Consider the following 121896-nt stretch of genomic DNA (forward strand, 5'->3'; position numbering starts at 1 on the left):
AATAAAACAATAAACAGAGAAAAAAAATCCGTTCCCTCCCTGGTGAGCATAAATAATTGCAGATGAAGACCTCGTGTTTGGGCTCCACACCATGTAACGCTCTATGCCGTGATGAGCAGTATCAGAGGCGGCTTTAATGGCAAGGGATCGTTTTTTCTAACTGTTGCGTTTACTCCCTTCAGATTCCAGCCTCATCCTGAAGGCCCTACCTACAAAGTTCCCCGCGAGGGAGTTTGCAGCTCTGGCCTGCAAGCGATGGAAGAAGGACCCTTTCTTTCTGGAAAGAATCCTCAGGGGGGAAACATGAAGCCAAGCCGAAGAGGGCTGGAGCTCCTTCTTTGGCCAGAAGTTAAAAGAAAAAAACACACAGGGTATGGATTCTAGAAAAGGCCGAGCTGCTGGGAAGGAAGGAGCAAGGAAAGGAAATGCAGCTTTTCCTCTGAAAATCTATCATGCCCCTGAAAGGCTAGTGGGACGTGAAACCAGCCCCTTGTGCCAGCCAGATGGGGCTGGAAGCGCCTCCATTTCCCTGCCTCCCCGGCCCGCCACTGCTGCTCGGCCCGCTCTCCCGCTCTCCGACCTCGCCCAGCAAGGACACCGGCAGCTCAGGCATACCCTGCAGTGGTTTCGGCCACCCCGGGATAGGAGAATAGCCTCACGTACAGCTATTAGAATTTCATCACTGACCTATTCTCAAAGCCTTCTAATCTCTCATCCACTTAAGGTTCCTTTTCCCTGCTCAGTAGTGAGCAAGTCTCTGCTTCTGCTGTCTGCCCATCCGGCTCTTTCTCCCAGTTCCCCTGCCCCACCCGCTGTGCAATCTGTGGCTCCCACAGGGTCAGGATGGAGACCAGGGACAAGGGATAAAGGGTCTATTAACTGATGACCTTGTATTCTGTGAAGATGTCTTTTGTGTGTCGGCTGCATAGATGCTGGCTTCTTCTCACATGGCGGGGGGGAGTGTTGCGGGGTTCTTAAGAGACATGATCACCCCCCTTTCTGCTGGCTGCTGCCCTCTGACACCACAGTGTCCCTCCCCTGACCCCAAAGCGCTCTCTCAGGCTGACAGTGAATACACCATATGCACTCTCTTTGCTGGGCTTCCTGTGCCCTGGCAGGAAGTCCTCTAGGGCGATGTCTTTCAGGATGACTCAAGCAGATATTACGCATCCAGGCCATGCCCCTCCCCAACCCAGCCTGGAAGCCTAGAGCCCTGTCACACGGCCCCCTCCATTGGCCCTGCCAACAGAAGCAGATCCAGGCAGTCACCTCCCTTTAGGCTTTTGCAGGCTAGAGTCAGGATCCTATCTCCAGGCCCCCCAATCCTCAAAGGACTCACAACAAGATCTCAGAAGAATTCTGAGTCAGGGTCTCTGGAATGTCATTCCAAGAGTCATGGCTGTGCCTCTCTGAATGAACAGCGAGTCCAAGGCACCAACACGCCCTCCAGGATGAAAACCATCCTTCCTTTCCATACACCCCGGATGGCAAGTGGCTCTAGCTAGGATTACAGATCACGTTTCTGAGAATATATCTCAGCTTTTCGACTTAACCAAATATTTTAAGCATAATATCCTTCTATGTTATCATTCTAGTCAACTTACAGAGATAAATGTGACCTCATAGCTATAACACATGACGTATGGATTTTTAGATTAATTAGGATATATAATTCCAAGATACAAAAGTTCATATTCATAAACAGTGTTTCCACAATACTCAGGTCAAGGATGGTCTCATGCTTGTACTGAAGTTCATCTCTGCTCAATTAAAGTTAATCCTGAAACCCTTGTCAAACATACAAAATATCAGGTACTTAATTCTTTCAGAAGTCCTTATGAAAGGGATGAATAGGTGGCTAGATGGAGAGATGAAATCTTTTTAACGCACCAAATCTAGGAAGTCAACATGAAATTAGAGATGGATTTGGTTTCTTATTCTTCAGCATGATATCTGTGACCTTGGGAAATGTCATTTAACCTCCGCACGTCTCAATGTCCTCATCTGTAAATAGATACAAACACGGTCATCACAAAGCCTTGCTCTGAGCATCAGATAAGAGAATCCTGGGAGCTAACAGAAGGATGTTAGTGAGATGGAGGCAGAAGTTCTGCCTCGAACAATATCCATGGTTCTGTGACTCACTTTTACTACCTGCAAAATAGACACTGAAAGGCTTCTCTCCCGCTTTCCCTGCAAGGCAGCACACCCAGGGCGTATAGGAGGCCCTTTGATTTCAGGCCCCAGGAGATCTCACTAGCTGTACAACCACAGACCAGCCACCAAAATCTCTGTGCTACAGTTCTCTCAGCTGTTTAAAAGGATAATGATGACTACCCCAGAGAGCAGGGGTAAGAATCAAACGTCCTAAAGTAGCACAGTGCCTAGAACGTAGCTAATAATACTCAGCCTAGGCAGCTATTAGAATCAACAGTGTCCTGTGAATTTCCAGGGAAGAATACCATGGGGTTGCCTCTCTCTTTATTGCCTAGATTCAGTCGTTTCTGAATAAGCTCTGTTGCTATGGTTACCTTCCAAAGACACCACATTTGAAAACGTGTTGGGAGATAGGGATTGATGGCAGAAGGCTTTAGTAGAGGACACAAAGCAACTTCAGCAACTGAGACATTTTAATACATGTGAAGTCTTTCTCTTGGAAACCAAAGTCACATTTTGCCAAAATGGAAATGAACTCAGGAAGTGGAGTTTCAGAAGTTCTGCATTTGGCCAGCCTCCTTCCCCCAACACCAGGACCTCAAGGACAGGTATATCTGGCCCCAAACCAACTCCTGAGCATCTCGGTTTTCTCCCCCAGGATCTGGCAGTCTGAAGGATGTTGGTTGCCAGACAGAATTCATCAGATTCACTTCCCAGATGCTATCGCTTCTGATGCCGAATAAAAAATAGGTTGGAAAGGACAAGGGTATCTGAGGAATGCACAGTGATACACACAGTACAATAAAGGGCTATTCTTGTGAAAATTCATTAGCATATATATTTGGAATATTCCAGGGATCTTCATATCCCTCCAATCCCACACTTGGTCCCTGCAGGGGCCAGCCCTAACATCCCAGGCTAACCTATCCCCCACAGCAGTGTTATAAATGGTTTTCGATCTGTCAAAATCAGTCACGGCTCCAACAGGGAATGAATAGAAGTTGGCCTGACCACGCTTCCTGTTTCCAACTACAGCAAACTCAGGACCTAATGGGGCCTCACAGGCCAGAGTATTGTACACTCAGTCCTACTAAAAAGACTCTTTCTTCCTGGTCATTTTTTCCCAGATGTCCCAGGGAGCTGTCCTGCTCTTATTTGAAATTCAAACCACAAGGAAGTCACCTCTAAAAACACCAATTTTCCCCCTTGCCTTTTCGCGATGATGCAGCACCACCTAGGGGAGAGTGCCATTCATTTCTTGCTCATGCACTATAAAATTCCTTTTAAAATATTGCAGCCACCCCTCCCTTATCTACATGAGAAAGCCACAGAAGCTTCTCTGCACACATTTTTCTAGATCCATCTACAGATTTATGTCAACTGGAAACCCCAGTGGACTAATTGATTACACGATGATCACTGCGAAGGATTGTGGCTCACATTTACAACTGCCATGGACAATTTGCTTTATTATTATCAGAACGAATAATGATTAAGCACCTACCACATGATAAGGTATATATGTTTGTTTCTAATATATACAGTAGTCTTTCGAATTGGGCATTGCATCCCCATTTTACATATGAAGAAATCAAGGCTCAGCCAGACGAAGAAACTTCCCCAGCACCCCAGACCAGGGCTGTCTTACTCTTTCCACTATAAAATGCAAATGTGAGTGGTGCTGACATGGCTGTGAGGCTGCTCATTTTAATGACTCTACAGCAGAACATTCAAATAAGTCTTGTCTTCCAAAGAAGTCACTTTGAAGCCGCTACTGTCATACCACTGATGAATGCTCCTAACATTTCTTGAGTGTCTGTTTTGGGAACTGCCTGCAGAGCCCTGAGCTGCACAACACAATCTCCTGTTACATTATGTTACATGTTTAACCAAAATATGGTGGAGATACCATGATGTCAAGCAATGTAACTTTTCCAGGCCCATTCTCTGTAGATTTTGATTCAGTGTATCTGGGAAAGAGAGCAGCAATTTGTATTTTCATCAAGTATGCAAGTAAATGTAATCATCAGGAAAGTTCCAGAAATAGCGGCATAATGATACATGCATGTGCCTTGGGGTCAGGAGGACTTGGGTTATGGATCTAGCTCTGTCTATTTATTTGTTTGTTTGTTTGTTTGTTTAATAGAGAGAGCACAAGCAGTGGAAGCAGTAGGCAGAAGGAGAAGAAGCCTCCCTGCTGTGCAAGGAGCCTGATGTGGGACTTGTTCCCAGTAATCATGGGATCATGTCCCATGATCACTGGGATCATGACCTGAGCTGAATGCAGACGCTTAATCGACTGAGCCACCCAGGCATTCCACTCTTTTTTCTAATTGTGCACCCCTAAAAAAGTCATTGAAAGCCCTTGAGTATCAAGCTCTGTTCTATAAAATGATATTAACATGTGTTCATAGCCACCAGACAGGGTTGTGGTATGGACTGGATGAGATTACCAATGAAGGGCTCGCACAGTGAGTGCCCGGCTTATAGGAGTCACCTCGTAAATGGTCATTGCTCTTGCAATGTCATCAGCCTCTCGGTTCATCAAATTTTCCCTATGTGACTTTTTGCTATTTTCAAATATTAAATCCACAGTGAAGGGATATCAGTACACATAAAATGTCCTACTGTAACATGTGCTTAAATAAAAAAAAATAAACAACTAAAGACTCTACGGAGAGGAGATGATAGATAACAAATAGAGACAGAAATACATCATCCATAGAGTAAGAAAATGCTCTGGAAATGAGAAACCGACATTTAAAACAGTTTGACACTCAAGAGAATAACGTGTTTCTGGGGGGGAAAAAACCCACAACACACTGATGCTAGAGATGGAAAGAGCCCGAGTGTCCATGGATAGATGGATGAATTAATACAATGTGGCATATACACACAATAGGGCATTACTCAGCCTTAGAAGAGAAGGAAATGCTCACACCTGCTCTCACAGGGATGGACCCAGGGGACCCTACATTGAGTGAAATAAGCCATTACACAAAAGGACAAATACTGTATGATTCCACTCATATGAGGTACCTACGGTGATCACATTCATACAGATGGAGAAAAAGTGGTGGTTGCCAAGGGCTGGCAGGAAGAGTGATGCGGAGTTACTGTTCAGGGGGTACCAGTGTCCATTCTGCAGGCAGAATAGAATCCAGCAGAGGGAGGGTGGTGATGGCCGTGCCTCAGTGGGAGTGCGCTCAGTGCCACTGAACTGCACCCCTACAAACAGATCCAGAAGATGTGTATTTACAATTGAGAATATTTTAAATGGAAAAAAAAAAAAGCCCATATGGCTCTCAAAATCAAAATGAAATTCGCATCAGACAAGTCTTGGTGGGTTTGTGTTTCTTAAAGCACCTGGTGAGAAATGCAGAGAGTCTGTCCTTTTCCAAAAGTGAGCACGTCCATTTACAAGTACTCTAACATCCACATCCTCAACATCGTGACCAGCACTGTCTCGCTTGCTTCTGGTTTTTGTTTTTTTTGCGGCTGCGTGTTTACCCACGCCAGCCAAGAAATATTTCTGGGCAAGGTAGGAGGCTGTGAGCCCTGTTCTGATCTCCCTGCCCTGGCCTGAGGTGGGGCTTTGAGGAAAATGGCTGTGGAGGCGGATGCTCCCTGAGGAGGACTGGAAGGAGCTAGAGAGCAGAGGAGCCCTCTTACAACCCCAGCCCTGTGGCTGAGGTGGGTCCTGCTGGGGGTGGGGCATGGCTGGGTAGAGAGTGGGCACTTCGAAGGCACAGCTCCGTGGGTTGCACTGTGTGGGCCTCCCTCTTGCCTACAACCTGCAGCGGCTGCAGAGGCACTAGCGGTGGTTGCTAACTTGATGTGAACCGCGAGCTGATGAAGACGCCATTGCCCGGTTTCCTTCATCTTTGATTTTCTTTGAGGCTAGCATTTAATAAGGTAAGACAGGAGATTTTCTGATGAGTCTAAGTGACATCAAAGCACTTCAAAGTTTCTGAAATAGGATAGCATTGGCTTTTTTGTCTAATTTAACTTAAAAGTTATGACAAGATGAAAGTTTTATGTATTTGACAAATTCTACGTCTTCCCCCATTCGTTGCCTTTTTTTTTTTTTTTTTTTTTTTTTTTGCAAAAATAGGAATGGATTTCCTAAAACAATTCGGCAAAAATTAGATGATATTCTCTCCCTCTTCGGGATGATGCAGGTCCTAGAGTACAGAGATTGCCTGAGATGGAACTGACAGATTTCCAGAGTTGAAAACTGGAGAAGTATGGTGAAAACTGGGTGTACAAGTAGAAAATAAAGAGAAGAGGTCTTGCCTTTCATCCGCCAGGGAACATTTATCACTGCCTGGAAGACTCTCCTGAGGGTGAGAACCATGTAGAACGAGCTGGCAGTGTACACGGATAGCCTTAGTGGGTCTTACCAACATGATGGATGTCTCTAATTTTGAGTGGAAGTCTTTAGAGCAAATTTCAGAAAGTGTTTTAAAAAGGTATCCTATTTTCGGCTCCACGATAGATAGATAAACACATAGATAGATAACGTTCTAGTATCTTTACCAAAAACCACTCTATCCAGCTTAAACACGATGTGCTTAGATGTTAACTTCTGGCCATTCAGAGAAGCCTGCCTCCTCCTACAAGGTGACAGGGAGAACTAGAAGAGCACCTCCAGCCTCACTTCCAGGCGTGAGACTCAGACCACCAGCACAAAATGGGCTGTGCAGAAGAGCGCCTATCTCTGCAGACCGCACAGAGGCTGGAAAATCATGAAGATGCTGCCTGGTTCTTAGTTCTGGAGACCCAGCATCTTCGTCACAACTCCCACCAGCAAAAGAGCGCCCCATATCCTGCCGCACCACACCCTGGGACCTCTGCTATTGCTATTCCAGAAAAATCAAATGCTCCTCAGTTGTTGGCAGAAAGAATGGTTTGCTCCTCATCTGGCCTTCTTAATCTCAAGCAGGTACATCTGCTTGGAGGAAGCCAGGTCACATCTGGAACTCAAGGATGTAAGGAACGTTGGGAAATGTATAGACTTCGGTCCCCTGTGTCCATCAGTGAGCCACAGCACACCCATGCACCACAAAGGGGTTAAAAGTGTATCAAGAGATTCTGTCCTCCAAGCCTTTTGGGTAGTCACAAAGGCCTGGGCAGCCAAAGCAACTTTTGGCCACCTCACCTAGCGCTCCCTTGAAGGGGCAGTCTAGACAGAGTGGGACCTGATAGCTCACCCCTCAGTTCCCAAGAATAAAGATGAAAAGCATTGGCTTTCCCTGTTGTGCTGGGATGTATTGCGTGAAGCCAAGAATGTGTCCAGTTACCCAGACAGCTACTTAAGAAGCCTGCTGCTGGCTGAGCTGCTGACCATATGGACCAGGGACACTCCAGCTGCTGGATAGTTTCAATGGTGAGGTGCAGACAGCTGGATTTGGGGACGGCCACATCCTCACAAGAACAGCTCGAGGTATATGCCCTAAAATCTCTTCTGTTGACTTATCTCTGTTTGCTTAGAGACATCCAAACTAGTTGCAGGGTGACTGCTGTAACAACACACACACACACACACACAATCAGAACTTCACTATCGTGGAGCCAAAAATAGGATACCTTTTTATTTATTTTTTAAAGGATTATTTATTTATTTATTTGACAGACAGAGATCACAAGTAGGCAGAGAGGCAGGCAGAGAGAGAGGAGGAAGCAGGCCCTGCTGAGCAGAGAGCCCGATGTGGGCTCCATCCGAGGATCCCGGGATCATGACCTGAGCTGAAGGCAGAGGCTTTAACCCACTGAGCCACCCAGGCACCCCAGGATACCTTTTTAAAACACTTTCTGAATTTTGCTCTAAAGACTTCCACTCAAAATTAGAGACATACATCATGTTAGTAAGACCCACTAAGGCTATCCATGTACACTGCCCCCTGGTTTTACATGTACCTCAAATATTTAGAAATACTTGAGATGAAAAAATTCCATTGCATTTCAAACCCATTTGTATTATCACACAAAAAAATCTACATCGCATTTGTCAATGACAGAACAAGAAGAGCTGTTAGGCCCTAAATGAAATCTTCAATTTTTGAATGGTTTCAAAAATGGTTTAAAATTGTTTCATCAGCTACTTATGTAAACAAAGTTTCTTGTCAATGGTGACGACCAAGAATTCGAAGACCTCATCATTAAAATACCTTGATCGGGAACTGGATATAGCCATTTCAAGCATGCAATTTAATATTTAACAGTTACGTCTAGAAAGCAAGATCAAGTTTCTCATTAAAGTATTTTTAAAATATTTGGGAATTTTACACAATATCAATATTTAAAATCTTCTGTAATACTTTGGGTTTTACTGACTGTCATCCTTATTATAGCATATGAAGACAATATTTTGTTCTACTAAGTGCCAAATAAACACTCAAAATACTCTTTAGTTTAGTGTTATGAAAACACTTCATTTTCTATGTGCACCATGATGTAAAGGTCGGGCTTGGAATGGAGTAGCGAGAGCCACATTATCACATGGAGAACAAGATTTCACAATAAAGTAAATTTATTTACTTACTACATTAACATTCTAAGCAGAGGATAATTTCTTGGCTCCTTTCCCTTTTAAAATTTAGTTCTCAGAATTTATCACATGTACCACCACCGCTGCTGTTCCATCTCATAAAATACCTGCAAGAAATGTTCAGATTATCTATGGTCTCCCTGTGTATGTTACCAAATCATACTCACTCTCCTCTGTACAGTCAGCTCTGAAAACCCAACCCCGTGACCCCTCAGACTTCCTCTTCCCTTTTGCTTGGAGCCTTTTCACATATCAGGTTATCTTTTGGCAAACAATAGTGGCATCTTATCTTGTTAAGCAACTTGAGAGGATCGCTGTCTTAACTTCTTCATATCACCCATGATTCTGGGAATACATTAAGTAAGCTCTTCATGGTTATCACTAATTACTACAATGCTGTTTGGAGAATCAAGCGTTAGGAATGAATTGAGATCAATTAATGATTTGTTTTCTAATTATTCATTTCTGAAAATATTAAAAATGTGGATAAAAATCACAATTCTATTCAGAAACATCACTCTCTCCATCTTTATCCCTTTCTTTCCTGTCGTTTTGTGCACATCTATGCATTAAATAAGCTGTATTTTTTTAAATAAAATTTAAATCCTAGTATATGGAGTTGGTATTTGTTTTTCCATTTAATATAATTGTAGGGTTTTCCCCACATCAAGTACATTATGGCACATCCAGAAATTTTACAAATATTAAAATGATGTCTTAGGACAGTGTTTCTCAGATTTTAATGAGCATACAAATCACCTGGGATTGTTACAGTACAGGTTCTGGTTAAAGGGTCTTGAGATGGGCCCCAAGATTCTACATTTCTAACAACCTCCCGGATGATCTGACACTCCTGGTCTTGGACCGTACTCAGAGTAGCAAAGGCATAGAAAATATATATATTCCAGTAATGATGAACACACGTAATTTTCAATGTCTGGCTCCTATGCAGTGAAATACCCCACCAATGGAGTGATAAGGATCCTTACAATGCAGGAGTAATACAAATATTTATCAAGTATGTACTATGTATGCATATAGGCACAAGATCATTAAAAATCTAATTACTGGTCAATATCAATAGATATCAATATTTCCAAGACTCTGGATGCATACAGCCAAAGAACATTCCAGAGTGACAAAAAAACAGACCAGTGGTTTCCAGGGAACAAAGGGAAAGGCAAAGAGGGAGGTAACTTTTAGGGGTGGTGGGGAGGTTCATTATCTTGATTGTGGGGATGTTTTCATGGATACTTTATATGTAAAATGTTAGAATGTATCAAACTACACTTTAAATATATGCAGTTCATTGTCAGTTATACAATAAAGATTTTTTTTTTAATATGGGGGGAGGGGAGGGGAAAATGTATTCCAGAAAGGTGTTCACGTTCTACCAGCTGCATATGCAAGTGCCTACCTCATTACACCTTCTTCGGCAGTACTGGAATTCTTAAAAGGAAGGGGGAAAAAAAAAACCACTGCTATTTTAAAAGACAAACATATCTCATTTTTTTGAATGTGCATGGTTTTCATTAGTAGTAGACTGAAGTTTGTGTTGATCAGTTCTTTACTCATTTTTCTTTTGTTACATTAGTGTTTCTTATCAACTTACAGGATCTCTTTAAATATTTGTCAAAAATATACCATCTTGGGGCGCCTGAGTGGTTCAGTAGGTTAAGCGTCTGCCTTCAGCTCAGGTTATGATCTCAGGGTCCTGGGATGGAGCCTCACATGACATTAGGCTCCCTGCTCAGTGGGAAGCCTGCTTCTCCCTCTCCCACACCTCCTGCTTGTGTTCCCTCTCTCCCTGTCTCTCTCCTGTGTCAAATGAATAAATATCTTTAAAAAATCTATCTTTCCCCTTGACTTGATGTTTACCTTTATGTATACTTGATGTAATTATAACCTATGTAGACATTTTAAAGAAGTTCAAGACTAAAAAAAAAAAATAATAATCTTAACACTGCTCCACACACACATGACTCAGAACACAGATTTAGACAGAAATGAAGTTGAAGTCTTTTCCCGACACCTAATTTCTTTCACAAGGTGGCTCACTTCTTGCCACAGACCGCATCAGAAGCAAGCTGTGTATCTAAACCCATCAACTTCCATCTTTCACATTCGGTCTCTTCTTTGGTTGATACAGTAAAATGGGCTAGTTTCATCATTTCTACAGCGTGGAGATAGTGGTACTAAGATACCAAGTATGTTGTGACTTGATCAAGAGTTGTCAGAATTTGGATTTACAAACTCCCATTTCATTGATCCTCTCTCACTGAATGAGAAATAGGTCTGAGAAATCAAACTGGGGCTGTGTGCTTGGGTTTGGTTTTGTTTTGTTTAAGTCAATTGAATGAATACCAGAAAAGGAAAATATATGAATAGTCTCCTGGAGGAATAAATTTCTCTATTCTTTTTTTTTTTTTAAAGATTTTATTTACTTATTTGACAGAGAGAAATCACAAGTAGATGGAGAGGCAGGCAGAGAGAGAGGGAAGCAGGTTCCCTGCTGAGCAGAGAGCCTGATGCGGGACTCGATCCCAGGACCCTGAGATCATGACCTGAGCTGAAGGCAGCGGCTTAACCCACTGAGCCACCCAGATGCCCTAAATTTCTCTATTCTGATAAGACATATATTATTAAGCTGTTTCCCTTTGTTGTACCTGGAGTCTCACAATAAAGAATACTGATTCTAGTAATACTAGTGTAAAAGAGGAATGTGTTTTTTTATCTGCCATGCCAACTGATACAAATGCAAAGAAAGTACTTCCCCAAAAGCTAGTTACAAGTCTTCCAGAAACTGTCCAACCTTTTGACCATGAGCCATAATTAGCCACTAGAAGCAGCAGATACATGATATTCAAAGAATGAATCTTCATTTCTTTAATATTTTTAATTCTCATTCTGAAGCTTCTAAGGATTGAATCATTTGACCAAAGACACAAAGCTCAGTGCTGTCCAATACGGAACCAGAATCCAGATTTCCTGAGACCCAAGCCAAAGAGCAGTAGAGGATGGAATGATACGGGCCCCAACCATTTCTAAATGCAGGTTGGATAAACGGGTAAAATCTCTGACAGTTGAATAGTCCTATGCTGGAGGTTTTTTATGACTGACCCAGGGTTCAAGTCTCTCTTAAGCCTGATTCAGCTCGGGTTCACGCTCCAGCCCTGCCCTATTACCTGCATAGTCGTGGCAAATAATTTATCCTATTAGAGATAAGGAAATGAGGCCCCCCAGAGGATCCTACTCGCAGCTACACCTCCATAGTTAATTAAGGTAACAAAGAGAGCACAGGTGAGTACTTGGCTGGGTTTGGCGGACAGCAAAGTGTAGAGGTCTGTGTATTTGGGGTATCTTAGTTCATCTGGGCTGATGTTAACAGAATCCCATCAATTCAGTGGCTTATCAACAATAATTTATTTCTCACAGTTCTGGACTCTGGGAAGTCCAAGATCAAGGCTCTGGCAGACTCAGTGTCTGGTGGGGGCCCTCTTCCTGACTCGCAGGTGGTCATCTCACTGTGTCCTCACATGGTAGAAGCAACAAGGGAGCTCCCTGGGGTCTTTTATAAGAGGAGTACTACATTTCATGAGGGCTCCACCTTCGTGGACTAATCACCTCCCAATGCTCTACCTCAAATACCGTCACCTGGGGCTTAGGTTTCAACATATGAATTCAGAGGTGGGGACATACACATCCCGTCTCTTGCAAGGACGTAAAATCATACCAACTTAATATGGCACTCAGGATTCATAAGCGAAACTCACTGTGTCCACAGTGAGTCAAACGCTAGGTAGACAGCTATACCGCAGATATGAACTAATATTTCAATAAAAGAATTAATAAACAATTGAAAAACAGTCCTCAGGCCTGACTCACAACATAGTTCAGCTATATATTTAATCTAAAAGACTTCATGAAATGGTGGGAAATGGAAAGGGCAAAGGAATGATCTCAGCAATGGCCAAAGTGATGTTAGCAATCCGAAGCCTAATAAAGTTGGACTCCCTGACATCTCTGCACGGTCTCTTCTGTGCATCTCTCAGCGTGGCCCACGAACCACTTCCATCTCAAGTGCCTGTTGCCTATGCAGACGCCTGACCCACACCCATTCTGCACATGCTACTTCCATTTCTTCTTAACACACGCTGCAGTTCAAGCACTTGGCTAAACTGCCCACATGGTCAACACTGAAAAATGTGGTCAATGCCCGAGTCCCAGAACAGCTTATGGTAAGAGTGCAGATGTACAGATTTTGAACACAAGACCCGCCCAAGGTCTTGAACACCTCAGCCGCAGCCCATCACAACTAAGGAACCAGTGTTTAATGCATGAAAGCTAAAAAGCAAAAGTAAAACCTACAGCCCACGAATCTGTCAACTATCTGGGACCTAGAAAGAATAGGTATGATTGGAAAAGTGACCCTTCTGGAGTCACCTTCAAAAATGCCAAGAACATTTCTTCCACTCTTTTTTTTTTTTTTTTTTTTTTTTTTTTTTTTTTTTTTTTCATTTCTTCCACTCTTAAAGCTGATTTTAATGGTGAACTGAAGCATCACATTCTGCTATGTTGAGCAGTCAGGTGAATTCCATTGACAACTGAATTGTAGTCTTTATTAAAATTCTTTTACAAACTTATGTCTGCTAATATGAAAAGGCTGCTTTGACTTTAACACGTGCTTTGCAGATTTACATCAGCAGTAAGAAAAGCTTCAGTTGAGTAGAGTTTGGTCTTCAAAAATGTGATTACATCCTTCTTCTCCAGCCTTTCCACCTCCCAATTATAGACCTTACCAAAGAAAGGGGAAAATCATCAGTTTGCAAGAAGACAATGACATGTAAAATAAAAACTAGTTTTGAGATCCAAGCATATCAAAGTAACATCAAGCCAACTTTAAAAAAAAAAAAAAAACAAGTGTTATCACTACATTTGTATCTTCAGGGTAAATACCCAGTAGTGCAACTGCTGGGTTGTAGAGTAATTCTATTTTCAACTTTTTGAGGAGCCTCCACACTCTTTTCCAGAGTGGCTGCATCAGCCTACTTCCCACCAACAGTATAGGAGGGTTGCCCTTTCTCCTCATCCTCGCCAACGCCTGTCCTTTCCTGACTGATTAATTTTAGCCATTCTGACTGGTGTGAGGTGGTATCTCATTGTGGTTTTGATTTGTATTGCCCCGATGCCGAGTGATGCGGAGCAAATTTTCATGTGTCTGTTGGCCATTTCGATGTTTTTTTTGCAGAAATGTCTGTTCATGTCCTCTGCCCATTTTTTGATTGGATTATTTGTTCTTTGGGTGTTAAATTTGGGTGGTAAGTTCTTTATAGATTTTGGTTACAAGCCCTTTATCGGATATGTTACGTGCACCCGCATGTTTACAGCAGCAATGTCCATGATAGGCAAACTATGGAAAGAGCCTAGATGTCTATCAACACATGAATGGATAAAGAATATGTGGAATATATATAAAATGGAATACTATGCAGCCATCAAAGAAAAATCTAAAATCTTGCCATTTACAATGATGTGAATGGAACTAGAAGATATTATGCTAAACAAAGTAAGTCAATCAGAGAAAGACAATTATCATATGACCTCACTGATATGAGGAATTTAGGAAACAAGACAGGGGATCATAGGGGAAGGGAGGGGAAAATGAAACAAGATGAAACCAGAGAGGGAGACAGACCATAAGAGACTCTCAATCTCGGGAAACAAACTGAGGGTTGCTGGAGGGGAGGGGAGTGGGAGGGTTGGGGTGGTAGACAGCTGGGTGGCTGGATGATGGACACTGGGTGGGGGCATGTGCTATGGTCAGTGCTGTGAAGTGTGTAAGACTGATGATTCACAGACCTGTACCCCTGAAACAAGTAATACATTATATGTTAATTTAAAAAAACAAGTGTCGGGACACCTGGGTAGCTCAGTCAGTTAAGCATCTGCCTTTGGCTCAGGTCATGATTCCAGGGTCCTGGGGTCAAGTCCCTCATCAGGCTCCTTGCTCTGCCGGGGACCTGCTTCTTCCTCTGCCTGCTGCTCTCCCTACTTGTGCTCTCTCTCTCTCCTCCCAACAAACATACAAATAAATTTTTTAAAAATAATAATAAAAAACTTAAAAAACAAGTGTTATCTTATAAATTATTCATATTTTAAAGGTTTAGTATGACTATGTGCTAGGATTGAAGAAAGCTCTACCAGTGAAAATTCTAAAAACTTTAAAGGCCCTCTAATGGGTGCAAAAACTCTTTTCTTGGGATAATCTTCCTGAGAATCCATATAATATCCATTAAGGGAAAAAGTCTTAAATAGTAGCCCATTAAGAGAAACATGCCATCGTAACCTCAATAATCTGCACGTAATCCACGTTTGGATACAGAAGTACCATAATGAAGATGAGAATTTCACACTTCACCTTATGTGCAAGACCAAGTGAGTGGCCTTTAGACAGACACACAGACAGAGAAATAGAAATATATATGTAGATAGATTCATTCAAAGGTTCTTGCTCCACACAGAGACATCTGGAAAGGCTGGCCTAGCAAAGCTGCAGAGCTCAGAATCAAAATGAGGTGTGAGAAGGAGGAGAAAGAACTCTCTTCTCACGCCCATCTAACTTTTTCCAGTGACAACCACCTGACAACAGCCTCACACCAGCCCCTGATCACACAAAGCTTTAATTCACATCTTTACTTCCCTTGCTCAAGAAACTCTGGAAATTGAGTATCATGTCATGGGTCTTAAGTTAAATAAGAAAACAAATTATTTACATTTTCCTCTTAACAAAAAGGAATAAAATTTACCAAACGTTGCACTTATAAAACTCCTAGTAAATAATAGTTATCCGCTGAGCAGGAACCACTCATGCACAGAAATGTTCTTTTCCAAAGAAAAAATAACTAAGGTACTTACTCCAACACTGCCGACAATTCCTCTAGAGTCCTCATAACCAAGCTCAACCACAAAATCCCCAGCAGAATGGACATCAGTAACAGAAAAGTATTTCGTTTGCATTTTTTTCTTACCAAGATTACGTGAAAACCCATTATTTTCAAATGTCGCAATTTCATAGCAAGGAATCCTCTGGGATGGGCTAAATCCAAACAGTAAGCAGATCTAGGAACACACAGTACAGCTACTCTGAAAATGAAAATGCACAAAAGGAGACGCATTACTAATGAGATTACATCTACAATCGAGCTGCATTCCTCTTTGGAGATTTCAAAGTTGAGTTCTCTGCTGACCACAGTTGTCACCGTTCCCTCCTACCCAACTGCCTCCACCTCCTTGTTACTTGGCCTCTGCAAATACTCCAGTATATGAAGGCTACAGAAACCAAAAGCTTTTAATAATGCTTTACATGATTATCTCTCAACCATCTTTAAGAATGGCTATATTCTTGATGAGCAAAATATCCAAATAAGAAAGCATTTTATGGCCTTCCTGTGTAGCGTTAATCACTGATCTAAATATAATTATTTATGCTACTAGAAGTACTGATGTAAATAAACCAAATGGCAAATGCTCTTGTGGTACATATTGTCTCCCCGAGAGAGAAGCATTTAAAAACCAGAAAGGAGAGAGCAAATACAAAGAAGAAAACACTAAGAGAAAGGCGAGACTGTTAAAATGATAAAATCTGTACGTTAACGAAACGTGGAAGGTGTAATTTGTTTTTTCATTGTTCTTGGCCTTTTGGAAAGATTAAGTTGGTCGAAGGGAAAACAAGACCTTTGTATCGCTACTGTCTTCTGTTAGACTTTGGCTGTTATCTGAGAAAGCATAAAAGAAATGTCATTTTTTAAAGGAATGCTCATTATTTCCTCACTTCGCCTCAGTACTTTAGGCCGAGAGCTACTGTACTATTAGGCCCAGTACCTGAAAACGAAAAATAATCTTTCATAGAGGTCTGGGAGAAAGCCTTTCTTTCAGGGGGAGAGGGGTAACGTGCATAGGGAGGGTCACAGTGAAAAAGATGGCCGAGGAACAAGCTAGATGAATTCAAAAAAGGGGTAAAGGTTACAGAGTTGGAAGAGAATGGAAAGGCATGAGCGGACAGAGTGTGAAGCCTTACAGGTTTCCAGCGTTTTCTGCCTCTCTCTACTGTAGTTATGTGCACATCCTACGAAGCAATGAGGACAGAAGTTCCTTGGGGTCACAATCCATGTCTGACTCATCTTTGTGCGCCCCGCAGGGCCTACTAGTGCCTTTCCACAAAGACTGAACACGCGGTGTGTGCAACGGGACCTGAAGCATCCGCACCCATAGTTTCAAGCATGTAAACGTTGTTTTACTGTGGTACTCGGCTTTAAAACCCAATCTGTAAAAACTGCCTAGTTCATTACATGGCTCAACTCCAGTCCACTGTCTTTAAGGAACGTCTGCATTTACACCTATGCAGTAGATTAATGGAGGAGAAGTCTCTTGGTATATCACAAGCTCTACAGAAACAGGTCTTAGTATTGTTACTGCTACTTAATATGAAGTCTTTGAGAATTAAATTCAGAAAGCTCAGCAAATGAATGTATGTCAGCAACCTTTGAATATCTGCAGCAGAAGTTACTGCGTCGGAAAACGGAAGCACTTGACTCCTGTTAATATCCATTCTGACTTCAAAATCTGAAAGAAAACGATTAATTTTTCAAACATTGCTCAAAGTGATATTCAGTTTCAAAATATATACTAACGCTACCAATAATGATAATGGCATCAGACACAACATATGATGAGCTTACGATGTGCCAAACTCCAGCCTGGAGTTTACACGCATCATCTCATTTATTCATCACGGGAACTGTATGAGGTTCCACGACGCTTACTGCCAGTTTATGGACAAGGGAAGGCGGTAAGCACCTCACGAACACATCACTGGCACGTACAGAGCAAGACTCCCAACCTGGCAGTCCAACTCCAGAGCCAACACTCCACTAACCTGCCATGGAAGACTCTTCATCTTTGCCCGAAATAAAGGAAAAGAAGTAAAATACAATAGAGGAAAATCACAGAGACCCCCATACCGATATGATAATTATGTGGCAACTGTATGTCTTTTGAGAAGTATTCTTCTCCCAGAAGGCTACTTAGCGCGTCTGCCACCTTCACATTTTGATATGTCGTGGATGACCGTGGTGGCAGGTCGAAGTCTATGGCCTTCTGACATGGAATATCCAGTTTTAGGCAAGCAGCCAAAATACGAAGCTTGTGAGCATTGCTCTCGTCACCTTAAAAAAAAGGGAGAAAGAAAAATATACAGTTAAGAAGAAATATTAATGTTAAGCTTAAGACATTGCATTAATGTACCTATATTGCTAATGATGATTCTTCTCAGGAGGAACCTGTGTGTCTCCCTAGTCCCCACAGAGCCTACACCGGTGCCCGGTATTTGATAATGCTTTAAAGTTCAGAAGCTCTTTGTAGGTGACTTAGTGTAAACTCTTCACTGAATGATGAGCAATGCCCAGGAAGGTTCAAATGCCTTATGATTAACCAAAGGCCAAGCTGGGACTCAAATCCATGTTTCCTGGGTTTTAGAGCTGTTTCCCCCACTGTCACTGCCTTAAAAAATCAGCACGTGCTATTCCTGCTTCACAAGTTGACTCTGGAATTTCCTAACATTGTTTGTAAAAGAATTTAAACGTCTCTATTCTCAGACCCATTACTGAATTTTGTACATCCAGCCAGATATTGCTTTTCTTTGTAAAGACCCAAAGTCAACAATTAATTTCATTCTAAGAGTAAGTTAAGTTCACTACTGTGGAAACTATCTGAATGCTTGATCTAAAAGCTTGTGTCCTCATTACAGGCCTGGAGTGACAAAGTGATTAGGGCTGCAAAAACTCACTTGAACTCAGCTCCAAAGGTGGTATGTAAGGATTAGGAAATACAAACGCCTCCGATCGAGGCATAAAGAACATGGTGAACACGCGGCCTTTGCACAGGTGCAGACGGTACAAATAAAAGGAACAATGGGGATGTGTTTCTGATCCTTGCCTTCTATACCTAAGAGTCGGTCATTAAAGGAGGCTGCATAGGTTTGCCGGCTTGAAGCACCGACCTCTGACTTCACCATTTTGGGTCCTTTCCTCAGTAGTATCTGCATGTTTTAACTAACTCTGCTCTAACAATGACCCCATTCAGAATCACAAGGAAGCTAGCTAGTGGGACTGCCTTATTTCGGTCACGACCGTATGCTGACATCATACCTGGTATCAGCAGCTCCTTGATGACATCCTTTTGGAGAAGTGGATTAATAAGGGCCATGGGGAAATGGTTCATCAAGCAAAATGAACACACAGCATTCAGTAGATTTTCAGAAGAGATGTTGTGAAGATAACCGGTCAGAGAATTAACCATAACTTCTTGGAACCTTCGAGGGAACAAAGAAAAGTCAGCTTTCAAATATAAATAGAAAACCAGGTTGTGGTAGGGAAAGTGGGGTGTCAGAGAACCCATGGCTTTAAGGAGTCCAAAGAAAGGAAGTGAGAAAATCAGACTGGTAGTATCCGCATGTCCTTGAGGTCAGGTGCCTATCTCACAATAAATATAGGTTCTCAATAAATCTTAGTTGGCTACTGCTACATGTCTTGTACAGAGTAAATACTTCATAGGCTGTGACCCATTTAATTACTATTAACACTTTATGGGTAGGTATTCTTCTCATAATAAAGATGAGTAAACAGGTTCAGAGAGGCTGAGGAACTTGTCCAAGAACAACCAGCAGGAAGAAGCAGAGACAGCATTGGAATGCAAGTTGTCAGGCTCCAGAGCCTTCTAATCATTCTCCTGAATTTTTACCATGAGTATGTCTGTAAGGTCTGGAACACTCCCAGTTTTACCAGCAATTAAAATTCTGTAGCTATCAATATTCTGAGTTAAAAGAACTTCCAGCCTAATCCTACCATGCAGAACTAATGCTCTACAGTATGGCACGGCAGTTAAGCATGGATGAAGAGAGCGAAGATCCAATTACGCGGGGTCTCTTGCTCAGGGTGACATGATAATAAATGGCACAGACAGGCTCTGAGTGATAGATTTTATGCAGAATATATGACAGTAGAGGAAGGATGCTCCAGGACGCTAGCCTGGTGATGTGCGGCTACCTCCAAGCAGTGCTGCCTGGAGGAGGTGGTACCTGAGCTTAGGACATAAGCTATCTACAGTTCTGGAAGAAAAAAAAGAACGACATGCAAAGGACAGTGATGGCACACAGGAAAGGAAGGAGACGGAGCAGCTTTGCGGATAAGGAGAATTTCAGGACGTGGAAAAGATGCAGTGAGCCCTTGTGCACGACGAGGCTGTACAGGAAATGGCCTCAGGTCAGCTGGGAGGTCCCATGGGCAGCAGCGGATGGCTGAGGGACGGAGTGGGAGGCTGTGATAGGCTAGAGCAGGACTGTGGGAGTTACTATGGGAAGAAGGGAACAGGCCCCAGAGACAGCAGTGAGGCCAGAAAGGGTAGGCGGCAGAGGACCGTCTTTGGAGACTGGGGGGGGGTAATCACCTCTCGGATCTTCTCATCCCACTTCTGTATCTCCTGCTTTAGTTAACACTCAACTTTACATCCTTCCCTGCACATGCTCTGCTGTTCTTTGCTCCCTGACTTGAATATGGTGTCGCTTCTGCTCAGAATCTTCTTTCCTGCTTATCTGTCTATGGTTGCCTCCTATCTCCCCACCTTTGAGGATCTGCTCAGGTACCACCTCCTCCAGGCAGCACTGCTTGGAGGTAGCTGCACATCACCACGCTAGCGTCCTGGAGCATCCTTCCTCTACTGTCATATATTCTGCATAAAATCTATCACTCCAATTTTCATGCTGTCTTTAACTACCAAAATCTGTGCCAACCTCACCCATTACACAGAATCCTGGCAAAAAGGACTATGTCATGGGAAGCCTGGCTGGCTCGGTTGGGGGGGCATGTGACTCGTGATCTCGGGGTTGTGAGTTCAAGTTTCATGCTGGGTGTACAGATTACTTAAATATCTTAAAAAAAAAAAAAAAAAAAAGGATTGTGTCTTACTCATCTTCATCCTGAGTACCCAAGTACGTGGTATAGGTTTTCTGGCTAAATAAACCAATTTAGATGAGGAAGACACAAAGGAGAGAATGTCTGTAGAAAAAGATGAAGCAAGAGTAAGGATGTACAACAAGTTGTATCCATTAAATATGTACAGCTTTTTACACGTTAATCATGAGATGAATAAATAAAAGTGGTTTTAAAAATCATTTCGTACAGTTTTTAGTAAATAACTGATGGAGGAAGAGGAGAGGGAAGAGGGCGCAGGAAAAGAGAAAGAAGAAGAAGATCTATGGTGGCCACAAGTAAGCCACAGACGTTCTGGAGTTCAGGAGCACACTGAGGCCCAGAGATGCAAATCTGGGATTATCTACGGGGTGGTAAGTACAGATCATGAAGAAAAAAAGAACTGAAGTAGTGACAGTTGAAAAGCTAAAATGTTTTCTTTCTTGGGTTTCAAACCCAGGAACACACTCTGGATTTAACAGACCCTCTCTCCCAGAAGCCACCACATAAACAAAATTATTAATGTGCCGCCACATGTGGATATACAATGTGCTAAGTAAGCCAAATTTTCTACCACTCTCTGCTAATCAACTTCTCAAATGCTCTGAGTTAGCCTGCTTCTAAAAATCCACCACTGCAGCCGAAGACACCATCATCCTCTCTCTCTCCCCTGAAGTATTCCTTTGGTACCTCCATTTACTGCCTTCCTCTGGAAATCCAAGGCTTGACTCCTTAAGTAGTCTGGAAGAACAAGGAACATGATGCGACAATGTGGACCACGCTGTGTCTTGGGATGGCCACAGTGAGTTGAAAAACTCGTTAACCACCCAGTGTTTGTTCTCCTAATACCATGGAATCCATGTGGCTGTTCCTGGAGTTCTACTTACCACTCAACTTGACACTGTCAAGAAAGTACTAAAGGTACATGGGAGCCAGCCTCAGAAGAAAACCAATCAAGGAGAACAGAAAGTGACGGAATTTGGGGGATACTTGGAAACCTTCAGTAGATGCCTATTCTGTGCCAGGTCTTGTGCTAAGTTCAGAATAACAAGAATCTGGGTCTGACTCTGGAGAGCTTTCCAGCTGAGAAGCAGACACAGGCTTTCTGACAAATAATCCCAGCTCTGTGTCAAGGTTCAACCAGAGATTCATATAAGGTGTGACAAGCACAGGGGCTCTGGAGGCAACAAGCAGGCAAAGCACAGGAAATGCGGCACAAACCAAGTTCTTCAATACAGTGCAGGCTACGGTGGGCAGCTGGAGGCCAGCACTTCTTTGGGTACATACTCCAAAGGGAGGGTGTGGGACCCAAACTCAATCGGATCTCCTCTTTTAGAAATCCAAATCCTGATGGAAACCCCAAGGACAGAATGCAACTGAAGTCAAGTCACTCAACGGAGGACGGAGACGGTCTGTGACTCCTGCCACTGAGACCCTCGGAACTGGTCTAGTTTATTCCTGTCATCCTGTGGCTACCCCGCAACTCTTTTACACAGATTCACCCACTTAATCCTCTTAAAGACTCAATGTGATTAGGAGTAACTCTTATGTCTTCTCCCCATTTTAACAAATGAAGAAACCCAAGCACAGATCAGTGGCTTGCCAAAAGTTAAGTAGCTTATGAATGGCAGAGCCGGGCTTCAAACCTGAGTAATACATCTCCAAGGTCTGCGCTTCTACAAAAATGGCATCTTACATATATTTTCTTTCATTTTTAGTGAACTCAAACTGATCCAGAGAGGTAGAAAAGATGTTCTGGGTGGAAAGCAGAGGTAGGAAAGAGCCCAGCATGTCTGAGGAACTGCTGTATTTAGTAGTAGAAATGCAAGGTTATGGTTAAAAATGAAAATTATAGAAAGCAGTAATTTGGGACCAAATGGATAGTCAAAGTCAAAACTAACTATGAACTTAGGAACTGAGGGAATAAGGTAGGAGAGTTTCAAATGAAGACCTAGGCTGAATTAACAAATAAAACCATAAAGAACAAAGAAACAAGCAAGACGACCAAAAAGAAAAAAAAAAAACAAACAAACAAACAAACAAAAAAAAAACCAGCAAAAACACCTCCACAAATAAAGACTACCAAGCCTTGTTTCTTGATACAGGTGGCAGCCATGGATGTGCTCACTTGTAACAATGTATTAAGCTTATGATAATATGTAACCTTTCCTTGAAGTATGTTATGCAGCAATAAAAAAAAAAATTTTTTAAAGAACAAATACATACTCTGAGGTCTGGCATTTGTAGAAGTGATTGAGAGAAGAATACACATGAAGAATACAGATAATGCTTTTCATGTTTAGAGAGGCAGGATCAGCTATCACTTTCTTCATGAACACGTCCATCAGATCAGTATGTCGAAAGCCAAGGTTTTCAAATAAAATGAGGAGAAAGATAACCTTTAAAAAAGAATGAATTGAGGGAAAACATTTTAATAATTATAGAATGCTACCAGTAATTTTTTTTAGAGCTCAAAAAATTAAAACAGCAATAGAACTGTCTGGATGAAGAGAATATTCCCTAAAAAGAAAAATTCTCTTTTCCTCACAAAATCCATTCCAGCAATTCCTGAATTAGATATTAAGTTAATAAGCAACCCCTTTTTATAAATGAGAACCAGGGCATACAATGGTTTCCATAATTCCATCTCATTTAAAAATAAATCCTTTCTTACAACATCAGATCTAAAAACTACCTTAATATACAATGGAATATTACTCAGCCATCAGAAAGGATGAATACCCAGCTTTTGCATCAACATGGATGGGACTGGAGGAGATTATGCTGAGTGAAATAAGTCAAGCAGAGAAAGTCAATTACCATATGGTTTCACTTATATGTGGAGCATAAGAAATAGCATGGAGGACATTGGGAGAAGGAAGGGGAAAATGAAGGGAGGAAAATCCAAGGGGGGGATGAACCATGACAGACTATGGACTACAAGAAACAAACTGAAGGTTTTAGCAGCGAGGGGCGGGGGATGGGTTAGCCCAGTGGTGGGTATTAAGGAGGGCATGGATTGCAGGGAGCACTGGGTGCTATACACAAACAATGGACCTTGGAACACTACATCAAAAACTAATGATATACTGTATGGTGACTAACATATCATAATTAAAAATACCTTACATATACCTTTTCTAAGGTTTTTCAAAATGACCAACTCAACTTTGAACTATTCTACATTCAAAACATGTAAGAGGTAATTCAAAAATTTCTATATTCAATATTGAGTTGTACAAATGAGAACAGAGATTAAATATACTGTGATTAAATTAAAATTTCCAGTTCACTTCTCATTTCCCTCTTGGAGACTCTCACTATTAGTATTTCTCTTTCCAAAACTGATTTCCATGGTAAACTCAATATGCACCTTACCCTCCAAAGTAAAGTGAACCTAGGGACTGAACACAATTACCACTGTTTCAGTACAAAAAGAAGCTTTTACCAGCTGCTTCATTATATGTTTCTAATACTAATACAGCCCCCAAATTTAAAGGTTCTTACTCTGGAAGAAACAAAACAACTTTCCATAAATAAAAGATAGACATGGTCACTAAGTAATGACATTTTACACTTCAAAATGCATAAGCCTATCACATCATCTGTTTTTAAAAAAAGAAAAATAGAAAGATAGAAATAATCCTAATTATCCAAATTATCATGCTATCTTTTAAAAAACAAACATAAGAACAAACTTTGGACAACATAGTTTCTCTTTCAGAAAGATGGTTAAAAGATTAAATAATATATTAACAGGAAACGCCTAGACAGAAATGATAAGGAGCTATTCTTTCAAAAGTCATTTCAACATTGGAATATTTTGGTCTCTTAACTGCTATAAAGCTGATACAGAAATACCCAGAATGTTAAATGAATTGATCTGCTTCTTGGAAGTTTCTGAGGCTTATTCTAAACTGTTAACAAACTTACTTGCTTTAACTTCCAGATGTCAATAGTCGTAGCCACATAATCTGCTATTCCCTTAAAAAGATCTAAATTATGGTAACGGAGGTCTCTGCAAGACTGCAATATGTTGATGAGTACTTTCAAAGGACACCCATGGATATTACCTTTAAAAATGAGTTAAATAAACAAACAAAAATTACCACACAGCTTTGAATGTAAAATCCAAGATACTCTACACTCAAAATGTTTGTTTCTTTAGAAAAATATAGCACTGCATTTTGTAAAAGACAAACACAAAAAAACTAACGTCAAAATTAAATTTAGATCTAATCATATCATCAGTTATTGTCTGTATAACAGTAAAGTTTTTAAAACAAATACAGTCCAAAACAGTAGGTCAGATGCTAAAAATCATGAAAGAAAAATTCCCCTTACCTAGGACCATCTTACTGCATTCATCCAGGAGAACAACAGAGCGGTGATTCATGGCAGCTAATGCCTCAAACATGTGCTGGCTATTCAAATCAGAAAATTTGTCTAATTCTCTCAAGGCTTTCATCTAAAGAAAAACAAACTTCAATTTATAATCTCTGGCAAAGTAAATTAAACTTTTATTTTTAAGTAAAAAGGATAAAGTTTGAGCAAAGTGAAATATACAATGAAATATACAAAGAAATATACAGGTCAAATATACACATTTATATATACAGGGGCACCTGGGAGGCTCAGTGGGTTAAGCATCCAACTCTTGCTTTCAGGTCAGGTCATGATCTCATGGGTGGTGAGAGTGGGCCTGGTGTTGGGGCTTGACACTCAACGAGGAGTCTGCTTGAAGACTGTCTCCCTCTGCCCTCCTCTTACTCCCACATGTATTCTCTCTGTCTCTCTCTCTCAAATAAAAAAATAAATCTTTAAAAATATGTACCTATTCATATATACAAATAAATACAAATCTACTTCTATTACTTCACTCTAGCAAGATTGAACCTGAAAGCACAACAAAGTCTAGGAACTAAGAGCAGATAATAAGAAAAAAAATTTTTTTTCAAATCTTACCCACTTTAAGAAAATTCAAAATGTGTTTACCTCCAGTTTCCTTTTAAGAGCAATTGGTGCATCTTTTCCAACACATCTTATCAGAGCTTGTAATGTAAAGATACGTTCTATTTTCCAGACTCGCTGATCAGCTAGTATCCTGTAATTAAACACAATAAATACCACAATCCTAAATTCTGAAAACCAGAAGAATTATTTTAGAAGTTATATGGTCGAGCTCCTACCTCTAGGCGAGGAAGATGGACCCTACAAAAATAATCTACCTGCCCAAGGAAATGTTAAGTAGTTAAAGATTGAAGACCAACTATTTCCTCTCACATTATTCTACTATCATGATGAATACTTTAAAAGGACACCCATGGATATTACCTTTAAAAATGAGTTAAATAAACAAACAAAAATTACCACACAGCTTTGAATGTAAAATCCAAGATACTCTACATCAGGAGATTATAGTAAGATATCCCAATGCATCCGCAAAGACAAAGGAAATTAAGTCTTATTCTCACTGACCTATGACATTAGATCAGTTGCATTAATTTTATAAATTATAGAACTCAAGCTCTTTTGGGGCCAGGTCCTTATCATGTAATCCCACAAAGTACCCAAGTAACTGTTATGAGCTGAATACATGTCCATGTGCTCCCAGCCCACATCAGTTATAAGATCAATTTAGAATTCAACACCACTCATACTTTTTTTATGGTGGACCCTAAAAGAAGCATTATTTCTAGTGATCCAGAATCAGGATTTTAAGTTTAATAAGGTATTAAAGACTCTCCCCACCCAAATAAGGCAAGTCAACTTTCATTGTAGTTTTTTATTTGAGATATACACAGAGTAGAGAAAGCCACATGAAGAAAGCACAGGAGAGTGCTTACCACAAACCTGCTCGAAGAACGTCCACATTCTTACATGGCTCCATTGCCTCTAAAATAGCTGACAAGACTGAAAGACATTTCTCATCACACTCATTGATACGTTCCTATTGAAAAAATTACAAAAACACTGCAGATAAGCCTATTGTAGACTACCTCACCTAAGCAAAAGCACTGAAGCTTTCAATTAAATGATTAAGTATCAAACCAATAATTCATAGCCCATAATAAACATCTTTGAGAAAAAAAATTCATATGTAGTGAATTTTCCAAATAACCAATACACACTTTTACCTATCAACACATTTTTTACATTTACCATTACCACTGAATACCCACTTGATATGGACTGCATTCCTCTGCTTCTGAAATAACTTTTATCAAACACAATTTTTACTTCTTCTTAGGACTCAAGCTCAGCATGAAGACAAGGGGTAATTTGTCCATTCCTAAGAACCTTAGACAGCTGTCCTCATAACTTCTCTATATGCTTTCCTGGCATCAAACTGTAACTTCAGTTGTGAATCTTCTGATCCACATCTGCTATCCATTTTACCACCACTATCTGGGTATCAAGGGGAGCCCAGGCTCCGATTTCTTTCGGATCTCTTGGGTTGAGGCACTTATCTAGATTCTAGAAATGGCAAAGGGCATACATAATTCAGAAAGTGAATAGTAATAACACAGCTTACTTAGTGCTCTACAGTTTAATCACAACCAATTCTTACACCTCACAAGAGTAGTTGTCATCACAGGTGGGAAATTTGGGCTGAAAGAGGTATGCTCTTTTGCTAAAATGGCGTGACTAACAAGGCACAAAGTCTCAGGTCAAAATCAGGTACTAAGTAGAAATGGAAAAGGCTGAAAGAAAAAGAAAAGAGGGTTTCCATAGCAATTCACAACATCCCATCAATATCTGCTGTGAAAGAAAGACTGTTTGGCTAAAAGGCAAATTCACTAATGACTTACTGACCTTTCACCTTTAGCTAAAATGTCTTTACAACATTCCAACAGGTCAATGAGACACAATCATACATATATATATATATTCTGATTCCAAATATTCACTCATACCGGACCAATGCAAGATGCTATGCTGATTTGGATACCTGTCCAGGATCTAGTAAAAGCATTATCAACCAGATAGTGACTTATTATAATCACTTCTAAATAACTACATAGGGAATACAGTCTACCAAATAAACATGGATATATTGTGTGGTTTAAACGCACACACATAAAAATTCATTCTTATGAAGGACATATAGAAATCACAGTAACGTAAAAAGCTAAAGTTAAAAACTCATATCCTTAAAAACTTAATTTTATAATAGGACAGGACTATAGGGGTGCCTGGGTGGCTCAGTGGGTTAAAGCCTCTGCCTCCAGCTCAGGTCATGATCTTAGGGTCCTGGGATCGAGCCCCCTATCAGGCTCTCTGCTCACCGGGGAGCCTACTTACCCCTCCCCACCTGCCTCTCTGCCTACCTGTGATCTCTGACTGTAAATAAATAAATAAAATCTTGTGGGAGGGAAACAGGATAGGACTATATATGAGATTATCCTCAAGAAATTTAAAAATTATTTAATTCTGATCACTGAGTCTAGAAATCTGAGATGTCCACCCTTAAAAGGTAAATTATTACTCCAACGGACTATCATTTCTTCATCACATCTGGTGCTTCAGTGAGAACAAAGAGGACACGGACTCCCTTGCTCGAATCTAAAAGTGGCTCTTTTAACCAATTTCACCCTTCCTCCAGTCCATTTCTAAAATATAAAGTTGAACATGTAAACACTTTGCTTAAAATACTTCAATGGATCCCCCAATGCCCATATGATAATTCCAAACTCCTTATGAGGGCATAAAAGGCTCTTTATGATTTAATTCCCCTCCTCCCATTTCGAGCCTCAGATCTTGCTTCTACACCAGGAACTGCTCCTCCCCAGTCAGAATTACACAATTTGTTCCCTACTCCCTCAAACACACAACCCCAGAAGTCTATACTTCAGCACCACTAAACTACTTTCAGCTCCCCAGACCTGCTGAACTTTTCTTCTGGATGGAGAGGCAATCCTCTTCTGCAAATACTACCCCCTTCACTATCCATTTTTCACTCACAAACTGCTGCTCATTCTTTGGATTCAACTTGGATAATTATCTCCTACTGAGCTTAAATCCTTGTTCTACCATGAACTAGGGGTTTGTTAATTCACCCAGCAAATTAAGACCTACAAATATATTAACAGAAAGGTAAACTTGGGCGGGTTGTTTAACCTAAGCCTAAATTTCCTAATCACTAGTAAAATGAAAGCAACTGTTTTAAAAGGTACACTGAGGATTACATGAGGCAATTCTGTTTTCGAACTATGTACATACATCTCTGCCTCAAACTCTAACCCGGTTATACACTTCTACAAGATCGTATTTTCTTTCACTGTGCTAGAAGCTCTCTTGTGGCCATTATATTGTCCATAATTATATTCCCTTGAGCTCAGGTCAGTTCCTATAATCTAGCAAATGTCAGACTTACTAAATGACATTGGTTAGTTTTGCAATTGCCTACAAAATAGGTCTTCTCCTTTATGTTATAAGGACAAGAATCACGTATCCTAAATCTCTCTAGTGACAAGTGTAGTAAATTGATACATAATTGACACGAAATGAATGTTCACCATATAAATAAATGAATTCACTAGCTGTTTGACTTTAGCCAAGTTGCTTAACATCACTAAATCTGTTTCCTTATCTGCAAAACTGAGGTAAACATTGACCTGGCAGGGCTACTGAAAGGATTAAATAAGTAAAAAGCGTAGGTACTCAATAAATACTAGTTCTCCCCTCTTGTCTCTTACCTTCAACTAACCAACCTTTTCTTGTATATTTGATATCTCTCCTCATTGTAGTTTATTACTATTAGTCACCTCTGGCAAAGAAAAATGGTGCAAGCTTTCATAAATTTCCATAGCAAAAGGAAGGAAAGACCTGGTTAACTTATGGTCTCTAAATCATATATATGCAGAAATAAATATAAACTACCTATTCCACTAATAATTTCTTCCAAGGAGGATACATCTCTATTTCCCCCTCATTCTTTTAAGATGTGCCAGCCGTGTAAAGTGATATTTACACCTCTTTTTGATTTTACCTGGACCACCCTCAGCAAAGTCTGTATCAGCAGAGTGTTCTGAGGAATTCCAAGCTTCACCATAGCATGAAGACTGAACAGCAGGTGGTCATAGTGCAGGATCTTGGATTCTCTCATCATTTGTTCACACAGCTGATTAAATGCAGGGTGGTTAAACATTAGTTGCTTTTCAACACGCTTCTGGTCATCAGACATCCGTTTAGCAATTATCCACATTGCTGAAAAATAGTTACTACTGGGAAATGTAGGTTGTTCTGAAAACTTATCTAACACATCACTCAAAGAACTACACTCCTCAGATAGCTTTTTATTGTTGACAGGGGTTGGTTTTGTTTCCTTGGTGAGCACATCTTCACTGGAGGCCTTATGATGAAATGCTGCCTTCTTCAGTGCATTATCAGAGTCAAGAGAGTGTTTTGAGTCAAATGACAGTCTTCTAGGACAAAGCGGTCTGTTGACTGTAAGGACTGTTTCAGTGCCTATCCCCTTCGTTTGAAAATTACCTCCTGATTTAAAAATTAAGGCATCCTGAAACAGATGTCTAGCAGATGACTGCACTCCATTACCAAAGTCACTTAAAAGAAGGTTTCTTGGGTTCCAGTTTGAATAAACAACTTTTGGTCTGGAAAATCCCAAAGGATACAGCCTTATTGTTCTGCTTGTAGGAACTAAAATACTGAATTGTCTGAGGTTCCAAAAAATGGCACCTGCTCTGTTATTCATTGCGCTATCCACTCAAACACTTTCAAATCACTTTAAAGTAGTCTCTGATGCAATATCACTTCAAGGAGGAGTGAAAGAGAAGAAATGCCGTTGTTTTCCTGTAGGGAAAGGAGTTATAAAAGGAATAAAAATTAAAGAGAAATTTTTACTTAATGAAATGAAATGAACTTAATAGACACCGAAGTAGGAACCTATGGAGACTTTAAAAATTAAAACGGTAAAACTACTAAGGGGCACCAGGGTGGCTCAGTCGGTTAAGCACTGCCTTTGGCTCAGGTCATGATTCCAGGCTCCTGCATAGCGTCCTGCATAGGGCTCCCTGCTCAGCAGAGAGCCTGCTTCTCTCTCTCCCTCTGCCTGCCGCTCAGCTTACTTGTGCTCTCTCTGTCAAATAAATAAATAAAATCTTAAAAAACAAACAGACAAAAAATAATAATAATAATAATAACAGTAAAACTACTTTACCAATATGGGCTTCCTCCACTTCTCTGGGAGAAGCCAGGTTACCTTGGAAGTAGTCGTTGTATAAATGAGTTTAAAAAATAAATAAAGTGAAATTACTGGTGAAAAGTGTTCCCACAAAGTTTCTTAAGAAAGGGATTTTATATATATGATCTCTTTGATATGAAGAATTTGAGAGGGGGGTTAGGTTGTGGAGGGTAGGGAAGGGAAATAAATGAAACAAGGTGGGATGGGGAGGGAGAAACACCTTAACAGACTCTTAGTCTCCTGAAACAAACTGAGGGTTGCTGGGGGGTGATGGGGGTAGGGAGAGGGTGGTTGGGTTTGACACCGGGGAGGGTATGTGCTATGGTGAGTGCTGTGAAATGTGTAAGCCTGATGATTCACAGACCTGTACCCCAGAGAAAATAATGCATTTATGTGTTAGTAAAAAATAATTTAAAAAGAAAGAAAGGAATTTTATGTTACCATTGCTTTGGAGATGCCTTCAATGAAAAAGTTTTAACGTTGACGAATCCTTTTTATCATGAAGATTTAGCAACAGCAAACCCGGACTTTAAGAATATGGACTGGGACAAGTGAACCGCTGAAGAGAGGAAGCAACAAACCAAAGTGATGCTTGCACGCGGCCTGCGATTGGGAGGGTGACACAATCGGCCAGTATCGCCAGATCTCCTGAAGTGTTAGGAGATAATACTTCCCAAGGTGGGCCACCCAGTATTAACCCACCTCCCTAAAGTTAAGGCCCAAGCAACTCCTGAGACTCTTCTCCAAAGGCAAGAAGTCTAAGGTGTAGCACAGCAAAGTGCTGCGCCTATTCTCGTTGCCCACTCACCTGAGGTCAGAACCCCGTGGTCTATATAGGCGCAGCCATGACAGCTTTCCTGCGAGAGGGGCGTATCGCGAGATTTTACGGATCCTTTATAGGTCAAAAAGCTTACGTTCGCGGTAGTCGGAGAGGTTTGCTCAGAGAGAAGAGAGTTTACCGAAGAGAGCGACTAGTTTCCTTGGGTTCAGGGATAGGGAAAAGCATGAAGCTTTTAAAGACAATGTATGATCGCGTGCCCCAACACCTAGCCTCTCTGGCAGGGTCCCAGACCCTGCGCTCAGCTTCAGAGTGCGCCTGCGCCACGCCGTGGTTGCCAGGAAACCGCCGAGCCGCGGTTGTTGCCGGTGGGTCGTGGATTTAAAATGGCCAAATTCGTGCTTGCGGGTGAGTGGTCCCCACGTCCGCCCGTGGTTCGCTCAAAACATCGACAACTACTCACCCCCTGTGGTCTCTGGGCAGTGATCTTCTTAACTGCCTTTTGTTTTGCAACTCCAACCTCTATATGGACCACCCCAGGCTTCTTATGCATTTATTTAAAGATGCTTATTGGGCAGGGTCCTGTGCAAAGCACTCCCGGACACTGGGGACACAGTGAGGGGAAGATATACCCGGGCCCTCGAGGAACTTTCAGTCTCACGGAGTACAGAAACATGTAAACAAGTAATTTTGATTTACTGTAATTAACGAAATGAGGCTGATGTGCACAGGGCTCTGGGAGGTGTTTCAGGAGCTGATTTTTGAAGGTTTGGGATGGGGAGACCATTCCAGAGAAAGGCACAGAGGCTATAAGTCTCATAGCCTAATGGAGGAACTAGATATGGAGGAAGTGACTGGATCTAGGGCCAGAATGGGAGAAGCAGGCAGATCCTTGCACTTAAAGTGCACCAAACAAAAGTGTTTCAACTGAAAGCAATGACGAGTCTTAAAAATTCCTTAAGCAAGAGTATATCTTTATTGGGTTTGCATTTTGGAAAGCCCATCTTTGTCAGCAAATGGAGGAAAAGGATGGAAAATGTCACTGGCATCCCGAAAACCACTAAAGGGTTTTAGTAAAAACAACAGGCTATTGTACCTGCCTCCGTTCCTTCTCAGCAAGTTTCCTGAAAGAGTAGACTGCTTTAATATCTTCAAGTACTTCTTCCACTGAATCTGGCTTCTACTTCTGCCTCCTGTCAGAAATGACCTTCACCAGAGCCACCAATGGCTTTTACAGAAGCTGTCCGGTCCTAACTGGAACTTTCTGATGCATTAACGCAATTGACATCTCCCTTCTGCCTAGAAATCTATTTCCTTTGCATCTTTATTCATTCAGAAGAACATTTTTGAGCCCTGACTGACTATATGTTGGGAAGGCAGCGATACAGGCACATACAAAGAATGTTGTATATGGGCCAGTGGCAGAGGTTTCTATAGGAGCAGTAGCAGGGGCCTTTAGTCAGGCAAAGCCTTCCCAGAGGGAGTGGTTTTTTAAGAGTAGATCTTCAAGCAGAGTTACCTACTGGAAAGGAGGTAGGGAAGAAGAGAGTGATTAACGGATACGTGGCAGGGACTGGGGTTGGAATGAGAAAAGCTAGAAAATGGAAATAGATTTAGTAGGATTGTAGCAAAGGGTACAAGAAAGAGAGTATCATAGGCTGAAGCCAGAATTAGATATAGATTCTTATGAGCCATGTTCAGTGTTCCAGACTTTATCCAAGGTACATAGAAGGTGTTTTTGGAAGGAGAGGACATAATCAAATTTGCATTTTATTTGAATGTTGTTCTCTATGGAAAAACAAAGATCAGATGCCAAGACCCCAGTTAGTTGCAATAGTCCAGAAAGGAGATAGTGGTGGCCTGGCCTAGGATGGTAGGCAATGAAAATGGAAGGAATTGAGTGGACTGGAGAGATATTAGGGAGGCTGAATTCATAGAACTAAATGTCTGATTGGCTGGAGGAAGGCAAGGGAAAAGAAAGAATTAAAATTATTTCCAACCAGTGGTTTGGGAAAATGGGCTGATGAGTCATTAAAAAAAAAAAAAAAAAAGTGGAAAAGTAGGCTTAATACTCTGGATATCCCTAATTCTCTTAAATAACTGAACATAAAGAACATAAGAGAAGGAACAAATTTAGTGGGGGAGCTGTGGCAAAATCTACCCTAGATATGCTGAGGGCCTATGAGACATTCAGAGGGAGATAGAAAAATACAGGGAGGTTTAAACATCTAAGTAAGGCGAGAGCTCAAAACTGGGTGTGCAGATTGCCACTTGAACCCAGGAAATGGAGGTCAGCCAGGAAGAAGGCAGAGAGTATGCAGATTCTTTGAGGAATGCTAACCTTTTAGTAGATCGATAAAGGAACAAGAACCTACAAAGTATAGTGAGAATGAGCAGAAAAGTAGGATGAAAACCTGAAGAATGAACCCAACATTGTGGGTGTGTCAGAAAGGTGGAAGAAGGCAAATGCCAACAAGCAAACGTCTGCAAGAAAAGGATCAAAATGGATCCATTGGATGGAGTGACGTGGAGGTCCTCACTGTGGCGAAAGCCAGGTTGCAGGGGGATGGGAGGTAAATGAACATTGAGAACTGGGCATGGCGAGTTTAGAGAAATTTCTCGAGAAGTTTTAATACAAGAAGACAGGTGGAACACAATAGCTAGAGAGGGACACACACTTTTTGTTTCTTAAGACGGGAGAAATATAAATGTCACTTGACTGTATTCAATAGGATGGCAAAGGACCATTAAGAATAGGGATAAGATGGGGGCACCTGGGTGGCTCAGTGGGTTAAGCTTCTGCCTTCGGCTCAGGTCATGATCTCAGGTACTGGAATCAAGCCCCTCATGGGGCTCACTGCTCAGCAGGGAGCCTGCTTCCCCCTCTCTCTCTCTCTCTGCCTGCCTCTCTGCCTACTTGTGATCTCTAGCTCTGTCAAACAAACAAATAAATAAATCTTTAAAAAAAAAAAAAAGGAATAGGGATAAGATGGTAAAAGAGTTGTTGACCAATTAAGCAGAGTTGGCGGCAGTTCTGAGGGAGGAAGAGGGTGGGGTTTAGTGCCTACGTGGTGAGGTTAGAGCTGAACAGGAGGTAGACGCTGCCTTCTAAGAATAGGAGAAGGAAGGAAAGGATGAGTCCAGATGCAGAAAAGCCTTGAAGGTAGGATAGCAGGAGGTTAGGGGATTCCCCAAATGATGACATTTTGTATGACTTGGTTTTGTTTTTAGATCACTCTTTTTTTTCAAGATTTTTATTTATTTATTATGTTAGAGGGAGGAAGAGAGCACACGCCAGGAGAGCAGCGGGCAGGGGAGAAGCAGGCTCCCCACTTAGCAAGGAGCCCAATGCGGGACTTGATCCCAGAACCCTGGTGTCATGACCTAAGCCGAAGGCAGACACTTAAACCACTGAGCCACCCAGGCGTCCCTGATTTGGTTTTGGTTTTATAAAGCAGAAAGCAAGTTTATCTCCTCTGACAGTGTGGGAAAATGGAGAGAAGGAGGAGGTTTGCAAGAAGGGGGCCACGTTTGGAATGGAAATTGTGGAGAACAGAAGAGAGGGCTGATGAGGAAAACAGAAGGCTCTCCAGGCAGAGTTGAAGGCCAGTTGAGGCTGGTGACCATGAATTCATAATGGCACCTCTCTGCTGGCTTCTACCATGTTTCTCCAGGGGTGCCGAGACACAGAAAGGGCAGGTAACTGTGTTCATCTGGGGAGAGAGGCTTTTACCAAGCTGATTTGCCAGAAACATAGTGGGGCAAGATAATTTAAAACATGAGCCAGAGTGTGGTTTGAATTCATGAGCCATGGATTTGAACTAAACAGGGAGGCCAACAGACAGGGAGTGGTTGAGAGGGCTGATGATTTAGAAGTCGCTATGAAGTGGAAGAACTCATGACTGGGAGTAACTGGGGAAGACTGTTGCAGAGGGGTTCTGTCCCCCCGACTCCCATCAGATATCCAATCCATCTGCTCTGGTGGCTTTATCTTCCTGCATGTTGATGGCTGCAAAATATGTCTCTGAGGCCCTTGCATGGGTCCTGTACTTCAGACTGATAGGTACAGCTACCTGCTGAGCATATCCACTTAGATAGACTGCACACACCTCCAGCTGCACTTGTCTGTAATTAAACGTCTTACCTGTGACTTCTGTCCAGTAAGTGCAGGATCATCTACCCAAGCCAGAAATTAGGAATTATCCCAGACCTTTTTCTCTCCCTCAGCTTCTCTTCCCCGGCCCCACTATACCACTCCCCACAACACATATCAAATCTACATGTGATTTAACCACCACTCCTCCCCTCACCCCTTGCCTTTTAGTGGCTACTAATGAGTAGGTCATTATTCGTAGTTCATGCTTAGTTAGTAGCATGGCAGCCCTTTAGAGAATGTGAAGTCTAGCATACTACTGGAGGAGAGTAAATATCCAGTAGCCTTTTCTTCTTTCCACATTTTATTACTTAAGATTTTGACCTCCTATGAGATAATTTTATTTTTACTACTGTTATAAAAACCAGAAGTTTATATGGTGGCAGTTTATACTATAATTCTATGTTATAAAATGTATCATAACTGTATGATTAGTTCTATAATTATTTGACAAATACTTATAACTACATGATGGTTTCTGTGTGATATAAGGAAATGTTGCAAATTTGAACTCTTTTAGGTAGAGCAGATTGCCCATATTATGCTAAAGCAGAACTCCTAGCAGACTACTTACAAAAGAATCTTCCTGATTTTCGGGTACATAAAATTACACAGCATCCTCAGGTTTGGGAGGTAAGAAGCCTTTGTTGTTTGTTAAACTCACACACTCTACAAAAATGTGTTTTGATTTAATGAAATATTAGCCAGTGTATCAGATGGACCTCCAATAATGGATATCATGTTCTACTGATATTTTAACACTAATAAAATTAATTCCTACTTAGCAGTCTCAGAACATTATGTGTTTTTTTTTCCTCACACCTAGTAAAACAAATGAGGCCCTAATCAATCAGTAGAATAAATTTAGCTGTTTTTTTCTCCCAAGAATCCAGGTAACCTATATTAATAGGTTAATATAATTAGTTAATTATATTAATAGGTTAACATTTCATTCTCCATTTGATTTCTTACATGAAGCACTTGCTTATTTGAAATACCCTTCTTTGGGACTGTGTTCCCCCACAAACAGACAGAGATTTTGGGGAAGGAGTTTCCTTTACGGGGGGGGGGGGTACCCTTGGGAACCATGCCGTGGGAAGGAATGAGGGCAGCAGAGCTGTACAGTGGGAGAGGTTGAACCACTGTGGTGCTGTGGCAGAGGGCTCCGCCAGCCCGGACCTCTGAAGCTGGGGTGGCCCTTCAGAGATCCCTCAAATACAGACAAGGGAGCAGAGCTTTTGTACTGACACAACTAACAGTCCTTGGATGCAGGCTGCTTCTGGGCAGGGGACTTAACACTAGGCCAGGGAAGCTCTCTGAGGTCATTTCCTGGAAAGAGACTCAGCACTGAGCCATCGTGTGACCCAGGGAATGAGTGTCTCAGTCATAAAGGGGGAATCTGAATGACATATGACAGGATCTGCTATAGCTCACCAGTTGTTGTGTCTTTTGGATCTACATGCTCCATATAAGTTCACACCATCTGGGAACAGCTCTTCTGGGTTTCTGGTTGGTGTCTTTCGCTGGGGACACTTGACAAGAGGATAGTCAGTGAAAGGAACCAACCATAGTCTCTACTGCATATCATTTTAGGGCTGTAACTGACACTCATCACTGTTCTTATCTATGATCCAGTGTCAATCCCCCTCCCCCTCTTCTGGTCTAGGTATAGGTACCCCTGTATCTTCAGGGGTCTGAGTCCTAGTTTCCCAGGCTGTGATTGGATGTGACTGTAGCAAGTGTACACTTGCTGTCAAAATTGAGCAAGGCAGTACTAAGGATGCCCCAGTGGCTCACCTAGATGCCTGCCCACATGTCCCTGATCAGCAGGGCCAAGTACTCCTTCCAAGATGGTAACTCCCTTTCCTTGACTGTTGTCTCTTGGTGTAGGAGCTCAAAGTGACCAAACGGTAGCCATAGCTTAACGTTTAATGGAAGGAACTCTTCCTGATAGAAATACCCTTGCACCTCTGGAATTTCAAATCTCCAGATCCATAGAAGCTAGAGTTAAGTGGGTTTGGGGAAGCACAAATTCCCCAAGTGGGTCACTGGGAGTAAACAGGATCACTCTTAATTCCATCCCTCAGTTCCTGGATTCATGTGTTTCACCTCGTGGGGAAAGCACTATACTGAATCGAGGTGTATATTGCATCCCGAAAGACAGTGCTTTATCCTTATAAGGCAGCAACCTCTGAGCACCTTCAGTGGACAGTCCTATCCCTCTCTCAGGCCACAGGGTGATGTAAAATATGATAGGGCCAGTGCTTCCCATGGTTACATGCCCAATCCCACACGTGCTTTACTCCAAAGTGGTTCAAAGTGATGTTATACAGAATCCCATGTTGCTAGGTTGAACATTTTATAAGCTCTTGAGCAGGGTGCTAGTCAAACCCTATAAACATAAAAAGTAGGTCTTTGCCCAGAATCTATGTTGATTCCAGTCAAGATGAATCACTGCCCTTTCTAGGATGGAAGGGGTGAAATGCAATCAGCTTGCCACTAAGAGGCTGGTTAGTGTCTTTGAAGGGTAGTGCCATTATCAGGGAGTCAGTGTTGGTCTCTGTTGCCAGCACATTGGGCACTTAACCGCAACAGTGGCTCGATCAGCTTTTGGTGAGTGGTGGCTTGTTCGCTAGGGCTGTGGTATAACCTCTGTCTCTTTTGTGAGCCCATTGTGCCTTAGCAAAGAGATTTTATCTGCTGGATTTTCCCGTGTTTTTTCACAATAGATGTCCTCTGGTGGGCACTGGCCCAGCCTCTTTTATTTCAGCCTCCTTGATTCCGCTGGGGAGTCCATGTTGAGCATGTTCCTCAATAGCTCTGGCCTAGGATAGACAGCAGTCCTTTTAATGTCCTTTTGACCACATTCATCAAAATGAATGTGGTCATTCTTCAGGCTCTTCTGGAGAATGTAATGGACTAGTAGGTTTCTAGTCTTCCATAGTAGCATATCCACTCCAGCATGCCTATTTTTCTAAGCTTTCTGATTCCTTCTCGCACTGTCTTGTGTGGTGGTCTGGCATTTCTGTTTCATTTAACATGAACCATCACTTTGTCCAACCACTTGCATTCCCGGTCTCCTCAGCAAAGAAAGCAACTTTAAGTACCTTTACCTGGTCAACAAATTTGAAGAAGTATTTCGTATTTGATTAATTAGTTATTTCATTCACCACTCATTTCTCTATTTACATTTTATAGTGTAAAGATATCTAAATTTTATTATGTATATTCAGTGGTGGGGGGGGGGGACAAGGTAGTTTGTGTCTGAATTTGCAGTATGGAACCGAATTCTGAGACAGATTCAATGGATGACTTCTCTTGGAATATCATTCAATAGGAGTGGTTAAAAGATCTGTGTGAAAAGAATAAGTGGAATCACAAAAAGTCCCCCATCATTTGGAGAGAGCTGTTGGATCGTGGAGGAAAGGGGTTGCTTTTGGGAGGATATAATGAATTCCTGGAATATGCCCAGGTATATGGATTAATTTTGTTTGTCTGCTCAAAACTTTACCATCCTCTCATGTCTTCCTCAAATGTCTTGCTTTCCAAAGTATTCTCTCTGTTCTCTTCTCTTTTTTTTCATATTTTTAATTAACATATAATGTATTATTTGCTTCAGGGGTACAGGTCTGTGAATCATCTCTCTTACACCCTTCACAGCACTCACCATAGCACATACCCTCCCCAATGCCCATAACCCCGCCCCCCTATCCTTCTCGCCACCCCCCAGCAACCCTCAGTTTGTTTCCCGACATTAAGAGTCTCTCATGGTTTGTCTCCCTCCCTGGCCCCATATTGTTTCATTGTTTCCCTCCCTATCCCTCAGGACCCTCCCACCCCACCTCTCAAAGTCCTCATATCAGAGAGATCATATGATAATTGTCTTTCTCTGGCTGATTTGTTTTGCTTAACATAGTACCCTCTAGTGCTCTCTCTATTCTGTTCTGGCTTTCAACAAGAACTTTCCATCATGATCATTGTCAGTCTTGACATTTTCTTTCCTAATATTTAGCTTTACTATGGTGTCACCTCTAGCATGACCACTGAGCTGATGAAGTTAATTGCCCAAGAGAACCTGGAGACACATAAGGAGAAAGAACTGGAGGAAGAAACCAGGAAAGACCTCATCCAGCCTTTGCAGGTTTGGATCACCAGGTGGGACAGTCGAACTCCAGGACTCATGAGATTGGGTGTTATTTAGAAAGGACAATAATAAGGGATTCAATCCATGGTGGAAGAACATCTGAATCTCAAATTTGAGATCCATATGTGTAGATATGTGCATGTATAGATATGTGAGTATCTACATGTATATCCCCCAATATAGCTGCATATTTAAGTTTTAGGTTATAGGTATGTGTATATATACACACACGTATGAAATCTAGGAGCAACCGTATAGCAAAGATCATTCCGTTGATAACCCTGTCCTTATCTCTTGTCCCCTCATTCTGTGTGTCTCATGCTATCTGCTGCTGGCCTTCTTGCTCTTCGCCGTGCCCCCCTCCCTCCCATTCCCTCGCTCTCTTTCTCCTCGCCCCACTCTGGTCGCACTGCCTGCTGCCCTCCCACTCTTTCCCACTTGCTAGGGCTATCCTCCTGTTGAGTGCCGGCCTCAGTAACCAGTGTGTGGCGGGACCAGCCCGTGGTTCTTACTACGTTTGCAAGACCCCCTTAGCAATAACCATCAGGAAACATGGGGAAAGGGGGTTTGTTACCTATACATCCTGGAAATGACATGGCACCCCTGAAGCCACACAGTGAAGTCACTGGTGGGGAGAGACAGACAGACAGACAGAGAGAGAGAACATGTGAGCCCACGTGGGCCTGGGGCTTTGCTTTTATTGGGGTTGAGAGTGGGGGACTTAGGTTTGGTGGGCTCACTGTATATTGCTGAATTTAAAACTTAGGAGTGGAAACTTACAGCTTGGAAAGAGAAAAAAACAGGTGGTCCAGCTGGCTGGTTATTGACATCGGAGATGTCTAAAACAATGGAGCCCCAGAGTGGGAGGACCCCTAGCGCCATAGTGGTGTGGCTGGCAGTGCATTTATTACACGTAGACATCTTTGAAGCGGATACCTCCTCAGCAATCAAAACTTATAAAAAACAGAAAGCAAACCTGTCAGGGTTTATTACTACACCTCAGTTTTGCTCCTTCTTCCTTTTTTTTATCTCTTGCTTCTCACCGCATTCAGTCTTGGGCACACCTCCATTAGCACCTTCTGTCTCTGCACTCCCTCTCTCTCTCTCTCTCTCTCTCGGTGTCCTTTGCTGTCCTTTTGCTCTCTCTCTCCCCCCCCAGCCCTCACTGTGTCTCTCACACACTGCCCTTCTTTCTTACTACACCTGCATGTATCCTAACATAATGCTTCTTTGGGAAATTATTTGTTATGAAATAGTTCAATACAGAAAAGAATTAGGAATGATGTACCTCATTGTACAACATGAACCTCACACCCAGATTTAATAAATATTACATCTCCTTTAGATATTTTTAAGTGATTAAAATGGTACAGATACAGATGACACCTTCATTGAACCCTTCCCTAAACCCACTGTGAAATTCAAAAATGCCCAGATGCATTTCCAAACTCCCATCAGGCTGATTACACCTGTCGATTGGTAGCCAAGCTATAGAGTACCCAGATACTTGCTGAGTTGTGGGTACAGATACATGATACCTAGCCTAGGCTGATCCTAGGCTTCTTTACAAGGATTTAGAAAAGACAGTCCTCTCCCCAAAAAATGTCATGACTTTATAGATGAAAGTATAAAGTAGGAAAGAGCTATGGTTAAATAAAACTTGTTATTTCCTTGACTTTTTCTAAGAAAATGTAAATATGTAATTAAAGTACTATGAAACCCTTCTTTTAAATGTTGCTTTCTCCATATTCTATTTTATTTGAAGTCTTTTTAAGCAAGTACATTTCTTATTTGGGGATTGTTTTCAGATGGCCAGAGCAAGGGATTAGTAGCAAGCACTTTTTTGCTCAACTTTTGCTTTCTTGCCTTAAAAAGTCTATGTCTATTTAAGATAGTAAACCACCCTATTAATGGACCTGCAGAAATATCTATTAAGAATAAAGGCTTAGCAGGAACAAAAGATTTAACTGTTCATAATCCGGCTTTGCGTTTTTATTAGTGCATCTGGTCGTGTCTGCTACAACCTAATTCCCATCTTGACAAGTGGCGAAGTATTTGGAATGCACACGGAAATTAGCCTGAATCTACTTGGCAATAAGCAGGCAGAAGAAGATCTCCACATTATCATGACAGAGATGCGGGACCTGGTGGCCCCCTTGCTCCGGAGCATCTCCATCTGCACCCAAGTGGAGGACGCCTTCCGCCAGGCCCACGTGATCATCATCCTGGATGAGAACACTGACGGGGAGGTGTACAGTCTAGAGGACTGCATTCGAAGCCGGCTTCCTCCGTGTAGGCTCTATGGATACCTGATCGAGAAAAATGCTCACGATTCTGTCAGAGTTATTGTGGGAGGAAAAACATTTGTGAATCTTAAAACATTTCTGCTTATGAGATACGCCCCAAATGTGGCCCACAACATCATCGCCGTGGCACTGGGTGTGGAAGGCCAAGCTAGAGCTGCACTGGCCAGAAAACTAAGAACAACCCCCTCGTGTGAGTGATCTTCTGTTTCTGATTCTATTTTTTTTTTTAAGATTATATTTATTTATTTGACAGACAGAATACAAGTAGGCAGAGAGAGCAGGCTCCCTGCTGAGAAGAGAGCCCGATGCGGGGCTGGATCCCAGTACCCTGGGATTATGACCTCAGCCGAAGACAGAGGCTTTAATCCACTGAGCCACCTAGGTGCCCCCTGTTTCTATTTTTCAACAATGTGATTTCAAATCTGCTAGGAACATGCCCCTTAGGATTATTCTAGACATTCTAGATATTTGGAATAGAAAGTATGAAGCAGATACAAAGAACTCCCTACTGTGTGATTTGCCTACAGTGCGAACATTTTTTCCTTACAGTTTTTCCTGATAGGCTGACTTTGTCCATCATTTAAAAAATTAAACCAATGTTTACTATAATAAGATTTCCATTTTTCATGTTATAATTTGAAACCTAATATTTCAATTTTTCATAATAATAATCAACTAAGGTAATCCATGTTTTAAAAAAATCTTTAAAAAAAATCGTCAGGGATGTGTTTAAGTGGCCTCACCCCACTCCCCACCCATGTAACAATGCAAGGTTATTAAACTTGTTCGCGGGGTCCTGCTATCTGATCAGCCTCTGGCCCCAATTAGTCTTGGAACTGGTAGACATCAGAACCTCATGAGGATGAGACTAGATCAGAAAATGGATTATTGTATTTAAAAGGGGAGTGCTGTATTGGAAAACACTTATCATCTTCAACAAAGATGTTAGGTGTCGGTGCCTTGAGATGGAGCAGGTGCAAAAAAGCCCATTGAGAACGCAGGGAGGTACAAGGCATTCCCTCAAGACAATGGGGAGACAATGAAATGTGAGCCTGGCATGCTCTAATTCAGGGCTATAAAGGGCTTCGGGGAGCCCCTAACACATTATAGCAAGAACTGTTTCACCCATTGCTTTACAGTGAGGCCCAAGAACCATCTCTGCTGGTATTCTCGCATACAGATCTTCAGTGCCTCACCCCCAGGACCAGTGATTACCCTAGCCAAATTACTATAAAATTTTTCAGTAGGAAAAAAAGAAACATTTTCTAATCATTTTATCTCTGTGCCAACCTTACATACAGGTATGTAGACACTGCTTTATCACAAAAGATTTCTGATATGTCTGATATGACATCAAAGTGCCAAGAAGAGGCAGTGTTACAAAATTTAAAACAAGGTGGGGACTTTCAACCAGAAAGCTGCTCTCATATGGGCCTGGTGGTGCCATAAATTGTATGCTCTCCTGTACCCAAAGCCAATAAGCATATGAGAAGCAGAAGAAAGAGAAATGGAAAAATGTTGGGTAAAGGAAAGAGAGGCTTTGGAGGGACAGCAGTCAGTGGGAATGGTCTGCAGAGCACAGCCAACAACGCCAGTGGAGCAAGGGGAACTAACACCAATGATGTCTCCTTGACGTCAAGGAGAGTCATTCAGGGAAGAGCCCAGATCCCAAGAAGGTAACAGATCTTTCCAGGATATCCCTTGAGTTTTGTTCACATATAACCCTGTTATGTGTGACATCAGACCATGTGCACTGGGTTGGTTGAAACTCTGTTGCGAGTGACAGCAAGTCCACTCAAAGAGGTTAGTCAGAGAGAGAGCTTTTCTTCAGGCATAGGTGGATGCTGAGGCTCCACTGACGACAGCAGGACTGACTTGTGCTCTCTCTTGATCTATTACTCTGTTCTACTTTCCTCAGCACTGGTTTGATTCTCAGTCAGGCTCTCTGTATGAAGCGGCAAATTGGCCACTGGTGTTTCCAGACTCATGCATTCATGGCTGAGCTTGAGCTTACCCCTGGAGAAAGAGGGCTTGCTCTCTCGAGTGCACAAAAGTAGCAAAATAATATCTCATTGGCCAGGCTTGGGCCATTTGCCCATCTCCAAATCAATTGTCATGGCCAGGAGTCTGGAATCTGGGACTCATGCCTATTGATAGACCTGAGGGATAAGAACAGCCCCACCCCAAGCCATATGGACTGAAATTGAGAAAGGGTAGTTATTTAAAGGAAAACCGGGATGCTGTTAAAGAAAAGCAGTAGGAAGCAATGTTAGGAGGGAAAACAGCAGATGTCCACTATGATTTTCTCTAGCAGAGCTATATAGAGCCTGAAGTCTGACAAGAAAAATTCTTTTCCCTACTGCCTGCCTTTGAACACAACCGTGTGCGAATGTGATACTTGGAGCTGCTGCAGCTGTTTTAGGACCATGAGGGGCAGGCCAAGAGAATAGCATCTTTGAGCTGCTGAGCAACCACCAGTGTTACTGCCTACCTCAACTTGTTATTGTCTGAGAAAAGTGAACTCCTAGATAAGCCAAGTCAGAAAGGATATTTCATTACTTGAAACCACACAGCAATCTTACCTCATGCATAGCAGTAGAGAATTTAATCTCCACCGTAGGAAGTGGTTAGACTTTGGATAGTCTTCAAGCAAATAAATAAGTTAACAAACCAATAAAATGACTTCTTATCACTGCAGTTACACCATTCCTAGAAGATCCACAGCTTTAGAATCATAGAGATTTTAATCCCTATTTCTTTCTAACCCCTATTCTCTTATTTTCCTTCACAGTACATATCACTTTGTACAGTAGTTGCTTTCTTACCTGCTTCCCTCCACCCCCAGAATGCTGCAAGGAGTTGGGGTGATGTGTTTCCTTCTAAACCTTCCACTCAAAATGCCTCACACACAGAATCTAATTCAATTACTTATTGATTAGAATGTTCCTGGGGTCCTCTCGTTATAACGCCTTCCTTCTGCAAGGAAATGAAACCCATCCAGGTCTTAAGGGATTTGACCAAATTTCTATTCCAGGCTAGAATCAAGAACTCTTCGTCAGAACCAAAGCAGATAAAAAGTTCTAAACACTCTAAGCAGAGGGTTTACATTAGGACCACACCAGTAGTATAATTTTCAGTAGCAATGTCTTCCAGGGAGCATTTCAGTATTTCTTGAACTCACTTATATGGTCTACACATGACCATGATTAGGAATTGCCAATCCCTGATGATCCAAGAAATCATCCATGTCATTTGTACGTTCGGGGGAAGCATAAACGTAGATCATTTTACAGCAAAAAGATCAACCCTAAAACAAAAAATAGAGTACAGGTCATTTTTTTCTATGCATGCACATTATTATGTTAATTTTAAATTTCTTTTTCTTCGCAGGCATCAAAAATGTGATAGTTTGGGGTAATATTAGTGGAAACAACTACATCGATCTGAGAAAAGCCAGGATTTACAGATATGAGAGTGCTATTTGGGGACCTCCTAACTATTCACGCCCTGTTTTGAGCTTGATTTTTGATAGGTAAGGTATATTTTTAAGTGAGGTATACTAACAATGCTGGAGACATATAGAATGATTGTTATAATTCTTTAAATCATCTTAGAAGTCTTTGTACCACAATGATGTGACACTGGCATTGTTCATAATCACCTTTGTTTATGTGCTCTATTGAAGATACAGAAAATTTCACAGAATCACAACTGGCCAATCCCCACATCCAATTTATTTGATTTTACTATTATGAATTTTTATATTTCAGAGTATCCCTAAAGTAGCTCACATAGTCCTTTAAATTTATCTCTAAAGCAAGCATATGCAAAATGAGTCTTATTTAACACAGAGAGAGAGAGACATGTATCCAAATTGAAATTGGTGGAAACATTTTCGAGAATAAGGAATTAAGACAGTGAGCGGGCCCTGGCCATGCTGGACATTCTGCTCCAGGAGAGGCAGGACTGAGGACCGGGGAAAGAGCACGATCTCTAGAACCAAGCCGCTTGGGTTGGGATTCTCAAGCAGCTACTTCTTAGCTGTGTGACTTTAGAGATGTTATGTAACCTCTCTGTGCCTCAGGTTTTTCATCTGCAAAATGGAAATGGTCTCATAGTCTGGGTCTTACAGGGTCGTTAGGGAGATGAAATGGCTTGGTACAGCCCCAAGGCCCCTCCCCCGACCGCAGTCAGCACCATCTTTATGACAGGGCAGGGGAGGAGAGAAGGGAAGGAGCAGCTCTGAAGCCTCTTTCTAAGCTTTGCAGCCCCTTTCCAGCTGTAACACTTCCTGTCCATTGCCCCTTCCTCAGGCCAGGGATACTTTTTCCATGCTCAGAAATGGTGTGCCGCCAAGCCCACCCCCCTGGTACCTGTTTCCTTTGGGTAAAGGCAGTGTCTCCTGGAGCTGTAGGCGCTGGCTCAGGAGGAACAGCCCTTTATCAGCTGGACGACTCCCTGAATTTGAACTTGAGATGATAACAACGACTTGGTTATTTCCCCAGTTCTCACTGTGCATAATTCAATGTGTTAGGATATCATTTTCTTTAGGATAAAGGATACCACTGGTTCCAAGATAACATCTGCATAAAATAAATTCTTTGTAACGGGAGTAACTGTTCTTGGAGTCTGACTACTTTTTCTGTGTTCCGATATTTCATTTGTTTTTCACTTGACACTTCAGGATTCCTTTCTGTGATATTTCATTACTTTTCGATTGACCTTTTATAGGATTGAAGAATGTTGAAGAAGGAAGGTGCACAGGACGTCATATTTCTCCTTTATGGAGATGATTTCTTCTACTGAGATCCATTGGCCCAAGGAGCATTGCTTCATTCCCATTCCTCCCTCCCTCGTAAATTCATTTCTTTCTTTCTTTACAGTGAGTGGGTAAACAGACAATACGTAGAAACTCTTAAAAAGCTGACAGCCACAGGAAAACAATTTGGAGCCATCTTAGCTGCGCACAGTATAGCTACTACATTGAAATACTGGTACCATGGCTCGCCGCCTGGGGAGATCGTGTCTTTAGGAGTACTAAGTGAAGGTAAATCTGGGTTGGTTGGTTTGTTTTTATCTGGTACTACTTTCAGACCTCCGTGTATACCTGTGCTCCTGCTTCTGTGTCCCCACCTTCTGCCTTACCTGGTCTGTAAGCTGTTGGATTTCCACAGTTTCATATTCATGTACGTATTCATTCATTCACTCACTCATCCATTCAGAAATTCTGTGATGTTTTGTGTGAGTGCACAGGGAACAGGCACAGCGCTGCTGCCTTCAGGAGACCTAGAGCAGAGGGAAGAAGAGCCAGCTACGAAAACCCAAGTTCCACTGAGCTGTTCTCACTGTATCCCAGCTGAGGAAGGGAAAGCAAGGTCGGTTTTAGGGAGACAGCAGGAAGAGTCAGCACAGACTTCAATAAAGTGGTGGCCCCCCAGGAAGCCTTCAGTCTGAGTAGTGTTGACCTGACAGACTAGTGTGGGAAGAACATCCCGCAGGGGCCACAGTGGCTAAGGTGTGGGGTCAGGATATGAAGGGCACATCAGGATGCAGACCTTAGGGCACCAGTGGGAGCATGGAAAGCTTGCTCTCTAGCTGCAAATACTGTATATATTTTTTTTAATTTAATTTCTTTTCAGTGTAACAGAATTCATTGTTTATGCACCACACCCAGTGCTCTATGTGCACATGCAGTATGTGCTTTCCATAATACCCACCACCAGGCTCCCCAACCTCCCACTCCCCACCCCTTCAAAACCCTCAGATTGTTTTTCAGAGTCCATAGTCTCTCATGGTTCACCTCCCCTTCCAATTTCCCTCAACTCCCTTCTCCTCTCCATCTCCCCATGTCCTCCATGTTATTTCTTTTGCTCCACAAATAAGTGAAACCATATGATAATTGACTCTCCCTGCTTGACTTATTTCACTCAGCATAATCTCTTCCATCCCGTCCATGTTGCTACAAAAGTTGGGTATTCATCCTTTCTGATGGAGGCATAATACTCCATAGTGTATATGGACCACATCTTCCTTATCCATTTGTCCGTTGAAGGGCATCTTGGTTCTTTCCACAGTTTGGCGACCGTGGCCATTGCTGCTATAAACACTGGGGTACAGATGGCCCTTCTTGTCACTACACCTGTATCTTTGGGGTAAATACCCAGTAGTGCAATTGCAGGGCCATAGGGTAGCTCTATTTTTAACTTCTTAAGGAATCTCCACACTGTTCTCCAAAGTGGCTGGACCAACTTGCATTCCCACCAACAGTGTAAGAGAGTTCCCCTTTCTCCACATCCTCTCCAACACACGTTGTTTCCTGTCTTGCTAATTTTGGTCATTCTAACTGGTGTAAGGTGATATCTCAATGTGGTTTTAATTTGAATCTCCCTGATGGCTAGTGATGATGAACATGTTTTCATGTGTCTGATAGCCATTTACATGTCTTCATTGAAGATGTATTTTTACAGCCTCCCTGCTTTCATCTGCTAAAAACTATTTCAGGGGACTTTAACCGTTTTTGAAGTGCAGGAATGTGAGAAGAGATGATGTTCTGGGTTCTGGGCTCCATCTAAAACATCTCTTCCATTGTGTTTACTTTCTCCCTGTGTAAACTCATTCACTGCTGAAGCTTCCTGCCTCAGCCTCTCTTCACACTGCCACCTGAACATCATGTGGTCACCTCAGACAGACATATATCAAACCAAACTCATTATCTTTCCTCTCCATTCAATCCGCCTCTTGTGTTCCTTATGTTATTAGTGGAGCCACCATCCTGCCTTTTATTCCAGGGCTAACCATGCAGATCAAGGAAATCTCTCCAAATCCCCCAAGTCAGAAGTCATCTATCTCTCCTCTGTACATGAACAGCATTTTGTTCCTCTGTCAGGGAGCACATTCCAGCCCCCTTATTGGTGGTGTGGTTCATTGTGTAAGTCCCTCCATTAGAGTGCATACACCCTGGGGGCAGGGCTCTGGCTGGGTCTTCCTTCACAGTTAGACACTCAGCAAATCTTGTTTCAGTTGCAGCAAGGTATATGGGCATGCTTTTAATGAATAAGGTGAATCAAATCAGTATGTTACCTTTTTAGTGTAATAGGCATTTAAAACCTTATCTTTATTTGCTAACAGTTTAATTAATCTCTGTAGTAGTTTACCAATAAACAGTGCAGTATTGGAGGCAAAGAGCAGGTAATCCCTGGCTCCCTGAAACCGTGTAGTTATACTCTCTATGTTGTCCACCCATAAGGTTGGTTCTTTATAGATAAAAAAGAGAGTGAGCAGAGAACCACAGAAGCCCTTTAAGGAAAGGCCTTTTAGGTCCTGGTTTGTTCATTATCTTCACATTTTTGTTCTACAGACAGCATTTTAGATGACTAAAATGGCAAGAATAATTTTCTTGTTTGATTGAGGCACAAAAGGCAGTGGGGGGCAACTGCATCTGAATGCTGCTTAGTTAGTAGTAAGTATTGTCCATCTTTTTATTTGGAACACATCCAAACTGGGCCCTGGAAGCTGCTGGGCAATCATCAGCTTCCCCAACCCCTTCTCCCTCCCACCCCAGCCTCACACTGTAGCTATGGGACCACCACAGCGGGCTAGAAGAGCGCAGGGCCAGCTGGACAAATGACTTGGGGTCTTAGGCTACTGAGGGGGAAAGGGAAGGCCCTAGGGAGCAGACAAAAGGAGTCCAGAGGAAATGGAAGAGAAAGACTGCATGAGCCCCCGAGGTAGAGGCAGGGGGTCTGAACCAAATGAGGGGGAACAGAGGGGTAACGAGAGGGAACTGTAGTTCTCCTTTCAGAGGGTAACGAAGGAGAGAGCTGTCCGAACTGGGAGAGATGCTCAGGCAATATTTCTAGGTTAAATGTTTGAATCCTCCTGGGAAAGGAATTCTCAAAAATTTAGTTCACCATTACCAGTAAAAATCATGTACGATCTCTGTCCTTTTCTACAATGTTTTACATGATGGGTTTACTGTTTTGAGCGCTTCTGTTTTGCCTTGCTTTCTATTTGCTTACTACAGGCCAGTTTGGTATTCCTGAAGGGATCGTCTTTTCTATGCCTGTAAAATTTGAGAATGGAACTTGGGTAGCTCTTACAGATCTCAAAGATATTGAAATCAGTGAACCAATAATGACCAGAATGACAAGTGATCTCATTCAGGTAATGTCCAAATAGATACAAGAGTGATGACTTTGATAATGACCGTAAACTGATTCCTCTGGGCTAAGGCATACACTGAATTTCTGTAGGTTCAATTTATATCCTCTTCCTAAAAACAATCAGGAGGCAATAGGAGCTTGAAGAAATCAACAGAAGACCCTACTCATTACATTACATAATGTGTGGCATGTTAAAAATATTTGTTGGTTACTTAAAAATCAAGACGCAGAATATTTTTCTATTGAAGATGGATTAAGTTAGCAATTGTGGTCATTTACTTCTCTGATTCTAAAATTTTTCAACAGGAGAAACTTGTTGCACTTGGAGATTTGATCAGTTTTCAGCCCTATCAATCAGGTAACCTTTTCAATGTGATATTTTATTGAGCTGCTACTAAAAGACTATTAAAATATTTGTTGGGGCACTTGGGTGGCTCAGTTGATTAGCACCTGCCTTTGGCTCATGTCATGATCCCAGGTACTGGGATTCACGTCAAGCTTCCTCTGACAAGGAGACTGCTTCTCCCTCTCCCTCTCGCCCCACCCTGATGCTGTGCTCCCTCTCGCTCTTAAGATCTTGTCTCCCTCAAATAAGTAAATAAAATATTTTCAAAAATTAAAAAAATTGTTAAAACTGAATTGCTATTGAATATTGATCATTATAATCCACGTTTTATCACTTTTAAACGAAATTTCTGACAAAATAAACTGCCAAGGTCAATGTGTCCTTCAAAATAAAACATCTCATAAGAATGCTGAAGAAATCCCTTCTTAAAAACACAATGACCTTATAAATGTATGTGTAACGTATGTATTCATGTCCCAGACCTGCTGTAACAAATGACGACCAGCTGGGTAGCTTCAACAATAGAAACTTAATCTCTAGCGAACAGGTGAGATTAGCAGACCTAAATCCAAGTGTTGGCCGGGACATGGTCTCTCAGATGGCTCTAGGGAAGCACCCTTCCCTGCCTCTTCTGCTGGTAGTGTTTGGTGTCCTGGGCTATGGCTGCATCACGCCAGTCTCTGCCTCTGTCTTCATGTGCTGGTCTTCTCTCTGTGGGTGTCTTGTTTCTTCTCCTTAAAAGGACACCAGTCATCGCAATCCAGTACGACCCCATCATAACTTGGTTAAATCTACTAAAACCCTATTTTCAAATAAGGTCAAATTCATAGGTATCAAGGATTGGGATTCCCAACACATCTTTCTGGGAACACAATGCAACCCATAACATTCCATTTACTTTTAGTTCACTTAAAAAATACATTTTAATAAGCTTATTTTTCTCACTGGCACCTTCTTTAATCCTAAACTCATAAGGAAGTTCTATCATCTTTCTTTAATCTCTAAATATTGAAAATATTTAACAAGTATGTTATAGATTCCACTCAATCAAAATAGTTGCTGCCTCTCAGAATGAATTAACTGGTAAAAAGAACCTGGTAGGAGACAGCAGACTGACCTTGGTCAGGACCAGAGAGGGTTTAAGTGAGGTCAAATATGGCAGTGTGGAAAGGACAGAGAGACCAGACCTAGAGGAAAAGATGTTTAAGGCAGAGGATGGGCTTTGGGAATTCAGATCTTGTTCTGCCTAGTGGTCAACTCACTGGGAATGGGCCAAAGGAAATAAAGGCCAAAGCAGCATGGAATCCAAGGGCACAGACACAGAAGTCTGAAGAGCAGTTGGTTTTCACTGGAACTCTTTTATCTCCAGAGTTTAGAAGCCCTCTGTGCGGCTTCCTGCTTTTGCAGAGGAGAGCTGCAAATTCCTTTTCTGAGAATGGGCTCTAAAGCAGTCAGTCTAAATTTGACTCCTTTGACTGGTAGTTAATCCTAAATTTTCCATAATCTTGCATTATAGAGGGTCTGATGAAAAAGAATAACCCGATTTTATGCCATTTTCATTAACAAAGTTCAAGTTATAGATACCTAAATAGCTAGCTAGCTAGCTAGATAGATCGATCAATCTTGATTCTGTTATCTTCAGACCTTGCCCAAAGCACTGTTCCAGAGATTCCAAGATCAGAGCATTGAAAATAATCAGAATTTTGCACAGTTTGGAGATCTCTACTTATTAGCATATCAATGAGATGATTCATGCATGAGGTTTGTTTAATCTTTTTGCTTAATTTAATACTTAATTTCTTGACTTTAAGAGACTGACTTAGCCAAAAGCTATGAAAAGACCACCTTACCTACCTCATACAATGACCAGGAAAATCAAAGAGTCTCAGATGATAGGTATATCAGTTGAAAAAAAAAAATGTCCTTTATAATCCAAAGCTTAACACTAAATTTCGAAGAAAGGAATTTGACCATCTATTAGCCGCAAGGTAGGAATTAAGTCTTTTGTAACTCTCATCCTATATTAAACAACCAGGTCATATTTAAAATCTATTAAAATCTTGGAGGAAGGGGCGCCTGGGTGGCTCAGTGGGTTAAAGCCTCTGCCTTCGGCTCAGGTCATGAACCCAGGGTCCTGGGATTGAGCCCCGCATTGGGCTCTCTGCTCAGCAGGGAGCCTGCTTCCTCTTCTCTCTCTCTCTGCCTCCCTCTGCCTACTTGTGATCTCTCTCTGTCAAATAAATAAATAAAATCTTAAAAAAAAAATCTTGGAGGAAATTACCAGATATTCATTGAGTACTTTCTGTATGCTGATCACTGTGACAGACACTGGGGACAAAATGACAGAGTTATAGCCCCAAGACATGTCTGGAGAAAGGAGCCCTGAGAATACAAAGAAGTAAATGCCAGGATATACAATGAATTAAAAATTTCAATAAAACAAAGCAAGACAGATCAAAAGGAAAGAGAATATATAATAAATAATACAGAAATGCATAAGGAAAAGAGAGTTGTAATATACGAAGGAGAAGACTTAGTCATATCTTCAGATCTAGTTGGGACTTAAGATGGCTAAAAGTAATCAAATGATCATTGATTTATCCAGAAACTAGTGGTTCTGGGTCGCCTGGGTGGCTCAATGGGTTAAGCCTCTGCCTTCAGCTCAGGTCATGATCTCAGGTTCCTGGGATCAAGCCCCGAATCAGGCTCTCTACTCTGCAGGGAGCCTGCTTCCCCCTCTCTCTCTGCCTACTTGTGATCTTCCTTTCTGTCAAATAAATAAATAAAATCTTTAAAAAAAAAAAAAATAGAAGAAACTACTGGTTCTTACACAGAAGGTGAAAATATTCTAGAGATCTATTGTACAACAATGTATACATACATATACAGTACAATTTATTGTGCTGTACACTGAAAAAACATGTTTAAAAGGTAGATTTCATGTTACATGTTTTAGCACAATGGAAAGAAAGAAAGAAACAGCATTAGGTCCTAGGGACATGAATGGAAATCAAACATTGTTCTTGCTCTCAAGGTGCTCACCATCTAGCATAGGAAACAGCAAAGCCAATCAAAAACTACCCTGTTTAGGGGTGCCTGGGTGGCTCAGTTGGTTAAGCATCTGCCTATGGCTCAGGTCATGATCCCAAGGTCCTGGATCAAGCCCACATCAGGAGCCCTGCTTAGCAGGGAGTCTGCTTCTCACTCTACCCCCTTCCCCCCCCTTCTCCCCCTGCTCATGCTGGCTCACTCACTCTCTCTTTCAAATAAATAAGTAAATTTTTTTTTTTTCCCTTAAAGGGACGCCTGGTTGGCTCAGTCAGTTCAGTGTCTGCCTTCAGCTTAGGTCATGATCCCAGGGAGCTGGGTGGAGCTCCGCATAGGGCTTCTTGCTCAGTAGGAAGCCTGCTTCTTCCTCTGCCTGCCCCCCTCTCTCTCTCTGTCTGTCTCTCATTCTCTCTGACAAATAAATAAATAAAATCTTTAAAAACAAACAGGGGCGCCTGGGTGGCTCAGTGGGTTAAAGCCTCTGCCTTAGGCTCAGGTCCTGATCTCAGAGTCCTAGGATGGAGCCTCACGTTGGGTTCTCTGCTCGGTAGGGAGCCTGCTTCCCTTCCTCTATCTCTGCCTGCCTCTCTGCCTACATGTGATCTCTGTCTGTCAAATAAATAAATAAAATCTTTAAAAACAAACAAACAAACAAAAACCCTACCCTGTTGAGAAAGAAGTAGTATGTAGAGAGAGGTCCAGGTATAACTGAACCACATTGGGGCTCTCCTGACAGGGACAACAAGGTTAGGAAAGGCTTTCAAGTACAAGGGACATGGGAGCTTGTACATGAGTCTGGAAGGATGAGTAGGAATTACTCACGTCATAGTGGAAAAGAAACCCGCAGGTGGAGTAAGAGAAGCTGTGAAATGTGCCCCACCAGGAGGAGACACATGGGCAGAGGAAGCATTTCAGGCGACCAGAGGTGTGAACTTGAGGCAATCTAAAGCTGTATTGAGAAGACAATAAATGGAGTCACTTGGATAGAACAGAGGATCCTGAAAGGATGAGTAGGACTGGAAGAGGCATGGGGAGGTCATCCAGTTTGGTTGCTTGAGAGCTCAGCAACATGGCTGGTAGGTGGTGAGACAAGCATGAAATGGATGCCGTCAGGCTTAGAGAACTAATCTTGCTTTCTCGTTGGCCCCCTAGAGGATGATGGAGTCGCCCAAATCACTGCCTGGAGGACTGTGTTGAGCTCAGTCCCAGACAGAATAGGTACTTAAAGAGGTCCAGTCAGACAGTATCTCTAGGTATCTGGGTGGCCGCACTGTTGTTCCAGTTGGCCCAGCTGGTATTGAGCAATACTCAAGGAAACAACTGAGGGCTCCAAGGCCCTGGTAAGAGAACTGAGAAAAAAACTGTCAGATCTGTCATGACCAAGGTGATGGGCATCTTTCCAGCATGGTTGAAAAAGAGCCAAGTAGAGTATGTATTCCAAAGTTCAGGCATCAGAATGATCCATGTTGTTAGTTAAAACGTTAGATTCTTAGACCCTTTACTAAGACATAATCTTACACAGACAAATGAACATTAGTGGTAATAAAGTAGAGAAAATGGGGCTGATTTCAGGTTGTTTGAGAGGCTGCATGTTGAATGAGCATTAGACTCAAATATCACTTGATAGTGCTTTCCACACTGGGCTCAGTGGGTCATAAAAAAATGTTGTGGGTGGGGCAGCTGACGGCTCAGTTGAGCATCTCACTTTTGATCTCAGCTCAGGCCTTGATCTCAGGGTTGTGAATTCAAGACCCATGCTGGGCTCTATGCTACTTATGGAGCCTATTAAAACAAAAGAAAAAAAAATTGTAGGTGATGAAACCAGTTTAACAACTGGCATTTTTTCCTTGAACTGGAATAAAAGTGATAAGAAAAGAGTAAGTGAGAAGACCAGATTTTTTTTTCCCCAATGCACTAGCATACAATAGAAAACCAAAGATGAGTAGAAAAAACAAGAAAAGGGTAAGTTCTATTTCATGTAACTTCTTCTGTTTTATTGTAAGCACACAAGTGCACATACTGGACTATAATGTAAAATGCATGTTTTAAAAGATCTTTTTATTCACTTGAGAGAGGGAGAGAACAGAGGGAGAACGAAAAGGAGAAGGAGACTCCCCACTGAGTAGGGAGCACAATGTGGGTCTCAATCCCAGGACCCTGGGATCACGACCTGAGCTAAAGGCAGATGCTTAATCAACTAAGCCACCCAGGTGCCCCTATAAAATGCACTTTTTACTGTGAGTTATGGTCAATAAAGTTTGAAAAATACTGACCTAGAACATTTCATCGTTGTTAGTTATATTCTAAATCCAGTATGTTTTAGCTTATTTTGATTTCAGAATATAAAGATAGAATGTGTTCTGATCTAATCAAAGATGACGAAAAAGATCCTGGTTATGTCAGACACTAAGTCAATCGAATCACAAACCATCTCGGTAGTGCTAATGGTCATGACTCATGTTGTTCAGTCTTAGAGAATAATGTTGTCGTCAAATGAACATAGTCCAGTTCTCAAAACTCCATATACAAGTGATCGGGCATCTTGCAGCTCCCCAAGAACAAGACATTCAGAAGAACTTGGCGTGGAAGGAACAGGATAGGAGAAAATGACACTAACTTCAAAAATCAATGTACTTTAGATCCTAAAATCTCTGTTCTGCCCTTTCTCTATTTCCAGCAGTGAATCTTTTAGATCTGACTCCTCAACCCACTTCTGAAAAGCCTTTTGGTCAAGAAGCCATAAATGGTAGGTGGGGAAACAAAACATTAACTAGTCTTTTCTTATTCTATTAATAGAACTGGGTAGAAGAGATCAAATGGCCCCCAGATATAATCAAACTCTCCCCCCACCCACATCCCCAGCTTTGCTTGCTGACATTTTTGGAACCTCCCTTTCTTCATTTATAATCAGGGCTATGTCAATGGCAACTGAATCCTTCAGAATGAATAAGTAAGGAAATGGAAACATATATCTGCAACTCTAGATTTTCAAAGTCTATAACTTAGTTGTCATGGTATATTTTGAAAATCAGGCTGATGCAGACTTCTTTGGGATTGACCATTCAGGATATTCACTCACGGCTCCAACACTCTTATTTGAATATCCAATAAAATGAACAAATCCATGGCACCTTCCATTCTGAAAATGTATAGAATGATGGGCTTTGGAGTGGGGTTAACTTTGGGGAATTAGAATTGGTACATAGACAAGAAGCAGGGCCAAGAGCAGAAATGGAAATATGTAGCTACAAGATTCAGAATGGAAACAAAGGAACCAAACAACACTTCATGTAGAAATAGATTAAGGTCAGGAGAGAGGCCAGAATTAAGATTTGCTTTATGTAAAAGATCTGATAGTCTTGTGGTTTGATGTCCCTCATAGACACACACTCCCTCACACACACACACTCCCTCAGCTGAATGAGATTGAATGCAGGAAACCAGGAAATAGGAGAAAGAGGAGAGAAAATGTAAATCTAGTTAAAAAAAAAAAAAACACAGGTTACTAATGGATTTTTAAATAGTTACACCTTTTCATTCTTCTCCTTTTACAGATTCTGAAGACAAAAGTGTGGAAGAGCAACAAACAAATTAGACCAACCATAAAGATATTTGGTGTTGTAGTACATATGGAAAGACCCATGAGTGCCTGTATCTAGGGAAGAATAGTTTAAAAGATTGGCTTCTACCTTAGATAATGTTATGCTAGACAATAATAGTGACAGTGCACACACAAAAAAGTGAGTTCAATCATTTTGGGTTACCTGAATCCACTCACAGTTTTGCTTATTGTCCTATTTTCTCATATAGTTTGGTGTCAATTGTCTTTTTTTTTTTTTAAACTACATTAAAAACAATGGTCAGTCAATGCATCCTTGCCTGAACATGCTTCTAAGAGAGCCTCCTTCCCCCCCAGAGGCCATGCCTAAGGCAGGGACAAGAATGGCCATCTTTGCTCAGCTGTTCTCACCCCCTTGGTTTCAACTGATTGGGCTAGAATGAACACACCTTACTCGAGGGGAACCATTCAGATTTAGATTTAGATTTCTCTCATGGTGTCAAACAACTGGCACTGAGAAAAATGACTGAGTAAATTGGTATCTGGATCATGGTAAAGGCAGTGACTTAGAAAGAGCCATACAGTATTGCTGTGAGGTCTTCAGAGCTGGTCAGATTCACCAGTTTCATAAAGTCTGGCTGTGTATTCTTTCTTCTAGGATTTACTTGGGATAATTATCTTTATAATAAATCATGCTTTTACTTTAGCTCAGATGGAATAGGTTTCTGTTTCTTGACACCAGATGTGGCCTGAATAAATGGATTTTTCAAAGGAAAGCATAATATTTTTACCATATAATTATATAGTTTAAGTAAAAATTATAGTGTTTATTAAAGTAGTAGTAGTCAAACCAATATGTTCATATATTTTCAAGCTAATAGAATGTTTTACAAATGCCAATTAGGAACTTTTGAGAGCCCAGGAGTTGCTTTAAAAACTGCTGATCTCTGTACTTTCTCTGTAGTTTAAATAGCGTTCACAGTACAAATTACTTTCTGAAAATTCAGGAAATTTTCAGATGCTCCTTCCTTGCTTCTGCACCATTATGGTTCAAAACTGTGACTAACTTGCTTGTTTCCAAAGTCAGGACCCCATTTGATGTTATTGTAAAGAAAACTTAGTATCTGTCGGTGTTAAGGACTTTGGGTAAGGTTTTGTGACCTGATCCTACCATTTCCCCTGCCTCTGCTTGTGGTATCCTCAAGGGAGTATGGCCACAGAGAGCATTAACTGGATGGAAGTCAGTGGTGCTCTACACATCGCTGGGCAGGTGGTGGTCACTCCTCCACATATAGGGCTTCTCTATGGTAAAACTGAGCTAGATTAGAAAATGTGACTCAGACCAAGAAACCCAAGCAAAGCTTCTTGTTTCTTCCCCCTTGAATCCAGTATGCCAATCATGTACCAGCAGAAACCAGATGGCAAAGCCAGAATAGAGAATATAACTATGAAGATCCACCACCTTTCGAGGCAGTGGCCCTGCCCTTTAGTGATCTACTTTCCAGTGGGGGGAGCCCTGACCATTCAGATAGTTAGCAGCTTCTCTAGGTAGACATCTAGAAGGGGCTAGAGAGAGGGGCAGTTTCTCCTTTGTAGAGACATTGTAGGAAACATTCAGCCCCAGCAGGCTTTTTTTCCAGCATGAATATGAGCTATTGTATGTTTGAACCCTACAGGATGACCAGGATACTCTAGGATAAATTCCCATAGGAGCACACAACAAATTGATATTAATCATTACACATAGTATCACACACTTGTCTCAATATAAAATATGGAATTACACCAAAAGGAAAGTATTAGTGATTGCTATTTGTTTAAAAATAATGCTGGTACCATTTCAGAAACATCTATCAGAGAGTTTTGTTTTGTTTCAGCTAATGCACTAGTTGTCATAACAGCCAGGTGTGAATAACAGACCAAACTGGGAAATTTCAAGTCCAGTCTTCCTATTAGAAATAACTTTAATTTGAGGTTATTAAAAATAATTTCTCTCTATTATTACAACTGTCATGATAAAGGCATGAGGGCAAAATATTCATAGAAAATTTAGATTACTCAGATAGAAGCAGTATGCGAATAAAGTAATTACTGATCACAGAAATATACGCTAAGTGTCTATGTCCTTATAACTATAGCAAGCACTGTTACTTGCTCTCCCGACAGCGCTGTCCCATTACCCTAACAGAACTCTGATTTTATTAGGATGTACAATAGGCCCAAACCCAGGGCATGGATCTTGCTAGATCTAATCTAATCCCATGTGCTGGTGGGTGGTCTGGGGGGCATATCACTGTTTTGTACGGTGATACATAAGAATTCTTCTGGATTGGGGGGCAAGTGGGGTTGGAGATGAATGAATGGCATAGGAAAAGAAAGCACTCTGGCTTCTACCAACTTCCCTCCCGTGTAAAATGCTCTTCTACAAGGATATAATGCTTGCAGCTCGGGCAGCCATTTTGTGGATCAAGAGATACATCACCAGTATGGTGCCACCAGGAGGCTGGCAGTTTGGAAAGACTAAAAGCCTGCCACTTGGGAAAAACCTGGCACCTGGGACTGAGACCTTGATGAATTAAAAGTGCCTCTCACCCACTCGGGACCAACTTCAGAATTTCTGTCAAATAAAAAATAAACAACTATGGTTTAGGCCCCTGTTAGTTGTTAGCCAGTAGAGATAGTCATATATGTATATTACTATATTTATATGATTATGACAGTCATATAAAACCGTATACACTTACAGCCAACAGCTATATAACTTGATAGAGAAATATCTTTCAATTTGTTATTACTGGTTTCTAAAAAAAAAACAAACAAATAAGAAATACATTTAGATAATTTAAACAACTGACTTCTTCCACTCAGCCAGGCTCAAAACCTTTATTGACTCCTATATTTGTAATATTCTCCCCAATTCCAGTTAGTAAATACCTAGTTCAGTCCTAGACCAATGTTTTTCAACATTAGCATGAATCAGAATCACCTGTTAAAACAGATTGCTGGGCCCATCTCCAGAGTTTCTTACTCAGTAGGTCTCAGGTAGAGCCTGCGAATTTGCATTTTTTAACAAGTTCTCAGGTGGTGCTGATGTCGCTGATCTGGGGACCATAGTTTGAACAACACTGCCTAGCCTATGGGCAGTCACGCCCTAAGTCAGTCACATCCCAGTGCCTTCTACTTACACCTATACCCCAGATAGTTTAGTCTGAATTTCACTTTCTGACCACAGGATTCCTCTCCATCCTTACCAGTAACCAGTTCTGGGCTTCTTTAATGTTATCCAAACTGATCCACCACAATCCTATGAACCTTAGGTTTGCAGCCTGCCTTGCTTTTATACATATCGTCTGCTCTGCCTAGAGTGTCCCCAAACCTTTTCTCATTGAAGCCTCTTTAGGTCTGACACAGCAGGTGGCTTTCCCTCTCTTGGCCAAATCATTATTTCTTTCTTTTTATCTCAGAAAAATGAAAATCATGGGACTCCAACATATAAAAATAGGTTAAAGAATCTTTTTTCCTCCCTCTACTCGCTACCAGGTACAAGTGGGGGATGATGTCCTATATAATTGTCATTTGCACATTTGCTGGCCTTAACACAAAAAACTTTAATTCTAAAAACAAAACAAAACAAAATCAAAACATCTTTAACCCTAAAATTGCCTTGTCCCGAAGCTGAGTGCTCACTCATTCTGCAGAGGACACAGAAAGGTTATATAAGCTTATAGCTGAGCTGCTAGAAGCAAAACTAGTAACCCTCCCAAGAGTAAGCAACTGCTCTGTCCCTCACATTAATTTTTGGGGGGCAGAAATTATGAGTCCACAGGGACATCTAATCACAACTTTCTCACTTCACTGGTACGAAGAGGCACAATTTCTATACAAAGGGGTCATAAGCAGGGATGTTGCAGAATATATAGTCTCCTCCTTTTGATAGGTATGCTACCTGTCTCTGGGACAGCGGCCACAAACTGGAGTGTGTCTTGCTCAAGAACAATATACAATGATCACAATCAATTAAGTCCACCAAGCAAGTTTTCATCTTCATTCCCCAAGAGCTACCTCAATGTTTGAAAAATCCCATTATGAGCTCTCAGTCCCCATGCTGACTTCACCTACCATCAGTATTTGACATGGTTGATCATTGATGCTCTCTGATACACTTCTCTTGCCTTCCAGGGCATGACACTCTCATGCTTTTTCTTCTTACTGAATGTTCATGAAGTGCCCCCCATTCTTTCCAGTATCCCCTACTAGTTCCTCCTCTACTCCCCTCATAATGCTGAAGAGACCCCAATGATCTGTCCTTGGTTAGCTTCTCCATTTACATTCATCTTTTCATGATCCCAACTTGTCCCATGACTTTACATGCTATCTATATGTAAGTAACTCCCAAATTTCTATCACCAGGCATTCGTCTATTCCAAACCCGAGACCCATCTATGCTACTTAATATTCCCAGTCAAATGGCTAATAGGCAAGGAAATCAACAAGTCCCAGATTTACCTTTTAATTCCAACATCTCCCACCCCAAAACTACTCTTCCCACAAAATCTCATTAAAGAGAAACTTTATCCTTCCACTTGTTCAAGCCAAATCCCTCAGAGTCATCCATGACTTTTCTTACTCTCACATTCTGCACTTAGTCTCTTAGAAAATTCTGTTAGCTCTACTTTCAAAATATTCTGGATTCTCCAGAAGCCAATCTCCACCATTATCACCCCCTTCTATCTTTGACCTTCTATACACTATTCTAGGATGGTGGCCAAAGTGGTGCTTTCTTTTAAAATATGAATCATATCCTACCTTCTTTGTGTTAAAAGCCTGTTGAGGCTCTCCATTTACTTCAGAGTAAAAGCCAAAGTCCTTACAATGGCCCCAAAGGCCTTATAAAATGTTTCTACCCCCACCTTTGCATCTCTCTACTACAGAGAGACCCATTCTCATCACACTCTGCTCTGGCCACACTGGCCTCTTGGCTGTATCTTACATCTGCCAGACACCCCTCTACCTGAGAGCCTCTACCTGGAATACTATTTCCCCAAGTGGTATTTAACAAGCATCTTCACTTCAAGTCTTCACTCAAATTACTCTTTCTTAATGAAGCCTACCTGTACCATGCTACTTAATACTGTAATCAGCCCTTATTAGCAATCTCAAGCCTATACTTTGTTTTATTCCATAGCACTTAAATAGTCTAAAATTATGTTGTTTGTTCTGTTATACTTATATTGTCCAACTCCCACACTAGAATGAATAATACTCATCTATTCTGATGTTTTCTAAACATCTACAACAATGTCTGACATACAACTCTGATCATTATATGTTTTTGATCCCTCTCTTCTAAATTCTGACAATATCCATTATTACTTTTGAAGTATAGAAGAAAAGGAAAAACCAGTGAGTCCCTCAAGGAAGCAGAAAGGTTACTATTAGGGTGACAATACTTGGTAGAAACCACCACCAAAACCTGTTTTTCATCTTTGCAGTATTAGGAGTGTAGTTAGTGGGCACCATTAGTGATCCTCACACAACCAAGACAACAAGACTAATGGTAGAACAAGAATGCCAATTTATAAATCTGAGATTTAAAATAGAACTACTGAGGATACCACATGTCCACAGGCCTAACAGTGAATTCACTTCATGTGCAAGACAAAATTACTATCAGAAGGCTTAGAACAAGGAAAATTATTTGGAAATCTGATGACCTTAGACTCTAAGCCATATACAACAGAGACTGGTTGAGATGGGCAGGGCACTCTCTTCCTGCTTAATGCCAATCAGTTTCTCCTGATTCATTTTTTCAACACATTTCTTGAGTGCCTATGATAGGTCATACAGTGTGGGAAGTGAACCCTGAGGATACAAAGCACAATTCTGCTCACAGTTCTGAGATATGTTTCCTCACCACCAAGCAAGACTCCAACACCATCTGGGTATACTACAGATCAACTCAATTCTGAAACTATCTATCTGGAGAGAAGATCAGACCCCACAGGTTAAGAGCTCAGTCCTAGAAAACTGCCCCCGCCCATCCCACTTCAGATACCAATTCAAAGACCAAGTTGTCCCCTGTGCTTCTGACCCACCCACTTACAGATCAAAGGTCACAACAACGATCTCCTTGGATTCAATTAATTTGCTAGAGGGGTTCACAGAATTCAGAGAAATATTTTACCTACCAGATTACCAGTTTGATACAAATCGATATAACTCAGCAGCTAGATGGAAGAGGTGCATAGGGCAGGGTATGGGGAAAGGGCACAAAGCTCAGATGATCAATTGCCCATTTGCTTAAGTTACTTTCCAACAAACCTTAGTTCATTGGTATGTACTTAAATATTTATCTATGTATTTATGTCATTTTGACTGAAACTTCGGACAACTTTTTTTTTCCTGCTAAGATTCTTGAGACACATAATTAATCAGCACCAGAGGGTTGCACAAATCTCAACAGGGCAGCATTCACTAAAACATCCCAACGCCCTCTATTGCCAAGATATAATGGAACATAAAACTTACAAATATGATTTCAACTTTAAGTCTCCAACACTCAAAAGACATAGATTTCATGTGAGATAAACTTACTCTCTTCCCACACTGTCTTATCTGGTCCCAGAAAATCAATATAATTTATATAGGAGAAGGCATGTGACGGGTCATTTTCTCCCCTCTTCTTGATCCATTCTAATCCCACTGTTAATCCATTTTTCATTCTTTAAAATGTCCCAAGTTTGTTTTTTAAGAAACCGATAGTATGATACTAAAACTTCTCTTAAAGAAAGGAATACATTGGCTGTCTTTGGATATCATACTGACTTTTGGAAACTGATTTTTATTATGAGACATTCTGGAGTGGATTAGTGACCAATTGTCATAATTGTTTTAAATGCTTCAGTTGGGACCATGGACTCCCAGACATTCTGGCTTTCCAGGGCACAGAGAAGTAGTATATTTATGAAGTAATATACCTGTGCTTTGGGTTCTAACGCTTTTGAGAGACATTAAAATCAGCTCTTTACTTCTCCAGCACTCTGAAAACACTAGTGGTAAAGTTTTAATACATTTGGCTCATTAGGCACCATTTTTTATTTATAAAATACTAGGATTCCAAAAGGTTTATTTTTAATCTGAATTTCTCAAAAATAGAGACATTTTCAGAAGATACTAAAAACTTCAGAGGAAATATGCACAAATCATTACCATTTTGAACATTTGCTTTATATTTTGTGCCCTTTAAAAATGTGTAGCAGTACCTCTGTATTTATGAGAGAATTAATCAAATAAATTAGATTCCATTTCTAGGTCACTCTTATCTGGGATGGTTAGTAAGATGGCCATTACCTGGGAAATGGAGCCCTTTTTACCATATCCTGATCTCTATGGCAACCCCTACTCTCCAGAACACCCAGAAGATGCTTTACTTGCCTCTCCTACACATGAGAGTAATACAGAAATAGCCCGTTGAAACAGAGATGTAGGAGTGGCTTTAAATTATTCAAGATCTTTATTACTAATGAATGCACTTTTGTGAGGCCTTAAAAAGGGTTGTAGCCTCAATGTCACTGCTCTGCATGAAATTGCTGGGCAGTCAGAATAAGTCATCAACTCTCCATAGGAGTGCCACATCTGGAAATCTGTTATTACTCAACTTTTCCCTCTTCCAAAACTGCCGAGTAACCTATATAGGCTGTTTGGCTAACCTGCTTCCCAGTAAAGTAAAAAAGGTAAGGAGCTGGCGAAGAGGCAAATCAATTTCATCTCTGGCTGCACTGTGGATGGAGCAGGAGGCTGGACCCTCCTGCACCCACCTGGGGGCTTTGGGGAGAGCTCAGGGGAGAAGTTTCTACACCAAAAAGAGTTCTGATCTGATTGTCCTTGCTATAACTTTTCAAAACAAATCTTACTTGGATATATTTGGAACCTTCCTAGTTTGGGGCAAGTCTGGGATTATCACTTTAGCTGCCATTTTTTAAGTAATGAAAGAGTGTAGTCAGTTTTTGTTTGTAAAATTACCATTAATTCATCCCTTCATTGGAAGAGGAGGAAAGTATTATTGAAATTTAATTATCATGTGACTTTTCAAAACAGTTTTCAACTGCTTATGTGAAAAAATGTTATTTCTTAGAACCGTGGAAGGTTTCTCATAGCGTAACCCATTAATCCAATCTTTTTGTTGTCAGTAAAAAATATATATATATACATACATATGCATACACACGGGTAATTTGAATAATAGTTACAAGATGAAACAACAGGTGACTGACTACTTTTTTTAAAAAAGATTTATTTATTTATTTATGTATTTGAGAGACAGCACAGAGGGAGGGGGAGACGTAGAGGGAAAGGAAGAAACAGACTCCCCACTGAGCAGGGGGACCAACACGGGGCTGGATCCCAAGACCCTGAGATCACGACCTAAGTCAAAGGCAGACCCTTAACCGACGGGGCCACCCAGGCGTCCTTGACTACTCTTCTTAAAATAAAACATTGATAGAAATCTGTGTACACACACGTGTATATATATATATATATATATATATATATATATATGTGTGATAAGGTGTTCAAATGGATAGTATCTGTCAGGAATTTAATATGTAGATTATTTAGCATAGTGCTGTTAGAAATTTAAACATTGAGAGCTTCAAATTTTGTGCTTAAAGATTCAAGTAAGTTTACATTTTTTTGAAGTGAGATTAAAATTACAATGCCTCAGCAGTTCCAACTATTCACTATATTAGTTTCAGGAGCTGCTCGCAGTTTCAGAGATACAGCTCCCAATGCCCTGGAGGATATAAGTGTAAGAGGCATCTAGCCCCACATTCCTTATTTTTATCTTCCCAAGAGATTACACAGGCTCCCGGAACCCCTTTTATTCATCGTTCCGCAGGTGAAATGACTTTGCCTCGTTGTCATTTGGTTCTCCCCATCTTCCCCCTTCCAACTGCAAAACCTTTTGCTTCAAATATTGGTTTATTTTCTGTTGCAGGGACCCTCTTGCCATCTGCCCTTCCAAGCTGAAATGGACCCAGGTAAACAAGGTGAGTATCATTCTCAAGTTTCTAAGCATAGTTTATAAACAAAAAATTGAGGCCCAGATGTTCTATTTTCAGACTTCTGAGGTGCAAAACAGGGCATCTGGCAGAAAAAGAAACTAGTGGGTTATTAAGAAGATTTTCTTTCTTTTCTAAACAGAAATTTGTAATATATGGAAGAGCATTTGGTCTGTTGTCCCGAAAGCACCAACAGGTACTTAGCAAAAGACTTGTTCTCGATACAATTACACATTAAATTACTACCCAAATACACAAAAAGTAGCTTACCTAATTTTTGTATATCTTCATGGTTTACTGTTAAAATGACATCACTGCAGATATTTTAACATCAGGGGTAGGTTCACAGTACTATGCAGGCCCAAAGTTGGGTGAAAGGTCTCACAGCTGTCACTGTATAAATATTTGATAACTGGGTATGAAGGCACTAATTCTCCTTTCTACCAATACCTCTGAATGCCAGGGTAAGCCCAGGAGTGGCTTGTAATTTTTTTTTTTTTACAGATTTTATTTATTCATTTGAGAGAGAGAACAAGAAAGAGAACATGAACTAGGGGGAGGGAGAGGGAGAAGCAGACTCGCCTGCTGAGCAGGGAGCCCAATGCAGTGTGGAGGGTGCCTGGATCCCAGGATGCCGGCATCGTGACCTGAGCCAAAGCAGACACTTAACTGACTGGGCCACCCAGGTGTCCAAGAACATGCATTTCTAACAAGTTCCCAGGCGATGCTGACGCTCCTCACCCAGAACCACTTTGAGAATCACTGGCCAAAAATCTATTTTTGGATCATCCCACCAGAGATGATAGCCTGTTCCTTAGAGTCTCAGAATCTGTAGAATCTGTAGAAAGTGACAAAATAAGAATCATTTAAAGCAAAACATGTTTCCCAGTCAAATTGCTTTCATGAACAAGACCATATGTAGCTTGGATTATTATTTCTTTAAGCATCTAAAACTGCTTTCTGCCTAGTTGTGGGCTTCATACATCAAACGACTTCTTCCTTTCTTGAGTTTTCCCCCACCAGCAGAAAAGGAAAAAAAAAAAGCCCTTAGGAAGCAAAGCTGGTAGTGAATCACCTGGGATGTTCATTCATTTTCCACATTGTACTCGATCACAGCTTGCCGTGTTACGCTGCATAACTGCGTCAGGTGACACTGCAAAACGTAATTTGACAGGAGTGCCGTGGCCAGATGGTATGGCAGGTACAGAACCAGCGGCAGCATCAGGGAAAACCTGCAGAGCCCGAGTTTGCTGACTCTCTGGATTCATTTGGTGCATCTGAGAGGAACCAGGGCACAAAAACTGGCTAATTTCCAGAAGGAAAGAAAATGTTGGGCATTGCAGTTCTGTAAAACTATTTTTGCACCATTCTGGCTACTCTCGATGTGTTTTCCCTTCTCCAGATAGAGGGCAGAGGTGTTTCTTCTAACTTCTCCATAGTCTAATGTTGGCAAGCTGAAAACTGAAAAGTATTTCCAAAACATAAGGAAATGTTAAATAATAAAAGATTAAGAGCAGATTGTAGCTTCTTTGATATAGTTGCTTCTGTTCAAAAAAAAAAAAAAAAAGGGAGAGAGAGAGAGAGAGAACTAAGATGTAAAGTGTTCTTAAGATTGCTTATTTAATGACATTTTTAGGCACATTCACCTGAAGTAAGTGTCTTCCAGTCATGGTCACATACCAATCATTGAATTAGGGTATGTTCTGGGAGAAGCTTTTGCTGTGCTCTAACTCCCCAGGTGTGGATCTGAACTGGTTTGACGCCATAAGCCCCTCAGTGGGTTAGCACAGTGCCTGGTACTCAATCCCCACATATATAACAGCTAGGACTTTTCCGCCACAAACACTTCAGGGAAAGAAACATTATTTTCTAAACCAAAACCAAGTCTTTGTAGCTTGGTATGAAATTTAGACTCCGTTAAGTTTGGGAAGGAGCCATTCCTTAAACACATGATAAAAACCTTTTCAGGTTCCTCCACGGAACATCTGATCTGAACTATTCAGGACTTCCTGTCCAGGCATCAGCCCCTCTCCTGCTTCAGGAAAGAGACAGCCATAGCTAGAGTGACGCTGAAATCAAGATTGGTTTTCCAAGCAAGGGAAGTCCAGACGGCGCATATGGGGCAAGGAGGAGGAACTAGGAGAGGGGATAAGGTCATGGACACAGAAAGTGGGGGATCGCAGTGGTATTTATGTCAAAAACCTCTTCCTCAGTCCACCCAGCCCCCATTCAGCCTTCTTCTGTTGAACCAGTGCACCTGTTCTGCTTTGGAAGAACAACTTGCCCTTGATCTTGGTCCTTGAAACTCTATTAGTATTGAGTCAAACCCCCATTTCCATGAATAGCTTTAGTTCCTTGATGGGCCTTTCATACAAAGGTCTGGGTGGGCTGACTCTACAGAGGCCCCTTAAACACAAAGAAGCTGTTCAATCTTCCAAAGGAATGAAGAGTTTAGACCTTGGAACACACACAGGAAGGGACACGGAAAAATTGCCTCTTCATCCTCTAAATTCTCTGCAAGAATAAGAAATTAAAATCAACATAAATTATCCTGCCACATGGATGTGAATGGGTGAAAGCCACTGGGCAGTCCCCTTGTTTGTGTTTTGCTGTAGGGCTTGCTTAGCAGGAGCTAAAGGGCTGCCTGTGTTTCTACTCACAAACATGTCTCCAGCACACATATCTACTTATCTGATGAAGAAAGTGAAGAGCAAATAGTAAACTAATTTCCCCAAAAAGAAAAGGAACTAGTTATGACTCCAGAGCTTTCTCCTCTCCACCACACTGTGAAAGGGATAGGTAAATACTCAGGACCCGGTAAGGGCTCAGAAATGTTAACCATTGTTGTAGTGTTCTTGGTGGTGGTAACTCTCAAAAGAAGGTATAATAATAATTCTTTTCTGATCGTAAAAATAACGGACACTCTCCATAAACACATTGAGGTGATATCAACAAGTAGAATGAAAATAACTCTACAAAGAATTCGAACAACCAGAGATAACCTCTATGAACCATTTGATAATTGCCCTGAGAAATTAAGCTCCACGTGGCAAGGATTTGTATCTGTTTTGTTAACTGCTATATTTCAAGGGCCTGGAATCATGCTGGGACCACATAGTAAGAGCTCAATAAATATTTGCTGAAGGAATGAATGGATGGAGAGCTTTTGTGTCATTTTCCTATATGCATAAATTTTTGTCTGTACATCTGACTAGAATTTATTTACAAAATTGACTTCATATTCTACAGAGTTTTTTTTTTAATCCTGTTTGACTCACAAGGCTGTTCCCAGTTTTTAAAAATATTTTCTTTGTTTATCTGAAAGAGAGAGCATGCATGAGTTCTGGGGGAGGGGCAGGCAGAGAAAGAAAAGCAGACTCCTTGCTGAGCAGAGAGCCCTGATACAGGGCCAATCCCAGGACCATGAGATCATGACCTAACCCAAAGGCAGAGGATTAACTGACTGAGCCACCCAGGTGCCCCAAGGCTGTTTCCTTTTTATATAAAAAGTTTAGTAGACTCAAAGGATGTCCTGTAGGGTCACTTGCAGCCTAGGACACTGCAACCACTATTTTTTGTTCCCAGGTAGGAAAGAAAGCTCTAGACGTTGATTTCCTCACCTGCAGAAATAACAACATGGCTACATACATGATCTCTAGGATTCCCTTCTCTAATGTGGGATTTATCTAATGAGATGGTCCTTTATCCATGATATTTCATGTTTTCTTTCCAGATGCCCTTAACAGTATTGAGAATTCCATTTACAGAACAGCCTTCAAATTACGATCAGTGCAAACTCTGTGCCAGTGTAAGTACAGAATCTCTTTAAAAACTTGAAATAATCTGATCCTGATGTATGATGTAAAATTCACAGAGAAAACAAGGACTCCCCCCATGCGAGTGACTGCTAGCTCCAGAAGGCTGGGTCTATGCATTTACCCTATTAGTAGCAGAGATGATAGAATGCGGAGGGTACAGCCTTTGTGCGCTACCCACGGGTAGCTTCACTGTCCGACAAGAGAAAATAACTTGTGGAAGAGGTTTTAATTATTTTTTTATTTTTCCTACTTGGTTTCTGGACATTTTTTGTTTGTTTCCTTTTCAGGATATCAGTATTAACACAAAATAAAATTATAAAATTAGTTTAGAATCTACACATGCAGATTTAAGCATGAAAATTAAAAATTCCTTCTACCATGTAAGATTTGCATTTTGAAGCCATGCCCCTCTATTTGAACATGCAAAAATACATTCAGATGAATCACCCTTGGGCCACAAATCTTAAAACGATTTCAAGAATTCTCTAAGAACTGCTTTTTTGCATTAAATTTATATCTAGTCGAATGCCATGATTTTCTTTTCCTATATTATTATCATGGGCAAAATAAGATAAAATACAGTTAAAGTGTTTATTTAGTAAAAATTCTTCAAAATGAAATAAATTGGGTTCTATGTATGAAAAACAACAGGGATTCGACCTAAAGTTATTGATTTCTAGTAAGTGCTGAGTTGCATTAAAAAAAAAATTTCATGTGAAGTGATTTATGACATTGATCAGATCAGACCTTAAAGAAGTGTTACACCTATGACATTTGTCGTGAAGATTGCAATTTTTGTCATAGTTTGCCTTCTGCCTAATAAGTTCTTTAGACCAGTGATTTTCAAATTGTGCTTCACAAAGTGCCCAAGGGTAAGAGTACAGCAGGAAAAGAAGGAGAGACAACTGAGGGGAGACAAAGGACCATCTCTTCCACCAACGCAACTCGTTTTCTCTATTTCCCTACTGCAAAAGGGCCCTTTGAAGAACAGACCCCCAGCTTTTTAAAAAAAACATTTTTTTTTTTACAAATTCATATATAACTCTTACTTATTATTCCAGAGACCAATAAAAGGTGGAATACGCTCACCAAAAATTTACCCTCGATTCTGCCATTTTCCTGGGGAATTTCTCCCATCGAAGAAAGTTAGTGGCAAATGCTCTTGTAAGCCTCCCTCCTGAGTGCCTGGGGTGTGGACTAACGGTAAAATTTGAGGATATACCTTTTTGAACTTTTTATCACCCCTGGCATTAGAACTTGGATAATACTCGGGGGGAATATTAACAATACACAAAACCAGTAGTTCACAGCTCTCCCCAGAAGAGAGATCCAAACAGTGATCGGAAAACAAGAAAGTCCCAATGGCTGAGATAAAGCACACGGTGAGCTCCAGGCGGCAGGATCCCAGGGCACCGCATAAATCTTGCGGGCAGACGCACGCACACCACCATTATCTGCTTCTCTGTAATACAGATCTCGCCGCGGAGGACAAGAGCGCCTTGCGTACAGCGCACCGGCCAAGGTGATGAGTTTTGTGACTGAATAACGATAAAACAGTTTGCACTTTCCACCACCTGCAGCCAGGTTTTTATTAAAGTCACAACCTAAAACCTACTCCTCGCTTCTGCACGCTCTCCCTTTGAAAGCAGGATCAGAGAACAAATAAAAAATTTTATTATACCTGCTAGATTTCTTATCTGTGAGGCTGATTTACGAAGTAGAGAAAAGCGCCGGGTTTTATCATTCCACAGACTGAAGCATTTTCAAGGCCAGCAGCTCTGGGCGCCACTGACATCCTCATCTCTCAGATGGTGCAAGTGGGTGTTTATTAATCGGGTCTGTTATCCTCTGTCTGCAAGAAACCATAGGGTTAGCTCTATTTCATTCTTCCTTGTATTCATTGCCTTGTAAAATTTTTAGGAGGTGGTAAAAAAAAAAAAAAACATAAGAAATAAACCATTATTTTTTGTAAGCAACGTTCGCTTTATTAAGTGCCTTTCCTAGATAAAAATACCGATGGAACCAAGATCAACAAAAAGAAATATCACTGAGCCAAGGGCGGACCCGATAATTCAGCCAACTGCACTTTTATAAAGATCACTTGTTTTTTAACTTGGGCAATTGCATTTTAACACAATATTCCTTCTGAAGCAAGGCTGTGGACAGGGAAAACTATATTTGAACACGAAAGGTAAATTTGCTCAATTCAGTTAATCAAGAGTCGAAGAACCGTTTTCACCACTTCTCAGCACAGTGCCCTAAATTCCTTAGAAGGCTGCTTTTCAGTTTTCTCACTTTTTTCCCCTTTTCAATTTCATCCTGCAAAGCAATATCCTAGAGATTACGTTGGGAATAATGTTATAACTAGGCTTTCCCAACAGATGCGCTTTTCCGAAATCAAATCTGCTATCCCCCTAAAAAGGTCTGAATTCTACACAAGAGATATTCATCCAAATAGTGGTCATATTCTAATTCCCTTTAAAGAAAAAAGTTGCTATTTAAAAAGTCTTAATTAAACACTAGAAGACATTTGCTTTATTTGAAGCCTTTATTTGAAGCCTGTGTTCCTATTGGAAAATAAGATAATTTCCTGTTTGCTTTCCACAGTGGACTTGATGGACAGCTCTTTGATTCAGCAAGTCCTCCTCCGTGGCAGCCTCTGGGAAGCGAGAGAGACCCCGCTCCCTGTGCAGCAGCTCTCTCGGGCTCTTCAGGAGCTTTTTCGTAGAGTCGGGGTGGACAAACCAGGACAGGTGCATCCCAGAGCTTCAGAACTCACTCTGAGCCTTCTCACAACGATGTATGACAGGTGAGGGTGTGAAGGTCACCCTGTGGCCTCAAGACAGTGTTTAGTCACCGCTGGTCATTGGCCCGCCTAGTGTCATCTAAGGTCTGCTCGAGGTTTGTTACATAAGAAAGCTTCTTTGTTTTCCACAAATGTATTATTCATTCAGGAGGGGGATGAAGAAGTACATGTTTATCAGCTTCACTAATACAAATGACCCGTGAATAGCAAAAAGGGAAAAACAAATCCACATGACTTCTGTCTCACACAAACTCGTTTCCACTCCGGAGGCATGCCCACCTTTTGCGAAGGTGGTTATCTAGCTATGCATACAAAAAACTACTAAGAAAACTACTAAGAAAACTTTTTTCTTGGGTCCCTGGTAGCTTATTTCTTATAACCAGTTACTGGTTTTTGTTTTGTTTCTCAGGTACAATAAGGTTGATTAACCTATGCATGCGTGGCTAACCGTTGTCTTAGTCTGTTTGGGCTGCTGCAACAAAAATACTGTAGCCCGGGTGGCTCAAACAACACACATTTATTTCTCATCGTTCCGGAGGCTGGGAAGTTCGAGGTCAAGGTGCTGGCCTTTTTCAGTGTTTGATGAGGATCAACTTCCTGATTCACAGAGAACTATCTTCTTGCTGTGTCCTCCTGTGGTGGAAGGGGTGAGGGAGTTCTCTGAGTTCTCTTTTACTTAATTTTTTTTTCTGAGTTCTCTTTTATAAGAAGAGCACTAACCCAGTTCTTGAGGGTTCCAATCTCATGACCTAATCACCCCAAAGTCCCACCTCCAAATTCCATCACTCAGTCCAAACACTCAGTCTTCTGCACCTGTAAGCCAATTTAGACCATATGAAAGGCTTAATTATGCATGCCCCAAAGTAAATGGTGTGTGTGTGTGTGTGTGTGTCTATGACTGTGTGTTCCCGTGGCTCTTGGGTCTACCCTTCTTCTGCCGCACTTCATTCTTTTTCCTAGGGTGGTCTTGACCGAGGAGGGCTCATCTTTTAGAATGCATTTTTAAAAATCATAGTAAATATAAAACATTTGGAAAGTGCAGAAAAGAGTAAAGAAGAAGAAATGTTACCCCAAATCCTGCCTCTCAGAGGCAAGCACAGTTTAGCCATCTGGCAAATTCCTAGTGTTTCCTTTTCTAGTTTATTATTTTTTTTAACCACACAAATAATATATAAACATGTTCTTAAGCTATTTTTTCATTATTTCAGACTCCTTAAGCATTAAGCTTTTTAAAAAAGATTGTATTTAGTTATTTGTCATAGAGAGATAGAAAGAGAGACTGCAAACAGGGGGAGTGGCAGACAGAGGGAGAAGCAGGCTTCCTGTTGCACAAGGAGCTCAATGAGAGACTCGATCCCAGGACCCTGGAATCATGACCTAAGCCAAAGGCAGATGCTTAGCTGTCTGAGCCACCCAGGTGCCCTTAGCTAAGCATTAAGCTTTTGAGGAAGCACCTGGATGGTTCAATTAAGCAGCTGAGTCTTGATCTCAGCTTAGGTCATAATCTCAGGATCGTGAGATCGAGCCCCTCTTTGGGTTGCACTTTGAGCTTGGAGCTTGCTTAAGATTCTCTCACTCACTCCCCATCTGCCCCTCCCCGCACCAAAACAAAAACAAAAACAAAAACAAAAACCAACTTTTTTTTTGCGAGAAAAAAACACCTCCAACATTAAGCATTTGACCATCATTTCTAATTTCAACCCCTGCTTCTAACAATCTTCTTGCCTTTGAGGCATTGTTTTGAGGGCTTGGATCTGCACAGTCAGTGACCAACAGATGATTAGGCTCTAAGTGAGGGTCTGTGAGCTTGTGGATCTTTTATGTACATGTTTCTGTGCTTGTATCTTTGTTTGGTTTCTAGGTATGTACATCCTAAGGAAGTGACATTGCCTGCTCCGTGAAGACAGGGTGCCTCCCTGTTTCCCCAGGGCCCAGTGCAGTGCTTAGCACCAAGAAAACATCCAATAAATATGCGTTGGGCACATGAATGAATGAGTGAATGAATGATGAAAAAATTTAATTCAATTTTTAGTCTGCCAAAACCTAGATATAGGAAAACAGACCAAAATATGAACTTAAAAAAAAAAAAAGAAGAAAGAAAATAAAGAAAAAAAAAAGAAAGTGTGAACTTGGAAAATAATGTCAGAAGTCTCTGTTAATAGTTAAAGTCTTTATAAGGTAACTTCACCCAGAATCACCCTGCCTTTCCCATTCTTGTCTCTGTGTTTTGTTGCCATGTAGCACAGGAACGGGTTTGCTCAAGCTTGTGCCTGCAGCTGCTGCCCTGATTGCTTTGTCCGGGGACAGCCCTCTTACAAAATACAGAGGTAACTCACCGAGGAGTTTATCAAGTGTAGTGACCTCCAAATCTCCAAAGCACTATCTTCTTCACTCATTCCTATTCCCCTGCCATGTGGCTTTTCTTCGATACGCAGTCAGCATGAAGAAAGTTTTCAAGGTGTCGATCTATTCTTTCTAATTATTCATAACCTGGTCGTCCTCGCTATTTATTTGTGTGGGGATTTTTCAGGCACAGAAGTAGTTATTATTCCTTTAAAGACCGGGACTCTCCTCACAATGCCATTTACCAACCTCGTGGTCTTCATCGCTGATGTGCTGAATTATCAGGAGGTTGAAATGTGAATTGGTTTCCATTAGTTGTCAAATTACCTCATTTGGGAAGTCTTCAAACTAGCAAGCAAACAATCGAGAAATATGGCTTTCCTTTCCTTTTCCCTTCATACCTACAAATAAACTGCTTAGAATTCAAGGCACTTAGTCTTCCAAGACGTATGGCAAGTGTTCCTTTTAAAGATTTCTTTCCCCCTTTGTATGTCTAGCTCTTTTTCAGCTCTATGCAGAAAATACCAGGGGAGCTTATGATTCTGGGGCACGCATGACTCGAAGCATTTTGAGAAACCTACTAACAGATCTACAGCAGGTAAATCTCTAATACTTAAGAATTCTAAATTCGCTCCAGTTATATTAGTCACCTTTATTATCAAAGAACCTGATTTTTACAGTGTCAGTTCTCTCTTAATACAGTTCTCTATGCCATTCTTCCCCTCTACAGCCACTGCTGTTACCTGAGCATAGATGTGACCATTATAATCACTTCCTAACTCAAGCTTCTCCTCTCTCCAACTCTGCCCCCACACTGCAGTCAGTGACTTTTCCAAAATGCAAATGTCACCCTCATGCTTAAAATTCTTCACTGCCCATGCTTGTCTGTAGAACAAAGCCTAAATTAAAGAATTTATGCATCATATGAAAAGCTTTCATGATTTGACCCAATCCTTTTCTTTTCAAAAGAGGTAAAATCATGATTTTATAGGACTATAAAAATGAACACCAGTCCAAAAATGTATTTAATTTATGAATTGGAAAAGGGTATCAGTAAGGTGTTGAAACTAGTTGAAAGAAATAACCAAAGAATGGACAAACTGATAGATAAGGAATATTAAAATGAACTTGCAGGTGGATGCAAGACTGGCTTTTGGGGGAAGTTGGGAGTGAGTCCCTAACCAGGCCAGAATTTATTTGCATGTCTATAGATGAGAATTATTTACAATTCAATCTGTTTTCTGCACGTTAACTTTGATTCTCTTGCAGAGTTGTAAAATAGCCTAGCTAAAAAAAATGATGCATATCTCTATACATTCAGGTATCACCCCTGAAAAGATCGCCAGTGGTTTCTTCTGCTTATTCCACAGACTTTAATTTTTCCTTGCATTTTTTATGCCAATTTCACTTCCATATATCAAAATCCTTGCTCTGCCCATCATGTGCCGAGTTCTCCTCCCTGACTTGTGCAGCTCCATCTATCGGCAATATCTTTGCCTATCACTTGGAAAACACTGTTCATCTTTCAAGTCATTCAAATCGTTAGTCACCTCCTCACTGAAAGCTCTTTAACTTCCTGTGCATAACTTTGTTATAGCACTCATTGAATTTTGTTGCCATTATTATCAGATGTATGCCTTCTACACTAGAGTGCTTCTCAAGGGGAAGGACTGTATTGCACTCATGTTTATGTCTCCAACGGTTTACAAAGTGCCTGGTTGTAAGGCCTTCGACCAAAGATTAATGAAAGCATAAATGAAATGCAGTGCTGTGTGGAAGTGGTTTCTGTCCTAGTGTGCCTTTTACCCCTGCTTCAAAGATGCCTCTGCTGTTCTTCCAGCTCCTATAAAGTCCTCACAGTGAGTTTTCTGCACTGTGAAGCAATAATAACTTTCTGTCATTTTTCTCCTGTATCTAGGCTGTAAGAAAGAATACTTTATAAGGTTCTCTGGCTGGAGCCCTGTCAATTAGACTGACAAATGACAGATGAACAAGAGGAGAACAAACAAAAGTTTATTAGCATGTATATGGCACGTACACATGGGAGTGCCCAGTGATGAGTAACTCAAAGGGATGACTAGAACTCAGGCTTACATACAATCTTGAGCTAAACAAAGGCAAATGGGTTCTGGGCTTCCCAGTGGGGAAGGAAAGTGATGAAAAGGTTACCAGGAAAAGTATGATGAGCAAGGGTTGTTTAGTAAAGTTTGTTGTGAGGATTTAGGTTGGTCCCTTCTCCATTGATAAGAGTTGTTTAGTGTCCTCTTCTTGCTAGTAGGAAGAAGGAGAGATCTTTGGCAAATTGAAATTTCCCTCATAAGTAGACATTTTGTTGACAAGTATACATTTTCTTTCCTGCTTTTAGAGCTTCTCCTGCATCTGCTGGTTTTCATTGGCCTTTAGCTCAAAATAATCCATATGCCAAAGGGGGTGGCATATTCTTCAGGACCTTCAGGTACTCTTCAGGTACTTCAGGTACTCTATTCTTCTGGTACTCTTCAGGACCAAGAATTCTGAACTAGGAATAGTCATGAAGGAGGTGGGTAAAGAGAAAGATTATTAGAACTTTAGGACAGGGGGTATGGTTTAGAAAAACCAATCCTGGGGGCACCTGGGTGAGCATTTGACTCTTGATTTCAGCTCAAGTCATGATCTCAGGGTTATGAAATTGATCCCCATGTCAGGCTCCAAGCTTAGTGGAGAGTCTGCTTGAGATTCTTTCTCTCTCCCTCTCCCTCTGTCTCTTTCTCCTACACTTGCTCCCTTTCTCTCTCTCTCTCTCTCAAATAAATAAATAAATAAATCTTTAAAAAAGAGAGAGAGAGAAAGAAAAACCTATCCAAAGTTACCTGTGCTTTGATTTGGTCTTAACATCTCATGTTTGTATTGATCATAATAATTAAATTTCATTAGTTCTAGAAATTCCCAATAATATTCAACATGTTCATATTTTTTCAAATGGAGTGATGATTTTTTTTTTTTAATTTAGAAAGCTAAACATCAGGCATAGTTATTTCAGAGCTGTTCTGGTGGTGGTGGTGGCACATAGATCCCATTACCAGCTTTCTGCTGACTCTCAGGCATATCTGCCAGGCAGAGGTACTACCCAACCATCCTCATGCCTCAGGACTTAAGCTGGTGGAGAGTCAGAGAGAGTGGCAAAGTCTGTCCACCTATTTATGCAGTAGGACTTAAAAGGCGAGGGCGGGGAGCTTAGGTGAATATTATGAAAGTAGGTATTCTGAGGGGCATTTTCCTTTTCCTGGAGAAATCCTTGTTCTCACTTTGTAACTACTGTAGCCCCAGACCAGCACCCTACCCAACAAGCCCTAAAAATGTGCTCTTGTTCCAGGCTCAACTGAGGTCAATGAGCCGCTGAAATGGCAGCTCCAGCAGGGCTCTGTCTCCCACATTAGGACGCTCCTGAGAAAACTCTTAGGAAGGTGGAAATTTGCATAGCAAATTATCCTCCCATTGACTTCCATTAAGAACTCAGAGATGGATTCCCATAGAAAATTCCAGGCCTCACCATGTGATTCAAACCACTCCCCCAAGAATCCTAATTATCATTTCAAGTGGCGTTCTGCCTGGGGTAGCATGCCATCTAAGCCACATGCAGTCTTCTATAGCACACCTGCAAGAAATTAGTCAAATGGGCAATTAATCCACAAAATCTTTGTGCACATACTTAAAGCCAAATATGGAGGCTAAAATCCACTACAGAAGTGAGTTTTCTTTTGATTGATGTCAGCATCGCAGAGCTGGCAATGAATCTTGATTGATTCATTGATTCAATTGAATCCTGATCCCCTTCCCTTATTTTACAAGAAGTTAACCCCCCTTTCCAAGGGCTCAGAAACACCCTCTAAATAAGTGTCCAGCTAGTTCCTCCACACTCACAGGCCACAGTATGGATAATGAGTTAGTTTTTCAGACAAAGGCCAAGTGACGTAGGGAGTAGTTACTTCTGTTCAGCTGGTGATGGGGTTATTATCAATTTAAAGTACAGCCATCTTGTCACTATTACGCAAATGTTTGTTGACTCCTGCCTGGCTAATTGTCAGCAAAGTGGTTCTAAGTGCCACTTTCCTGATTAGAAGAATGTTTATTCGAGTTGATGGACTCAGCAGGGGGGTCTTCGAAATTACTTTTGAGCTTGCAGGCGATGCCTCTTGACAGCCTGTGCTGGAGAAGACATCAGACGTGAAATGAGGACTCCTGACCACATGGGCATAGATGGAGGTGACAGGGACACGCATCTGTGCCTCTAGATATGTCAGAGCCAAGTCCCTGGCCCTCCTGGCAGTCACAAGGGATCCTTAGTCCCTAAGTGAAACTCCTTTGGTCACCTTGATTGAAAGGTGGAAACCAGCACAGATGGAACCTTTGGAACCCCTACAATGTGAGTCCAAAGGACAAAGCTCTGTGACTCCCCCCTACCCATCAACAGAGTAAGGAGTCATGAAGTGAGATCTCAATTCTGCAGCTAAATCTTGTTCTGTTTTTATCCGGAGCAAAATATTAAATCTCAAGTGCCCCTTGCTTTGAACAAGGATAATGACTACTGCCCTCGCTCCGAAATTGGTGTTTGTTAAAATGGGATGCTATGAAAGTGTTTGGAAAGATTTTTCTTAAAACAGCTCTGAACATGAATACAGTATCATTGTTACATATAATTAATTCACAAGTGAAGGAGGGTGAAAATAACATCCCTGGGAGCATAAGAAGTGAAACAATGGAAGCCATCCCCCAGTAAGTACTACCCCAATGGCTGGACACTCTTCGCAGTCTCCCCCTTCCTCCTGGCTGCCTCCTCTCCCGTGTTCATTCACTCTCCCCATTCGGACATTGCACAAAACCCACACTTTTCTTGTCTGCTTGAATGAGGGCAGTTCATCCAGTGTCATACACCAAGTACTTGTGAGTCCGTGGCTGGAAGCACCAGGACTCAGGCATGCTGATTCCAGGGGTCATGTATTTCTCCAGCTTCTCACAGCTGACTCGGAGTTTCCTGCCTCTTGTAGATCCCAGCGGTCGTAGGGGAGAGTCGCACTCTGTGCTCTGTGGAAAGTGCTACCCGCAGCTGTTTCCAAGGGGTGAGTACCATGCAAATGTCCCCCGGAGTTGGGGGCAGACTTGTGTGCTAACTGGTTCAAATGACAGATCGGTGGCTGGGCACAGCATCCCAGACAACCTAGTATAAGATACAGACTTCTTTGGCAGAAACAGCCAGAAAAGAAGATAAAACTACATTTTCCTCTGCAGGAGAGACCAGAGTCATGCCTGGCAACCTATTTGAGTGAGACGCTGTTTTTCAGGTGTTGAGCCCAACAATCAAAGAAGAAAAATTCCTGTCTTGGTTGCAGTCTGAGCCTCCCATCCTCCTGTGGCTCCCAACCTGCTACCGGTTATCTGCTACAGAAATGGTCACTCACCCTGCCCGGTGTAGAATCTGCAGGAACTTTCCAATCACAGGACTGAGGTACAGTCACTCATCAATATTTCACACAGTCATGCTCCAACGGGGTCTAGGGGTGGAGCTACATCCCTCCAGATTCTTCCGTGGTCCTCACACATCTGAAACTCAGCTGTTAGTTCGGGGTCAATAATTTTCTGCATGGGGCATCTTGGTTGACAATAAATTATATTTTATCTTCTACAGCTAATAGAATATTAAATTCTTCCATTGGCACGTGGTCTGATCAATAAACGTTTTTATTCCTCTAAGAGAAAATATTTTTTCTTCTGTTACCAAAAAAAAAAAAAAAAAAAAAAAAAAAAACCCACTTCCAAATACTTTGGAATCATGCATAAGAATTATAGTACTAATAATAGTTTATTAAGTGTTAAGTTGAGTGGTTCACATGGATCATATCATTTAAGGACTTGCTAAAACCTCTATAAAAGGTGATATTACTATCCCCAGTTTGCCGAGAAGCTAAATAACTTGCACATGGTGGCAAGTAATTACTGGCAGACTGAATCCCCAGGCACCGCTTTGCAATCATGATGCCATGCTGCCTCCCAGTGTAGACAACTGGGAACAGGGTCTCAGGAACCAAAGGAAAAATCAGGTTTGCAGGGAGGGGCACAGCTTACACCAGATCCTCACTCTGCTTAGAGGAAAGGGCAGACTGGGAAGCTAGGGGAGATCTTTCCATATCTTTGAAGACAGTCAAACCCTCCCTTAGGAAAAGGGTGTTGTTGGTCTCTCATAAATAAAACAGTAAGGAAGTGAAATTAACGTTAGATAGACTTGGGGAGGAAAGAAGGAAACTAGCAGGTCAACACCAGGCCCAGGGATGCCATTATCCTGGTGAATGAATCCCGGCAGGAGCTGAAGGTCTAGTAGGACTGACTCGCTGGGACAGCTGGGTTGCTAAAAACAAGTCAAAGAACGGGGTGTCCAGAAGGGGCAGGAGTGAGGACTTGGAGACTCTGTTCTTCTCATCTTATACTTTCAGATCTTAACTAACCCAGATGGTAAACATGCCCCCTGTGGGTATAAAATCCATCTGCTGGATCCGCTAGGAAGCTGGAAGATTCTAGCTTTGCCGAGAAAACGAAGAGGGTTTGCAGAGAATTCTGAGGACATGGTGACATTTCACTCAGGAAAACCTCTCTGCAAATAACTATCCTTTAAGCAATAAAACATAAATGGAAAGGACCTTTGGAAACTGAGCAAACCGAACCAAAGAAATCTCCACACCACAATGAAAGATAAACTCTCTTTATATTGGACCGTGGAGGAACGTGAATAGGATTTATCATATTATATGCATGTTGCGATCATTTAACCAACAAACACTAATTGAGTAGTTACTGCAAGCCCTGCCCTGGCCCAGGTACAGGATTCACTTTGCAATTATATAAAATACAACTTTTACACTGAAATATTTTTTCAAAAGTATTATGTGTAACATAAAGCAGATATTATTGCTCCTATTTTTTTAAAGATTTTTATTTATTTATTTGACAGACAGAGATCACAAGTAGGCAGAGAGGCAGCCAGAGAGAGTGGAGGAAACAGGCTCCCTGCTGAACAGAGACCACTATGCGGGGCTCGATCTGAGGACCCTGGGATCATGACCTGAGCTGAAGGCAGACGATTTAACCTACTGAGCCACCCAGGCACCCCTATTGCTCCTATTTTATAAAGGAGTCTCAAAGAGCTTGAATGACACAGGTCATGCCAAGGCAGAGGGCAAGAAGTGCAATTTTTTAAAGTTCAGTTCAGTTCCCTTTCTATTGAGAATGAAATTCACTTCTTCTTAGAAATGCCTCTGCAAACCATCCTTCGTCCTAGACATCCAAGTCAATGTAAAGTTCTCGTACATGCAGACACCTGGATACCTGCACAAGGCCATTAACCTCTCTGGACCTCAGTTTCTTTAAGTAAAATAAGGAGGGCTGGGCCCATTGGAGTGCTAGGCTTCTTTTAGCTGTAACCTTCTGCGTCTATTAGAAATTATTGGAATTTATGACAGTCCTAACCTTAAACTCTTGTTTTTGGCTCTCCCAAACTCCAGCGATAACCTCAAGGCTTTATGTTTTAGTGAGATTAATAAAGTCATTTTAGAGCCGAAGTGTTTGCAGACCTGGAGGTAACAGGAAGAAGGCAAAGGCTTAACCTTCTAAAATAAGAAAAAGTGCAAAGACCAGAGATCGGTGCTAAGCCAGTGTTATATTTTAGCTGGACACATCCCATTTATGCTAAGTTGAGATGTAAGTTGAGATGACATTGGGAAAAAAAAAAAAACCAACTTGATTTTTCCTGGTAAAGACATCAACAGACCAATCTCATTATTCATACCATACCTTTCCTTGTATACCTGTGGGTAGTTTCTGAGCATAAAGGAATTAATGCAAGGTTGGGGTCAGTGTATTGTCCCAGACAAGTCAAGGGCAGCCAAGAAGGCAGAGTTTACTAGTCCCATTTTCCTTGTGCATAAGCTAAGTCACTCCCTTAACTTCATTCAACTAATGGTCATTGAAAAGTCTGCAGCATTAACTAGGTATCCTCTGAACAGCCGAGCTGACGTTCCCACTTCATGGTCACTAGGAATGGTGGTGTGTGCCTCTGCCTCAAGCCTCTGGCACTGGTGGCCCATGCTAGTTGCTAAAATAGCTATTTCTCCATTCGGGTAGTATCCCTGGGCTCAAAGCCTACTTCTACCGCGGACCAAGAAGTTGTGTAACTTGGTGTCCGTCGCTTAAAATCTGATTGATTCAGTTTCTTCATCTGGAAAAACGATAATCATAAGAACACCTTCCCTTAAAGAGCTTTCATGGTGATGACCCATGGTCAACACATGTATACTGCCTTCAGTAAGTGTTCCAAAACATTACCTCCTATTCTAGCCGCTGGACACTATTTATTAATACCTTACCATGGAACTAGGTGTTGGGGTACAGCCTTGAACAAGGGCAGCTGACGGTTGGCTGCACAGACCTTACATTCTCTTGTTCTGCCATCCAGCCTCAGGGGCATTCCAAGTTTGGATTCCTCTGTTCTTTAGAATAATCCAAATGTCTGAAATTCAGGTCCGACAGGTGTGCGGTGCCCCAAACCTCCTTCGTGGCTCCAGCCCCCTTCCCTCACTCTTCTTTCTCCTTGTGATTTCCTCCTCCCGGGTCTCCAGCCCAAAGGCGCTCTTCCTCCATGAAAACGTCTCACCCACCCCCAGGTGTCTCTGCCTCTCTCCGTCCTACAGCACTTGCCTTCCAATGCCTCACACGTGGCGTATAATCACATATTGCTTAACTTTGCCAGTTAGTACTGCAAGCTTCCCTAACCTCTTTCTGCAGCAAGACATGAAATTTGAAGAGCACAGAGGTGTGGTATCACCCTATTTTCCCTGAGTGTTATGAGACACCCCTCCTTCCCACCATGTCTCAAGATACTCTCCCCCCCGCCCCTGTTACCACCGGAGACTTAAGGATGCCACTGTTCGTATGGGAAGGACTTCAGGGTTGATGTGTTAAGAAACTTGGATGCAGGGGTCTCTCCCCGACCCTCTCCCCCACACACTGGCTAGAGGAACTAGCCCCTCCTCCACCCCGTTTCTTTCCTACAGCTGGACTTCTAGAAAATCGCACATTTTATTTCAGATTCTTTGTCCACAATTTTATCTTCCCCAGTACCATGCAGGAAATGCAGGTCCAGTGTTATCAGATGTTGACAATTTTCAAAAGGAGACAAAGGTCAGAATATACTGAAACATCTCCTGGTTTATTTTATTTTTTAAGTGGGCAACTAAATTCAAAATATATGAATGCGTTGTGCAGCCACAGAAGAGGTGGCCCCAGACTTAGGGGTCTATCCCAAGATTTGTGGCACACAGTACCCTGCGTAGGCAACGTGCTTGGCATATTCACGGGGGGCATGAATCAGACTTCCAGACTGTAGTCTGCTAGGCGAAACTATGTTAATATAATGCCATATTATAAAAAAGTACCACCAAAAGATTAATTCTTTGAGTAGATAAACATGTTAGAGTCACTTAACATCCCTACAAAGTTTGGGGGAAGTTTTGCACTTCCTTGATAGCATAGATGTGTCCTGTATGTTTTGGGGTGCTCATTGTACACCTGATCTGCTCACGGGCTGGTTGTGACATTATCCGCGCTTCCACTGTTATTGGCAGATACCGCTGTCTGAAGTGTCTCAACTTTGACCTCTGCCAAGCGTGCTTCTTTGCTGGGCTTCACAGAGGATCTCCCCAGAAGGTCCATCCTGTGATGGAGGTCTGCGTCCAGGTAACCTCTAACCCACTGCACACCAATGATTTATGAATCCAGTCAGGGCTGCCAGCTACAGCAACTAAAGGACTTTCCCTAGATAGAACCACAGATTCTGTTCCTTTCATTCGCGATAATATTCAAGGAAGTAACAAGGAAGAAACAAACTTTACTGAAAATACCTCTCAATATCCATATGCTTTCTCTACATCATAGATTCTAATAGAACCTTTGGGGACATGAAAAGGCCAAACAGAGTTCAATCTCACGGGACTGGTCCCACAATATATGGCAGAAAATATCTGAGGAATAAAAGGGGAGAAACATTGGAAGTGAGTACGGGTTCAAAGAAAAGGCTTGGTTTGGTAAAAATGAGAAAATCAGATTTCCAATTATTACTATCTTTTGGGGAAACTTTTCTCTTTTCACATGTCTCTTCCCGAAATTCCAGTATTTTTTCTTTAGGAAAAATGAAAGGGAAAAATTACTATCTGCATTTGGATGGAAGGAATAGAAAACTAAGACTTCATAGTTGCCTTTTAAATGTTCTTTAAGAAAATTCTAAATACTCAGCAAGAGAATTTAGACCTTTTGAAGAAAAAAGAGAAATGGCAAAGTCAATTTTAAATGAAGAGCATTTTCATTTTCCCCAAAGAACACTTTCTTCTCTTCACTAAGTTCCCATTACTCAGTTTCTCTGTACAGAGGTATCACCCTCAAACAGGGCAGTAGTGAAGGGTGTTGGTTAGCTATCCCTACCAAAGACAAATTCACCTCCTTTTCTTGAACATGAATGGTCCGCTAAAGTCAAGTGCTTGGAGGTATTAAAGAGTTCCCAGTGGGCATTGTTTTGCGGAAAGTGGATAACCCAGATGCTCAAGTTCATTGGCCCATCAGCTCCCTTTTTCTAAAACTCAGGGGAGGAATCGGACTTACCGATGTTAGACTGACACCGTGTGGTCATTTTGTTACTACACTTCAGATTTCCAGGGCTGAAAATTTTTCATAAGATACCTCATTCCTTTGTTCTTTTGGCAAAGGTTCTTAACGTGGGGTTGACGGGTGGACCTCAGAGGGTCTGTGAATCCACTGAAATTTTATACAGAATTATATGTATAGCATTTTTCTGGAGATAACTCCACCAGTGATCATGCAGTTCTGAAGAGAATCCACACCCCAACTATTGGCAGCCCTGGATTTAGCCCTGCTCCGTACCCCTTCTTGCTTTAGAATTCCACGTTCCTGGATCACTTTCAGGAAGAGGGGTTAATTGTAAGCGAGTGGTATTTAATTTGGAAACTTACACTCTGTGGACAAGCAGAGAGAGTGGCAAGATATGCAGGTAGTACGGAAGGAAGATGATTTTTCTGAGGACATAAAAGTGAGTGAAGTAGTTCCAAAAATTTTCATGGTGGCCAGTTTGCCCAAATGAGGAAAAAAGACCCAGGTACTCTGATAGGACTCTCCTTTTTACGGGTGGCCGTTCCGGCAGATGTCGGCAAAGGAGAATACGAAATGCCTGGTCAGGACCCTCAGAAGCAACCTGCTCCGAGGACGCAGTAGGAGAAAAGAAACTTCGAGAAGGCGGTGGCTGCTGGACCAGGCGACTCCAGGGAAGCTGGCTAATGACACACAGGCCGGGTGAGTGTCTGTGAGTGACCGTCCTGCAGAGTGGCAGCCCTGAGGCCTGGTTTCCTAATGCTGGTCAGAAAGAAGGCAGGAGGCTGGGCTGGCTGGGGGCTGAAGATGCACTTCCCCTCCAGAAATGATCCTTAATTTTCAAACAGAACAAAAGGCAAAAAATACTTCTAAATGGCCCATCCCATCTTTTAGAATTATTCCAACTAAAGCATCAAACACGGAAGACACTTAATATTAAAGTATTTGAATGACTGCTTTATATCCCTGGGTTGTTTGTTTTTTGTTTTTATATCTTTAGTTTCTATTGGTTTGCTTTTGAAAGCCTAACTTAGAATGAATACTGAATTTTTATTAAAAAGGGAAAGGAAAGACACTCAGAATCCTATCACTCACAGACGAATGCTAGTCACGTGTTAGTACACGTGTTAGTATTACCAAAACAGGAATTATGCAGTAGATACAATATTACATTCTTCTTTTCTTTTCCGTATGGACAGTATTTCCCATGTCATTAGTTTCCAAAGTATTATTTTTAATCACCTCGCTCTCATCCTTATAAGGAAGTATCATAACATACAAGGAACCCCTTATATCATTGGACATTTTGGTTATTTTTAGAATTTGCCCCCTGAAACTCTGTAGTCAACATCCCTATTCATGCATCTTCCTATAGTTTTAATATTTTACTAAGATAAATTTACTCCAGTAAAACCATTGGATCAAAAGTTGTTAACTCTGTTAACTCTCAAAATTCAGAACACCAAATTGTGCTCCAGAGGGTTAAGCCAAAACATACCCAACATCACTGGTGAATGAGGTCACCCATCACTTACCAAAAGATTGCCAGCCTAAAGAGGACTTTAAAAAGTCTTTGTGATAAGGCCACTTGGCTGGCTCCGTAGGTAGAGCATACAACTCTTGATCTTGTGGATTGTGAGGTCAAGCCCCACCCTGGGTGCAGAGATTACTTAAAATTAAATCTTTTTTTTTTTTTTTTACAAAAGTCTTTGTGATGTTAATTTTGGAAGTAACCACTTCTTCAAAATTAAAAATTGTAGAAAATAAAGCAAAAAGATAATGTTTCTGTGGGCTTATGATCATCAAACATCGGGGAGGAAAAAAACCCCAGAAACATTAATTCACTACCATTTTATCTAGTGAGAGTAGAACAGATAGATTTAAATCAGAATGGTATTCATTTACTAATTCCTTTTATAATTCCTAATCTCTTCTCAGACACCCACCAGCATATTTCTGTCTCAATCCCAGACCTAATTTTTAGGGTCCTTTTGTCACTTTCCAATCTAAACAAGTTTTTATAGCTCTTTAAAGGAAAAAGTATATGTTGACATTCCAATTAGATGCCATTTATTATACCCATATCACATTTACTTAGCAGGTTGTTATCAATATATCTTCAAAGTTAGGGAATTTATCATTTGATGTGTATCTTTAATATAGTACAAGGAATTTAAAAATAAGAACAAAGATATCAGGCACCAATTCATCTGTCTTCTTCAAGGCAGGTTTCATCTTTCCCTAGCATAGAAACAATACAATGTGTCGATTAGTCATCTGGATTTATTGAATACTTGAGATCATGTCTAAATTCCTACATTCTCATACTTAAAACACAAAGATTCAGACTCTTAATTTGATTTCTTTTGGCCACTGAAGCCAGACTGATGTTTTGGAAGTAAAAATATGATGCATCCCTCATGTGCCCGCCTCCCCCAAACTCCTAGCCTCAAATTCCTCCATTCTCCTCCCATTGTTTTAAAGCTAAAAACTAGAAGTCATAATGGCTTAGAAAAGTTCTGCATATTCCCCCCCCCAAACCTCTCCAGTTTCATCTCCCCAGCCCCACATTATCTGTGCTCCAGGCCTCATTCCTTTCCCCGCCCCACAAGACTAAGCCAGATCGGCCCCTCTAATGACGTAAACCCTTACCTCAAGGAAGTATCCCAAGCCCACCAACCTGCATGGCTTGAGCCTCACTCCTAAAGACCTAGAGGGGGAACACCTGGGAGGCTCAGTTGTTTAAGCTTCCGACACGTGGTTTTGACTCAGGTCATGATCTCAGGGTCATGGGACAGAGGCCTGAGTTAGGCTCCAGACTGGGCATGGGGATTGTTTAAGATTCTCTCTCTTCCTCTCTTTTTGCCGCCTCCCCCACTTTGCACACATGTACATGCTCTCTCTCTCTCTCTCTCTCAAAAATAATAGAAATAATAATAATTATTATTATAGTAATAAAGACCCGTAGAGGTCTTTGTTCAAATGCTATCTCATCCTTAAGTCCATCCGTGACTACTTAACCTTTCAGCCCCTGACCCCCTCTGGCACTCACAATCCTCTCCCTTGCTTTATTTTTCTTCAGAGCATTTCATCAGTACCTTACACCCTATATATTTTACTTTTATTTTTTGTTTGTTTGGTATCATGTAAGCTCAGGGGCAGGGCTGGAGAAATTTTTATTGTTTCCAGATATATTTCCAGAATCTATAACTAATGTCTAAATTTGACAAATGCTCAATAAATGTTTATTGAATGATGGGTCAATGGCCTGAATAATACAATGAAGGATGTGTGGTGAAGAGATTGATGGGGGTAATAAGGTAGGACATGAACTCTTATAGAATGGAGCATGGGAACATGTCACAAGAGTGATTACAAAGTGTTGAAATTCGATTGAGCTTTGTCCTCATTCAGATGTGTAGCCTTCGGGAAGTGGCTTCATGTTTTTGTGACTCAGTGAATTCACCTGATAGTAGAGATGACCTGTCCTACTCCCAGAGTGGCATCAGTAGAGATAAGAGGAGGAAAGGGAAATTCAATCGCTATGCAAAGCTAAAGGGTTTTAGAATGTCAGTGTGTTCTACTCTGTCCACCTGAGTACAACAGTGTTCCCCAAAGTAAAATTCTTATGTAATAATTTTCAGCCTCACCTAGATATTAATGAGTTCAGAAATTCTGATTAGTGTCTTATTTAGGAGAAAGGAATGTGGGACATTATTATTTAACAATGTGGTAAGAAGCAAAACACATCCTTAATATCTATTAAGTTGACACATTACTACTGTCCATCTTCTAAGAGATTTGTGATTTTGCCAAGTGATGATACTAAATTCATTCATTGATTTAGCAAATATCCTGCAAGGTAATAAACCTCCTTTTCATGTGGTTTCACTTACTTTACATATAATAGTTTACACTGAGAACACTTTCATTTGCAAAAAACATAACTGAAAGTTAGGTGCCAAATATCAACACTGTTATTAAATAGTTTTGGAAGTTCTTGCAAATATAATAAAAAAGAAAATTAAAACAGTGAAACAGACAAAATTACTTTCATTTGCAGGTAATATGATTTTAAGTTCCCAAGAAAGCTCAGGTAGCTCTAGTAAAAATAACTAGAATAAATAGGCTTGGAGTAGTGGGAAATAAAATGCATACACACAGATTAGTAGGTCTTCATTATGATAGTCATATGATATGACTACTTCATTATGATAGTAGTCGTCCGCTAGAGATTTTATTAAAATCCCCTTTACAGTACCTGTAAAAATTATTTTAAAGAGAAACTTAGGGGAAAAAAGCTTAGCAAAAAGGATACAAAAACCACCTTTTAAAAAACTATAATATTTCAGAATACAGCAAATAAGACCTGAATGAAAGGAGAAACATATCAAATTCCTGGAAGAGAAGACTCTGGCATAAGAATTGTACATGCTCCAAAAATTAATACAATTGATTCTCATTATTCACAGATTCTGTATTTATGAATGCACTTACTCATGAAAATTTATGTATAACCCTAAAATCAATACTTGTGATGTTTCCCTAGTCATCTGCAGACAGGCACAGAGTGGCAAAATATTTGAACTGTTGATGCACCCCTGAGGTCGAACTGAGAATCATTCTGTCTTCTTGTTTCAGCTCTCATATCATAAACACATCCTTTTCACATTTTTGTGCTTTTTAATGGTGATTTCACTAGTGCAAATTGCCCCCAAACACTGTGCTGAAATGTTGTCTGCTCTTCCCAAGCACAGAAAGGTTATGAAGCACCTTAAGAAGAAAATATGTATCTTAAACAACCTTCATTCAAGCATGAGCTATAGTGCTGTTGACCATAGGTTCTATGTGAATGAATTGACAGTATGTATTAAATAAGGTGTCCATATACAAGACATGTATAAAACAAAGTTATATGTTGCTTGGATGACAAAAATAATCTGACCCGAGACTAGCAAGAACCTAACCTTTTATTTCCCCTTGAAGCAGTGGGTCAATTTTCCCTAATATTGTTAACAGTGACTGTGTAGAGTATAATGGCCATCAGTAATGAGAATCAACTGTATTTAAACTAAGTGCATTTCCAAATAGAATCACGATGTTTTTTAAATAGGAAAAAATTATTTTGAAGACATTTTTGGAATAATAAATTAAACAAGAACATTTAAAATCATGAAACTGAAGACTAATGGGAAAGGATGTTCTTCAGCCAGTGTTAGAGTTTACTATAAACAACCAAGACCAAATAGTCTTATATAAAAAAAGAATGGGGGGCACTTGAGTGGCTCAGTTGGTTAAGCATATGGCTTTTGATTACAGTTCAGTTCATGATCTTGGGGTCATGGGATCGAGCCCTCTGTCTGGCTCTGGTCTGAGCATGGATCCTGCTTGATATTCTCCCTCTTCCTCTCTCTCTGCCCCTCCATGCTTGCTCTCTCTCTAAGAAAATGGAATAGACATATAGATCTGAGGACAAGAATACAAAATTTAATGATTGCTATAAGCCTAAATGGAAACCCAACATATGATAAATGTGGTGTTTTCATTCACACACACACACACAAAAGCATAATTGGCTATCCATCTGGGAGTGTGCTTGGCAGGTCCAAAGAACAGCAAGGAAGCCAGTGTGGCAGAGTGCAGAAAGTGGAGATGCTGAGAATAGTCTAGAGGGAAGGCAGGGTGGAGGCAAGGGTAGAAGCAAGGTCACGTAACTTTCTAAATGTTCTTCTAGTGTTTCATTTTTTAATGTTGAGTTTGAATTTCAATCCATCTGGAATTTATTTCAGCAAGGGTCTGGCTTTGCTTTCTTTCAGATGCATAGCCAATTAGGCTAACATTTCCCCAGTTAATTAAAATGCCAATTTTCTCACATATCAGATTTCCTTATATACTTGGATCAATTAAGATAACTTATATTCTCATCCTCAGATCTATGGGTCAATTCTTGTATCTTGTATCTACTCTAATCTATTGTATAGTATAGTATTCCATAGTAGGTAGAAGGAGAAAGCAGCTGTGATCTGACATGGCGAGGCTGTAGGTAGACCAGATTTGGGAGGAACGATCAGAAGTTCTGTTTGGGCTATGTTAAGATTCAGATATCTCAGACATCACATGGAAATGTTGAATAGGCCATTCCCCATTCATGGCTGGAATTTGGAGGAAAGCCTCCCAGAGGTACAAATTTGGGAGTTGTTGGCATGATGGCTCTTCAAGCTGTGAGATTGTATGAGATCACCAAGGAGAGTATAGACAGGAAAGAGGAGAATAGAAGATTGAGCCCTACAACAGTCCACACTACACACCTGGAGAGCAGAAGATGAGCCATTAGGGGAGACAAAAAAGATGAAAGATCCAGGAGAAAACCAAGGAAATGAGGAATCGTGGAAGGCAGGTATATAAAGTGTTTTAAGGAGGAGGGCGTGGTCTACTCTGTCAAATGCTGTGCGAGGGCAAGTAAGAATTGGCCTTTGGCTATCATTGATGACCTCAAAAAGAGCAGGGTAGGACGGTGGTCGTAGAAAAAAATCAGACTAGAGATGGTTTAGGAGAGAATGGGAGCTGAGGAATTGAAGATACCGAATCCAGTTCTTTCCAGGATTTGTTACAGTAGAGGGAACAAAGGGATAGTGTAGGTAGGGTACCTGACTTGAAGAGAATGTTTTGTTATGATGGGAAAAGTAACAGCATGTTTGAATACTGAAGGGGATGATCCTATAGGAATGAAAGTACCACTAAATACTAAATAAGGACACACATAACAGCACTGGAGGGGTGGAGTAATAAACCAGAAAGAACCTAAGAGTCTACCGGTAGAAAAATGGTGGAACACCCGTGATACAGGCAGACGACAGAATATAATGAATCCACTTAAATGAACAAATTTAAGCACCCATCTATGACAGTAGAGAGCATTCATCATCCTCCATTAACAAAAAGTGTAAGTGGCAGAACAGTATGCATGAAATGTCATTTTTGTTCCAAAAACAAATTCAGTATATATATTTGCTGTTTGGATGAGTACAGAAAACAGTATGGAACAACCCAAAGGAATCAAAATGATCTCACATAGGGTAGAAAGAGAATGTGTCACTCAAAGATATGTGACAAGGAAGTCCAGCGTTATCCCCAAATGCCCCACGGCTTATCTGCATAATTAAGTGTACCACACAATAATCACTTCTCTCCCTGTGAGCCCATCACGTTCTGTAGAAATAAAGTTACATCATGTCAATAACAATCGTATGTTCATCTGTTCATTAAATATGAAATCTCTGTGAGCGAGGAGTTCTCTGCTTTTGTTTTCCATCTTTTATCTTCAATAACTCAAGATGATGAGATGCTTTAAAATCATTTTTGGGGGTGCCTGGATGGCTCAGTGGGTTGAGCCTCTGCCTTTGGCTTGGGTCATGATCTCAGGGTCCTGGGATCGAGCCCCGCATCGGGCTCTCTGCTCCGCAGGGAGCCTGCTTCTGCCTCTCTCTCTGCCTGCCTGCTTGTGATCTCTCTCTCTCTCTCTCTCTCTTTGTCAAATAAATAAATAAAATCTTTAAAAAAATAAATAAATAAATAATAAAATCATTTTTGAAAAAAGGAATGAAACTAAGTGGAACTACATAAAAATGGAATATGTCTGCCCTTAAACTGACTGCTCTATTCTATGTTCTTTCCAGTATGACACAATAATTATGCACACATCTGTGCTCAAAACCCCTAGTATCTGACCTGAACAGGATGACCTTGGGGGATTTTATGCAGTCATTCCTTAATTTCTTTGCATTCTTATTCCTAGATCATCAAGAAGCAGGGCAGTAAATAGAATCTCCATTTCCATTATTGGCCGATTGCTGTCTATCACCTAAGTAGTTGGATGGGAAAAGGCAGGGGGTGGGGGGGAAGTTATGCTACTTTAATGCTATTTTGAATATCAGAGTTAATATCTGATTTAACATTTTCTAAAAAGGCTTTCCTCATGTCATGCCTGATAATTATCATTACAATGTCTTATAAAACTCTGCTTTATAACAGGATCTTGGTTCCGTACAGTAGCTCTGAAGTACCAATACATGAAAGATGGACTAGACCAGTGGAAACTGTAGCCACAGAGGCTTCCAGACAAGTATCTCCAATGATATTTCGGGCTCAGCAAACCGACAACAGCAACCCACATCCTCAGGTGAGTCCAAGAGGGAAAGGAACCAAGGCACAAACAATCTGGACCACGTTGTAAGGATGCCGTGAGATTCAGTGTGGTGTATGGAATATTTTCAAGATGTTAACATGATCAAAGAAAATATTGTTTAAAATAATTTTTTATCTCCAATCATAAGGCATTACATATTTATTACAGAAAATTTGGAAAAGCCAACAAAGAACAAAATTAAAATTACAAACCATGATATAACCACTATTTCAATATTTTTATTAAGGTTTTTCTTTTAATTCCAGTATAGTTAAAATACAGAGTTATATTAGTTTCAGGTGTTGAATCACAATATAGTGATTCAACAATTCTGTACATTACTCAGTGCCCATTGTGACAAGTGTACTCTTTACTAATATTAATATTTTAATGTTAATATGTTAATATTTTAGTGTGCTTCTTTCCCTGCAAATACTTCTGATATAGTTTATATCATACTGCAGAATGTATTATTGATATATTTCTATATCAGTGTTTTTGAACATTTCCCATTGCCATTACAAATTTTCTGACACATTGTTTTGCAGGTTTCATTTAAATGGATATAACATTATTTAACCCCTCTTCTTTTGTTGGATATTTGAATTACTTCCAATTTTTGCTAAAACTTGAAATTATACTATTGAAATCCTTGTACATTATTCTTTGTGCATGATTTCCCAGATAGTTCAGTAGGGTTTATTTCTTTAAGTGGGATAACTAGGATGAGAAGTGGGAATATTTTTAGACTCTTAATACTTACTGAAAAATTATTGTTTAGAAAGGATATACCAAACTGTGCACCCAGTGAATTCAAATAACTATTTCTCTTGATCCTTGTTACTCTTACTTGTAACTTGTTACTATCATCAAATTTTGAACTTTGGTACTTTTATGAGCAGAATATGTTTTATTTGCCTTAATGTCCATTTCTTCTTCACTTAGAAGGTGACTGTATTTGCTCTTCTGTCACTGTTCTCTGCCCAGTTTTACCGATGCGTCAGCTTGTTTGATTAATGTATTTGAGCTTTTAAAACTCTAGCTGTGGGAAACCTTTCTTTATGGTTGTTTCCTTTTAGTCTAATTTATAATGTGACTTGCTATATATAGACATTTTTAATTCCTATGAAAACATTATTAACCTTTTCTGACTTCTCACACAATTTTATGCTTGGAAAATTTTTCTGCATTAAAAAAATCAAATGAGCCTTCAGCTGTATTGCTGTGACATGGATTGATTTGGGGGTGGGGGTGGTATTAACGTGGCTTGATTTTTTTTTTTTTTTTTGGATATTTAAGGTTTAAATCTACCTGGCTTTTATTGTGGATGGCACGTTAGAAGGTGAGGATATTCCCCTACTCCTGCTTTTTTACTGAAATAGCCCATTCTTCAGGCAACCCCCAGTGAAATCAGGGCTTGAACATACGGTCTAGTCCTCCCCTGAGTTCCCCAGGCAGAAACAAGAACTGAGGTGATGTTTAATCCGTGTGGCTGGGGTAGGATGATGGCTAGGAGGGGCTAGGGCTCCCTCTTCTGGTGTCTTGCTGACATGATTGCTATTTTGATTTTTTAAATTGTTAGCTATTATTAAACAATTATTCTTCTAGAAGGACTTTAAAATCATTTCTAAGATGCCAGGTTAATCTTACGAGTATTTTGGTTTGATTTGCATTATACCTGTATTTTGAGGTGCAAACATCTGTCAGTAATGGCTGTATGTGGCTTACTTCTCAGTCTAGGTTTCTCACTGAGGGCACCTGGCTCTTTTATGCTTATTGTTCTTATTTTGAATAAAGAAAAAGTACCTTTTTCTTAATTATTAATGATGGTATACTGGAAAGTTATGGATTTTTTAATGGTTTTCTTATAAAGAGAAACCTTTCTGAACTCTCTTAATTTCAAATACTGGTCTAGTTTGACTCTCTTGCTTCTAACTAAACAATCATGCAGTGTGTGGGGCGGGGGGAGGGATATTTTGGTCTCTTTCTCTCCAATATTTAAACCTCTCATATCAACTGCATGTCTTCATTCCCGAGAGAATCCAGATCTTTCAGAACAATACTGAATAATGCAAGAGATGACGGGCAGCTTCTTTTCCTTTAAATGGGAGGAGATTTAATGAGGGCACTTCTCTTATGCTTCTCCATTAAATATGATGGTGTTAGTTGCTGGGTTGAAACTCCTTTTAATTTTATGGAAGTCCTTTTTCTATTTTACTTTTTTTGTTTTTTGTTTTGTCTTGTTTTGTGGAAATAGGCAATCAGAAGTGATTTTGAATTTATTTATTTTAAGTCTCCTTTTTAGCCTCAATTGAAATGATCTCATGCTTTTGCCTGTTGGGAGCATTGCACCAGTAGTCCCTGAGAGTAAACGTTCCTGGCATTGCTGAAACCAACACCTATATTTGTTCAGAGTGGATCCTTTTTAAATATGACTTAAATTTGCTTTGCTTATTTCTCATTTAGAATCGCAACATTTATGAGTCAGAATATTCTCTTTCTGTCACTCAACACTGTCTTTGTTAGTTTTGCGCATTTTCAGCAGCTACTCCTTTTTTCATCTTCTCTTGTGTCTGAAGCAATTTATCTAAGGTAAGAATTATTTTATTTTTTAAAAAGATTTGTTTATTTATTTGAAAGAGACAGTGTAAGCAAGGGCAGAGAGAGAGAGAGAGAGAGAGAGGGAATCCACAAGCCGACTCACCAGTGAGTGCAGAGTCCAATGTGGGGCTCGATCCCATGACCCTGAAATCATGACTGGAGCTGAAATGAAGAGCTGCACAACCATCTGAGCCACCCAGGAGCCCAAGAACTATTTGTATCTTAACAACTGACAGAATTGGGGGCACATAGGTGGCTCAGTCGTTCAGTGTCTGCCTTGGGCTCAGATCATCATCCCAGGATCATGGGATCAAGCCCCACATATGTGCCCTGTTCAGCAGGAAGCCTGTTTTCCCTCTTCCACTCTCCCTGCTCGTATTCCCTCTCTTACTGTCTCTCTGTGTCAAATAAATAAATAAAATCTTTTTTAAAAATTGACAGAATTTAGGAGTAAAACCCTAGGACACTGGAGCCTTTATAATATTTAGGTAATTTTTTCTCTTTCTTCAAAATTGATCATCTGTTAATGCTTTCTTCAGTTAACTTTGGTAATTTCATCTTCTTAAGAAAATTACTTACTTCCACAAGATTTTCAAATTAGTTAAAGTATTTTAAACTATTTTATTTTTCAAATCTTCACATTTCTACTTTAATTCAACTCAAATATGCTCAACTTTTACGCCAAAAGAATAAAATCACATTTGTATCAGAAGGATCAAATCAGTATCTATTAGGAAAACCTATATTCTCAAAATACATAACTCCTGGTCAGTCTTTGGCCTATTTCACATAATCAATTGCATAGTTTTTCATGAAGAGTAGCATGTATAAGGTTAATCTGATGTTGGCAAGCATGAAGTTCATTGTAAAAAAGTACTTCAGCTAAAAACCATGAATTAATGGCTATGGTGGTCCACACAATTAAATATAATTTGTATTGTTGTCTGGGCATGTTTTAGAAGACTCAATATTAACACCCTTAAGAAGACATAAAACCCACCCTCATCTACATGTAACGGAGCAACATGAACTTTCTCTTACCTGTTGCTCTCCAAAGTGGTCAGTTCTCACTCCCACAGTACAAGTCCCCTTTGCAGCCAGTCACCTGGACTGTCCACTTAGCGGACCAAGCTCAGCTATGAGGGGACTGTGGCTAAGTCTACCTCCTACAGGTAAGCTGCACTCGGCTCTGATGTCTTTACATTACACCAGTGTCCATAGATTCGAAGTCTCTGCCCCCAAACGTGCCCATATAACTTACAGATAAAGATTCCTTCTCCCCTTAAGGGTCTTATGGCAACTCGCTATCACACAATGTGATGCTATTCAAAAGTGGGGTTGGGAGGGGGGGGGCGGGGGAGGAAAACCAGTACGTCCACAAATAAGGAAACTGTCAGGAAATTTGGAAGAGAAGACGTAAGGGAAAGAACAAACTTAACAAAAAAAAAAAAAAAAAAAAAAAAAAAAATTCCAATGAAATTTTTCCATCACAGGAATTAGAGATGACATGTGGGCTGTGTGTGCGTGCGTGCGTGCGTGCGTGTGTGTGTGTGTGTTCTTAGGTCTGCAAACACTTTATCACGTTTTCAGTCCCTTGTTTATTTGCCCTGCCCTCTGCGACAGCACCGGCAGGCGTTCCCTCCAATCAGTTCAATCAGTATAGTCTGACCCTAAGGAAGGTCTTCAAAATCGTATCTGTAATGCTTTTCAATCACCCAAGAAAAAAGTTCCCACGCCGCAGTCGTGCAGAGGTCCTGGGGCCACCCGCGCACTTCCTCCTCCCGGCTGCACCGCCTGCGGCCCATGCGCGCCTTAACCCTAAGCGGCCCGAGAGGAGCCTCTGCAGGCCGCGCCGCGGACCTCGCACGCCCCCTCGTGGGCGCCCGGCAGAGCGGCCGGCTTCCACGGGCGGAGTCGCCCTGAAAAGCCCTCTAGCTACTGCTTTGAATAAGAGCCATTTTCACAATGCAGCACCCCCCCCTTTATAAACTAACGTTTCTTCTTTCCGAAGGAGGAAATTTAACAGAAGTTCTGTGTTTGGATTTCTCTTCTTTACTTCACTCTCGTTTCATTCTATCTCACGTTCTTCATGTTTATTCAGGCAGTTCATTTCTTCCTTTGATTAAAAAAAAAAAATTAGGGGTGCTTGGGTGGCTCCGTTGGCTCAGCATCAGCCTTGGGCTCAGGTCATGATGCCAGAGTCCTGGGACTGAGCCTTGCATTGGGCTCTTTGCTCAGGGACGAGTCAGCTTCTCCCTCACTGTCTGCCTCTCCCTCAGCTTGTGCTCTCTGTCAAATAAATAAAATCTAGAAAGAAAGAAGGGAGAACATTTTTAATTAGAAAGAAAGAAAGAAAGAAAGAGAAAAGTTTTTATTATACAAATAGGACCTCAATCTGTTTGCCTTATAAAAAGTTAAGATATTTCGGATAATGACAAAGTTATTTTCAGCGCTAATTCCCAACCCAGGGCGGGCTCCTACTTCCCCAGAGGTAATCTGTTTGGGGTAGATCTTTGCATTTGTTTGTGGTGTGTTTATGCATTTTCAAATATCCGTGCGTGGGCATGTGTCGTGTGCGTGCCCAATGTGGGCAAACGTCTGGTATCTATTAATCTTGAAAGCTGAGAAAGCTGCCCACACATATCTGCTCAAGGAAGCAGGTACAGCTTGGTTCACTGCAGCATTGCCTGTACTTTGAAAGATTGGAAACAGCCTCATGTGTGTCAGTTGAGAATGACAACCTAAAGCATAGCACCTATTGCTAACCTGAAATGCTTCTCAACTGCAGAACGACCCATGCCACAGGATAACATTGATATTAATAATATAAAGTTCACTGGTTCAAAGACTATGTGAGGCATTGGAAGCTGCTTGAGCATTTGAATGAAGAGGCAAATGGGCCCAGGTCACGCGGAGGGGCCACAGAGGACACCCCAACCAGATGGCGTGACTTTGTGTCTGTAGTTCAGCTCCTTCTTCCTGCCCTTCCGTCTTCCTTTCTCAGGCTGTTCCTGTAGACCCGTGTTCCCAAGGTGGCCAATCCCTCTTCAGATAATTTGCAGGAACCAGATGAGGCCACTGAGTGTAGCCACAGCTGCTTATAAATGTAGAGTAATGAAATCCAATCTCCCATCCAGACACGTGGGAGCCAAGGGCCAGTTCCTGGTGTCCCAGAAGCTGGGCCAGGCTGGATCAGGTCAGGACTTGCATTTGGGTGCCATTCAGGGAGCAGAACGTGGTATGAAGAGTGACAAGGTTTGGTGGGAAAACCCCAAATGAGAGTTGCTGAGCTGATCACTATTAACGCAAAGAGCCTTGGTGATTTCAAAGAGATAAGCTGTGGCTCTCAGTACACATCCATGCGGAGAGCAACGGAAAGTTGAGAAAGTTTAAATAGAAGGTGGTGGATAGAAGGGAAAGATTTTTTCTTTTTTTTTTTTTTTAAGATTTTATTTATTTATCTGAGACAGAGTGCTCACAAACAGGAGGCGGGGCAGAGGGAGAGGGAGAAGCAGACCCTGCTGAGCAGGGAGCCTGATGTGGGGCTCGATCCCGGGATCCTGGGATCAGGAACTGAGTCAAAGGCAGACACAACTAACTGAGCCACCTGGGTGCCCTGAAAGGAAAGATTTCTTGAGCCAAGGAGGAGAAAGTGATCCAGCTGCTTTTTGTAGATGCTTTTGGGGGAAGGAGGTTTTCAGGAAACTAACTCAGGCAAAGGACTATTATAATGGATTTTTAAAATCTCAAGATCTTGTTTATGTTGAAATCCTTTAAAGAAAAGCATCATGTAAATATGAGATCATGAAACTTCTCTGTGAGTATATGAACATCTGCATCATACCTGAATCGAAACCCAAATAGGACTCACTTTTTTATATATGTAATTAATATGTATTATATATTTAATTTATATATATAATTATCATATGCCTGTGGTGAATTTTTAGGAATGTGGTTTAAATTCAAACCAAAAGCCAAAGATTTATTTTCTGTATTTCTTGCTTTAGACTGTGGTCAGCCTCAGGAATGAACTGAGGAGAACTCATGAATCCATTAATGCACTCCACAGTGAAAGAAGGTAGGACCCATGTGGGAATGCACAGACACCGACAGCAGAGACAAACCAAAAGCATTTCATTTTTGCTTTTATGGCAAAAAATTCTACAAAGTTATCACCATGCCTTTTTTTTTTAATTTAGAAGAAATTCCTTAAAAAGAGAAATAGCCCAATAGGAAGGTAAAAGAGGGCTTTGGCTCTATTTGAGTAGTTAAGGATAACATACATAATATGGTTAATTATATTTAGATTGGGGGATGGAGAACATCCTAGGAAAAAGAGAGAAACTGTTATCACTGGTGGTCATAAGGAGCACAACGCTGCCTAAAAAACCAGCCAGAGATGACTTATAAGAATGTATCTTTGTGATCTGCTATCAAATCCCTGGCTGATTTTTCTTTCTGAAAAATCCATCATAAAGATATATTTGAAACTCCAATTATGATCAAGGATTTTAGAGTCAGACTCCCATTTTACCTGAGTGTGACTGTCTAGACGTTTGAGGGCTCTCCTTCATGCTCCCTATGGGTGGAAACCCAACCCAGATTCCAAGACTTCTTTAAGATCTTGGAAATTGGTAATTAGGAATTTCAAAGGCTCCAACATCGAGAAATCGTTTGCATTTCGCACTGGTGAGATAATGTCTACAAATTCCACAAATATGCCCACCACAATGATTAAAGGTAAGATTGTACTTTACTCAGCCAATTTTGATTGTATACGTACTCTGTAACAGGGACTATTTTAGGCCTGGGCTGGGGGATATCTGACAACAAGCAAAAAGGAAGAAAAAAGTTGCCAGAATAAAGAAGCAATAAGCAATTATTAAACAATAGAGTAATTAATAAATAACTAAAATAATAAGTAAAATGTGTCCTATAATGTGACTGTCCAGAGGTTTGAAGACTGGAGGTGAAGTCCAAAATCTCAGATCGTATCATGGTCTGTAACAATTAGACCTGGAGACAAATAAAGTAGGGAGGAGATGGGAGTGGGGGAGGCAAGGTTCGGAGTCCTGGTTTGCAGTTTCCAGGAGCGCAATCAGGGAGGGTCTCATTGAAAGTACAATTGTGAGAGACGACTCGAAGGACGCGAGAAGTAAGGGGAGCAGGAACCTGGAGAAGGAGGGTTCCAAGCAGAGGGGCCGAAGAGAAGACTCTCAGGGGAGGTCATGCTTGGTGTGTTAGAGTAGCCAAGAGCTGTGTGTGGCTGCAAGACAGTGCGGGAGCAAGCGGAGGCAGAGAGCAGGGGAAAGAAGACAGGGGGCGGGTCTCGACCAACTGTTGGGACTTGTCTGCCTCCGAAGGACTTTGGCGTATTCTAAACTAGGGGGGGACCATTGGAGAGTTTTGAGCAGAGGAGTAACATGATCTGCTTTTTGTTTTGTTTTGTTTTGTTTTACTTTATTTATCATTATTTGGTTTATGGTTGTGTGTTTATTTTAATGCTTTAAAAGAATTGCCCTGACTGCTTGGTTCATTCTTAAACCAATGAATAACTAGACTTAGGAAGAGGAGCCCAAACAGATTCACAATCCATGAACTGCCTGTCTCGTTGTTCCTTCCCTATCCTGGTCAGGTGTGAGGTGTTTGGCCAGGACATGTATACTTTCATTCCAAACAGAGTGACCAAAGGATAACAAATCAATATTCAAATTTAGGTAGCTAGTCAAGGTGTGTTGGCAAAATTACTCCCTAACAGGCAGGATGAGTCTTCTAAAACATCTCCAATGCCGATGAAGTTCTTGGTGGAGTCACGTACGTAGGAGGCACGAAGGTCAGCGGTGCGTAGTGAATGGTTGAACAACATTAAACAACATTGATCAATGTGAAATAATAGTGGAGGCATGGACTTCTCCAGCATCTTCTCCCACAAAGAAGACTCACAGCCCATGTCGCTAGGGAGCTAGTTAGTTAGCTGACCTCTTTCCCTTTCAATACACTCAAAGGTGTCCTCTTTGCAGATTCCTTAAAAAACAGTTAAAACGATGCAAAGACAAGTTGCAAGCCATCTATGCCTCGCAGGAAGAAAAAAGTTGCAGATTTGAAACCAAGATTCACAGGCTTACAGCCAACCAGGATAGCCTGTGGACCCAGCTACAGCAGATGGGGCAGGAGCTCCAGGTAGGAAGTGTGGAACGTCCAGAAGTCCGACCTCAAATCCACTGGCCGTGGGAGGACTTCAGCCTGAAGCTTCTCACCTCATTGTGATCAGCCTCTTCTCTTTCCCTCTTCTCTCCATACCCTCACCTCCTCCCACATTCACCCTCAGACTCTCTCCTTCTCCTTCAGACCCACTAGGAGAACTGGTGGTAGTATACTGGTGCCGGTTAAGAAACTATAGATCTAGGGCAAAGCGGTCCTTTACAGCACTGATGCTTAGCCTCTTGGTCTATGCAACCCTTTTACATTCTTAAAACATTTTGAGGATCCCAAAGAGCCTTTTTGAGTCATAGCTATTCTTTACCTTGATCAAAATTAAAAGTGAGAAGTGGCTTAAAAGTTTATTAATTTAAAAATGAAATAAGCCCATTATATATGGAACAGTTTTAAACAGTAACTATATATTTTTAAAAAATTTTAGAAGAGTGGCATTGCTTTTTAAACATTTCTTTAATATTTGACTTAACAAAAGACAGATTTTCATAACTGCTTCATTCAATCTGTTGCAAAATGTTGTAGTTGAAGTATATGAAGAAATCTGGCCTCAGAGATTTGCTGTTGAAAAAGAGAATAATATTTTATTTTTTAAAGGTTTTATCTATTTGTTTGACAGAGACCACCAGTAGGCAGAGAGTGGGGAGAAGCAGGCTCCCTGTTGAGCAGACAGCCCAGTGTGGGGCTCGATCCCAGGTCCCTGAGATCATGACCTGACTCAAAGGCAGAGGCTTAACCCACTGAGCCACCCAGGCACCCCGAAAAAGAGAATAATATTTTAATAGCCTGTTCACATCATTGAAGATTTTTTTCTTTGGTAGTACACCAACACATAATAAGTGTTCGTTTCTTAAAGGATAGTTGCAGCATTATATCTGAAACTATATCCACTTCATACACTGTTCCATTAAAATACAAAGTTTTGTTGTGCTCTTTGAATGGATTTTCTACCTATGCATGATTTTGTAGTGTGATATAATGTGGAAGTTCACTGAGCTATGCCAAGCTTCCTAATGCTCATTATACATATCCACCCCCCACCCTGACAAAGAAATCATATTCATTAATATCACCATTATCCTCACTGGGAAAGTCTTTAGGAATTGGAAATCTGTTAGGCACATGGTAATGAATGTGTTTTCTGAAATTCTGATTTTTGCTTACAAACTCAACTCTTAAAATTGGCAATACATGTTGTTAATTATTTCCTTACTGTGCCAATCTCACTTCACTCATTTTTGAGAAAATATTTACCAAATATCCAAGTCTGAACTAGAGCCTGCAAGTCATTCTTTCACACCAAAGGCAACTTCTGTGTTTCAATAATATTAGTGGTATTTTACACGGTTCCCATTTCATCCTATACAATATTAAAAAGACAAATTGTAATTAAGAAAATCGAGAGTTTTAGGTCATCAAGGATATTCTTGGGGTGCCTGAATGGCTCAGTTGTTCAAGTGTCTGCCTTTGGGTTAGGTCTTGATCCTAGGGTCCTGGGGTTGAGCCCCATGTTGGGCTACCTGCCTTGCAGGCAGTCTGCTTCTCTCTCTCCCTCTGCCCCTCCTCTTCTCTTTGTGCTCTGTCTCTAGCTTTATCTCTCTCTCAAATAAGTAAATAAAATCTTTAAAAAAAGGGGGGGGGGAATTCTTAAGTGGAACTGTTCATTGTTGTTATTTGGTTGTTTTTTAGCTGTGAGAGCGTGATGGTGAGGAGTACCATGACCACTAGCACTATTTGGTGTTGCCTTGATTTGTACTAAGACAACAAGAGTGCTTTAACTCCTTTAGCCTTACTTACTTTTGACTTTTCACTATCTGGGCAAATGTCAACATAGTGACCATCTAAGTATCCTTGTGAAAATAATTTTGACTTCACAGACCTCTGAAAGGGTTTTAGGGATTTCCAGGAGTCTGTGGACCACACTTTGGGAATTGTGCCCTAGATTTTAAACCTGTGCCTTATTATGACTGCCTCCCACCCTGACATAGCTTCTCAGGTGGATTCTTATGAACATGTTTTATTGTAATACATTTTAGCTACCAATTCAATAGATGCTGATGTTCTTAGAAATTCCTTATGATATTTTTGGAACCTGAACATTTAGGACCTAGATTTTTTTTTTCCCCAAATGCTTCGTGATTACTCCCTGTGATATTTTAAAATCTGAGCTGTTGTCTCTTTTGTGGATAGTTTTAGATGGACATTGAACTGACAGCATAAAATAAAATCAATAATAATGGATTTGGAAAGGAGAAAGAAAAATCTTGCATTAAATATCTTAGTATGAGATTTTTTTTTAATAATTTTTTATTTTTTATAAACATATATTTTTATCCCCAGGGGTACAGGTCTGTGAAAAAAAAAAATCTTAGTATGAGATTAAAACTAAACACATTTATGAAAACGGTAAGATAAATTTTGGTTTCTTCATCAAGTTTTCTTTATTCAGGCAGTGTTACAGTCACTCCCTCCTTCCTCGTCTTCCTGTCAAAGTATGATTTCCAAGGGTGACCATGGAAAGGCTGAAAGGCTTTGCAGGGGAGGAGATTCTTCCCAGGTCACAAAAGCCAATGAGGATTGTTCAGAATGGGAACCTCTTGCCTCCCCAACCGCAACTGACACCAAAGTCACTAAAAGTCACCAAAGTCAAGCAAATGCAGAGCAAGCTCTACCAAATTCAGAATCACCAGAGGCCATTTCACAGCTGAAGTCAACACAAAGCACCAGGGCACAAAGCCAAGCACAAAAGATCTCAAAGGAAATCTTTAGCTCCCCAACCAGTTCTCAGGAGGGACTGCTGCGGGACAACTCCAAGATTGTTCCCACTGAAATGAACAGTCCTACTCTGGCACTGGCAAAAAGGAAAGAGACAGTTAACATCCAGGAGGGAAAGGATGAGCTCGAGGAAAAGGAACTGCAAGAACTCTTGTCAAAACTGACAGATGCCTTCACTCTAGAAATGCCATCAGGTAAGGTTTTCACAATCAAGGGAGATAGTGATGGCCAGGGATTGAGGCTGCCTTTTAAACACTTAATTTTTGTTACAGCAGGGAGGTGCAGAGAGAGAGAGAGAGAGAGAGAGGGAGAGAGGATCCTCAAGCAGATTTCCCTGGTGAGCAAAGAGCCTTACATGGGGCTCGATCCCACGACCCTGAGATCATGACCTGAGCTGAAATCAAGTGTTAGGTGATTAACCAACTGAGCCACCCAGGTGTCCCTAAATGCTTGATTTTATAGCATTATCCCAACAGTGTAATTTATCAAGTGAGTAACAGAGTTGGGAACCTTTTGGACATCAGTAGCATCGGTGAAATTGATGTCTAGTATTGCCCAGTTCACAGTGTTTTTGTGAGCATTAATGTTGATAGACCATAAGAGGCTTTACCACAGCACCTGACACAGTCCAAGCATTCAATAATAGTAAATAACTACAAATATTTTACAAATCAGCAGCTTTCAGAAGCTGAACTGGAGAAACAAAAACAAACCAAAAAAATGAGATGAAGATGTCAAAGACTAAAAGGCTTTTCTAGAAAAAGAGTCAAGTTTTATGTGAAATTTAAATTCCATAGCATTTACGTTACAAAATGTTAAATTATAAAATATAAAATAAATAACAAATATTAGATGATTTTATTATTGCAGTTAATATTATCAATAATACTACAACAAATGTAACTGAGCAGCCTGATGTTCCCACTTACAAGTGGAGGTAATAAGGACCCTCTTCCTAGAGGATCATTGATTAGGTTTCTGTCATGTAAGTAGTGCCATCATTAGCATCACCGTCTACTTCGTAAGATATAGCTCATTGCTAAATTCTGAAGGCTCTTTTAAAAAATGTGGTTTTTTTTTAAGATTATTTATTTATTTATTTGACAGAGAGAAATCACAAGTAGGCATAGAGGCAGGCAGAGAGAGAGAGAGGAGGAAGCAGGCTCCCTGCTGAGCAGAGAGCCCGATGCGGGACTCGATCCCAGGACCCTGAGATCATGACCTGAGCCAAAGGCAGCGGCTTAACCCACTGAGCCACCCAGGCGCCCTTAAAAAATGTTTTTTAACTATAGTTATTTCTTGTGTTTTCGACTGTCTTATTTATAGTGTTTTGTTACCTTAATATATCTATGTACATATATCCATGTCTTTTTTGAAAGCCTCAGATCTTTTATATTTGAGGGATCATCTAGAGATTTGTGATAAAATGAAGGATAACATTCTCATGTGTTTCTGAATGGGAGGAGGCCTTCTCAGAATATTTCTGAATTGGTGGTTGAGTTGCTAGAGCTACCATAACGAAGTACCTACCACAGGCTGGGTAACTTAAACATCCCAGATTAATTTTCTCACAGTCCTGGAGGCTAGAAGGCTGAGATCAAGGTGTCCCTCTGTGGGGGTCCCGTATCCAAATTTGCTTTTTATGAAGGCACCACTCATATTGGATTAGGACCCACCCCACATAACTTTTTTGATTTAATTATCTCTTTAAAGAATCTACTCCAAATATATTCCCATTCTGAGGTACGGGGGCCAGGGTGAGGACTTCACATATGATTTAGGCAGGGAGACACACAATCCATCCCATAATAGTTGGAGAGCTATAGAATCAGGACATTATAATGTCAGTTGTGTATTGAAGTTGGCAGAGCCCAATCAATGAAATCATTATTTGGTGATTCTAAAAATATGTGCTGTGAAAAGTTGGAGTTACAGTCTTTGTATTAGAGAAGACAAGATCACAAAAATGTCAGACGCATGCTCAGACTGCCCGAGACCAAGACAGGATGGGAACTCCTTGTGCCTAATTCCGAGGCCAACAGAAGTTTCCTCCCACTGTGTTTCTATCTTTACTTCTTTGGGGTCATGATGAGCACTCAAAGCAAAGTCAACACCTACTTGAACTTCTTAGGAAAATTTCACATAAAAATTTGACTTTTATTTTATAAAAGTCTTTTAGTCCTTAACATCTTCATTTTTATTTTTCATTAGGTTTCTCCAGCTGAGCTGCTTCCTCACAGCCTTCACAAATCCAGTGGCTGTGTTGCACATTCCAGTATACTAATAAGCTACATTGACTACACACGTTGGGAAGACATTGTCCCAACACTTACGCAGTTTTATATCTGAAACTGAAAGATTCATGTGTATTTTAAGTTACTTTATCAAGTCTATTTATTTAAAAAAATCTATATACCTATACATACACACATGATTATATTATTAAAAGGGAAATCAGGAAAGGATAAAGCTTATTTCTACATTTAGATGACGCAATAATGTATAAAGATGCAATTAGCATTGTCCAGTCTTGTAGGAAATGAAAAAAAGAGTCTTAAAAAATGACCTCTTCTTCCACTTCAAATTTAAACAAAACCAATGAGATGCTTCTGTTAGAAGTGTGCATTATCATACAAAAGTGCTTACAATGTTAGCAAGAAGTGCACATTTTCCCTTTTGTTATTATAGTGTGTATATTTTGTGATGATTCAGCAAATGCTAATTGATAAGATTTAAACTGACAGTCTTATTTCTCTTACATCAGCCTTGTTTCCTTAATGCTCTTTTTATTTTTTTATTTTTTTAAGATTTTTTATTTATTTATTTGACAGAGAGAGATCACAAGTTGGCAGAGAGGCAGGCAGAGAGAGAGAGGGGAAAGCAGGCTCCCCACTGAGCAGAGAGCCTGATGTGGGGCTCGATCCCAGGACCCTGGGATCATGACCTGAGCTAAGGCAGATGCTTAATGACTAAACCACCCAGGTGCCCCTCCTTAATGCTTTTAAGCATCTATGTTAATCTCCATAGCTATTTGCATTTCATAAATACTGTCACCTCTCACTCAAATATTTCTAAGTAAGTTTATATCTTTGTTCGGTCTGGTTTTGAATATGATCCTCTTTGCAAATTCTACTCAGCCATTGGCAATATGGATTATAAAAGTACACTCCATAATTTATGCACATTCTATGCACGCTTACCAAAACGACACCAAACCTAATCAGAACCAGAAGTGTCATGACCACACTGATGAAGAGGAGGAAAAGCAAACAAACGAAAATAGGGTCTTGGCAACCTTTGTTTTCTCTCTCTGTCTCGGATGCATCCAATGACAGCAGGAAGCTTTTGGTCATCTTACTGCTTCAGTTCTTTTTTTTTTTTTTTTTAACTTGAGGATTATTTGGAAAATTAGAAAGTTCCACTGTTTGTAACACGCCAAGATTTACTCAGATAGTGTCAACGACTCCAGCCGGTGCTGTCTCCAGCCGGTGCTGTGATCATCCTAGTGATTCCGCAGGAGTCCTAGAATGGAAATCAAATGCGACCCACCAGGAGGCAAAAGCAAAATTTATTGAAGATATATATATAGAGAGAGAGAGAGAGGAACGAGTGTCCAGGAGACTCAGAAGGGAAAAGAGGGAGTCTTGTCTTTGCTTGGGGTCTGGGCTTCTTCTTGGCAATTGTGGTGTGGTGCGTGTGTCTTCTCAGGTTTGCAGGAATCAGGCAGAACAAGGACAGGGTCCAGGTGTCCATCATAAGCACTTATTCCTGGAGTCAGGAGGTCTTGGCATGGAGATGTCTATCTGGAATAGGCACATGATGGCTCTGCCTGGTCATGCCCTCCCATCGATTGTGTTGGAAGAACCCCCAAAATATCATACCTCTTTGTCCCTTCCAAGGAGGACAGACAATAAGGGGTGAATAGGTTGGAGAGACATGTTGTAGCAAGAATAGAAGTAGAAAAAGAAGCAAAGCGGGAAAAAACCCAGCTTTTTCCTTCACAGGTCCCTTCGGTTTCCCTGCCTCCCTGTAGCTAGCTGACTGTCCTTTCAGACTGGAGTTTTGCTAAGGATTCAATACATTTTGGAAATTAAGATGAACCATACGTTACTTAAAAGCTTAATAAGACTAAAACAGCAAGCGTGATGGTCAGTTGGCAGGGAGTTGTAGACATTTACTGCATAGAATCATTCAGCACCAAGACAGGGTAACTGGATGTCACAAGACTGAGAGTTTAATAGAAAGTATGTAGAAGAGGTTCCCCAAGCCTCTTTAAATGCCAAATGTTCGGTTGAAAATCAGTAGCAAACATTGAGCTTACACTTGCAGTAAAGGAATTCAATTTGAAAACGTCTAACACTATTTGCTTCGGTGGTGAGACAAAAAAAGACATAACATTATTTTCTCATTAAATGATTTTCCTTCCATTTGTGAGTGAAATGTCCTGTGTCATCTCGGAAACCCTTTTCCAAGCTTCTCTCCCATCCTCTTTGTCATCTGTCTGCCACTGTACGTTTTAAGGATGAGAAGGGAGGGCCGGGGAGTAGGTGTGGGAGGCTTATTCCTGTCCCTTTCTTCTTCACGTGAGACTATCATCCACACTATTATTATAAATAATCAGAAAATGAGGCTTGAACTTTAGCAAATTCTAAGAAAATAAAGGCAGGGCAAGCTCAGGAGAGAGAAATGCAGCACTCGAGCTCACTCATTTAAGAAGGTAGTCTTCTCAAATAATTGCCTGGGGATCCCGGGTCAGGGGAAGGGCATACTGAAATCGTATTGAATCTTTCTCTGTCTCTCTCATTCTCTCTCTCAGACATATGTATGTACATATGTATGTATGTACGTATGTATGTATGTAAAATTAGAAGCAATTACTGTTGATGGGAGAAGATACAGACCTCCAGCAACTAAGCTCCATGAATGTAGAAAAAAAAAGTCTAATGAATTCATCATACATTCACTCATTTATTCATTCAACAAATATTCCTCCAACATTACTCTGTGCTAGACGCTGGGCATTCATTTTGAAAGGAGTATATTTCGTTGTTAAGATATGTACCTTGGGGGCGCCTGGGTGGCTCAGTGGGTTAAGCCGCTGCCTTCGGCTCAGGTCATGATCTCAGGGTCCTGGGATCGAGTCCCACATCGGGCTCTCTGCTCGGCAGGGAGCCTGTTTCCTCCTCCTCTCTCTCTCTGCCTGCCTTTCTACCTACTTGTGATCTCTCTCTGTCAAATAAATAAATAAAATCTTTAAAAAAAAAAAAAAAAAAAGATATGTACCTTGGGGTGCCTGGGTGGCTCAGTGGATTGAGCCACTGCCTTTGGCTTGGGTCATGGTCTCAGGGTCCTGGAATCGAGCCCCGCATCTGCCTCAGCATCCCTGCTTAGCAGAGAGCCTGCTTCCCCCCTCTCTCTGCCTGACTCTCTGCCTACTTGTGATCTTTCTCTCTGTCAAATAAATAAATTAAATCTTTGAAAAAATATATATATAATGGCCTGCTTACCTTTTAAAAAAAAAGATACTCTGGCCTTAAAAATAGTAGCCTGGCATTATGTGGAGAATGGTTTGGAGAAGGGCAAGGGGGTGAGCACAGAGTCTGGGTAAAACCTGTTGAAATCTAGGCAGTAAGTGGTAGTTTGCCCCGGGGGGATGGGGATACACTTATTGTAATGGGGAGAGCTGAGATGGGGGACTGCACATCAGTAGTTCTGTTTGGATCACATTAAGTGTCAGTTTCCTGAGAGACATCGAAATGGGGGATATCAGAGTGTCCATCAACATGTACAATATGGAGCTCACAGAAGTCTTACTACAGAGTGGATATTCAACATATATGGGTTTGCTTAATTAGTTATTGTTGTAAGGAAGACACAGGCTCCGCATTTCTGTTTCGCAGCACAGTAATTCTAGACTAAACTTGATCTAGACTAGACTAGCGTGGTTCCTAGATCAAGGGCATCAGAATCACCTGGGACCATACCAGAAATGCAAATTCTTGGGCCCCCTCCCTGATACCCTATATTAGTTAGGGACTGCCAGAGGAATGGAACCAATAGGATAGAGATAGGAAGATACAGAAAGAGACTTATTTTATGGAATTGGCCCATGTGATTATGGAGGCTGACAAGCCCCAAGATCTACTGTCAGCAAACTGGAAAACTAAAAGAACCAGTGCAAAAGCTGGCAGGCTAGAGACTTAGGAAGAGCTGCTGTTTTGATTGGAAGCTAAAGGCAGAGGAAAACTGATGTGGGAGCCACAAGGCAGTCAAGCAGAAGAAATTCTCTTACTCAGCTTTTCTGCTTAATTCAGGCCTTCGACTGATGGGATGAAGCCCAGCCACATCAGGGAGGGCAATTAGCTGTAGTCAGCCTGCAGATTCAAATATTCATCTTGTCCGGAAACACCCCCATAGCACACCCAGAATAACGTTTGACCAAACCTCTGGGCTTTAGTAGTCAGTCAGGGTGAGGCATAAAATTAACCATCATATGTACTGAATCAGAGCTCTTAGAGTAGGAGCCAGCAATCTGTCTTTACACCCTCTAAATCTATTTAGACACCAGAGTTTGAAGACCACTGCTCGAGAGTGGGCTTTCTGGTTACTCAGATTTGTGCTCAGAATCATGGAAAAATGCCCTTTAAGAACCCACAACCAAGTGCAATTAGGAATCGTTCGTGGCAAATAATAGCCATCTTATTTGTCAGTTGGTAGAAAGAGGGCCTTGTCATCAGGACCTGGGGAGAGCTGGCTTACATATCTTCTCTGTATTAGACCTTTAGCAAGATCAGCTTGAAAACCTACAGGTGCTTTCTCTAAAGGACTCTCCCATTTGTTGATTTCAGGCCTGCAGCCTTCAGTAAACGTGGACCTGTACCGTGGAGCTGAGCGGCTGTCCAAGGCCTTCTGTGCCCTTGTTGATCAAATCACCTTGTCCAGCTTGAAGTGATTAGTAGGAGTCCAGGCTCCAAGGCCCCTTAGGATGGTGATGAAACATATTTTCCATAATCTGTCCTAAAGAATTAAGTGTTTTGCCTCTCAAGAATTTGGTGTGAAACATGAAGAAAATAAGTTTTTTTTTTTTTTTTTTTAATCTCCCTACTCATGTGTCTTAGTTTTTCAGTTCAGAGTAAATCTTTGGGAGTAAGAGGCCGAGTTGAATCTGGGTGTGCTGAGTTTCCAGCAGAGGGCTCTTCTTAATTTAGATACCTTGGTAGGGATGTCCAAGTGTGTGATTTACATGAATTCATGCTACTGTCTTCTTCAAATATCATTTAAATTATTGAATTGATGACCAAATTTTCTATCTGGATGCTCCTGACGGAGAACAGGCAGAGAACTAAACACATACACACATACACACACACCATTGAGTGGATGCAAAACTGGTGAAATCTGAATAAACTCTGTGGGTTGTACCCACGTCAATCTCCTGGTTGCATTACTCTACTGTAATTATGCAAGGGGGCACTACCATGGAAGAAAACTGGATGAAGAGTATATAGGATGTCTCTGTATTGTTTCTTATAACTGTATAGGAATCAACAAATGATCTCAAAATAAATTTATTTTGAAGTCATGAATATTTCTTGCTAAAATCCTATATGTGGGGCGCCTGGGTGGCTCAGTGGGTTAAAGCCTCTGCCTTTGGCTCAGGTCATGATCTCAGGGTCCTGGGATCGAGCTCTGAGTCTGGCTCTTTGCTCAGTGGGAAGCCTGCTCCCCACCCCACCCCTGCCTGCCTCTCTGCCTACTTGTGATCTCTGCTTGTCAAATAAATAAATAAAATCTTTTTTAAAAATAATAAAATAAAATCCTATATGTGGTGAGTTTGGCTAAAGTAACTGTTAGCCTCCCTTCTCTGCATGTATGACTGCAGTATAGATGCTTAATTCCATAATGTCCAAAGATATAGCTGATAATTGTTTGACTGTTAGAGCACTTAGCTTCTAAGCACCTTCTAAGCACTAACTCATTTAATCCTCAAGACAAAACTAGCAAGTAGATATCGAATTTTATGAGGGAGCTATGGCACAAGGAGGGTCAGTAAGTTTTCCAAAGTTTCTTGGCCAGTAGTAAATGACGTTGAGTCTGTACTCTGCTCTGTACTTTCTCTCAATAACTATTGCTCTGATTCTAGTGTTTTGCATATTATCTTCATGTGCAATCCATGCTGCATTTAGAGAGGACATTTTTTATTTATGTGGATTTCTATTTATATGATCTGTAATTTCTATTACTGTTCCAGAAGAAAATAACGTCCAATTGAATAGGATTAGGACTAGGTTATCCCTGTTCAATCTCATAATATTTGCTTTTCAGCCCATTACAAATTTTTTATTTTTACTTTATTCACTGTCCTTCTCACTTTATCCTAGCTTGTTCCTTATGAGTTTTTTATTAACATATAATGTATTCCTTAAGATTTTAATAAGCAACCCCTAAAACACTGATCAGCAAGCCATACCCTACAAGCCAAATCCTGCCCACTGCCTGTTTTGTCCACACTATGAGCTAAGAGTGGTCATTACATCTTTAAAAAATTGTTGGAAGAGTCAAAAGAACAATATATTGGGACACGTGAAAATGATACATATTCAGATTTCATTGTCCATAAACAAAGTTTTATTAGAACACAACCATGCTCACTCACTCACATGTTGTCTACGGGTTCTTATATTCTACAAAAGCAGAATTGATTATTAGTTGCAGTAGAGACAGATAGCCTACAATCATGATATTTGCTATCTGATCCTTTACAGAAAAATTCGGCAGCCTCTGTTGTATAGTACCCAGGTGAGGGAAGAGCAAAGGGCAGGCTTTTCTGTGAGCAGGCGTGGCATTTCTTCCATGATTTATAAGAGATGATAAGTTTACATGATGGTTTTTTTTTTAAGATTTTATTTATTTATTTGACAGAGAGAAATCACAAGTAGATGGAGAGGCAGGCAGAGAGAGAGAGGAGGAAGCAGGCTCCCCGCTGAGCAGAGAGCCCGATGCGGGACTCGATCCCAGGACCCCGAGATCATGACCTGAGCCAAAGGCAGCGGCTTAACCCACTGAGCCACCCAGGCACCCTACATGATGGTTTTTAGGAAGGTGATAAAAGGTATCAGAGAAAGAGGCAGGAAAGTAAAACCATGAGCCCACGTAAAAATACAATGTGGCAGCTTTTAACGTGCTCATTCTCCCAACCAAGAAAAGCTGAGGCTGGTTCCCGTCCCCACTTCCTTCTCCAGACTCATTTTCCTGTTGTTAGAACTTGGTTAATTCTCAATTGCAGCTGCATCTTCTGATAATCCTTTTCTGGTTTGTTTGTTTTTTTTTTTTTTTTTTTTGCTTTTTTAGCATCTTTATTGAAGTATAATTGACAAGTATATTGACATAAACTCCATATAATTACGATCCACAAAGTGTTGATATATTACACACTTATGAAACTGTCACCACAGTCAAGTCATGAACATACTCATCACTCCCCAAAATTTCTTCAAGCACTGATTGTTGAAAAGACTACCCTTTCTCCATGGAATTGCCTTTACATCTTTATCTAAGGAATATCTAAATAAATACATTCCCATTACATTTAGATGAGGTTTTTAGTTTAAGGAGTCCCCTCAATCTTCCATGAAAAAGCATTTACTCATGTTTCCTTTAGATCTGGAAAAAGCAAGTAAATTGCTAACGTATCAGAAATTCAAACTGATTGTCCAGGATTGGTTGTGAAAGAACAATTGGAAAGAGGAAGTAATTAGAGATAAAAAATCACATTGTGTCTGGATCTCAAATACATTTGCTCATTGGACTTCTGAACTGTGAACCTCATCAGGTCTGTTCATTTTTCAGGGAAAAATTTTTTATGAATTCTTTTATCATAATACTGTTCATTTTACTTTTTAGTTTGTTTTGTGATGCAAAGTATAACTAACCACTTACAGAGTTTTAATATCTAATCAAAACAGAAAATATGCTGGGGCACATCGGTGGCTCAGTGGGTTAAGCCTCTGCCTTCAGCTCAGGTCATGATCTCGGGTCCTGGGATCGAGCCCCGCATTGGGCTCTCTGCTCAGCAGGGAGCCTGCTTCCCTCTCTCTCTCTGCCTGCCTTTCTGCCTATTTGTGATTTCTCTATCAAATAAATAAATAAAATTTTAAAAAATAGAAAATATACTAATTATAAAATACTCATACTTACTGCTATTTTATTAGAGTTTAGGTTATCAGTAATGGTAACATCAAATGTCGAAATAAAGATACTCCGATAATGTTACTTGCGGTCCAGAGCTTTTATTAATTTTGTTTCCATTAGAAGAATGCTTTATTCAAAAATATTATTTCAAACAAGAATTAGGTATTACAGTCAGTAACTGGTAATTAATAAGTATAGTCCTTTGTATGCTTATACATAAGCAGTGGTTAATAGCTTGGAAGTCATGCAGTGTATTCAAATTAAATGTATGGCCCTCTGGTTAATTAATAATATCCAGCATCCCAGAACAATTTGTCAGAGTGAATACAAACAATCTGACAAATAATCTGGTCCTCTTTGGAAGCTATTTTAACTCTCAGACAGTGGGATGACCTGACAGTAAAGTCACCATTTGAAGGAACATGCTAGCAGGCTAAAAGAATGAAACCATTAGGAAGTACTCTAAGAGAATGTAGCTTATGATTTATCTATGGACATTTCCACCATTTCAATTAAACAAATGATCAATAGTCAAGAAAAACATGTTTGTTTGTTTGTTTGTTTGTTTGTTTTTTAATTCCAAGATGTGAGATAGCTATGAGGTGAGATTTATTTTCTCTTTATTTCCAGGCCACTGGTGACTTTTCCAAAGAACTTAAACCCACTCCTGTGCAAGTGCATGCTTATCAAACCTTCAATCAACTCTTTCTTCTTTAGGAAAGGTGTTCTTAGTTGCTGAGAATATGCACCTGAAAGTAGAGAAAAGGAACTCATTATTAGAGCACCAAATTATTCTCAGGTTAATTAAATATCAACACCTTGGTTTTTAAAAAAAGTTTGTTGGAGCACCTGGGTGGCTCTCTCAATTGAGCACCTGACTCATGGTTTTGACTCAGGTCAAGATCTCATGGGTTTGGGGATTAAGCCCCATTACAGGCTCCATGCTCAGTGGGGAGTCTGATTGAAGATTCTCTCTCTCTCTCTCTGCCCCTCCCCCTACTCTCTTACAGGCTCTCTCTCTCTTTCTTTCTCTCTCAAATAATAAATCTCTAAAAATAAAAGAAAGTTTGTTGTTTCTGTCACTTTCTATGTCTCTATAAATTTTTTGCAAGAATGTATATGAAAAACTCTGTTTATGTGTCCTTTGTAATTTAAATAACAAAGTAAGTTATAATAAATACAGTTCTTTGTTAATGTATTAAGACTTTTTTCTGATTAAAAAAGTAAAAATGGTCATTGTATGATTTTTATTTTAAAGTTCTTTGTATATGTACTTTATTCCATAATTTAGTTAACCATTACTTTAAATCATTTCCAAGTTTTCTGCTGTTATAAACAGTATTGCAGTGAAATCCTGCATTGTACTGCATTGTTGGCCACATCTCTGAACGTTTCCTTAGGATCGATTTCTAGATGAGTAATTTCTGAAGATGTTACTAGGAAATTTCTTGAAATAAGCAAAGTAAAAAAATCAAGCATTTGTGGAACTAATTACATACATGTTCCTGAAGTATTGTTTTCTCTAATGCTTGGTGTTTAAAAAATAAACAACAAAATAACATTTGCCAGCTAGTTACACGCCAACTGCAAACATCATCAAATTATATATCTAAATTTTAATTTTCTCATCATGAAGGAATGCAAAGATTCACAATTTTTCTAGAACATTAAACAGCCAGTCTCAGGCAGGCGGGTTTTTCTGTTTCTCACTGGCAGAGCGAGGTTTGTTGAAGGAAAAGGCCATTATTTTTTGACACAAACAGGGATATACTTCAAAATCCCTTCATTTGCATTGAAGCCCTTATTAACCCATGAGTTAACTTTAACTCTGTTATTCTCCATTTGGGAGTTATCAGTCTACTCTTTTCCTCAATTTTTTTTTAAATTTTTTTGTAATTTTTTTAATTTTAATTTTTATTTTTTTAATTTTCCTCAATTTATAACTCTCTCTTTCACTCTCTCTTTCTCTCTGCCTTGACATAATGTGTCATAATTTAGTGGTTAAGCTGGGTACACTTTCTTCACACCTTCTGGACATTTTAACATTCAGTTATTGACTTGTATCTTTCTAGACTAAATAATGATGATCTTTTAGTCTTTCCCCAAGTGATGCTATCTCTAGCCCTCAGAATTTTTGGAATTCTCATTTCTGGATACCCTCTGTTCCTGACAAGCATTGTTATAAACAACTACAGTATCCAGGTCACCACCCAGTTCAATAAGCTGTCTTTGGGGTAAAGCTCTTCCAGATTCTACCCTTAGTTAAATACATGCCTTTCATTAATTCCTTCCTACAGAATCACAGAATATTAGAATAGAGAATGTAAAGAGGGCCTTCTAATTCTTTCCTCACCCCTCTTTTTCAGATTAAAAAACTGAGGTCTAAGTAAGTTAATGAAGTTAATTGAGGTTACATAGATATATATGATTTCTTGTTTTTCTATTTGTTGGCCCAATATTGACAAACATGATATATTAACATACAAAATTATATAGGAGTTTTATGTTTTTAACAAAACATGATTCATAACATTTCTCAAGTGTGTTTAAACTATTTAAATTTGAGGATGTCAAAATAACAGAAAACTTTTTGCATATTATGTAGACACATTCATTCTTTCCTTCTGTTCTGGTGATTTGATTTCCCCAAGAATTGTAGAGACAGACATCTCTTCACCCTCACCCCCATCCTAACCTGTATATTAATCCCCCAAGGACAATAGAAAAAATTAGTGGAGAATCTGTGCAGGTACATCCAGAGCCCAGTTGAGCCACTAGAGATTTAATCAAACCTCTTGAGATGAAATCTCAATGTTCCAGCAACTATTTAACTTTTAGACATGGTGTCTCCTTGACCCAAGACCCTCTTTGACTGTGATTATACAATCGAAATGGAAAGTTTTGTTTCCTGATCTGCAAACAATTGTTTATGGCCAACATTAAAATAACTTCAATAAAGTGAAATATTCCTTCTTGCTACATAGCCACTCTGGCTAAAATTTGCAGACCAGCTGAGTCAACAACAACTCTGTAGCAAGAGAAAAGAAGTGGCTCCTGAAGCTGAAGATAAATCTACTACCTTTAAAAAAAAAAAAAAAAAAAAGATGGAAACGCTATGTTGAAATATGCTCCAAAAAATTGCACGTAGCTTCAGATGATTCTGATAGTGACATTGCAGGAAACCAACTGGAAGCTCTTTTAGAAAAAGACCTTGTGTATGTATATAATTATTTTCATGTTTGTCTGAACTAAAATACGATTTTCATTTATTCCATAGATATTTTAGTAATTTAAAGTGAGTGTGAAATACCAAAAAACCCCAATAAATATTGGTGGTGACTTGAGTATGACAACTAAATATGTTAAGAATGGGAAAATGAGTCCTAGACTACAAAGGAAGAAAATATCTAACTCTATGGATGCTGACGTCTGAAGAGCCTCTGCTTAAAGTGGTTTCTAAATATTGGTAGCAAACACTGAAGGACACTTATTTTTGTGTTTCTTTAGTAGCTAAGCTGGTAAAAGAATATTTCCTCTAAAAATGGAAATTGGTTTAAGTAACAATAACACTTGCCAAAATAATAAACTTATCTATAAATAACAGCAGTGGATTATCTGGTTTAATGGATCAGCAAAGCATGAGGATATTTAGCTAGTGAGGTTAAAACAAACTAGATATATAAAGGCTCTATAATATCTTTGGAAAGGATTGACCTAGAACTATTACTGTTAAGTGCTATTCTAATAGAGAAATTATAGGGTTAAATAACAATTATAGGGATATATAATTATAGGGATATATAACAATTCTCACAATAAAATATACAAAAATTAGTTATGCCTCAGTTTTGCACTAGTTCATAAGTAATTCTAAGAGTCCCTACCACCCAAACAGCCTTTGCTGCAAGGACTGGAAGATCATTGGTTGAAACTACATTAAAAACAGAAAAAAAAATAATTTGAATAGGTAGGGCTAAGTTATCTATTTCTCAGCTTACTCACAGTAGCTCATTTGTTCTAATCCTAATTCCATAAAGGACATTTTTTTTATTGCCCCCAGAAAAGACTTTTTTGAATATAATATTTGCACCAGTGAGAATCTCTAAATTTGTTGGAAGTTCCAAATTACTAAAAGTTAATCACTCCACTTGCTGGAAGTTAATTACATATTTGAGATTTGTTCAAAAAGCAACAAGGAGTAAATCTGCAAGCCAGCCAATTTTTCTGCCCTTCATTTCACCAACTAAATATATCACAAGGAGACCCTCCATTTACAGGGAGCATTTTTTTTTTTTTTTCTATTTAAAAAGGGTGAGAGCTTCCCAAATCCACAGCAAGTAGACAGGTTATGACTGCTAATATTCAGGCTAATCACTTTATAGTTTTGTGTTGTACTTTGGGAATCATGCTTTTCCTTACTTGTATTTTTACTTTTCCTTGCTGCTGTTCACATAAAGTATGAGAATGAGGAAAATATGTGGATATAAACAGCTACCATGAAATATAAAAGGAAGTGCTATCCTTCTATCATTTGTGTGCTCTTGTATGCTCTTGGGTTCACTCCTGAGAACACAATTAATTCCCCTAAAGCAATTTCCCCCTTCCTCACAACTGAGCACATTCATACTTGATTGGCCCTTTTGAAAGACCTGGGACCTAAAGGTGACCACCTTGATTTCTCCCTGCGTGCTGTGGATGCGCTGCTGAAATCTCTTCCTTCCCAGACAATTGCCTCCTTCCTAAGCCATGATTCCTGGAGAGGACACAGTCCACATAGATGTCCCAGAAGAGTTGGGCCAGATCCCAAAACAGTGCCCCATGCTTCAAGTTCTCAGAAGACTTCAGGTAGTTCATAAAATCCCAGAAACCGGAAACAGTGTTAGAAATTCGAGGCTTCCGCATTTCCAGGAGGAGCACTGAAGAAGATTCCCAGCACTGAGGATCAGCTTGGTTAAGAGCCAGCAGGTCTGTCTGGCTATGGCAGAAGAAAGGAGACACACAGCACATTCCCACAATGAGCAAAGAGCAGGTAAGAGTCAAGGGGCGGTAGATCCCTCTTCTGTTCCCAGGATCAGCCATGGCACTGAAACTGCATAGAATGGAAATAAATTACAAATCCTTGCTTGAGCTCCACTCAGTAATGAAAATAATTATGCCTTTAAAAACCTTGGTGCCAGCAAAGGAAATACACCATTGTCTCTAGGAATAGTCTTATCATACCTCCCCTAAGTCCCATTCTATCTAAAATGACACATTGCCAAGCCATGTACTATAAAACCAAAATATTTAGATAGGAAGTACTTATTCCTAAGACATGTTCCTTTATGAGATGAGTAAGTGAACTTGTTTTCCCTAGAACAGAGGAACATAATTTAAAAGAATATTAAGTAAAAATTTAAAATCTTGCTGCATGGCTTTAATTATTTTATAATATAGTTTAGCCTACCTATTCTAATCCAGGACCCCCATTCAATTAAGAATTTTAATCTATTTTATCCATAGAGGTTTTCCTATTTGAAGACTTTCAATTTTTAGAAAGCGTAAGAATTGTAAAATGTTATAAATAAAAATGAACATAAGGTAGTGTGCTAAAAGTAGGGAAGCCAAGAGGTATATATTCAATCCATTAGAGTAGAATCAATTGACATTTTATCAACACCTAAAATGCTCCATGATTCTGATATAATTTTCATAAAGATAATGTTTTTATCATTTTTTTCTTCCTCCTATGAATCTCAAGAATTTTAGTGAAAACATTTGCCTCTCATTCAACTTTTCTGGCTCTCAAA

The 121896-nt window shown here is 40.7% G+C and overlaps 4 protein-coding genes across 12 annotated transcripts; 2 read left to right on the forward strand and 2 right to left on the reverse strand.

Moving 5' to 3' along the window:
• Positions 1–13304: 13304 nt before the first annotated feature.
• Positions 13305–31884, reverse strand: FASTKD2 (FAST kinase domains 2). Of its 2 annotated transcripts, XM_059168263.1 has the most exons (13): positions 31743–31884; positions 31376–31493; positions 29723–30543; positions 26577–26680; positions 25726–25834; positions 25075–25198; positions 24664–24803; positions 22957–23129; positions 18913–19076; positions 17728–17931; positions 17248–17329; positions 15736–15850; positions 13305–13501 (listed from the first exon to the last, which is right to left on the reverse strand). In XM_059168263.1, the coding sequence occupies exons 3-13, from the start codon at positions 30443–30445 to the stop codon at positions 13382–13384; spliced, it is 2058 nt and encodes a 685-aa protein (XP_059024246.1). In that variant the 5' UTR covers positions 30446–30543; positions 31376–31493; positions 31743–31884; the 3' UTR covers positions 13305–13381. The 2 variants fall into 2 exon arrangements, with proteins under 2 accessions (XP_059024246.1, XP_059024245.1); XM_059168262.1 differs by lacking the exon at positions 31376–31493.
• Positions 31885–31904: 20 nt separating this feature from the next.
• On the forward strand, positions 31905–59655 carry MDH1B (malate dehydrogenase 1B). 8 transcript variants are annotated; one of them, XM_059168264.1, is made up of 11 exons: positions 31905–32120; positions 36386–36498; positions 39203–39337; positions 39878–40020; positions 42009–42505; positions 45706–45847; positions 47199–47362; positions 50339–50478; positions 50784–50835; positions 56549–56617; positions 57426–59655. In XM_059168264.1, exons 1-11 carry the CDS (start codon positions 32099–32101, stop codon positions 57464–57466), a joined length of 1518 nt encoding a protein of 505 aa, XP_059024247.1. In that variant the 5' UTR covers positions 31905–32098; the 3' UTR covers positions 57467–59655. The 8 variants fall into 8 exon arrangements, with proteins under 8 accessions (XP_059024247.1, XP_059024248.1, XP_059024250.1 ...); XM_059168265.1 differs by having other exon boundaries at positions 56552–56617; XM_059168267.1 differs by lacking the exon at positions 50339–50478.
• Positions 59656–66461: 6806 nt separating this feature from the next.
• DYTN (dystrotelin) lies at positions 66462–113673 on the forward strand. Its single transcript, XM_059169000.1, has 12 exons — positions 66462–66480; positions 70226–70300; positions 72918–73119; positions 75358–75443; positions 75957–76057; positions 80484–80555; positions 80778–80941; positions 85107–85218; positions 86693–86841; positions 102949–103108; positions 105591–106110; positions 112765–113673. The coding sequence occupies exons 1-12, from the start codon at positions 66462–66464 to the stop codon at positions 112866–112868; spliced, it is 1764 nt and encodes a 587-aa protein (XP_059024983.1). The 3' UTR covers positions 112869–113673.
• Positions 113674–116716: 3043 nt separating this feature from the next.
• On the reverse strand, positions 116717–121186 carry FAM237A (family with sequence similarity 237 member A). The gene is made up of 2 exons (XM_059169001.1): positions 120778–121186; positions 116717–116856 (listed from the first exon to the last, which is right to left on the reverse strand). The coding sequence occupies exons 1-2, from the start codon at positions 121184–121186 to the stop codon at positions 116717–116719; spliced, it is 549 nt and encodes a 182-aa protein (XP_059024984.1).
• Between the last annotated feature and the right edge of the window lie 710 nt (positions 121187–121896).

This window comes from Mustela lutreola, chromosome 3, assembly GCF_030435805.1.
Source record: "Mustela lutreola isolate mMusLut2 chromosome 3, mMusLut2.pri, whole genome shotgun sequence".
NCBI classification, from domain to species: domain Eukaryota; kingdom Metazoa; phylum Chordata; class Mammalia; order Carnivora; family Mustelidae; genus Mustela; species Mustela lutreola.

Excerpts from the sequence above, each read along its gene's own strand:
- FASTKD2 (XM_059168262.1), bottom strand. The coding sequence starts at position 30,445 with ATGAATAACAGAGCAGGTGCCATTTTTTGGAACCTCAGACAATTCAGT. Across the intron at positions 26,681-29,722 it reads CTTTGCTGAGGGTGGTCCAG|GAACGTATCAATGAGTGTGA; the intron begins GTAAAATCAAAA and ends TTTTTTCAATAG. Across the intron at positions 25,199-25,725 it reads CTCTTAAAAGGAAACTGGAG|ATGAAAGCCTTGAGAGAATT; the intron begins GTAAACACATTT and ends GTTTTTCTTTAG.
- MDH1B (XM_059168264.1), top strand. The coding sequence starts at position 32,099 with ATGGCCAAATTCGTGCTTGCGG. Across the intron at positions 32,121-36,385 it reads GGCCAAATTCGTGCTTGCGG|GTAGAGCAGATTGCCCATAT; the intron begins GTGAGTGGTCCC and ends GAACTCTTTTAG. Across the intron at positions 42,506-45,705 it reads ACTAAGAACAACCCCCTCGT|GCATCAAAAATGTGATAGTT; the intron begins GTGAGTGATCTT and ends TTTTCTTCGCAG.
- DYTN (XM_059169000.1), top strand. Across the intron at positions 76,058-80,483 it reads TACTAACAGATCTACAGCAG|ATCCCAGCGGTCGTAGGGGA; the intron begins GTAAATCTCTAA and ends TGCCTCTTGTAG. Across the intron at positions 86,842-102,948 it reads GCTAATGACACACAGGCCGG|ATTCCTTAAAAAACAGTTAA; the intron begins GTGAGTGTCTGT and ends TCCTCTTTGCAG.
- FAM237A (XM_059169001.1), bottom strand. The coding sequence starts at position 121,186 with ATGGCTGATCCTGGGAACAGAAGAGGGATCTACCGCCCCTTGACTCTT. Across the intron at positions 116,857-120,777 it reads GCACGCAGGGAGAAATCAAG|GTGCATATTCTCAGCAACTA; the intron begins GTGGTCACCTTT and ends CTCTACTTTCAG.